Raw genomic sequence first — 144,179 nt, 5'->3', positions numbered from 1 at the left:
CCACCATCATGATATTTTTTTACCCCTAGTCTCAAGGGTGATCTTTTCTCAAAGATTATTTAGCAAGAGTAGCCCTGTGGACATATTTTTATTAACATGGAGAATATACACCTGTGTCAATTCTGAATTAGAAAGTTCTTCACAAGTGACTTGGAACTCTAAGGACTTCTCACTGTGTTCTAACTCTTGGGGAATGGCTTATGCCACTGCACTCAAGAGATCTGGATTCCAGTTCACTTTCTTCTTGCTTGTCATTCCTGGGTGCTAAGAGTTTAACTATCTCTATCTTTTCTCTATCTCTTTTTCTCTCTCTCATCCTGTCTGTAGATAATCAGATATAAAGTGTAAAATCTTATAAATTATTTGTCCATATTTTCAATCATGAATGATGAGCCGATGTCAAAGTTTGTGCTCCTTTGCCCCTTGTCCTGAGATCATGGGAATGGCGCTATTAAAGTAGGGTTTCATCATCTCTCAACCTTTTATTTGACAAGCTCTGTAAAAAAAGGAAAAAGAAAAATGGACTCTTATCTTGATCATGATTACAAACCAGGGCAGGCAGCTAGAGGAACAGGAAACAAAACCATCAACTGCAAATGCTCTGAGCTAGTGGCAGAGAAGAGACATGAGAATATGGACACACAATTCTAATAAGTAAGACAAATTGTTTTAAATGTGACAAATTGTGTTTTAATTTGCATCTGTCTTTGTGGGATAGAAGTGGAAGCTTAAGGAGTTATATGCCATATTAATAGGCTGCCTGGATCATGCACATCTTAAAGGGTAATTTGGATGTACTCTGTTTCTATGAAAGAATGACTAGAGAACCCATAAAATGTGTTGGATATTGTTACTATCCTTAAGCTATTCTGCTAATTTAACACTTCAAATTTTTGCTTACCAAGGATCACAATTTCACTGTATTGTGTTGTAATTTTGTATGAACATCAAGGTATTTCAGGACTGTTGATGGTTTTCCTTTCTTGCTATATATAACATGTCTAAATTTGAAAGTGAAAGCAAAGTAATGAGGAAATTTGCAAAGCACAGAAATACATTCCATTTGTTCCCTTCCTGAATGTTTCCATGCAGGTAAGGAAGAAAGTGCTATGAGCAAGTTAATCTATTTAAATAAAACCATAGCTTTATTTAAGCTTTAAGGGAAAATATTTTTCAGACATTTATCTGCATAAACAATTGCGCTATGAAATCTAAACTTAATCATACAATCTACCTAGATCTTTAGAACATGCGCATACATTAAACTAACTAGAAATTAATAAAACTCTCTAAATTATGCATGGCACAGAGGGTGAAAAAAGTTGATAACAGGAACTACTGCCTGCCTGGTGCTATGAATTTGGTAATGCAACCCTATGGCTATGCACTAGAGAAGATCATAATAAGCTATAATTGTTGCTTGCTCATTTGTTTGAGCTCCAAAACTATATCAAATAACACTTAATTATACACATAGAATACCATTAAAGTGAAGAACTCTCACTTGAATAGCTCAGTCTAAGTGAGGACATATAATATTATTTGGCTCCAATAGGTGCAAAAAAGATACCAAGTAACAGCTGCTAATTAATCTGGAGTTCTAGGCTTGCAACGTCAGAAGAAAATCTAAAGAATATTTCCTGGAGTTTGAATATGTAAAGTTTTAACAGCTCCATCTGGTACATGCCCTCTGATTACCCAGAATGTTGGCTGGCAGTTTGAGGGAAGCATTTGATAGCAGGCCAAGTTTAAAGGTCCATTGGAGGTAAAACAATGCCCACCCTTTAACAAGAGCACCATTGTTCCCTAACAATGAAGCTCTCTGGCTTATTTGAATGTCAACAATTCAAAAAAGTTGATGTTTGGGGCCATCAAATAAAATGTTTTTGTGAAACAGTTTATTATTTCAGTGGTAATTATTTGAATCATTCATGGTAAAGGATGTTTGCTAATGAGAGCTTGGCTGCTGGAAATTCCAGAGAGACTGAATGCTCTTTGTGCTGACAAAAAGACCCAAATCACTAGAGAGCGACTGACTGGACAAATCATTCATCTATGCAAATGCCAGCCGAAATGGTCAGATGCATTTATTACCCTCCTCATTATAGTAAACAAGGCAGGAATCGTGACTGGCAGTTATCAACTTGCCCTGAAGTATGATTTGTTCTCCTACCACTATTTAAATGAGAGGAAAAAAGGCATGCCACCAGGGACTTTGTTGGTTTATAAAAGAGTAAATGTCACATAGCCTAGTGCTTAAAGACTTTTGATTGACAAATGTTTTATTTGACATATCAAACAATGATGGTTTTCATATCAAATAGTCCGTGTTTGTTAGCAAAAATCTTAACCCCTTGAAGCTTGGCCAATGCTTTTAGCTCACTTCTGCCAATACTTAAAAACTAGAACACAGATGGCAAGTTACATTAAAGGCAATACCAAATATCTCTACACATAATGTGCAAAGACCTAAAAATACTCTGCATCGGGTGACAGAAATGACACAGTGTTTTATCACAACACATATAGTGTAAAATGTTCTTCTGAACTGATAATGCAAATTAAAGTGATGTTGACCTACTTGCACTTACTAAGTATTCTTCTGCTGTTTAGTGCAAGATAAGCTAAACATTAAAGAATTTATACAGCATATGTCACAGTGAAATCTAAATTGTCTGGTGTAACTCTTCTTAAATGTCACAACAGTGTCACAACACACTCAGGGTTTCAGGGCTTATAGTTAAAGCCACAGTTCCCTCATATAACCTCTTTCTCACATGCTCAAAACTTTTCCCTTCTCGATTCCTACTACTAAATTTTTGTTTCTTTCATTTTGGGCCTTTTAATAGTTATAAGCTTACTTCAAAGTACAAAAAACTCTGGCATATAAGTTGCTTTAGGTCACCACTGCTGGAGCTGAGTGCCTCTTGTTTCTTAGAAACAAGATGAAATTGTTCACTACAAAAAACCAGTAAATAATTGCAATCACCAAAAGAGGTTCTAAACAAATCCCAAACTGTGTTTTCCCAGCATAGAATGTATGAAATGTGCATCATCTCAAATCTAAATTAAGGATTAAGTGGTTGCTGTGTTTTATTCAGTTAAGATGACATATTTAGACTTGCATACTTTTATTTAAAGCATAAAATTAATGTAACCTCTGTCCTGGAATATCTTGAGTATTTGAATGATCACTACAACCACAAAAGATGATTCTCTTAAAAGCTTAATAAATACTTATTCCCAATGTTTTTGCTTCCTTCTATGTGGAGGTTTATTTGCTAGAAAACCCTTGTCCTTCTCTTCCAAGTGCCCAAATCCCTCCTGAAACTTTGAGTGCATCTATCTACTTTTGGGTTGCCACACAATAATGCCATCTTTATTAACTCTAGGAAAAAATGTTTATCACATTTCCCTTTATTCTTCTGTCTCTCAGTCAGTCCAGAACTTATATAATAATAATATTTTTCATTAATAAGATTTTTGGACGAATATTTCTTGTATAAAACATTATAAATATATTTTTTGTTTTGGGGGGCTATATCTGGTTTATTTTTGGCTCTGTACTCAGAGATTGTTCCTAGTGGGGATTGGGGGAAACATATATGGTGCTAGGAATTAAGCCCAAATCAGCTGAATGCAAGGCATTACTTGCTCTACTATCTTTTCAGTCTCACAAATCCATTATTAAAAGACTTTTCAGGCATTAGAAATATAATCAGAGGTTAAGGATTTGCCTCACATTCACTGGTTTGAATCTCTGATACTGCCTATGGTCCCTTGAACACTGCCAATAGTGATCCCTCTATGCAAAACCAGAAGTTAGCCCTGAGCACAGCAAGGAATGGCCCTATTCATCCTATTCCCCCAAAATTTAATCCTTAAATCCAGGACTCAGCTAGTTTTGGTAAATTAGATATGTGAATTTGAACAAGGAAAAGACAGGGCCAGGGACAGTAACACATACTTTATTGGGGAAGGCTTGGCCAGAGTTGTGACATGGGAAGTCACTTCCAGAGAGAGCATCATGAGACCACTACACAAATGAGGAGAGGGGAAAGGAAAGTCCATGAAAAGAAGAGGCTTTGAATAACATTTCTCTGTCTATGTGATGCTGCTCAGCAATAAGATGAAAAGTTTCTAGGTCAGAGAACTGTGAAGGGCAATGGAGGTTTGTTGTCTTTTATAGCTACAGACTTTGTCTTATCTATGGGAAGCAGACATTTGAGTGCAGTTTCATGGTGTATAAAAAGTAGGTAGACTCCAAGTGGCTAAAAGTATATTTATATGTGCTCTATTTAAAGCAATTGGATGTGTGAAAATTTGAGTTTGTCGCCAGCAGGCTTTGGGTTAAGGGTCTTAGCCAGCTGCGATGAGGTATATAACACTGCAGTCATTTTAGGTTATTACACAAGTTCTGTTTGGCTCTTTTATATAACTCTAGTTCAGTAAAATTTTCCTCCTTTTAGAGGTAAATAATAGCCTCATAGGACAAATACTCTGGACTTTACTCTCTAATTCACCTCAATGTCTCTGGAGTGGATCCTTTTAGTTTAGGTAGGAAGACATAAAAGATTCCAAATAGGGATAGTAATAAAGTTCTATGGTTGAGTGTACATATCATATGTGTGAAGCCCTGGCTTTGATTCCCAGTATGCCCCACCCCAAAACATATACACATGAATGAAAACACCTAAAGTAGAGGCACTTTTCTGAGAAATGAAGACCTTAAATTACTGAAATCACATCGTCAATGGCTATTTCACTGACTTTGATGCTGAAAATCCAAGGGGGAAAATTTTCTGGGGGTAGAACAATCTTAGAGGCATATTCCCAGAGGAATGCCTTTTGCTTTGGCATCAGTTTTCTTTGAACCTGAGATTACATGTGTTGATTTCTGTAATCAACTCTGGGCTAGAGCAGCATTTTCTTATACCCTATAGTGAACTCCTAATATATTTTTTTAAATTTTTATTGAGACCAATGTGAATTACAAGTTTTTCACAGCTGTATTCCAGGTACATAGTGACAGTGAATTAGGACCATTTCCACCACCAGTGTTGACCTCCCTCCACCACTGTTCCCAGCATGCATCCCATACCTCCACCCGTAGACTATTGGACTACTAGTTTAACAGAATTCTTTTGTGTATAGCTTGCTGTAGTTTGGGTCTCTTGATTTTATTGTCGTTGACTTTGGTTTGGGTATTTAGGTCTGACCATTTTTAATTTCCACTCAATGATTGTGAGAACACTTGGCCCCTGGTTCCCATCAACTTTTTTTTTCTTTTTTCAATTAGTAGGAAGACATAGAAATATGAGGCAGAACAAGATGTTTCATGCTCTATGGTTCTGTAAAAAAACGTAAATAAAAAGACGGGAGTCCCTATCTAGAAGCTATAGATATAAATTAAATTAAAAGAAGGTAAAAAGAAAAATACATAAATAAAATAAATGGGGTGCAGATATGGCAAGTTATTTTTTGCTTTTTTCTTGTTCATTTGTTTTGTTGGATATGCACAGTAAATGGGGAAATTGGAAAGTAAATTTCCTTGGCCTAAGAATACAGTCGTTGCTGGTTTCTTTAGGTTATAATGGATATTCATGTCTTTGTGTTGCCCCCCCACCTTCCACTTCATTTGAACCTTCTCATTATATTCTGGCACCTACAGTGTTTGTAGTTTTTACCCTTTTGACCCCTGTATTTGTTCATGGATTACTTATTTTTTAAACTCAAAAAATTAAAAAAATAAGTCATTTAATTACAACACTTAATTACAACAGGTGTAATTTTATGTATTGAATTCACTATGTGAATTCATAGTCTTTCCTGTACATGCTGAGAAAACAAATGCTGTTCACTTACCTAGTTCTTTTCAGTTGCATAGTACTATATCTTTTAGAACTATTAATAATTTTACCTATGTCCTTATATTAGTATACCTATTTTACAAGTGGTATGCCTAAACTATTAAGTTAACCTAAAATAAATGAAAGGCAGAGTTGAATCCAAACTTGACATTTTCGTTTCATAACTGATTTCTAAACAAACACATAATAGAAATTTTAAGAAAAAAATATAGCTAGGACTATATTCACCTTTAATGAAAATCTGAAAAGAGAAAATTTTAGTTTATAAAGGGTGATATCTGAAAGACAATAAGAAAACAAAAAGTTCCCATTTTGTTTGTAGGAACAAAATTTATTTTTAGTTGTTCTGTTCCCTGGACTGATGAGAATAATAAATGGGAGAATTGTATAATTAAATGAAAATCAAAGGCCTAGTTCCTGTCCAGGACTGATCTTATCTCCCTGAGTAACCATGGTCAAGCTCTTTAAACCTCAATTTCCTCATCTTCAGAAATGAGATTTATAACCTCTATCAGCAGACTGTTGTAAGAATTAAATGAGATAACCTGTGGCATTTAATATCTATTGGTTCCTCTTTTGTTGTCTGTACAGCATGCTGTCTGTCACTCAGAATCATAGCTGTAAATTGATGAATAGTATTATGAATTGTTAGTCATTTTCTCTTTAGATTAAGCTCAGAATGGGGATAGAGTTCTATTTATTTATTTCTATGCAGTTAGTGCCTGATGTGATATATAAACACTTGGCAAAGCTAGTTATGCACCGATGAAATTTAACATGTGATGTGGGACTTTAGGAAGCACATACTCAATGAGAAAAGGGTAATATGCCTGGTATAATAAAAAAAATACAAGACATCAAATACAGTTGGAAGAAAATGTGTGACACTGAATAGAAGTGAAAGTGCAAAAGTACATTAAAACATGTAAATAAAACAAAGAAATAACACTGAGGATAGCTGAATTATGAAGTAGATCTTAGCAAAAAAAAGAGGATTTTATTACCAGGTACAAAATGTGCTGCAAGAAGAATATATCATATATATTATGGCAAAAAAATATAAATAAACAGGAATATCTTGGAGGAATGGTTGAAATAGGACCTTAAGCATAATTTATTTGAAGGGAAATGAGAGTAAAATAAAGACTGCACTACCATGGCCAGATTAAATGAGGTCTTATGTCAACAGATGTTTCTAAGTACCCAATACATGCTTATGTTCAAAACAGCCTATATCCTCTTCCAAATCAAACTACAAAACCCTTAAAGAAAGTTCAAGTATTTACGTAGGCGCTCAAAGCTTTGCTGATATGCTATGTCTATACTATATATCTGACTTCCTCTCCTGACATTATCCTCTGCCCTCCTCATTCCATCTACACTGTCTTGCTTATTGCTTCTGAGAAAGTCTGTCCCTCAAATTTACACCTCTATTTCACCACCTGCACAAAGCCCACCTGATCTTTGGTTTCAATACATAACTTTCTTTTCCCTATCTCACCTTTTAATTCTCAAGTATTGATCAGCTCCTTATAGGTACAAAGTAAATTATCATTATGCTTATTGTTTATTAGCCCACTTTAGTATAAGATGTTTTAGGGAAAGCTTTGTGTATGGATGTATCCTAGGCACCTGGCACACAGAAAAGAATCATTGCATGCATAAATGAAGAGGTAGAAAATACTATTTTGCAAAAATGAGTGAGACTTCAAATTAAGTAAATTCTTTGCTGACCATGTATAGAATTGTTGATATTTTTGCTTTCCAGTTTAAGATTAACCATTTTGGTAAATCTACTCAAACCTAAATAGTATTATTACTTACATTTACTTTCTGAAAGCCACCTAAATTTTATGGAGGTTAGAAGTAAAAGAAAAAAAAAGTAATGGATGGAGAGTCACAGATTTTATACTGATATTAGTTGGAGACAAGGAGACAAATGCAAAGCAGAAAGCTCTCAATCAATGAACTTGGTTTTAAGAAAGCCTGAAGTCTTAATTCCCTTTTTCAGAAATGTAGAAAGGTCAGGTACTTTGTGACAGAATCTTGTTTGATCATCCAGTTGAAGTTTCCAAATGTTTTTCAGATATTTAAATGTGGATAAAAGGTCAAACATCTTAAACTAAAAGTTACAATTAGGCTTTAAAAATTGGTATGTTGGAGAGTTACACAAACAAAATTTCGGTCATCAGGGAGTAATAGTGACTTAAAACAAAAGTTATGGCACTTTAACATAGTCAGCACAAATGGTGATTTGGCAGCTTAATCCTGAGTGAGAAAACTTCTTTTCCCAACAGGGATAATGGTTGATGCATAATGAGACTTTTGTGCCAAAGTGAGAATAATTCAGCCATATGACAAAAGTTCAAATAGAAATACATACTAGGATATTCTTATAAGAATAAATTAATGCTTTAGTCATGTGATTTGGTGCACTTTATCAAAGAATTAAAAGTTGTATGACAGATGCTATCCCCAACTCCTTGTTTCTTCATTTTGCATTGTATCTTACTAATCAATAATCTTGTTTTATGAATATTCTTTTGATTATGGCCATTTTGGTGATATACAGAAATGTAAACACGTAATCAAATTCTGCTTTTTCGTATTAAAATATTTGTCTTTCTCTATATAACTTATCTTGCTTATTTAATTCTTTTTTATAGATGAATTCTAGTGTATGTGTTTTGACAGAAAAAATTTTCAATGTATTTAGATATTTTTCTAAAGTGTTACAATTCTATTGGAATAGAAAACCTGAAAGCATATAGGTAGTGTGTCGTGGATTTTAAAACATACATCTTTACCCTTTGTAAGTCATCTGTATAGTCCCCCTGTAATAACCATAATCATAGGTACAATAGCTTTCTTTTGTTCAGAGACCCTAAAGTGAATCATTTAGCCTATTAGTGGTCTTAAAATAGTCAACATAGTGGCTTATGCCCATAAAATACCATAATATATAACTTATAAACCAATATATTAAACCCTGTGATGCTCAGGAGTTACTCCTGGCTATGTGCTCAGAAATCGCTCCTGGCTTGGGGGACCATATGGTATGTTGGAGATCGAATCCAGGTTCGTCCTGGGTCAGCTGCATGAAAGCAAATGCCCTACCTCTGTGCTATCGCTCTGGCCTCCAAAATAGATATTATATATATTAATATATTATAATATATAATCATATATAATTATTATAATATAATTATAATATAATTAATAAAATTATATATAATCTATTATATATTTAAAGTAGCCACATTCTTAAAGTTCAAACATCAACTTTACACTTAAATATATATGCATCAAATCATAAGATCTTGGGCCGGAGCAATAGCACAGTGGGAAGGGCAGTTGCCTTGCAAGCAGCTGACCCAGGTTCAATCCCCAGCATCTCATATGGTCCCTTGAAGACGGCCAGGAATGAACTCTGAGTGCAAAGCCAGGAGTAACTCCTGGGTGGTGCTGGGTGTGGCCCCAGAACAAAACAAAAATCAAAAAATCAAAAACATAAGATCTTAAAGAATCATCAACTCTTCGTTTAATGGCAACAGGTTTCTATAAAACTCTTTTGATTCATATACCACTATAAGGAAGCAGCGGAGAGACTGTTGCCCCAGGTCAGCTATAAGCGGTACTATTCCTTTAAGGGTGAAGACTATAGTTATCAGAAGCCAGTCCCTTGTAACTGCCACAGTATGACAGCTGCCCTCACCCCAGGAGGTATATAAAGCCTGGGCTCAAGTGATGGATGGGGAGTAGGTGACTCTGCTGTCCCTGCTCCTGAGAATTGCTCCTGCTGGAGGGTAGTTGCCAATTTGCTGGAGAAACTGTTTGCAAGACTCCCAACTCCTGCTGTCTTTTCTTTCTCTCCTACTGCTCCTGGCTTAATACTAACACACCACCTCTTTCCATACAAGCTTCCATTTTTGTTTCGGTCTTACACTTAAAGTTTGAGGCACTTCTCATTCCAGGTTTTGAAGGGAGCAAAATAAAACAAAACAAAGTAGTTAGAAAACACTCCTACGAATGGGGTGGGGGGACGTGTTCCTTGTATGCCTTAGGTCTTCATGGACTTGTGGGCATCCCACTTCCTTTATCCTATATAAAGTCATACTATTAATCTTATTGTGAATAAGTATCTCAAACTTGAGTGCTTACCAGAGAGGAGATAAATGTAGCAGGGTAAATAGCTTTTGTTCTGCTCCAGGTAGGAGGATCTTCTTGTATGATCTGATCGATGGATTTTTGGTGTCTCCACTTTTTGTTTCCTTTGCCATATTTAATTATTTCTATTTCACAGACAAATTCAAAGTATAAGTAGCCTTTACATCAGCTTTCACTGCATCATTTATCTCTCTGCTACAGTATTCAATAGTGATCTCTGCTCCCTAACTTGGTTCCCTAGGCTTTAGCTACCTCAATGCTATGATAACAATGCTATGGGAAGCATTTCTCACACTCCTTTTATGGGAGGAGAGAAAGCTATAACTAGTATTTTATTTTTTATTTAAAATATTAAAGCACCATGATTACAAGCATAATTATAGTTGCATTTCAGTCATAAACAAAACACACCCCCTTCACCAGTGCAATATTCCCACCATCAATGCCCCCCTCCTTCCCAACCCCTGCCTGTATTTGAGACAGCCATTTTTCTCTCACTCATTAACATTGTCATGATTTTTGTTTGTGTAGTTATTTCCCTAACTGCACTCATCACACTTTGTGGTGAGCTTCATAGTGTGAGCCAGTCCTTCTGGTCCTCATTTCTATTGTCTCTGAGCATTATTACAATAATGTAATTAATTTTCTTGAAACCCATAGATGAGTGATACTATTCTGTGTCTATATCTCTCCCTCTGACATATTTCACTCAGCATGTACATCCACGTATAGAAAATTTTCATGACTTCATCTCTTCTGATGGCTGCATAATATTCCATTGTGTATATGTAGCGCAGTTTCTTTAGCCATTCATCTGTTGAAGGGTATCTTGGTTGTTTCCAGAGTCTGGCTATTTTAAATACTGCTGCAATGAATATAGGTGTGAGGAAAGGAGTTTTGAATTGTATTTTTGTGTTCCTAGTGTATATCCCTAGGAGTGGTATAGCTGGATCACATGGGACCTTAATTTCCAGTTTGTTGAGGAATTTCCATATTGTTTTTTATAAAGGCTGGAATCTACATTTTGTTTTCCATACAGGCTAGACAGCATTCCCACCAGGAATGAACAAGAGTTCCTTTCTCTTCACTTTCCCGCCAGCACTGATTGTTCTTGTTCTTTGTGATATGTGCCAGTCTCTGTGGCATTAGATGGTACCACATTGTTGTTTTGATTTGCATTTCCCTGATGATTAGTGATGTGGAGCATTTTTTCATGTGTCTTTTGGCCATTTGTATTTTCTTTTTGAGGAAGTGTCCATTTTTTGATGGGGTTATATTTTTTTTCTTGTTAAGTTATGTCAATACCTTGTATATTTTCAATATTAGCCCCTTTTCTTATGGGTATTGGGTGAATAGTTTCTCCCATTTTGTGGGTGGCTTTAGTATCCTTGGCACTATTTCCTTTGAAGTTCAGAAGATTCTTATCTTAAAATATTCCCATCTGTTAATCTCTGCTTCCACTTGTTTGGAGAGTGCTGTTTCCTCCTTGAAGATGCCTTTAGTCTCAATGTCATGGACTGTTTTACCTACATGTTGTTCTATATACTTTATGGTTTCAGGCGTGATATCAAGGTCTTTAATCCATCTAAGAGTTTTATTAGCTATTTCATACCCATTTTAGAGTAGGTAATTGTTAGGTCAAATATAGCTTGTAAGCATTTTCCTAGTTTCAGTTTATGGAAATAAATCCTTTTTTATTAAAAGATGATAATAGCAGTTTTTTCTTTGGGTCTATTAATACATTTTCTACTTTGAGATATCTTTTTATTTTTAAAATTAACTTTCTTAGATTCTTTAACATTTATGAATATTTAAAGCAAATGGTCTATACTTAGGAGTTTGTGACAGTTCTGTTAAAGGTAATTGGTCTAAAGTTTGTGTTCTGCTTGTTAGATAGATGCTCACTGTAAAATCACCCCATGCACCATATCTCCAAGCACAGGTGAACAAGTCTGAATCAGGGTCTTACAAGAAATAATCTAGACAAGGCTGAGGGTAAAATACATGTAATCTGGCAGTCTTCTACCTAGTATGGACCTCTCTGCCTGCCAGAACTACTGGTTTTTATTGAGTACAGAGATCACCCCTGGGTGAGGCAGTAAACCCACCCAGGTTTACAAGTAAGACAATCTTTCTTTGGGGTAAAACCAAGTTGTAAACAAACAGATACAAAGAAAACAGGGATAAACTTTGTTTTAGGTAAAATAAGGTGTAACCCAACACTAACTTAATGTAAAGAATAGACAGATTCTTTCTTTTTCTATTCTGGGCCAGTTTATATAGCATAGAAACAATTTGTTCCTGGAAAGTTTGAAATAATTCCTCTGTAATATTATCTGGATCCTGCATATTTTTGAAAAGTAATTCTATAACAACTCATTTTTTCCCATGAAAATGTATTTATTTATATTTTTACCTCTTCAAGGGCCAGTTTTGATCATTTATATTTTCTTAGAGTACTTGTCCATTTCTTTCATATTGTATTTTTGCAGAGATTGAAAATTTTTATGAAGTTCTTTTTTCCCCAAGAATTATATTTATATTTAAATTTCTTAATCACCATGAAGTTAATAAATTATTAGATTATTCATGATTGAGTTTAGTCTCTTGAAGTTCTTTTAATATCTTCCTTTGTAAGCATCTGCCCCTCTTCATACTATAAATATTAAAGTATTAACTATAGTACATTCAAGAAAAATACTAGCACTAACTAAAATAAAATAGTTAACTATCATTAATTAGAATAAACTAGTTAACTTGCATTAACTAAAATAAATTATTTTAATGTATAAAATGAATATTTAGAATAAAGTATAGATGATAAATATTCCTTTGATTTATTTCTCAAAATGTCTCTCTCTTTTTTTTTGTTTTTTTGTTTTTTGGGCCACACCCGGTGGTGTTCAGGGTTTACTCCTGGCTGTCTGCTCAGAAATAGCTCCTGGCAGGCACGGGGGACCATATGGGACACCAGAATTCGAACCAACCACCTTTGGTCCTGGATCGGCTGCTTGCAAGGCAAACACCGCTGTGCTATCTCTCCGGGCCCTCCCAAAATGTCTCTTGAAGAAATAGAGATGCTTTTCATGGAGCCAGTTAAGATAGACACAGAATAATCTCCCTCATCTTTGGATTTTAATAAAATAAAAATATTATAATATAATAATACCCAGAGACAATAGAGATGAGGGCTGGAAGGACAGGCCCACAATATGAAGTTTACCACAAAAAGTGGTGAGTCCAACTAGAGAAATAACTACACTAACAATTAGCATGACAATGGTAGTGAATAAGAGAAATAGAATGCCTATCTTGAATACAGGCAAGGAGTGGGGAGGAGGAAGTTGGGGGCATTGGTGATGGGAATGTAGCACTGGTAAAGGGGGTATTCTTTTTATAACTAACACTTACCTACAAACATGCTTGTAATCATGGTGCTTAAATAAAGATATTTAAAATAAAATAAAATAAAAAAAGGAAATTACTGATTAGCTGCCTATAATTCAATGATGTGGCCAAGTGGAAAAGGCTAAACAAAGATAATCTGCCTTGAAATGTTTATTGTGCTAAAATTTTTAATGGTAGATTCAGAAGAGTTATTGTTCTTATTAATTGCAGATAATAATTCATCAGGTATAAGGGGTAGAGTTGAAACTGGAGAGAGCAGATCATAATATGTATATGTGTATATTAAATACCATACCATTTGTGAAGATTGGGGCTATATCCTTCAGTCCTATTTTTTGAAATGTGGGTTTGAGCCCTATATATTATAAGTTATTATGGATAGAGCAACAAAAAGCAATATTAAAAGTTTTATTGACATGCAATCATGAAGAACTAAGTCAAGTGCAACCATTAATCAGTATGGGTACTTTTGGCAGTACTTGCTTATGTTATCTTTCTTAGGTTAAAAACAAATCATTAGTGTAAAAAGTCTAAAATAAGCTTTTGAAGAATTTCAAACATTTATATAGAATAATCATATTGCATGATATATGTATATATAAATAAAATTAGTAGCAATATGAGACACAGATTACAAGGGAGAAAGAATAAGCACAAAGATTCTAGTGACTAAGACAGGCAACTAAGTTAAGAGGCAGAAAAAATAGATTAAAAATATCTAAAAGGTAGAAATATAGCAGGCATTTGTTCTGCACACTGTCAACCAGGGTTCAATCCTCAGCATCCTATATAACCTTCAGAGATTGACAAAAATGATTTGTATATGTAGAGCCAGGAGTAAACTTTGATCACGACAGGGCATGAACCAAAATCTCCATAAATAAAAGTTAAATAATTAAAATAAATGGGATATTTTGAGGTAGGAGAGATAGTACAGCCATAGGGCATTTGCCTTGCTTGTGGCTGACCCAAGATGGATGGTGGTTTGATTCCCAGCATCCCATATGGTCCCCCAAACTGCCAGGAGCAATTTCTGAAAGCAAAGCTAAGAATAATTTTTGAGCAACACTGGGTGTGACCCAAAAACCAATAAATTAATTAATAAAAAATAAGTGACATTTTATTTTTTGTCACTTCAGTGATAAAATCAATTCAATATGAGGGTAAAGAAGAAGAGACATTTATATTGGTTTCTAGATTACCTTTGCCCTGATTGATTGGGTAAATGATAGCATCATTGGTTAAGGTAATTTGGAGAGGAAGAGGATTTTAGGCAAAAGATGATAAATTGCTTTGCACATATTGAATGTGTAATGAATGTTCTATGAAACATTCAAGAAGAGCTGTGTTTGGAAGTCAGCTCTATATATTAGTCTAAAGTACAACATAAAGTCTTGAACTAGATTACAAATTTGGCATGATTAGAATACTCTCGCCAAAGATGTCAGATTGATTTGCCTGAAGTGTTTTGGGAAAGAAATGAGTGGGCTGAAGAGTAAAGCCTGGGAAATACAAAAGTGTAAAAAGAATCATTTTTAAATAAAGTAAAATAAATTATTTCTTTCAAAGTTCCCTTTTCCAACTGGGTCGTCGTTTTAAATTTTCAGGTTTAACCTTCTAAAAAAATTTTGTCAGTATCATAGTTTAAAATAGTATCTAATTTATACAAAAGAATAATTTTTTTGTCAAATGGAAAGAGGAGCTCAATTGCAAAAGGCACTTCCTCCTCTTGTCCTAGACCAACTTGAAGTGGAAAGTGCTTTCACCTGGGCTGCCTTCTCTATAATTTAATGTTTTGTATTTCATTGGATTGTGATGTTAAGAACTTTGTGTAAAGTTAGTGGAAATCATCCAATTAAACATGTTGATTTAAAACGATTAGTATTAAAATCATTGTAGTGCCCCTACACCAATCCCTTCACCAATGTGACAAAAAGTCTCTCTATCATAGTCCATAGACCTTTCCCTCAGACTTAGCCTTGTCATTTCACAGTTCATTCTACAATTCTCAGGATTTGCATCCAATGGGCATTGCCTAAATCCTTTCTATGTTTTTTTTGTTTAGTTCCCCACAATTTAGCAAAATAATCTGGCATTTGTCTTTTGATTCACTTCAGTCAACCTGACTTCCTCCAATTTCACAAGTTGCAGAATATTGCAATAATTCATCTTTCTTAGTTGAGTAATATTCAATTGTTTATTTCTCTACTAGATCATTTACTATTAAAACACTTGGATTGTTTTTGGATCTTGACTGCTGTAAATAATGTTGCAATGAACATAGGTGGATATATATCTTTTTGTATTAATGTTTTTGTGTTCTTGGGATAGATGCTTTGGAGTGGAATTGCTTTGTAATATACAAGTACTATTTGTAATTTTAAGCTTTAAACCATTTTCCAAAAGGTTAATCAGGTTTAAACCTTGAAGTGATATCCCTTGCTTTCTTTTTTGTGCCAGTATTCAAACTTGTTTAGTCTCCCTTCATTGTTTCTCTCATTTTCCCCTTACTTCTGTCTATGTGTCTCTCTGAAAAACCTACTATCATTCAACTGACAAGAGTCATCTAAATATAGAAGATTCTCCTCTGAGAATCATTGGGATCAATGACTTGTTAATGTTATGTACTATTCTATGTAATCAGGATATTATAAAAAATGGTACACATGTATATATCACTGTAGATGTTTTAGGAACATTCATATATATTAAGCCTTGAAAATATTATTAATAAGTTTCATAAGCAAAGTTAAGGCTTCTTGTCAATACCTCTGTCTTCCTTTGATATTGATAGAAGAAAGAGAAGAATAAAAGCCAGAGCCGTGGCGCTAGAGGTAAGGTGTCTGCCTTGCAAGCACTAGCCTAGGACCCACCATGGTTCAATCCCCCAGCGTCTGCTATGGTCCTCTAAGCCTGGAGCGATTTCTGAGCGCATAGCCAGGAGTAACCCCTGAGCGTCACCAGGTGTGTTCCCCCCAAAAAAAAACAAAACAAAACAAAACAAAAAAAGAAGTAGAAGAAAAAGAAGAATAGAAATAGAAACAGAACCATACCACATTTTCCATTTATCAAGGCCCTGAGACTGAATATGTTATTCAAATCTGGTTAAGTGCTTCTGGTTCTGTATGCTCTTCAGAACTTTGCCATTTCTCTTCAAAAGGTTCAAGAGGCGTTCTATTGTTGAGCCTTGAAATTAGATAGGAACTTATAAATACCTATATGAGTAGAATATGAAAGAGTCGTGATACTATGCGTTTCAAAGGTCTAAACTAAAGGGAGTATGGGAAGAATAGAGGTTTTCTCCCTTAATATATTTACTTTATAACTTTGTTACCATCAAATTAAATGAGATTTTCTTTGGGGGAAGATATCGCATAGAAAAGTTCAAGTGGAAAGGACCCCATTCTAACCATTTAAAATCAAACTTTTGAATATATAAGCCTTAAGATAATTTCAGAGCTGGGGCCGAAGCAGTGGTGCAAGCTGTAGGGCATTTGCCTTATATGCGTTAACCTAGGACAAACTGTGGTTCAATTCGCGTCCCATATGGTCCCCAAGCCAGGAGCGATTTCTGAGCGCATAGCCAGGAGTAAACCTTGAGCATCACCAAGTGTGGTCCAAAAACGAAAAACAAGCAAATAAGTAAAAGATAATTTCACACTTACGCTTCATGTCTTTGAGGTATAGTCAATAGAAAGTAGGTAAACGTTGAGTTTTTTATTAGGTTGTGAAATACCTGATTCAAAGAATCTGAGAGCATAGTTGATATTTTTTCTCTACTCACTTTTTTTGGGGGGGAGATGGGGGCACACTGGTGATGCTCAGGGTTTACTCCTGGCTATACGCTCAGAAATTGCTCCAGGCTTGGGGGACCGTATGAAACGTTGGGAAATTGAACAGGCATCGAACAGCGGTTGTCCTAGGCTAACCCCCGTAAGGCAAATGCCTTACCGCTTGCGCCACTGCTCTGGCCCCTCTACTCACTTTTGGAGCAAAATGTTGCACTGATATAGTATACTAAAAAGGCCCTTTAGGTTTTTTTCTCTATTTTTTAAAATAATTTTGTATTTGAGTGGTTACAAAAATGTTCGTAATTGGGTATAAGCCATCCAATGTATACCACCCTTCACCAGTGTAATTTTTCTGCCTCAAATGTTCATCATTTCCACCACCACCCTGCCTGTCTTTTGGACAGGCATTCTATTTCTCTCTCTCATTATCATTGTCATGTTAAGTGCAGTTTATCTGCACTCACCTCTCTTAGTGGTAAGCGTTTTCTTTTTCATTTTTTTATGTCTTTGTGGTAAGCTTTATATCATGAACAGGTCCTTCCGGTTCTCATCTCTATTGTCTCTGGGTATTATTACTATACTGTCTTTTATTTTTCTTAAATCCCACAGACAATTGAGACTATTCTGTGTATATCTCTCTCCCTCTGACTCATTTCACTCAGCACAATAGTCTCCATGTTCATCCATGTATAAGCAAATTTTATGACATCATTTTCCTAACAACTGCATAGTATTCCATTGCATAGATGTACCAATTTGGTCAGATTAGTATATCTGCAAAGAATCATAGAGGAATGGTGAAACAGGATCATAAACAAAGCAGCAATTATGGGTAATGGATGCAAGATATGTGGCTTAGGCAGGGCAGTGGCTAGGCCCACCCTTTTCTTCTGAGATTTCCAGCTTTCAGCTTTGTGGCTGGTGTACCCATAATTGTTCACAGCTTAGTTTAGATCTCTTTCCAGGACAGAATGATTCTATGGGGCTGGCCCAGTGAGAAGATAGTGATTGTGTTTCTGGGGCACATTCAACATTTTTACAATTTATTGTTCTTGGAATCAATTTTTTAATATTCTACTACTTGGAATTAAGTTTTTATATAAACTTAAAAATCTTTGAGAAACTTCATAGGAGGAACAAGAAATATAAGTGATACATGCTTAATATTTACTCTGGATAATTGATGGAAATGCATCCTAATTATTTCATTTTGATTATAAGTTAACCATTACAGCAGCCAAATATGAAAAGTTGAACATAAAAAATGATAAAAATATATAAGAAAGGCAAGGAATAACTTTCAATGTTTTAACATTTTTTTCACTGTAAGTTAAAATGTGTGTTATATGACTGGGTATGTGACTCACTGGTGTAGCATTTGCCTTGTGTTATGTGAGGCCCTGGGTTAAATTCTTGGCACCACAAGAATGAAATATGTAAGTGTATTTCTATTACAAAAATTTTCCAGCATAGTGAATAGTTTGTATTTTGGAAGTGAGATAAAAAGTCCATAAAACAATTGTTTAGTATACATGAATGAATTATATTTACTAACAATGTAATATATAACTTCCATTCAAAGGTATTAATATCAAATGTTTCATCATGCAAGATTTTTTTCAGCTACAACATCCCAATTAGCATACCCATCTATTTCCATATGAACAGGGATCTGTGCTAATTTTATACTAATTCCTAAGATGAATAATTGAGATACTGGATGCAACACCTCAAAAAACTGAATCTTGTTTGGTGCTTGAAGTAACAAGTCCTGAGCTATGAGTTAATCAAGAAAACTATACATAGGTCTTCATTAACATACCAAGAATCAGCCCACCAATAACAAAATCACTGAACATGCACATTTAATGGCATAAAATTCAATCACATTTAACCCAGCCTGAAAATATCAGTATCTTAATAATTCCTTATAATTATGTAGACTTGAACCATTCTTGTAGAGAAAGCAAAGCTCTTTTGCATAGCTTCTTTGATTAGCCACATTTAAGAGCAGGTGCCATTTTCCATACTTGACAAAATATCAGAAAGGTAAAGTAACTCAGCCAAGGTGACACTGCCAAAGAGAGATCTAAATCAGTTCTAGACAACTTGGCTGCAATTAGCACTCTCTTGAGTCCATAAATAAACAGGAAGAAATACATTTATATACTTGGATACTTTCAAGATATTGTAAGTCCCAAATGGTGCTGTCACCAACCTCTGCTTTCCTCCAAATGTCATATGCCATGAGTAAAGATGGGTGAAAAGAAATGGAGTCAAATGACAGGTATTTAGGACCTTTAATTCAGATATATATGTTAACTTTTGTGAACTGTAGCGTGGTTATAGACACTGTGTATTTTCTAATGCTGCTCTAATATTTCTGATTATTATTATTATTATTATTATTATTATATGAGGCACAAAGCACTCAGTAGTAAAATGGGCCATTTAGAAATTCTAAATGGAAAAGTTCCCAAAAACATAATTCCAGGGAGCATTATATGCTGGCCATGAGGGAATAAGAGTGGCAAAAGCTATTAAATGAAGAAAAATTGGTAATGTTTTTCTAGTTCTTGACAAAAATAATTCTTTTTTTTTTTTTTTTTTTTTGGTTTTTGGGCCACACCCGTTTGACGCTCAGGGGTTACTCCTGGCTATGTGCTCAGAAATCGCCCCTGGCTTGGGGGACCATATGGGACACTGGGGGATCGAATCTACGCTAGCGCTTGCAAGGCAGACACCTTACCTCTAGCACCACCTTCCCGGCCCCGACAAAATAATTCTAAAGCCTCTTTTACTTATACATACTGCGTGGAAAATAATTTAAAATAAATGAAGAAGGAAGAAAATCTATACAATAGAAGTTATAATTGATACCAGATCTGGACTGGAAAAAGAAAAGGAACAGCTACCTTAATCTAAAACCTTTTTCATCCTGGACTAGATGCTCTTTAGAAATCCTTTTCTTTATTTTGGCTTTGGGGCCACATGTTACAATGCTCAGGGAATATTTTTGTTTTGTTTTGTGTGTTTTTCTGGCCACACCCATTTGATGCTCAGGGGTTACTCCTGGCTAAGTGCTCAGAAATTGCCCCTGGGTTGGGGGGACCATATGGGATGTGGGGGGATCAGATTGAACCACGGTCCTTCCTTGGCTAGCGCTCGCAAGGCAGACAATTTACCTCTAGCGCCACCTCGCTGGCTCTAAAAGGATATTCTTGACTGCACTCTGGAATCATTCCTGATAGTGTTCAGAGGACCATATGGCACACTGTAGGCTTAACCTGGGCCATCTATGTTAAAGGCAAGCACCCTTTGTGCGATCCTATTTTCCTGGTCCTAGAAATTTTTTTAGTTGGCAAAAAAGATAGTACAGGTTTAAGTTGTTTGTTGTGAATATAGCAAACTTTGATTCTAGCCTCAGAATGTGGTCTCCCATACACAGAGCTGGTATATTCCCTGATCACATCTGGGTAAGACTCATGAACAAACAGAAAAAAAAGAGAACTCTTTCTAGTTATATTATCATTTCATCCTGCTTAAGAAAAGAATTTTAGAACATTATTGGACTAAAAATTATACCAAATGTTATATTTTATTATTCTCCTGAATGTACAGAAATATGGTTATTTTTTAAAAGATATATCTTAAAACAAGTGGAAAAAACACCAAACAAGGTCATTTCAATAGAAACAGTTTAAAAATAAAAATGTTTTTTATTTAAATATATGAAAAGGCATACCTCATAGAACTCACAGAGAATATGAATGGACTGATTCAACTTGTTTCCAAAAAATGAAGGTAGATCAGAGTACTGAAGAAAATAATACTAAGAATAAAATAAATCAGCAATTAATCAATATCTCAGGTTTGATAAAGTGCCAGAACTCGCTAATGGTATGAGAACATTAAATCTTTGGTCACAAAGTCACAGCAAGATCTTGCTTGCATTTACTTTGAAGCTGTCTGGACTGGAAGCTGTTGCTGTGAATAAGAATCTGATGTCTTTCTTATGCCCTCATTTCCGGTGCAATTGGTGAAACAAAGCCAGATTTGAAGCAGAGCACCAGCTGAAGACATGAAATTACTGGTTGTAAACTTTGACATATAAAACATTAACTTTAGTCAGATTCATGCACAAGTCTTGATATATTTTATTTATAAGACTTATATTGGTTATTTTTTTTCTTAAAGTAGATAGAACTATAGTCTCCTGAATCTAAAGGGTTGCCCATTAATGTGGCAATAGGTGCCCTCATAGATTTTTCTCTTTTCAGGAAAATGAAATAAAATACAATTACCTTTCCATTTTATTTTTTAATAATTTTTATTGAACCAGTGTGAATTAAAGTCTTTCACAGTTGAATTTTCAGCACATAGTGACAGTAAATTAGGGCCATTCCCACCACCCGTGTTGACCTCTCTCCACCATAGGTTCCAGCATGCCTCTCATACCTCCACTCTTAGCTCCCTGAACTGCTAGTATAACAGGTATCTTTTATGTATAGCTTGTTGTAGTCTAGTTCTTTTGATTCTATTATTGCTTACTTTGGATTGGGTATTTAGGATTTATCATTTCTTTATTTCCACTCAGTGCTCATGAGACTGCTTTGCCCTTGGTACCATCCACTCTTTTTTTTCTCAATTTGTAGGAAGCCATAGAAATATGAGGCAGAAAAAGATGATTCATGTTCTATGGTTCTGTTTAAGAAAGGAAGAAAGAAAGAAAGAAGAAGAAAGAAAGAAGAAAGAAAGAAGAAAGAAAGAAAAGAAAGAAAGAAAGAAAGAAAGAAAGAAAGAAAAAGAAAGAAAGAAAGAAAGAAAGACAGAAAGAATGAAAGAAAGAAAAAGAAAGAGAGAAAAAAGAAAGACAGGAAGAAAGAAAGAAAGAAAGAAAGAGAAAAAAACAAAGAAAGAAAGAAAGAGAGAGAAAAAGAAAGAAAGAAAGAAGAAGAAAGAAGAAAGAAAGAAAGAAAGAAAGAAAGAAAGAAAGAAAGAAGAAAGAAAGAAAGAAGAAGAAAGAAAGAAAGAAAAAGAAAGAAAGAAAGAAAGAAAGAAGAAAGAAAGAAAGAAAGAAAAAAAAAAAAGAATGAAAGAAAGAAAGAAAGAAAGAAAGAAAGAAAGAAAGAAAGAAAGAAAGCAGGAGCCCCTCCTAGAAATTATAAATATAAATTTAAAAGAAGAAAAAATAAAGAAAAAGAAAACTTGCTGATGTGACAAGTTTGTTTTATTTTGTTTTGTTTCAATTTGCATAGATACAGTAAGTATTGGGAAAATTAGAAAGGAAATTTCCTTGGTCTAAGAGATACAGGGTCTCTCTACCCTTGAAGTATACTGTCACAAGACTGACTACAGGCTCTGGACATGTGCACTGTCAAACCCTAAGGTCTTTCTTTATGGTATCAGAAAGCATTCTGCTCAGTCATGGCTGTCAAAGTCAGTCCTCTGTAACTAGAGATCTTGGTTTTTGCATAGATCCTAGGATGGAGTGTCTTCTGAATTCATCTCATTATTAGGTAATGAGGTAAGGCAACCTGTTCTTAGATAATTTTGTTGCTATTTCCTGATCATCAGGGTGTTATATGAGCCCACCCTGACACAAGTTGATGCCAGAGTGGTTTTAAGGACTCCCCACCCCTGAGGGAGGGAGTTTGACTTCTGGTGCTGGTGCAGGGTACTGTGCCAGTTCTAAGGTTAGAATTTGGGGTTCAGGATTGAGCAGTCTAAGTCTGATCACATACGGTCTAAGTAGTGTCCCCATGACAAATGTTCAGGGTGGAAGATGCCCTAGTATATAAAATTATCCCTAGTAGATAATAACTTGTTTCTGTACATAAGATTTTTCCCATTTTAGTGTGCCTATGGAGAAAGGAATGATGCCATATTATATTATTGATGCATTTTGGGGTAAAAATTACAAGCTATACAATTTCTGTGCCCTGTCCCAAGCAAGAATTATTTACTAGAATTTTTTTACTAAGCAGAACCAAAAAACAACAAAAAAGGGAAGTGCAATGGAGGAGGTTACCTCTATATTTGGAAAGAAATACACTAAGAGTTGTAATTATTAAGGAAGTAAACATATAAAGAAAATACAGATATCCCCATCAAGTCTTTTGCAACCATGAGTTCGAGAAATGGTTTGTAGCAGTAAGGGATCAGGTATTGTCCTCAAACTGGAAGTCCGTCTGGAGCTGAATTCAGTGGCAAGCAACAGTCCACATTGAGGGGGTGGGAGAAAGAGGACAGAATGGAAAGCGTCAGCAGGAGTGGTGGCTGCAGCTTCTTGCCAGGGTGAGAGATGTAGGGCTGAGAGGGTGTCCTTTTGCTTTGGGAGCCTGTTGGTAGCTTATGGACCAGGGGGAGAGTCTTGGTTCCTAAAGAGTTAAGAACTGAGGTTAAAGAGGGCTAAATATGGAGAGATAACAGATCAGGATTGAGTAAGTGGGGATAGAAGGAGTTTTGAATGGGGTTGGGGAGATAATATTTAACAGGGGCTATATACAATTTTGGCATGGATTATTTACAATACAGATTAGGCAAACATAGAGGAGTCACTGCATACACATTTACACCCACTTATAGACACACACATAAGAGATCCATTCATAGGTTGCAGTTGGAGGCCTGACTCTTATAGGATAGGCCAGAGCATTTGGAAAAAAAAATAAATTTAAACAAATTAATAATTAAAAAAATATAAAAAGTTGATTAAAATATTGTCCTGGAATATTGGAGAGGAAAGGTTTTCTAATTTCTAGGCACTTCATCAATGGCAGGGATAAACTTTGGTAGTAAGTGGTAGTAAGTCTTCTCGGAATGTTTGTTAGAATTCGCCTGTAAATCCATTGAGCCTGGACTTTTGTTCTTAGGGAGTTTCTTAATTACATCTTCAATTTCCTCTGAGGTGATTGGTCTGTTTAGGCTTTCTAGCTCTTCCCTTTCCAGTCTTGGAAGATGGGATTTTTCCAGGAATCTGTCAATTTCTACTGAGTTCTCTAGCCTAGCTGAGTATAGTTATTCATCATATGATCACATGATATGTTGTAATTCTTGGGGTGCTGTTGTAATCTCTCCCTTTCATTTGTGATCCTACTGATTTTAGTGTTTTCCCTCTTTATCTTTGGTGAGTTTTGCCAATGGTTTGTCTATCTTTTTTATTTTTTCAAAAAACCAACTCCTGGTCTCATTGATTTTTTGTATTGTTTTCTTAGTTTCTATGTTGCTTATTTCTGCTCTGGTCTTTATTATTTATTGACTTCTGGTTGTGGTTGGATTTCTCTGCTGCTGTTGTTCCAGTTCCTTGAGGTGATCCTTTAAACTGTTGATTTTGTCATTTTCCTGTTTCTTTTTTTTTGGGGGGGGGGCACACCCTGCATTGCTCAGGGGTTACTCCTGGCTGTCTGCTCATAAATAGCTCCTGGCAGGCACAGGGGATCATATGGGACACCAGGATTCGAACCAGCCACCTTTGGTCCTGGATTGGCTGCTTGCAAGGCAAACGCCGCTGTGCTATCTCTCCGGGCCCATTTTCCTGTTTCTTGACATAGGCCTGTATTGCTATGAGTTTCCCCCTAATTACTGCTTTTGCTGTGTCCCACACATTTTGACAAGTTGTCTCTTCATTATCATTTTTCTCAAGGAATCTTTTTATTTCTTCCTTGAGTTGTTCTTTGATCCAGCTGTTGTTGAGCAGCATATTGTTTAATCTCCAATTATTAGTTTTTCTTTATTGTTCTTCTTGAAGTGAATTTTGACCTCTGTTGCATAGTAATCTAATATGGTGCATCTAATGATCCTTACATTTGTGGTCTTATATAGGTTGGCTTTGTATCCTAAGACATGGTCTATTCTGGAGAAGGTTCCATGTGGGCTTGAGAAGAATGTGTATTCTGCTTTCTGGGGATGGAGGGTCCTAGATAAGTCTATTAGCCCTAGATCTTCTAATTTTTCATTTAGAGCTCTTATTTCTTTGCTATTTTTATGTTTGTTGGATCTGTCCAGTGGTGATAGTGCAGTATTGAGGTCCCCTACTAATATCACATTTCCCTTCATGTGTTTCTCCAGGTTTGCGAGCAGTTGCCTCACATATTTTGCTGGCTCTACATTAGGTGCATAGATATTGACCAGGGTTAGTAATTCTTGATCTAATGTTCCCCTGATCAGTAAGTAGTGACCATCTTTGTCTCTGATCACTTTCTTGAGGTTGAATGCAATTTTGTCTGATATAAGAATGGCTGTTCCTGGTCTTTTTCGTTTTCCATTGGCCTGAATAATTATTTTACATCCTTTTATTCTAAGCCTGTGCTTATCCTGTAGTTGTAGATGTGTTTCTTGCAGACCGCAGAAGTTAGGTTTGTTTTTCCTAATCCAGTTCTCTACTATGTGTCTTTTAATGGGAGAGTTTAGTCCATTAATATTTAGGGAGATTATTGACAGAGATGACTGTTGTGCAGTTGTATTGTTTAGGGTGGTTGTTGTTACAATTGGGGTTTTGGATTGTGTAATTCATCTCTGAGTAGGTCATTTAGGATTGACTTTGTTTCCACAAATAATTCAAGTTCATTTTTGTTTAAGAATGTTTTAGTCTGCGCTCCTATATGATGATAGCTTTGCTGGGTATTGGACCCTAGTTTGGAAATTTCTTTCATCAGTCGTTTAGATATGTCATTCCACTGTCTTCTTGCTTGAATTATTTCAAATGGGAGATCTGGTTTGTTTCTTATATCCCTTCCTTTGTACTTGAGGTTTTTTTTCTGTTATTGCTTTAAGGAGTTCACCTTTCTCTTTCTCTCTCTCTCTCTCTTTTTTTTTTGCCATTTGGATTACTATATATCTTGGTGTTGGTTTATTAGGCTCTATTTTATTAAGGACTCTCTTCACTTCCTGGATTTGCACTTAAGTTTCTTTACAGAGGGTGGGAAAGTTCTCTGCTATTATTTCTTTGGCTATTTGTTCTTCCCCTTTCCCTATTTCCTCCCCTTCTGGTATACCCACAATTCTTAGATTGTTTCTTTTATTCTTGTTCATTAGATACTGGACTTTTTCTTCCAGTGCTTTGCCTTTTATTTCTTTGCTGATTTCTTGGTCATTTTTTGTTTGCAGCTTTCCTTCGAGTTCTTCAATGTGCTTCTCCAACTGTATGGTTCTGCTTGTAAGGCTTGCTATGTTGTCTTTTAATTCCTTCAATTCCTTTTGTATGGAATCTGTCATGTTCTTTAACATTTCTTCTTTAAATTGGCTGCTTTGTTCATCCAAAATTTTCTTATACTCGGTGGCTAGTGTTTCTTTCATTTTCTTTGATCAATTCTTGCATTTCCTTCCTCATGGCTGCTTTTAGGTCTCCTTCCCATAGATCTGTGCGTTTTGGTGGACTTGGAAACGTGCTAGGGTTTGTCTCCGTATCTCCAGATGTTAGGGTTTTCCTTGATTTACCCATATTTCTTCGCATTTATTGGTGTGGCTTGGAGTGCAGTGCCTTCTGAATTCAGCCTGCTTTGGTCTCCTTTGGCATGGGGATGGTTCCCCTCCCTGAGCGTGGTTCTAGAGGGGGTTGTTGGGTGAGCTCGCTGAGGTTTGTCTCTTCCTGTGCTCTTTATGTGGCCTGATCTGTTGCTTTTCCCTTTTGTTGTCAGCTAGTGCAGTTCCTCTCCTAGCCACAATGGTGGAGGGCGCTGTTGAGCCTAGCTCCTTTGCCCCTCCTTCCCTACCTGGAAGTCAGCACTTCAGTGGGTCTGGTCAATTCCTTTCTCCTTATTCCTGCCAGCTGGTGCAGTTCCGCTCCAGGCCACAATGGTTGAGGGTGCTGTTATGCTTAGCTTTCTGTACTCCCCTATCTGGGAGCCAATGGAGCTCCACCCCCTCCAGCTAAACCCACTCGGTAGCTGCCCTCAACCCTTGGGGAGTCTCAGGTCCACTTCGGGGCTCAGGGGGGTAGGCTTCTCTAGGTTAGCCAAAGATTCAGGTGGCAGGCCCCAGCGGTGCAGAGTGGGTCAGGTTCAGGGTTCTCACCCCATCTACACTCAGCTCAGGCTTCTGTCCCTGGGGATAGGGTGTGAGGTGTGGCAGCGAGGTGCCTGTCTCAGGCACCCACGTGGAGAGTGGAGAAGTGCCGGGGAAAAGCACTCACCCGTGTGCTCTCTGCTCGGGCTTGAGGTCCCTGGGAAGGGATGTGCAGTGTAGCAGCAAGGTGCTTGTCTCCTTCTTGGAATTATTTTAAATATCACATATCAGTAATATCATCCTGCATTCATCCTTCTTCTGGCTTACTTTATTTAACATAATATTTTCTAGTTCCATACATGTTGCTGCAAATTACATGATTGTATCATTTCTTACTGCTATGTAGTATTCTATTGTGTATATGTACCACATCTTCACCTCTGTTGTAGGACATCTAGGTTGACTCCAAGTCTTGGTTATAGTACTAAGTGCTGCAATGAATAGTCATGTGCATATATACTTTTGGATGATTGTATAGCCTACTCTAGGGATAGATACCCAGGATAGGGATTTCTGGGTCATATGGCAGCTCAATTTTGAGTTTACTGAAAACCCTCCATACTGTTTTCCATAGGGTTTAGACCAGGCAGTATTCTCACCAGAAGCAGATGAGAGTTCCCTTTTTACTGTAACCCTGCCAACAGAGATTGGTTACTTTATTTTTGATATGTGCTATCCTCACTGGTGTAAGTGACTAATTGTTGTCTTGATTTGAATTTCCCTAATAAGTGATGATGAACATGTTTTCATGTGTCTGTTGGCCATCTGTTGGTTTTCCTCATAGAAGTGTCTGTTCATTTCTTCCACCCATTTTTAATGTTTTTTATGGTTTTGTGAAGTTTTTTTATGGTTTTGTGAAGTTTTGTGAGTGCTTTGTATATTCTAGATATTAAACATTTATCTGATGTGTTAAGTGAAAAAATTTTCTCCTACTCAGTTAACTCTTTCCTAATTTTAGTTCATGTTTCTTTTGCATACAGACACTTTTTAGTTTGATATAGTTCCATTTATTCAGATTTGATGCTATAGCCCTTTCCATTGGCATCCTATCATGAAAGACTTCTTTGATGATTAAGTCTTGGAGTGTTTTGCCTATGTTTTGATCAATTAACTTTATAACTTCAGGTCTGATTTCCAGGCCTTAATCCATTTGAGATGACTTTTGTGTAAGGTATGTGTGAGGTATGGATCAATCTTTTGTGTGAGGTATGGATCAATCTTTAATTTCTTTTTTTTCTGTTTTGTTTTGTTTTTTGGGTCACACCTGGCAGTGCTCAAGGGTTATTCCTGGCTCAATGCTCAGAAATCAACCCTGGCAGGCATGGGGGACCATATGGGATGCCAGGATTTGAACTACCGTCCTGCATGAAAGGCAAACGCCTTACCTCCATGCTATCTTTCTGGCCCCAATCTTTAATTTCTTACAGGTGGTTATTCAGTCGTTCCAACACCACTTGTTGAAGAGACTTTCTTTGGTCTATTTCAAGTTCTTGGCTCCTTTGTCAAATATTAGTTAACCATATATTTGGGCGTATGTCACTGAATATTCTATTCTGACCTATTGGTCTCAGTCTCTGTCTTTGTTCCAGTACTATGCTATTTTCATCACTATGGCATTATAGTAAAGTTTCAGGTTAGGTAAAAAATGTCGCCCTTTACTTGTTTTTCAATATGAATTTGGCTAACCTAGATCTTTTGTGGTTCCATACAAACTTTACAATTGATTGTTCTAAGTCCTTAAAAAATGATGTCTGACAACTGTGACTGAATAGAACTTTTCCTGGGACCATGAGGAAAGATCTTGGGGTCTGACAGCTAATATGCCTGGAGCATATATCAGGTGTTATGACAATTTACGTCTAGGGTAGAGATATCCTGTATCTCTTAGGCCAAGGAAATTGTCTTTTTAATTTCCCAACATTTACTGTGACTATGAAAAAAAACTTGCCATATCTTCTCCCCCACTTTATTTTTTCTTTTCTTCTTTCCTTTCAATTGTATTCATATTTATAGCTTCTAGGTAGGAGCACCCACCATTTTTATCTTTATATTTTTTATTTCTTGCAGAACCATAGAACATAAATCATCTGGTTCTGTCTCACATTTATATGCCTCTCTAAAAAATAAAAAAAGGAAATAAAAAGTGGATGGGACCCAGGGTCCAGGAACATAGAGTGGAAATAAAAATGGTCATCCTAAATTCCCAAACCAGTGTCAATGACAGTAGAATCAAGAGACCCAAACTATAACAAGCTATACACAAAATAGACCTTTTATGCTAACAGTCTAAGGGGCTAAGGGTGGAGATATGGGGTACGTGCTGAGATCTTTGGTAGAGGAGATCAACACTGGTGGTGGGAACAGTGTTAGATTTTCTCCACATCTTTCTTTTTATAGTCAATCTTGGGGGCCGGAAACATAGCATGGTGGTAGGGCGTTGCATGCAGAAGGATGGTGGTTCAAATCCCAACATCCCATATGGTCCTCCAAGCCTGCCAGGAGCGATTTCTGAGCACAGAGCCAGGAGTAACCCCTGAGCACTGCCGGGTGTGACCCAAAAGCCAAAAAAAAAAAAATCTTGATTTCTGTAGCATTGTGGTCTGATAGAATGATTGGTATATTTCTTATATTTATAACTTTCTATAGAGTTTGTGTCCCATGTATATAGATTTGTGTCCTATGACATGGTCTATTTTAGAAAGTGTTCCATATACACTTGAGAACAAAATGTATTCTGTTTTCTGGGAATGGAAGGCCCTATATAGCTCCATTAGTACTAGTCCTAGTTTCTGATTTGGGGCTCTTATGTCTTTGCTAGTGTTCTGCCTAATAGATCTGTCAAGTTCCAAATATGGTGTGCTTAAATCTCCCACTACTATCACATTTCTGTCCATATATTTCTTCAGGTTTGTGAGGAAAAGCCTTATATATTTTTCTGGATCTATATTTGTTGAATAAATATTGATCAAATTTAGTACTTCTTGGTTTAATGTTTCCCGATCAATAAGTAGTGTTCATCTTTGTCTCTGAGTACTTTTTTGAGGTTGAATGCAACTTGGTCTAATATGAGAATGGCAGTCCTAGCTTTTTTTTTCTCAGGGGCATGTATATTTGAGTCCATCCTTTTACTCTCACTTTATGTCTATCCTGAGATTTTAAGTGTGTTTCCTGCAGGCATTAAATATCTGGGTTTATTTCCTGATCCAACCCTCTCTATTCATTGCCTTTTAATGGGAGAATTTAGTCCATTGATACTTAAGAAAATTATTGACAGGGAGGGTTGTTTTGTTTTTATATTGTGTTGGGTTGTTGTTACAATTGGAAATTTGGTTTGTGTAATTGATCTTTGAGTAGTTCATTTAGAGTCAGTGTGGTTAGTGCAATTATTGCGAGTTCTTTCTGTTTTGTCTGAGGATATTTTTAGTCCTCTCTCCCATATAAATGATAATTTTGCCAGGCAATGGACTCTAATTTGGAAGTTTCCTTTATTTAGTAGTTTAAATATATCATTCCACTCTCTTCTTACCTAAATTGTTTCAAATCGAAGATCTTGTTTTATTCTTATTTTCCTTCCTTTGTACTTGAGGCTTTTTCTCCCTTACTGCTTTGAAGAAATCATCTCTCTCTTTGTATTTTGCCATTTGGATTACTATATGTCTTGTTATTCATCTATTAGGATCTATTTTGTTTGGTACTCTTTTTACCACTTAGATTTGTATATTTGTCTCTTTCTAAAGAGTGGGAAAATTCTTGGTTATTATTTCCCTCGCTATTTGTTTTTCCCCTTTACCTTTTTCCTCCCCTTCTGGTATTCCTATTAGTTGTAGATTATTTCTTTTGTCTTTGTTCATTAAGTACATTACATTTTCTTCCAAGGTTTTGTTTTCTTGATTTCTTTATTGACTTCTTTTGTTGTTGTTGGCTTGTATTTTGTCTTCTAGTTATCTCTGTGATTCACTAAATGTGTAATTCTGCTATTATGGCTTGCTAGTATTTTTAGCTTATTTTGTGTGGATTCTCTAATCTTCTTTGAGTTGGTTGAATTGTTTTTCTATAGATTTCTTCCTTAGTTAGTAATTCTTTTAATTCCATTGCTAAGACATTAAATGCTGATTTTAGGTCCTTATCATTAGGTTTGTGGGTTTTTGAGGACTTAGAAATCTGCTAGAGTTTCTCTCCATATACCTAGCTGCTGGTGTCTTCCTTAATTTCCCCATTGTTCTTTGCAATAGGTAGGTTGGAGTGCCAGAGTTTCAGGGTGTTTTAAAAAACTGGTCTGTTTAATTGTGTAAGAGATGGTTGGAGGTATATCTGTTTGGGGGTTTATTTATTCTAGGTAAGCGAGATTGCCCAAGTATAAAAGAAATGTTGTACACTAGTTTTATGGGTTGTTCTAGTTTTGAGGTTGTATATTTTCTGTGTGGTGCAGGGCCTTTGTAATGGGGGCTCGGAGTTCTGGAGGTGGAAGGGTGGGAGAAGGCCTGTTGCATGCGCCAAACTTACAGGGTGAATGGGGGTCCCTGCTTACCATCCCTGCTGAGTAAAGGTTCATGAGGATAGGTTTTGGGGAAGGGGGTTCAGCTGTTCTCAGTAACCTTTCTGTCCTGAGCGAGCTTCGGGCTTTTGTGATGGAGGCTAGGCATATATCCCCATTTTTTCAAGATTATCTAAAAATTATAAAGCAGACAACACATATATTTAACAAGATTTTGTACTTTTTCTTGTTCAACTTTCAGTTGAAGTACTACTTTGTAACATTCATGTTTACATATTCAGTTTCCCATATAACCTATATTATACAAGAAACTAGACTAAATCTTTAGGGTATAGTTTAGGATTCAGAAGCACCTCTTCACTTCAGAGACTGTTGTAAATCCAAAATTTAGGCTGATCCAGAATTTTAATGTTTTACTATGATTCCCAGGAGATCAAAATACACAATAAAGTTAGAGAAGTACTGACATTGAACTTTTACTTTTTTACTCTATGATTTGTCATAAAAGAATGCTGCTTAGATTTCTATTTGAAGTTTAAGGCATGGGAAAAATTTAAATAAAGTAAACCAACAAATACAATTTATAAGTGAAGTCCAAATCTTATTCCAAATTAACATATATTTTGATTAGTCAGAGAATAAAATACTGCTATTGTTCTTATGTCAGAATGGTCCCTCCCATTATCAAAAAATGACCTTCAAAGAGAGCAGCTAAAATACCCACTATTCTGCATTTCAAGTATTGTGTTGGCTCCCTAAAGAGGTACTTTTGATTGATTGCATTAAGCTTGCTTTCTAGCTGCAGTAAAAGCTCTGAGAAAAAATTATTAGGGAAATAGGACGTACAAATATAAAATTAACTTAAGACCTCTCTTTCTATAAAATTGTCCAACAGTATATGAAAAGCTATGCACTTAGTAAATAGTAAATAAAGTGTCTAGCTTCATAACAGATCGATCCCAACTGACCATCCTTAAATCTTGTCTGGCTCAGCTCCAACTTGTCTGTGTTGTCCTGACAGCCATAGCATTCCCAGGAAGCAAAAGGCCAAGAAGCTGGCGGAAGCAGAAGGCTGCCAGCAACCCATCCTGGCTTCTCAGCCTCTTCTCTTCCTTATTTGTTTTGTGAGTCATTTTATTGGGAGGAAAAGGACCCTTACTCTAAAGCAATTAGATCTTTCATCATTAAAGACTGCAATGAGAATAAAAGAAAATAGCAAAATAAGTGTATATACTAGGGAGCTTTATTCTCTGTAACATTTTGAGAAACGCAATAAGAAAATTCTCATCAAAAATGTGGTAACTTTATCTTAATTTATAACCAGAATAAAGGCAAATTATAATAAACTTTCTATATTAATTTTTAAATTACTGAAACTGAGGCTTCCCCTCCAATTTAGTTCTTGACAAATCTAACCAAAAAACCCTAAACACTTACAGTATCACAAAGATCATATTTAAAGTTGTACTTTTAGACTAGCCAGATTAACCATTGTCCTTTCTCAAACTGTGGGTTATAAAGGATGCCTAAATTAAAAATATATATCATCAAAAAATTTAAGGAATCTGCATAATACATTAAATCAATTATAGTAATGTCTTTTTATGTATATTATTTATACTAGTTAGTTGTGAATATATTTTTGGCTTATCAACACAAAACAGAACATACTTCTTGTGTTCAAGGAATATGAGAAATATATAAAATCATATTTTTAATATTTTTATTTTACACACAGTATTATGATAGGGCATTTAAAGTTGTTCAAAGAGATTACTGGATGTTTATTAAATACTCTAGCTCTATCAAACTTTCTAAAGAGGGAAAATAATTGTAATAGATTGAAGATTCAGGATTATATATGCAATATTAATGTTAATTTGTATTGAAACTCTCAGATAATTATATATCACTTTTGTTTTACCTGCATGGACATGAAAACTTTAGACATTTTTTAACTATTTCCATATCATTCTAAAAATATATCATAGGAATATACTATAGGCACATAGGAGTTCTACCAAATGTGTCATCCCAGGAAGGCTCAGAGGGTAGAACAGTGGTATCAGTTATGAGACATCAAGTTCAATATCTGGTACTGCCCTCATGTAGAACATGATAATAGAGGTATTGGTGTTTATAATCTATAAAACACAACAATGTGTGGTCACTGGGGCTCTGTATTAAGTACATGTGGGCACCACAACTAAAAGTGTAGGATACCAGGTAAGCATTGTAACTAAGTGTGCAACCTCCAGTCACAACATTAGCAACAACACAATGCAAGGTAAAAATGACTTTAAAACAGAAAAAATAAGGATGGGGCTGGAGTGGTGGCACAAGCCATAAGGCATCTGTCTTGCACACACTAGACTAGGACGGACCGCGGTTCGATCTCCAGTGTCCCATATGGTCCCCCAAGCCAGGAGCAATTTCTGAGCGCATAGCCAGGAGTAACCCCTTAGCATCACCACGTATGGCAAAAAAAAAAAAAAAAAAAAAAAATCAGAAAAATTAAGGAGTCAGAGAGATAGTAAACGGAGTAGGGTTATTGCCTTTGCATATGGCCTACCAGGGTTTGATCTCCAGTAACACATACAGTCCCTCGGGTCCACCAGGAGTGGTCCTTGAGTGCAGAGATAGGTGTAAATACTGAGCACTGTGGGTATGGCCCTCAAAAATAACAAAATAAAATAAAACAAACAAGTAACAAAAGAAATAACAAAAGAAGTAACAAAAGTAACAAAAGAAGGGATGTTGGGTCTTGTCACAAGTTTCATACTCATGGCAGCATATTTTGCCAGATTTTAAGTGTGAAGTTACTTTTGGAAATTATCTACTTCGTGTATCGGCTGTGTGTATTATTTCTCTTACATTATTTATTACTACTGACATCTTTTTATTTTATTATTATTTCTGTAGGGAGGGTCACACATCCTCTCTGCTCAGTGCTTATTTCTGTCTTTTGCTCAGAAATCACTCTTGATTTGGTGCTAGAACCAAATGTGGTGCTACTGATTAAACCTGGATAGGCAAGCGCCTTTCCCACTATAATATCTGTCCAGAACCTATTGTTATGTTTTTTAATTTTTTGTTTTGTTTTTGGGCCACACCCGGCAGTGCTCAGGGGTTACTCCTCGCTATCTGCTCAGAAATAGCTCCTGGCAGGCACGGGGGACCACATGGGACGCCGGGATTGGAACCAACCACCTTAGGTCCTGGGTTGGCTGTTTGCAAGGCAAACGCCGCTGTGCTATTTCTCTGGCCCATATGTTTCTTAATTTTTAATTAAAAAAAGATTTTTGGCTTTTAGATTACACACCCTATTGTGCTCGGGAGCTATTATTGACTTTATACCCAAGAGTAATCCTTGAGCACAGAGCCTGCAGATATAGGCTCTGAGCACAGCTTTTGGCTCAAAAGTATCAAACAACAAAAAAGTATCAAAGCAACAAAAATCTTTATTAAAAAAATGGTCAGTGAGCCAGAGAGATAGTACAGGAAGTAAGGCATTGACTTTGCATGCTGCTGTGTTGGCTATACTCTTCATTCAAGCTCCTGGCACCACTTATTGTCCCCAAAGCCAGGGGACCATAAGCAGGGCTAAAATTCAGGTCAGCTGATGCAAGGCATGAACCTTAGCCCTATACTATCTCTTTGTCCCAATGGTAAGTTTATAAGCAATGATTCAAGTTATATAGAAAAGAATAGTAAATTCTAAATGCACAGGAAATAGGAGCTGGAGTGATAGCAGAGAGGGTAGAGTGTTTACCTTGCACCTATTTGACCCTAGCATCCCATATGGTCCCCAGAAGTAACCCTTAGGTGCTGCTGGGAATGGTCCAAAAACTAAAAACAAAACATAAAAATACATAAAACATAAAAAACATAAAAAATACATACAGGAGTACATTACATTATCATGTAATAAATATATATTTAAAGTATTGTATTTGTTTTGGGGGGGTTTGGGCCACACCCTGGCAGTGCTCAAGGGTTACTTCTGGCTCTGTGCTCAGAAATCACTCTTGACCCATGACAATGTTAATGAGTAAGAGAAGTAGAATGCCTGTCTCAAATATAAGCTGAGGGTGGGGGAGGAGGGAGATTTGGGGCATTGGTGGTGGGAATGTTGCACTGGTGAAGGGGGGTGATCTTTTTATGACTGAAATCCAACTACAATCATGTTTATAACTGATGTTTAAATAAAAATATTATTATTAATATTATTAAAAATAAAAATGGCTAAAAAGTAAAATCAATAGCTTAAGACCAAAAATAAAAAAAAAACCCAAAACAAGAAAAACAAGATTGATAAACCACTAGCAAAACTCACAAAGAAAAGGAGAGAGAAACTTAATAAACTGGATTAGAAATTAAAAGAGGAAGATCATTACAGATACTACAGAGATTTCACACGATAATCAGAGACTAGTTTGAGAAATTCAATGCACAAAACATGTGAATCTGGAAGAAATGAATAAGTTCTTAGATTCTTATAATTTTCCACGGTTAAATAAGGATGATATAGCATATCTAAACAGTTCCATCCATGAGTAAAAAATAGCCTCTCCCGCCCCCAAAAGAAATCACTCCTGCCTCGGGGGACCAGTGGGGATGCCAAGGATTGAACCCAGGTCCTGGTAAGCTGTATGCAAGACAAATGCTCTACCACTGTGCTATCATTCCAACCCCCTATATTTAAAATATTTTTAAAGAATTTGGGGCTGGAATATTCAGCAGCTGTAGCATTTGCCTAGCATGCAGTCAATGCAGGTTTGATCCCAAGCACACATATATCCCTAGAGCACTTCCAGGAGTGATTCCTGAGCACAGAGCCAGAAATATGCCCGGAGCATTTCCGAGTGTGACCCAAAAACAAAAACAAAAACAATTTCTGGCTCTGTGCTCAGGGATCACTTCTGAGAACCATATGGGATGCCAAGAACTGAACATGAATGGACCATGTGCAAGGCAACTGCCCTAACTGCTATATGATAACTCTAATCCCACAATTTTTTTTATTTATTTTGTTTGTTTGTTTGTTTTTGTGCCACGCCTGGTGTCGCTCAGGGCTTACTCCTGGCTATGAGTTCAGAAATCGCTCCTGGCTTGGGGGCATATGGGACGCCTGGGGATCAAACTTCTGTGGGTCCTAGGCTAGCGCAGGCAAGGCAAAATGCCTTACCACTTGTGCCTCCGCTTCGGCCCCCACTTTTTTTTTTAAATAATTCAATATATCTGTCCTAGCTATAAATTAATTTTTTCAGATTATTTTAACCTACTTTGCTGACCTTTACTTAGAAATTACTTATCAAAGATATCATATGTTCAGTAAAAACTGCAAGTTAGGAAGCCAAAGAGAAAATACAGTGAGTAGGGCATTGCTTTCCTTGAACGTGGCCCACCCAGTTTCCCTATTATGGTCTGTGAGCCCACCATCCCTGAGTGCAAGCCATAGAGTAAGCCCTGAGCAGCATTGTGTATAGATGCTCCACTAAAAATAAACAAGAACTAAAACAAGAAATACAAAATATAGAAGTTAAAAGCCTTACTTTTAGACTTTATTTGTCACTACCTTGCCACAAGTCCTTATGAAACTATTTTCTTAGACTTTTTTAAAGTTACACTGTAATTATCTTGAAGGTTCTATTTTGACAGTCTCTGCTGAAAATACTCAATGTATGTATTCCCTTCATGTTTTATTATTAATAATATTAATGCATCTTTACACTGCTTTGTAACTCACAGAGAAATTTTTAATATATGATCTATTTTAAATCCACTGGGACTTCATATGGTTCCCTGACCACTGCCATGTGTTACTACTACTGAGCACAGAACCAGGAATAGTCCCTGAACACTACCAGATGTAACTCATGTAAAACAAACAATTGAACAAAATAAATAAATCTCTCTAGTGCCTGTGAGTTTATCACTTTTCTAGAAGTGAGATGAAGTTCAGAAAAGTTTTGATTTATTAAAAATCAAAGTTATATACAGAGAAAAATTGGGTAGACAAATCTTTCTATACTCAAGTTCAATTTTCTTTCAACTACATTAAACTATTTCAAGATTATGATAATATGGAAGCATGGTTAGTTAAGTTTTCACTGAATCATTAAAGGATGTTCCATCTCTTTTGAACAATTCTCTGAATTTAATGTCAGAAAATGAGATTTCATTTTGGGAAACCATTTAACCTTTTGTTAAGTCTTAGTTTCCTCATCAGTGAAAACAGGTTAAATTTATATGACTGTTACCTTTCTTTTTACTTCAAATCATTATTTTCTTTTTTTTTTTCGGTTTTTGGTTTTGGGGCCACACACGGCAGTGCTCAGGGGTTACTCCTGGCTGTCTGCTCAGAAATAGTTCCTGGCAGGCACGGGAGACCATATGAGACACCGGGATTTGAACCAACCACCTTCGGTCCTGGATCGGCTGCTTGCAAGGCAAACGCTGCTGTGCTATCTCTCCTGGCCCCATTATTTTCTTTTTAATGGTCACTTTTAGATTAATATTGTGACAAAATAATACCAGAATGAAATATTGTATAGAATGTTAAGAAATTTGTAAAAAAAAAAAAAAAAGAAAAAAGAAAAAAGAAATTTGTAAATAACAAATTAGGAGAAACTCCAACTAGCTATTATTCATGGTCTTTGGGTATTAATGTATTAAAATTCCTGGGATAGTATTACTGAATAAACACCATAGTCCACACACCACTTAGTGCTTCAGGGTGATACATTTTTTCAATTTATGTGGAATGTTTATGGAGTTACAATTTTGGAGAAGTCTTGCTGTAAGTGTTAATGCCTCAGTCATACATTACTGCCTCCCTGCACCGTCCTCTGAGTCTATGATATAACTTGTTATCATCCATACTTACTATTCTGAAAGCTTATAATTGATAAACATTTATTTTTAAGATGGAGAAAAAATAACTTGAAAAAGGTTGAGTGTATGATGATATTGCAAAAGTTAGGGACAAAGAAGAGTTTTGAACCTGCTGCTTCTTTCCTTGCCTCCCTTTTGAGAAAAACAGTGTAACTGGAAGCAAACATAGAAGAGATCATAACCAGCTTGCTGAGCTGGTGACTTCAAGCACAATTAAGCTCTGTTGAAACTTTTTTATTTGTAATAGTACTATTACTGCGTAGGATGCTATTCAGTTCCAAACAACATTCCTTTTAATAACTAGGCATAAGTTTATGCATTAAATCAGCACTATCTCTGACTGATAAATATCTCTTTTCTTCCCCTTTCTAGGCTCTTCTGCCAAGAAAACGATGGCAATGGCTGGCCCTTGGGACAGGAAGGTTGGAGAGTGGGTAGACTGAGCAATGAAGACAAAAATTCCATATAGTTAGATAAGCAAGACTTATCAAACTTTCTGATATATTTTCCTTTCCTTGCATATAAGATAATATTTGTTCAAAGAAGCACTTTAAGTGTCTTTAAAACAAACAAAATAAAATGAAATAGTAACACTGAGTACTGTATCTCTTAGATAGATACAAGAGATGAAATGCATGGTGTGATATGGAAAAATCTATGCCAAAATATGAATATGATGGGTAACAGCAGCATTTATAATAAGCAAAACTAAGCATTCAATTTTCATTAAGAATAGAATAAACAAATTAAATTATATTTTTACAATAGAAAGTACCACTACATTCAGCAAAGTGAATGGCTCTCACAATCTTAATGTTGAGAAGTCAAGCTCATAAAAGGAAAATAATCTATGAATCCATCTACATTTAAAATCAAAACAAAAAAATTAGTACTATGTTTCAGAAATCAGGATAAATGTTCTTTCTAAGAATAAGGTTTATATATATTGAAAAACTGATAGAGTTTGGGGATCAAATTTCAAAGTGCTAGTAATTATTTGTGTGTGCATGTGTGTTGTGACTAATCTAGAGTGTTCATTTTTTATCTGACTTTATATTAATATTTTTATTCCTTCCTGAATATGTTGTATTTCATTGAAAAGTTTATTTATAAATAAGAAACTGGAACTGGAGAGATAATATAGCAGTAAGCCACTTGTGTTGTACAATACAGACGTAGGTTTAATCTCTAGCACCCAATACAATCCCCTGAGCTCTGCCAGGAGTGATCCCTGAGCACAGTCAGGGGTAAAGGCTGAACACTGCTTTGTGTGGCCCCAAACCCCAAAAATTAAAAATAAAGAACTGTTTTAATTAAGTTTCTACAGGTATCAATTAAGTAACTGTTAATTAAATAAGTAAATTAGATTACAATAGGGTATAATCTTATTTGCTTATGAACTGATTTATTATTTGTAAATACACTTTGATTTTAGAATAGGCTGAGATTTACCAGTCTCCATGGTAGAGTGAGTTCATATATAAAAACTCATCTATTTCCTCTTTATTAAGATCTTACATTACAATAGTACAGTTGTTAGAACTAAGAAAACAACACTTCTTCATTACTGCTAATAAAATTCCACTTTTATTCTTTCTGATTTCACTAGTTTTCCTACTACTTATATCCTTTTTTGTTATTCAGTATCTCATTCAAGATATCATTATCACAGTGATCCTGGCTCCCAATTCCCCTCATTTTGGAAGGGACAGTTTCTTAATTATTTCCTTTACTTGATAGTTTGTTCTGGAACTTTTCAGGGTATCTATTCTCTTTTACTTTTTTGTTGTTCCTTGGTTAGACAAAGTTTATGGAGTTTACAACCACCAAAGAGAATCCCTTTCTTAGCATACCATATTAGAGTGCATTTTATCAACCTGGCTTGTCCCTGATGGTATAAATTTCAAGCTGGCCAAAGTGGTGTATACCACGTTTCTCCACAATAGTTACTTTTCATATTTTTTGGTGACAAGTCGCTAAGTACTAGTCACATTTCAGGAGAATAAAGATAAAGTGGTAACTCAATTCTTTTTTAAAATTTCCATTTTTGATATAAATTTGCATCACATATCATATTGTTATAGTGTGCTCAGGTTCCTGTCCTCAGGCAAACAACACTGAAAATAGAGAAGCAAAGATGGCTGCATTGGGTAAAAAAAAACTTGATCTAAGGAAAGAACACTGGCCAGGATGCTGGAGCTTGGGACATTGTTAAAGATGACATTCCTGAAGGGCGAAAAAAATCTTCCCTTTTTGAATGATCTTAACTAGGGAGCTTTGCAAGCACATTGCATTGGGTGCAAGATGATAAGATAAAGGGTGTGAGGAAGAGTAGGATATTGGAATCAATAATCTGCATACCCTGAGCCATTTTTAGGAAATTGTCTCTAAGGCTAACCTCTTTCTCACTTAACCTTCTGGTCCACAAATGTGAGGCTCTGCAGCGCTGGGCAGATAAGCTCATATGGGGAAAGCAGCGGGTCCCCAGTTCAATCAGCTGTAAGGCCTCGAATGTCCAAGAGTTTTTTTCTGCTAGTTGGGCTTCTCTTTGAGAGTTACCGAATCAATGGCGCTAGCTCCTTAAGCGGACATGGTAGAAGGCTCTGGATCACTGGCTTGTCTACCAGAGGTTCTGGAAATGCAGAGACGCTGGGGCCGGCGGTCAGGCCTGGCCCCACAACTCCGCAGTCTCAGCCACAAATCCGCTAACCCGGAGTGTTTGGCAATTAGGAGTGTAGAGGAGTTGGGCCGGTTATAGGGCGGATCTTAGGCAGAGAGGGGACTTTGCCCCTCCCCTCCGCCCAGGTCCCAGTGTGATCAATTTTTGAGTTTTTACTGCTAGTTGGGCTTAAAGATTTTTTTTTGTCTTAATGGAACCCTCATAACTAGATAAATAGGTTGTAAGTTTTAAAAAGGGTGCTATCAAGACCTGAGCAGTACAGAGGGCGTTTTACTTGTACCAGGCAGGCCAGGGTTTTAATTCCAGCATCCCATAAGGTCCCCAGGACGTGCCAGGAATCCCAGCACGGCTAAATTACAAAACAAACAAGCAATTACAATAAAACCAAAATGGTTTTTGTTTTCTATAATGCTATCTACTATCACATCTATGAATGCCTAAACATTTCAGTAGAGAAAGATAGTAATTAAAGGCTTTCAACTTTGGATTTGGAGAGAGAACCCAGTCCGCAGGAAGCACTGGCATCCGAGACTGAAGTTTTGCAAAGTTGGTTAGTTGTGCTTTCAGAGCAGCGGTAATTTAATTGGCACTTTTTTTTTTTTAATTGGAGGTAATTTGTTCTCCGGAAGCCCTAATTTGCTAACTCTGGGTTGAGAAAGGTCAAAGAAAAAGGATTATATTTCTACAGGGCTAGAAAGGGAGGAAGCAGCAAAGCACATAAAGCCAAAGCGAGGTTATTAAGGAGATTGGGAGGCCAGTAAGGAAGCTCCAGGCCCCAGCCTAGAAGAAAGATTCTAACTAGGGAGCACTCCGCCTCCCCTCTGGCTGGGCACCGCGCGGCGCAGAACAAGCCCCGCCCTCACGCCGGCATGGCCCCGCCCTCGCCCCGCCCCTTCCCCTTCGTCCCGCCCCTCCTCGCGCTTCCGCCGCTTCCTTCCGGGTCCCGCAGGCAGGCCCGGCACCGCCGCGCGGGAGTCTGGGTGCCGCCCCCGCAGCCGGGACTCCTGGTGCCGTCTGGTCGCTGGCGGAACCCTCGCCAACCCCGGACCCAGCAGGGTACGGCCCCTTCCTTGGCTTCTCCCTCCTGCGCCTCTCGGTCTTCCTCCTCCGTCTCTGGGGCGGGACCGGGGCGGAGCGTCGGGCTTGGTGGCTGGAGCCCTGGCGCGGAAGCCCGCAGGCCCCAGCTGCTTCTGGTGGCTCTCGCGGGGAGGGACCCCGGAGTGCCGCCTCCGGTCGTTCGTCGGCTCCGCCGATCGCACCCGTCGGGCTACGGCCCTGGCACCCGGCTTCAGGGCTTGTTGACACTTGGGCGTCCGCGGGCCGGGCTGCCCCTCCGGTTCCCTGCGGGTCAACAGCCCTCCCGGCTGCTTGTTGCATGCAGTGCTGCTGCTGCTGCTGCTGCTACTGCTGGAGTCCTCTGCATCCCTGGGCGCGTGGGCCCCGGCCTGTCTCCTGGGCTGCCACCAAGAGACCTCACTGATAAATTAATTGGTTTCTGTGGTCAGAGAGGACCTTAGAACGAGGGAAGACGACGATCCACTGGGCCTCTTCTGTCTGTCTCCCCTTGCTTCCCTTGAAAGTAGTTCGGTTTAACCTGGGTTTTGCAAATAATGTTCCTTGTCTCCAAGCCTAGGTATCTTATTCATTCATTGAAACACTGGAGTGATTCAAAGTCAACAGTTGAGCGAAACCTGTAGGGAAGTAGTTGCTGCAGGTTTTATTCCCTGGGGGGAAACTCACTTACTTCCCTCTTGTCTAAGTTCTTTAATGATAATACAGACGGGGGAGGGAAGTGGAAGAAGGGACTGTGTACTTGTTTTTGGCTAAGTGCATCACCTGATAACTAGGCCCGCTCGAATTTCAGAGTTGAATGCTTTCCTCCTCGTTTTTCTGGGTCTTCTCAGAATCTAGTTTTTCCGCGCCCAGCTTTTTCATGCTCTTCTCTTGTTACTTGGCTTGAAATCTTTCAGCTCGGTGTAATGGTTAATTTATTTTTAGTAAGAGCACAGTTCAGTAACACTGTTGAATCCCAGTGTAATGTACTTTGGACATACTTTTTTTTTTAATCTTTTGCTAACAAATATGCCCAGTTAACAGGGTAAAACGTCTCTTCCCTTTTATTTGCTTTTAGGCTCCTCTTCATTTTCTGGTAATCAACTTTATTTCAACTTAGTGGATTTTAGGTCTTTACAACATGAACTGTATGTAAATCTTTGTTATGAGTGCTTTAAATGGACTGATATTTGGGATTGAAATTATTTTGGGGTAAATCATACCTGGTGGTGTTCAGGGGTTATTCCTGGCTCTGCACTCAGGAGTAACTCCCAGCAGGATTGGGGATTCGGGGACTACATGAGATGCCAGGAATCAAAGGCATGTTGGCCCAGTGCTAGGCAAGTGACTACCTGCCGTGCTATCCCTCCAGCCCTGAATTTTTGTTTTGTTTTGTTTTGTTTTGTTTTGGGGTCACACCCGGTGTCACTCAGGGGTTACTCCTGACTATCCGCTCACAAATTGCTCCTGGCTTGGGGGAACATATGGGACGCCAGGGGATCAAACAGGTCCGTCATAGGCTAGCAACATGCAAGGCAAATGTCCTACCATTTGCACCACCACTCCTGCTTTTTTTTTTATTTATTTATTTTTTATTTTTGGGCCACACCTGGTAACACTCAGGGGTTACTCCTGGTTATGCGCTCAGAAATCACTCCTGGTTTGGGGGAACCATATGGGATGCGGGGGGGGGGGGATCCAGTCGCAGTAGGTAAGTCATAGGTTAGCACCTGCAAGGCAAGCGCCTCACCGCTTGCACAACCGCTCCGGCCCATGAATTCTTTTTTTATGTCCCTCAAATATATTTTAATTCTAGAAAGGAAATTAGCCCCGCCCCTCCAAAATAAACGTTGTCACTAACACATTGTTTTTGGTCAGAGTTTTTATTCTAATGATAACCAATACTGTATTTACTTTAGGCTCTGGTTCTTGGGAAACTTTTTCTTCATTCTCTAGATTCTTACACTATGACGTTTTTTCTTATCATTATTTCTTAATCAGTATAGTAGATATTTACGTAGTACTTACTTTGTATTGGGCACTTAGGTAATCTTGAGATGATTTGAAATACATACTATCTTAAATATTTTAAAATACATATGATGCCATTCTGTATTATGGATTTGAGTATTGGTGGGTTTTAGTTTCCAAATTTAATCTTCCAGGATACCTAGTACTGAGTATATCCAGTATTTTAATATCCATTTATTTAAAGAGTTTGGCTTGTAAATTTCATTAAGTTTTTGCTATTGATGTTTTTGGTTTGGGGTCCACACCCAGAGATGCTCAGTGACTACTCCTGACTCTGCTTTTTGAATCTCTTCGGGCGTGCTTGGGGGGGCCAAATGGGATGGCATAGATTCAACCATGCTAGGACTCTGGGGAATCAAACCACAGTCTGTCCTAGGCTAGCGCTTTCAAGGCAGATACCTTACTTTACCTTTAGCGAACCTCTTCAGCCTCTAGCCACTTGTATTCTTATTTATATATTTGTACATGTATGTATTTGGGAAGGAGTGTTGGACCATTACAGCTGTGCTCAGGGTTTACTCCTGATTCTACACTTAGGGATCACTCCTGTCAGGATTTGTAGGACCATAGGCAAGCTTTCTACCCATCGTTGATCCGTTCAGCCTTATCACTGAGTATTTTTTGAGTGAACATATTTAGTTGAAGGAAGGTGCTCTCTAGTTTTTTTTTTTTTACCCTGCCTCTGCATTACCTGCATTTGAAATGTTTTAGCTTCCATTTTCCATGGTCCATTAAATCATTATTATTGAATAAATCTCATTTTCTCACTTAGAACTTGTCATGTAGACTTGTTTTTCAAAATTGTACATTGAGAAGCAACTTGATCCAAAATATGCATGTCTTTTGGTTTTACTTCGGTAGGTGTGTGGTTTTTCTCCTTGTCAGTCACAATTCAATGTGTTCATGTGTTCTCTTCCTTCTCATAGCAACTCAAAGAAATCTGTACTGATAGAAATGACAATACGGAAAGTCCCAGTTCCTTTTATATTTTCAGTATGCCCACTGGATGATAATAAGTCCAACTTCAACATTTTAAAGTGTTGTTATAATAGATAGTTAAAAACTTACTGTATTCTAAGGTAAATATTTAAAGGGGACAAAGATAGGACAGCATGGAAGGTGCTTACCCTGCATGTGGCTGACTCAGGCTTGATCCCTGGCACCATATATGGTCCCTTGAGCCCTACCGGGTGTGATCCTTGAGCACAGAGCCAGGAGTAAGACCTGAGTACAGCCAGATATGTTCTTCACCCCACCTCCTGAAAATCTTATTTATTTTTTTGTTTTTTGGACCACACCCGGTGACGCTCGGGGATTACTCCTGACTATGTGCTCAGAAATTGCTCCTGGCTTGGGGGGACCATATGGGAAACCAGGGATCAAACTGCTGTCTGTCCTCGGTCAGTCGCTGGGTCACCGCTCCAGCCCAAAATTTCTTAGTTTTAAAGTCATATAGTGCAGAAATAGCCAGTGAAGAAATGGTGGTTGTATGTCTACCTACACAGTAACTCTTCTGTAGAGATCATTTTTGATTAGCCATTGGTTTTCTTTTTTTTTTTTTTTTGTGGTATTTGGGTCACACCCGGCAGTGCTCAGGGTTTTTTCCTGGCTCCGTGCTCAGAAATTGCTCCTGGCATGCACGGGGGACCATATGGGACACTGGGATTCGAACCGATGACATTCTGAATGATAGGTAAATGCCTTACCTCCATGCTATCTCTCCGGCCCCGCCATTGGTTTTCTTTCCTTCCAGACATTAAACACATGTGTGTGAATAATTTTACATTTGGTGTTTTTTTTTTCACTATAAGTGGCAATGTACTATATATCATTTCCATGACTTCCAGTTAGTAATAACTGATAAACACCAATCTGTCAGTGATCACATTTCTTAGTCTGTTTGGAGGATTAACTAATTCCCTGTTGATATTTAGGTTGTTTGAAATGTTGTTCTGTTACAAACAAAACTGCAGTAACCATCTTTTAATGCATATTTCTGCATTTTCTAGTAATTGCTTATATATTGAATTACTAGGTCAATGGCTACATGTTTTAATTTTTAATAGTGCTATATTTTTCTTCAAAATATTTCTGTAAGAGTATATTTATATATTTTATAAGAAAATTGCTACTGCCATATTGCCAGGAATTGTCAGGGATCTTGGGTTTCACTCTACTGTAAAGCCATTTCACCCTATTTACAAGTCTAATGGCTGCTTTAGAAGACTTGAGACTCCTGGGATAGAGACAAAGTTTGACATTAACAATGGCCAAAGAATCACTTTTTTCTTGTACCACTTCTTGAGCTCAGATTTCCATAGGATATGACCAAGATTCTGGCATGTTACAGATTGTAGTGCTGGAGAGGAACTCTGATTTTAGGGAGCCTGAAACTTTGTATTGGCCTGCAGGCACATCTGTGTAACTTTTGCTCCAGAGAGAGATTACCTTAGTTTTACTTGATTGTAAATTAGTATGCTCTCTAATACTTCAGTGGGAGACTTCTCTTTATCTTCTAAAAGTGTTTGCTATATAAACATCCTGGGAAAGATAGTTTTCAATCTGTTTTACATTGTAGATTAGAACCTCTGTAAAAACAGTTAGTTGAGAATCAGTGGTCAGGAATAAAGTGTCCCTAATGAAAAGACATGAAGACATGTGGACATAAGAATCATCTCAATAACTAGTAAATAAAACATTTCTTTTTTTTTCTTTTTTTTTTTTTTTTGGTTTTTGGGCCACACCCAGCAGTGCTCAGGGGTTACTCCTGGCTGTCTGCTCAGAAATAGCTCCTGGCAGGCACGGGGGACCATATGGGACACCGGAATTCGAACCAACCACCTTTGGTCCTGGATCGGCTGCTTGCAAGGGCAAACACCACTGTGCTATTTCTCCGGCCCAATAAAACATTTCTTACATCTTGGCAACTATATTAAAAATACTATTTTAGGATCTGGGCGATAGTACAGCAAATAGGGTGTTTGCCTTGCACAATGCTGACTCATTAAGCCTGCCAGGAGTAACCTTTGAGCACCATTGGGTGTAGCCCCAAAACAAAAATACTATTTTATTACTATTTAAGTTTTGCATTTCTTGAAATGAGTATTTGTAAATGTTTACTAGCCATTTCTATTTTATTTATTTATTTTTAATTTTTTTATTTGGCCACACCCGTTTAATGCTCAGGGGTTACTCCTGGCTAAGTGCTCACAAATTGCCCCTGGTTTGGGGGGACCATATGGGATGCTGGGGGATCAAATTGCGGTAGTGATCTTTCCTTGGCTAGCGCTTGCAAGGCAGACACCTTACCTCTAGCGCCACCTCGCCGGCCCCTTTTTTGTTTATTTTATTTTAATTTTTATCTTTTTAGGCCACAGTCATTTGACGCTCAGGGGTTACTCCAGACTATGCCTCGGAAATCGCCCCTGGCTTAGGGGGATCATATGAGACCTGGGGGATCAAACCACAGTCCATCCTAGGCTAGCGCTTATAAGGCAGACACCTTACTTTAACACCACCTCTCCGGCCACTAGCCACTTGTCTTCTTATTTATATATTTGTTCATGTATTTGGGAAAGGGTGTTGGACCATTACAGCTGTGCTCAGGACTTACTCTTGATTCTACACCTAGAGATTATTCCTATTGGGGTTTGTAGGACCATAGAGGTTCTGGAGACTGAAATTGGGCCAGTCATGTGCAAGACAGGTGCCCTTCCCACTGTGCTCTCTGCAGCTCCATTGTTTATATTCTCTACCTAATTTTCTGTTGTTTCTGGTTTTCTTGTTGATTTATTAGTAGTAATTCTTTATCATGGTTACAATTTGGTATGCCATTTGTTGTTATTTCATATAGTCCATTCCTTTAATACTGTTTCTGAGAGCTTTGCAATATATAAATTTTTAATGTGTATGTTGTCAGCTCTATTTTTCTGCTTATGGCCTCATATTTTTCTTTAAAAACCCCACATATTCTCTTGTTGGATATTTTGTTTCATATATTTAGATGTAGATATTAAACATGGCTCCTGATATTCCATATTGACTTTTCTAAATGTCTATACTCCTATTTTGACAAGCTGGCCTTTTTCTTTGTTTTGATTTCACACATTTATTATAAAATTTCACATACTTATTTTCTCAAAATTGGAAAAATTGGTGGATATATATATATTTTTTTTGCTCTGGTGATTTTTGTCTTGGAGTTTAAATAGTCTTATTTATAAGACTACTACTGGTATGCTGGTCTTTAGCAGTACTGGTAATACTGATACTTAGCAATACCAATATTGCTATATTCACCAATTTTGTGTTTACAAGATATGTCTTCATTATCTATATATACATACACATATAATATGTATGTACATACATACTACATAATGTCTTTATTACCTATATACATATATAATATGTATATACATACATAATGTCTTAATCACCTATAAAAACATACATAGATATGTATATTAGCTATATATACATACATATACATTACCTATATATACATGTCATATATACATACAAGATATGCCTTCATTACCTGTATATCATTTTCATTTATTCTATATTGTCATTATTTATCTTTACTTACCTCTCTCATATAACAGAAATACATAACTGGACTTTTATTTATCCTTCCAGTGTTCTCTTAGAGTTAAAGGGTGTTTTTGCATTAGAAAAAAATATTATTTTTGATTAATATATTCATTTTTTTATTTTGGGGACATACCCAGCAGTGTTTAGAAATTATTCTTGGTGCTGTGCTTTAGGATTATTTCTGGCTCTGCTTGGTAAACTATATGGACTGCTGATGTGATCAATCCTAGGTTTATAAGATACAAAGCAAGTACCTTAGCCCCTATACTGTCTCTTTGGCCCAGTTATTATTTTTAAAAATTTAAGATTCACATTATAAGATATAATACAGAAATATCCTATGTGTACTTAGGAATCACAAGTATGGAGTGGTTCTTTGGAGACATATTGCATAGCTTAGCACAGTGTTACACTCAGGAAATTGATGTTGGTTCAATCTACAGATCAGATTTTATCAACTTTGCATGCATCTATGCTTTTGTGTGTATTTAGTTCTCTGAAATTTTATATAGATCCATCACCAGTCAAAATACAGAATAGTTGCATAACAAAGGCCTCTTACAAAATGTTTCTCTTTTAATAGAAACATTTGCCTATTTATACTTTTACTTTTTTCTCTGCAAGCTTGGAAATTCTAAAGCCATGTATAATTTACCTTCTTTGGACCTCATACCTCTGTTTAATAAGATGAAAAGTTCTACTTTTACTACGTTATTGATTTTTTTAAATTTTCTTTCCTTTGTACTTTTATTTTTTCCCTCCAAATCATTCTTTTCAATTTAAATAGTACTGTATCTACTAACTGTATCTGTAATGATTTAGATTTTACTGGTTACTTCAATGTATGCCTTATGCTATTAAAAATGATTGTAATTCTGTTGATTTTTTGACTGGGGTACTTTCTTCAGTAATTTTTTTTGTTTGTTTTGGGGTCACACCTGGCAGCACTCAGGAGTTACTCCTGGCTCTGTGCTCAGAAATTGCTCTTGGCAGGCTTGGGGGACCATATGGGATGCTGGGATTTGAACCACTCTCCTTCTGCATGCAAGGCAAATGCCTTACCTCCATGCTATCTCTCTGACCCTTCTTTAAATTTTTATATTTTTTTTGTTCTTCAGTAATTTTTAAAAACCCTTATGTGATGTATAATTGCCTTTCCAGAAATTTATTTTATTATTTTTATATGGTTAGAGTTTGAGTCACTATTTTCCTTTAGAATGTCTAAAATATTACATTATCTTCAAACATTAACTTGAATTCCATAAATTTGTTTCTCCTTAAATTCATTTTAAGTTTATTGCATCAGTTTTTCTAAGTCTCTTTTTATTTAATTGTGAGCTTTATTTTGACCACTGTTTTTAATTTCCAAGAACTTAGAAACATTAAAATTTTTTTTTAAATTTAATTTACTATTAAAAGAGCATGCATCACATAGTTGACATAGTTGATTATAATATATTTGTTTCCAGATAAGTGAAGAAACATTATTTTTAAAAAAAAGAAGGAAGGGCCGGATATATAGCATGGAGGTTTTTTTGTTTCTATTTTTTGTTTTGTTTGTTTGTATTTATTTTTTGTTTTTGTTTGTGTTGTTGCTTTTGTGGGGGTGGTTTTGGCTGCCAGGTCTCCCAGAAGTAGGAGAAAGCAGGGAAGGCAGAGAGGGAAGTGGAAGTGGAAATGGGTAAGCTACCTGCACTCACTCCAAAGAAGTCCTGGTGATACAAATACTGGCACCTGAAGTTTGGTCAGATTTGTATCTATGCAAAAAGTTCTAGAGGAGTTGTAGAGCTATTGGCAGAGCTGTAGTTATGGTGAGAGGGCCCATACTCTCCTCCTGAGATTGCCAGCATCCAGCTGTATGGCCATGGATGAAAATCCATGATTTTCATGGCTTGGTTTATATCTCTTTCAAGAACAGATTGAGTCTGAGGAGCAGACATCTATTTAATATTATTTTAATTAAGGGCCAGAGCAATAGCATAGTGATAGTGGTTGGGGCGCTTGCCTTGCATGTGGTTGACCCAGGTTTGAACCTCACCATCTCATAAGGTCTCCTGAGCCCACTAGGAGTGATTCCTGAGCACAGAGCCAGGAAGTAACTAACCCTTGAGCACCACTGGGTGTGACCCAAAAGACACACACACAAAAAAGATAATTAACATTTAAAAACTTTTGTGTTTTTTTCTTTAACTTTACTTGGAGATCAGTTGTTCTAATTGTCCTTGGTTTCCTGGTAATTTTAAGATGTTAATTTTGACCATATGTAATGCATTTCTATGCCCATTGAGTTGTTCCTGGTCAGGAATCTCTCTGTTGTTACTCTTCTCTTTTTGTAATCAGAGAGTTCCTTATGGCCACTTGAGTGAGTAATAAAAGGTCTAACTTCAGTCTTTGCCCTGAGCATAATGATATTCCAATTAGATCTTTCAATGTGTGCTTGTCAAAATCAGTGTATAAACCTATGATGTCCATAATTAAGCTTTTAAGTGACACCAGATTTCCAGCTTGATTTTATTTGATCTGTAACTAAGATTGGGTACTAGAGCAATAATACAGGAATTAGGATGTTTGCCTTACATGTAACAGACCCTGGTTAGACCCCTGGTATCCCATATGTTTCTCCAAGCACCATTTGGAGTGACTCTGAGTGCATAAGTAGGAATAATCCTTGAGCATTGCTCTGTGTGGCCTCAAAACAACAAATAATAGAGCCAGAGCAGTAGCACAAGCAGTAAGGTGTTTGCCTTGTCCACAATACCTTAGGAAGGACCATGGTTCGATCCCCCAGTGTCTCATATGAATCCCCAAGCCAAGAGCGATTTCTGAGCACATAGCCAGGAATAGCCCCTGAGGGTCACCAGGTGTGGCCCCAAAACAAAACAAAACAAGATCCAAAAAACAAATAATAAAACAACTGTTAAAAACAAAAGCAAACTGCATAGTTCCTTTAAGAATTCCTTTTATGTAACCTGTTTATAGCCATTGAAGTCAATCACTGTTTTCTCCTTTAACTCTAGCAAACATGTATCTATTTGCCTTTCCATGGTTTTATCTTTTTTAGAGTGTCATATAAAAGAGATTTTTGTACTAATAGATCTTGGGTATGGCTTTTAAAATTATAAATGTGTTTTGAGAATTATCTGTACAGAGACTGGCACACATCACAAAGAACAAGAACAAGACCAGTGCTGGCATGAATTCAGGGAGAAAGTGAATCTTATTCACTGCTGTTGGGAATGCCAACAAGTACATTTTTTGGAAAACACTATGGATATTTTTCAAAAAACTAGAAATTAAGCTTCCATATGATCCAGCAATACCGTTCCTAGGGATATACCGTAGGAACCCAAAAACACAATTCAGAAAAGCCCTCTGTGTTTTTATGTTCATTGCAGTACTATTTACCAGAATTTGGTATTTGGCCAGAATCTGGAAGCAAAACAAATGCCCAAGAACAAATGTGTGGATAAAGAAACAGTGGTGTATCTACACAGTGGAATACTACGCAGCTGTTAGGAAAATGAAGTCATGAAATTTGCTTGTACATGGATGGATATGGAAAATATTAAGCTGAGTAAAATGTGTCAGAGTGGAGGGATAAACATAGAATAATCTCACTCATTTTAGAGATATAAGAAAAAAAGATATTAAATAATAATATTTAAAGACAGTAGAGATGAGGACTAAAGGACCAGTCCAGGGTAGGAAGCTTGCCACAAGTAGTGAAACATTGCAGTTAGGGTAGAGAAGGGTCCCTAAAACAATGATAATTTGAACTGATTATGCCGGACAAGAACTGAGTGCTAAACAGATAAAATAATATGCACGGTACCCAATACCATTAAAAGGAAAAAAAATGGGAAACAAAATATGATTTACAATATGAATAGTTTGAAAGTTTGATTAAAGATGGTGGCATATTTGTCACCAGAAAAGCAGTAGACCACTTACCAACACCATCTTCCCAGCAAAAATAAATAAAATAAAAAATAAATTTGTCTATTAAAATAAAATTGTCTATTAAAATAAAATAAAGAAATAAATAAAAAAAATAGATTTGTCTCCTCCACCAAGCTCCCAAAGAAAATAATGGCCTCCAATACTTCCCAGATAATCTGGTCCTTGCTGATACCTTTCTCTGGCATTCTCAGAAAGTAGTAGAGGTGGGGCTCAGCTTTCTGCATGAATTACTGCAGCCTAATTCTACACCCTCCGATAAAAGGGTCCCCAGCTCTGCTACTTAATCTTATCAAACTTACAGGCCACCAAATTTATTTTAGATCTAGAAATTATGTACCACGACCACATGTGGCAGTGCAGCACCTCAGTTTTTATAGTCGTGTCACCCAGTGGCATCAGAAGAGGCCTGACAGAAAGTTACTTATAATCTGCCAACCCGATCACTAATCCAGGAGGCTCAGTTTGCACCAATTTAAGACATTGATATCAGTAACACCATGGAGAGGTGTAACAGTCATTTCACAATGACCTTTGTTTAGATTTTGAGTACAAAGTAACCTGAGGTAAGTTTGTGCTTTTGTGGACTCAGCCTATTGGTGGTGGGTGGGAGATCAGGGGCATTGGTGAAGAGTTCACACTGGAAGTGGCGTTGGTTTTTGAACATTTAATTTCTGAAAGGATGTTGGCTTTATTATCATCTTATTAAATATTTTTCTCTTATTAATACTGCTAAAATTGCCCTTAAGCGGATATTCTCCAATTTTTAATAATCTTAGTTTTAAGCATAACTAGCATAGTTACTGTATCTGTTTAATTAGAAACATAAATGTCACCTGTCCTGGGTGAATGGGCTTGAAGCAGGGCACCACAAGTATTAAGGGAAAAAAAAAAAAAAGAGAAAAGAAAAGAAAACAAGACAGCCTTAAGAGAAAAGCATGGAATCTGGGGCCCCAGCTTCAAGGACTGAGAGCTTCTTTTCCTCCACATATAGCAGGGATCTCAAACTTGCGGCCCTTGGGCCGTTTGCGGCCCTCCATACAACATTTTGTGGCCTTCAAATATCGCGGTATTCATGATTATTCGCTTACTGAATAATTGCAGTAAAAATCGCATTAGTTAGGAAAAAATCGCATTAAACATTTGCATACCCCAAGCAGTTCTGTTTGTGGTATGCAAATGTTTAATGTGATTTTTTGCAATTTTTTCTTACTAATGAGATTTTTTATTGCGAATATTTGGTAAGCGAATAATCGTGAATACTTTGCGCCTAGCGCAGACTTCATTTCCACTGCTCCTGCCCGCTGTCCCTTGCATTATTGGAGGCCTAAGGGAGAGAAGTTTATTACAGAATTAGATTTTGTCATACCTTCATCATGACTTCATCAAAGTCTACAGTGAAGAGAAAGATTGATGACGAGCACAGACAATTTCAGGAAAAGTGGGAGACGCAGTATTTCTTTGTTGAGCACAGGGGCATCCCCACATATCTTATTTGCTCAGAGAAAGTTGCAGTGCACAAGGAATAAACTTGGAATGCCATCATTCAACTAAATATGCTGAGGAATGTGCAAAATATTAAGGAAATGAGAGCGCCAAGTGGGTTGCCAGTCTAATGAGGCAACAAGATTTCTTCAAGAAAGCAACCAAAGAGAATGTTGCATCAGTTGAAGCTAGTTACATGGTTAGTGAGATGATTGCTAAGGCAGGGAAACCATTCACAGAAGGAGAGTTTGTTAAAAAATGCATGTTACAGGCTGCAAGTATTATCTGTCCAGAAAAGAAAGGTCAGTTTAGCAAAATCAGCCTTTCTGCCAACACTGGCAGAGTGCATTTCTGACATGACAAGTGACATTTATCATCAACTGTGTGAAAAAGCCAAATGTTTTGATGCATACTCTGTTGCTCTTGACGAGGGCACAGATGTAACAGACACTGCACAGCTCACAATTTATGTCCGTGGTGTTGATTGCAATTTTGAATTGACAGAGGAGTCACTCACAATAATTCCAATGCATGGCCAGACCACCGCTAATGAGATATTTCGGCATCTGTGTGATGCCATTGAGAATACAGGTTTGCCATGGAAGAGGTTTGTTGGAATAATAACCGATGGAGCGCCATCCATGACAGGGAGGAAAAATGGACTGGTGGCACTTGTTAAAAAAAAACTTCAAGAGGAGGGTGTAGAGAAGGCCATTGCTCTTCACTGCATTATCCATCAGCAGGCCCTTTGCAGTAAATCCTGCTGGGTGACAATGTGATGTCTGTTGTTGTGAAATGCATCAACCAAATCAGATCCAGGGGCTTAAAGCACAGGAGGTTCCATGCTTTTTTAGAGGAAATGGAGCCAGAATATGGAGATGTACTCTATTTTACCGTGGTACATTGGCTCAGTAAGGGAAATGTCCTGAAAAGATTTTTTGAGTTGAGACAAGTGAAAGCCTTCATGGAGAGGATGGGAATGCTGTTTCTGAGTTGAGTGATCACAAATGGCTCATGGACTTAGCTTTTCTTATTGATATCACACATAAGCTGAATGTATTAAACAAGATGTTACAAGGCCCGGGGCAGCTTATTAGTGCTGACTATGACAACGTGAGAACATTCTCCACAAAACTTGTGTTATTGAAATCCCAGCTCTCTCAGACAAACCGTTGCCATTTCCCAGCATGCAAGGAACTTGTGGATGCAGCCATTCCATTCAGTGGTGAGAAATATGTTGATGCTATTTTTAAGCTAGAGAAGGAATTGGATCACAGATTTGCAGACTTCAAAAAGCACAGAGCCACTTTCCAAATTTTTGTGGACCCCTTTCCTTTGATGTGCAAGATGCCCCTTCTGTGCTTCAAATGGAGCTCATTGATCTGCAATGCAACTCTGATCTCAAAGCCAAGCTCAGGGAGATTAGTGGAAAAGCAGACATGCATGGGAAATTTTTTGAGAGAATTGCCCCCCAGCTTTCCTGAGCTTTCCCGAATGTTCAAGCACACCATGTGCCTTTTTGGGAGCACATATTTGTGTGAAAAGTCATTCTCCACATTGAACTTCAATAAGTCAAAGTACAGGTATAGACTTTGAATGATCATCTTCAAGCCATACTGAGGGTCTTAACTGCTTCCTCCTAAAGCCAAATGTGGTTCAGATTTGTGAGAAGAAGGCAAAAGACGCCATGTTCAGAAGAACTGTTCATGATCTTCACTCAATGTTCTATTGATGTTCAGAAGAAATAATTAAAACTGTTAATAATGACGTTTGAGGACTTTTTTTTTTTTTATGAAATCTCTTATGTGGCCCTGCCTCACCCCGATTTTGCCTCCTGTGGCCCCCAGGTAAATTGAGTTTGAGACACCTGACATATAGTATTTATTGTTCATGGCTAATTAGCATAAGAAGGAGGACTGGCTATTAAATGGCTAATACCTGTCTAATGCTAATCAAAGCTAAGTGGGTCTTTACATCTCAAAAAGGGGTATGTATCAAGGGGGAAGCTAATGCAAAGTTTTCTGGATTGTCTTCTTCTAGGAAAGGTGGCTGGACAAGAATCAGTATAGGAGACCCATCATTAGAGTGTTCCCTAAGGGGGCAGACATTCTAGTAATTAGAATTTAGTAATTAGAGTCCTTAAATCACCTCTCTGACTCCCCAGACTGTAAACTAAACTTAATCATTTCCTGTATATCTTCATATCTTACATTTTTGTTTTTAGAGAAATCTTTATTTACTTAATCTATATTTCCTTAAAATTACATTCTATACATTTTTTTTATAGGAGTCAAAGGAATAGTACAGTTGGTAGGGTGCTTGCCTTGCTTACTGTGCTGGCTTGGTTGATCCCCGGGATCCCATGTGATTCCCTCTGAGTATCACTAGTAGTAATTCCTGAATGCAAAGCAAGAAGTAATTCTTTGAGCATTACTGGATGTGCCCCCCAAAACAAACAAACAATAAAACAAAAACAAAAATTATTTTTTTATGTTGGGAATTAAACCTGAAGTAAGCTCTATCACTAAGCCACATCCCTATTCTGATTGTTATATTTTTTAAGTATTGAATCATTCATTTCTCTTACAAATAAAAGTTGCTTCTAAAATGTTCCCTAAGTTTAGATATGCCTATTTAACATCTAGGAGGAGAAAATGTTCTTCAGAAATAAGTGTTGTCAACCTCTATTTTAAATTCGCTTTAAAACTCCTCTGTCTCTTGATTTCTGACAAGAACTTTTCAAGTTTGACCTTTTAGGCACTTCTTGCTTAGTACTTGCTGTTTATTCCTAATTTCAGCAGAAATTTAGAGAGCCTACTCGGTTCCATACTTTGTTGTATTTGAAATCTACTTTAGTTTCTGGAAGAGAGTGGTTCTCCTTCCACATTTTAGGAGTTTAAGATTTGCCCTCTCTCTTTTGGACTTTCTTACTTGTTTTATTGGCCTTCTGCTGTTCTGTTTGTCTAAGTTTTCAATCATGAATGTGGTTAGGAGATTGTTATCCCAGTTTATCCAATTAATTCTGAGAGGGAGGGAAGGGAAGGAGGAAGGGAGGGAAGAAGGGAGGGAGGGGGAGAGAGATAGAGAAGAGAGACAGAAAGGAGAGAGGAGAGAGACAGAGACAGAGAGAGACACACACACAGAGAGAACAGGAACCACAGAGGTAGGCAGGGAGAGGGCAGGAGGGAAACTAGGTACATTCATATGGTGATGGAAAATATGTACTGGTGAAAAGTGTTGTACATTATATTGCTGAAACTCAATCATGAACAACTTTATAACTATCTCATAGTGATTCAATTAAAGTATAAATACACACACATACAGATATGTGTATATATACATATATATATATATATATAAAAATGAGCACTCCATGTTTTGTTGTACCTTCCTGATGAAAAATGTAATCATAACATAAGGGCCTGGAGAGATAGCACAGTGGCGTTTGCCTTGCAAGAAGCCAATCCAGGACCTAAGGTGGTTGGTTCGAATCCCGGTGTCCCATATGGTCCCCCGTGCCTGCCAGGAGCTATTTCTGAGCAGATAGCCAGGAGTAACCACTGAGCATCGCCGGGTGTGGCCCAAAAACCAAAAAAAAAAAAAAAAGTAATCATAATAAAAATCTTCTAAATGGGGGCCGTGAAGGTGGTGCTAGAGGTAAGGTGTTTGCCTTGCAAGCGCTAGGGTAGGATGGACAGGGGTTTGATCCCCCGGCGTCCCATATGGTCCCCCCAAGCCAGGGGCGATTTCTGAGTGCATAGCCAGGAGTAACCCCTGAGCGTCAAAGGTTGTGGCCCAAAAACCAAAAACAAAACAAAAACAAAAACAACAACAACAAAAAAAAACCAAAGAAACTTCTAAATGGAGATCAATTTATTTCAAGAAAGGGAAAGAAACAAAGTATTAGAACTGGAACTGCATCTATCTTTAGAGTCCTTACTGACAGCTGTTACATTTTTTTTTCAGCAAAGTACATTGGAATGAAAATGATTATGACACTGGAAATAGGTTGCGTTTGCTTATACCAAACCTTTGCTCCTCTCTAGCATATCTTCTACCAGAACAATATTAACCTACCTTTGGTCTAATATTATTGCCTCTTTTGGCCCATCTCTTCCCTCTTACTTTTAACTTATGCCTTTTTAATAAAAGAGTTCACTCATTCAGAATTTTTTCAGTTCTCTATCATCACCCCGAGGTTTTAACATAGACTTAATGTTAAAAAAATTGTTATAGTTGAGAAAATAGCTTTCTTTTACCTCTCCAATCATCTCTTTCATGAATCTTTCTTTAATTTCAATCAGTTTCTTTGTGGCCAAGGTCAGGTCTCTTTTATGTATTCAAGGGCTGCTTTTGTACTTACAGAAGTCACCACTTTTTACATTCTCTTTCAATGTAAAATTTTAATATGTATACTATTCCTTATTGGATGACTTCAAAGAAGGTTATACGTTTGATTCATACCTATTGTGTTTCAATTTTATTATCATTTCTTTTCTGTATATCAAGATATGGAATACTTTTTGCCTTTTTTTCTGGATTGGGGTCATCTACATATGCCTGAGTCACTGGTTTCATCTTTGTGTTCATTTACAAACTTGTTCAATTCTCTTCTGCCACCTACTCTGCTAGTTTCCAAAATAGAACAAATGTTTAGTGAGCATATATTGGCATATGCTAGGCCCTAAGGGTGTAGTTATAATTAAGACAGTCTCCGAACTTGAGGAATTCATAGACTGTTTGAGAAATGGCTCAGCATATAAGAAATGACACACAAAAAAGTAAGAGTAGAGAAAAAGTAGTTTGCATTTATTCTTTAAAGGAAGTAATAGCATTCCAAACAGAGAAGGAGTATGGAAGGGCATACCAGCATGACCCATTCTCAGTGGAATTGCTGAAGATAAAGTGGAAGTGCAAAAGCATCCATCCAGTTGGGTGAGAGGTCTGTATTTTGGTGGGTCTATGACAAGAGTGGTGAGTTTGTGGAAGTGGAAAGAGGTGAGAGAGACCAAAAAGTGAGAGAGACCAAAATCTACATTGATACATAGTATCATATTTCCTAAAAGAGAACCTTCTTTTGACGGTATATGTGTACGTTTGGGAAGAATGAAGGCGAAGGATATCCAAAGATGAGACATATGAACATGTGATAACATAAAAGTTGCTTCAAGACTTTCAGATCAGTCTCTGCAAATGAGCAGCATTCACCGGCATCTCTAGTGTTTTGGAATAATCTGAAGGAATTGTATGATTGGGGCACTTTTTTGGCTCTAAGAAAGTAGCAGGAACAGAGTAAAATTTCGTTTCTGAAAAGTGGATGTTGGACCAAGTAGAAGGATGGGCATCTCTGCTCCAAATAAGTTCAGAAAGAGCTTAATCTGAGTTTCAGTTAGTGCATACATTAAAATATAATTACACTCTTTTTTTTTTTTCCTGTTTATTTTGGGCCACTCTCAGAAATTCTCAGTGCTTACTCCTGTCTCTGTGCTTAGGGATCACTCCTTGTGAGACTCCAGGGACTATATGTGCTGCTGGAAATTGAGCCAAGTCTGTTGTCTGGAAAGCAAATGCCCTATTCTCTGTACAGTCTCTCTGACCTCTAATTCCATTCTTTTTAAAGATTTTTTTGGTTTTAGATTGACACACAGAGGTGCTCAGGATTTGTCCCCAGCTCTGCACTCAAGGAGCCATATATAGGATACCAGGAATTAATCCCAGATTCACTTTAAGCAAGGCAAAATTTCTACCTGCTATACTATCTCCTCAGCCTATTTCCATACATACTGATATATATATATTGGTTTTGGGTCACACCCAGCAGCACTCAGGGGTTACTCCTAGCTCTAGGCTCAGAAATCACTCCTGGCAGGCTCGAGGTGGGGCACAATATGGGATGCCGGGATTTGAACCACTGTCCTTCTGCATACAATGCAAACACCCTACCTCCATGCTATCTCTCTGGCCCCATTTCCAGTGTCTTGATTTCTAGACTTAATCAGTCCTTTCTTCAAAATAGTGCCTCTTAGGGCAAGAGTGATGGCATAGCGGTAGGGCGTTTGCCTTGCACATGGCTGACCTAGGACAGACCTTGGTTTGATTTCCCGGTGTTCCATATGGTACCCCAAGCCAGGAGCGATTTCTGAGCAGATAGCCAGGAGTAACCCCTGAGCATCATCAGGTGTGGCCCAAAACAAAACAAACAAAAAATAGTGCCTCTTGATCACTTTAATTAGAATATAGAAATAGCCTTAATCCTTAATTTGTTACTTTTGGCACTGTGCTACAAACCTGAAACCTTTTTTCCTCTACCATTTCATTGACCTGTAAGGTCACTTTGCAAGTAAATATCCTATTTTCAATTCAGTACATACCCGTTTTGTTTTGCCTGTTTTTCTATTTGTCATGTCTTTTTAATAGAAGTTGAAAATCCCTTTTTGAGTTTTCAACTTGTTTTCTAGGTTCTTTCATCCTATTGTGAACCCAGTCTTTCTGTCCTCCTGTCTCAAGTTCATTCCTGTCGTCTCCTTTTATTTCATGAAAGTCCTTTTTCTTCCCTCTTCCTCTGCCTAACCACAAACCATCTCTGCAGTTTCTGCCATCCTGCTTCTCTCCGCCTCATCGACTCCCTGTCTCACTTCAAATCTCAGTAGAAAACATATGTTCTCCCTTGTCTATGCCTCTTAATTTCTCTTTTCCACTGTTATTGCTTTATCTGTAGTTGTATTATTTAACTTTGTTAAGCATTTTGTAATATGAAAGATGTGTTTGAAAATAAAGTTGTAGTGGGCCAGGGAGATAGCATGGAGGTAAGGCGTTTGCCTTTCATGCAGAAGGTCATTGGTTCGAATCCCGGTGTCCCATATGGTCCCCCGTGCCTGCCAGGAGCAATTTCTGAGCATGGAGCCAGGAGTAACCCCTGAGCACTGCCGGGTGTGACCCAAAAAACACACACACAAAAAAAAAAAAAAAAAAAATAAAGTTGTAGTACAATAAAATCAAGTCCTATAAAGCAAGTTGTCTCCCAAGGAGTATGAAACTCTCATGATACAAGTTAAAATGGCTTTTGTGTTCTATTATTGTGCATTATGAAAAGTTCAGTGTGCTACAGAGAATTTCTGATTTCATTATCATTTTGACAAGTAATTAAACAGTCAATAAAATAAAGGTCCTATTTTTAATTCTGACTTTATTAAATATAAAAATAATTGTAATTTCTGAGAGCCTTAAAATTTGTTTTGAGTACAATGTAGAACAGTTATATTTGATATCAATCTTTTGAACACATATTCTGTAACAGTAATATTTATATATTTGTACCAGGTGGGAAAATCATTTTGTCTTTGAATCCCTTTATCCTCATAAAACAATTATTATATCTTTTACATTTGGTTCATTGTCCATTGGGATATTTTATGTTATCACAAATTGTCTTCATAATTTGGCAGAAGTCCAGACAGTACATGGACAATTTGGACTTCTGTGTTAGTTGTTGCTGCCCAAATGAGTCTTGAGACTACAGCTCTATTCCCTTTTCGGCTTCATTTCCCAGGGAAAAGTTGAGGGAGCCATTCATTTTTTTCCGTATGTTCTCTTCCTCACCCCCATCACTTGATGTGTCTTCTTAGAGATTGGAAAGGAGTTTGGAGTCAGTGAAGGATGTTAACAATGGGTATGATTTCCACATTTTTCTTTTTATTTGAAATGTAGTTTTCAAATAAAACCTTGGAAAAGGATATGTATATGTATATTTTCAGTATACTATATACTTTTTTTCTTCTTTATTTCACAGAAACTAACTTAAAAGATGATTGTTATCTATAGAGGATAAAACAGAATATTCACTTACATTTCTTTTTTAGATAAGAACTTGTTAGTTTCAGATTCACATTCATATATGTTGTGTAAATTTTTACATAAATAAAACTTAAAAAAATTAGGTCACCCTATTTTAATTTTAATTAAATTTTAATTTTAATGCTTTAACCATAATCCACCCTAGTAAGAGTTGATTGGGAAACTATTGTAGTGCTTGTTGCTTAGCATATTAAGGATTTGATTTAACAATTTGAATTTTTTTTCTAAAAATGATTTTGTAAATTCCTATTGAATAACATTTTGTAGCTGTACTTTGTTTTATAAAATTTTCACTTTCCAGTAATGCAGTTTTGTAAGGAAGGTAAAATTAGCTTAGCTGAAGTAATTCTCAGATATCTGTCGAGTAGGAGTGATGTGACTATCTAGTCAAGCTCATCTACTTTGGCAGATGATTTTCTGACCTTAAGAATGGGCCCGGAGGGCCCAGAGAGATAGCACAGCGGCATTTGCCTTGCAAGCAGCTGATCCAGGACCAAAGGTGGTTGGTTCGAATCCCGGTGTCCCATATGGTCCCCCATGCCTGCCAGGAGCTATTTCTGAGCAGACAGCCAGGAGTAACCCCTGAGCATGAGCACCTCCGGGTGTGGCCCAAAAACCAAAAACCAAAAAAAAAAAAAAAAGATTTCCAGGAATAAAATTATTCTAACTGTTGACATGAGTATTATATTTTTTTATTTCCTGACTTTTATTTTTAAATGTAAGTTTATTTCATTAATTTTTAAGAGCCCTATGAATAGCTAAAGCAACCCTTAGGAAAAAGAAAATGGGAGGCATCGCTTTCTCTAATTTTCAATTGTACTACAAATCAGTAGTCATTAAAACAGCATGGTATTGGAATAAATCAGACCAATAAATCAGATCAATGGAATAGATTTGAGTATTCAGAGAATGTTCCCCAGACATATAATCGGCAAGAAACACAAAATGGAGCAAGGAAAACCTCTTCAACAGGTGGTATTGGGACAACTCTTCAGCCATATACAAACAAGCAAATTCAAGCCTCTAATGCCATGCACAAAGGTCAAATCCAAATGGATTAAAGACCTTGACTTTAGACCTGAAACTATAAGTTATATAGAAAAAATGTAGGCAAAACAATCCATGATACTAATGGCATCTTCAGGGAGGAAGGAGCACTGTCCAAACAAATGGAAGCAGAGATAAACAAAGGGGACTATATTAAATTGAGAAGATTTTGCTCTTCAAAGGAAACAATTAAGATAACAAAGGCCACCTATGGAATGGAAGAAACTATTTATGTAATACCCATCTGATAAGGGGCTAATATCTAAGATTACAGGTACTGACAAAACCTGTCAACAACAGCAACAACAAAAAGCCATCTAACCCCTTCAAAAAAATGGGGAGAAGAAATGAACAGACATTTCTTCAAAGAAGAAATACAGATGGCCAAAAGTCAGAACAAAAGATGCTCCATGTCACTAATCATCAGGGAAATGCAAATTAAAACAACAATGAGGTTTCTCACTCACACACATCACACACACACATACACACACACACACACACACACACATACACACACAAAACAACAACAACCAGTGCTGGTAGGGATGTGAGGAGAAAGGAATAAAAGAATGTCTGGTTCATTGTTTTTCGAAAACAATATGGATATTCCTCAGAAAAACCTGGAAATTGAACTCCCATATTATCCAGTAATACCATTCTTAGGGATATACCTTAGGAACACAAAAACACATTACAAAAATGCCCTCTGCACACTTACGTTCATTGAAGCACTATTTACAATAGCCAGAATCTGGAAACAACACAAGTGCCCAACAACAGATGAATAGCTAAAATCAACTGGTACTTCTTTTTTTTTTTTTAATTTATTTAAAGGAAATAAATCATGTAGCTGACACAATTGATCATAAAACATTTGTTTCAGGAAGAACAAAGGCAAAGTTATTAAAAAAAAAATAGAAAAACAGGGCCGGAGAGGATAGCATGGAGGTAAAGTGTTTGCCTTTCATGCAGAAGGTCGGTGGTTCGAATCCCGGCATCCTGTGTGGTACCCTGAGCCTGCCAGGAGTGGTTTCTGAGCACAGAGCCAGGAGTAACCCCTGAGCGCTGCCGTGTGTGACCCAAAAGCAAACAAACAAACAAACAAAAAAATAGAAAAACTAACGAGATGGGAGAAAGAAAAGGTTCAGTAGTAAGTATTTTTTTGAAAATCATTGAATCACCAGTTAACTCATTAAAGGCCTAGCAGAAGGTTTAATAAGCTTATGTTCTTTTATTTTTTTTCCTTTAAGGATAAGAGTTAAAGAAGTACAGCAAAAACAGTGTTAGAGTGGCAATTGTTGTTTGCATAGGCACAGCAAAATATGGGGTACATGGAAAGGAAACACCTTGGCTTAAATACAAAGAGACCTTATCCCTGAAGTTTTCTGGCATAAAACCATTTCTTTTTTTTTTTATAATATGTATTTTTTTTTTATTTAAACACCTTGATTACATACATGATTGTGTTTGGGTTTCAGTAATAAAAGGAACACCACCCATCACCAGTGCAACATTCCCATCACCCATGTCCCAAATCTCCCTCCTCCCCACCCGACCCCCGCCTGTACTCTAAACAGGCTCTGCATTTCCCTCATACATTCTCAATATTAGGACAGTTCAAAATGTAGTTATTTCTCTAACTAAACTCATCACTCTTGGTGGTGAGCTTCCTGAGGTGAGCTGGAACTTCCAGCTCTTTTCTCTTTTGTGTCTGAAATTTATTATTGCAAGAATGTCTTTCATTTTTCTTAAAACCCATAGATGAGTGAGACCATTCTGCGTTTTTCTCTCTCTCTCTGACTTATTTCACTCAGCATAATAGATTCTGTGTACATCCATGTATAGGAAAATTTCATGACTTCATCTCTCCTGACAGCTGCATAATATTCCATTGTGTATATGTACCACAGTTTCTTTAGCCATTCGTCTGTTGAAGGGCATCTTGGTTGTTTCCAGAGTCTTGCTATGGTAAATAGTGTTGCAATGAATATAGGTGTAAGGAAGGGATTTTTGTATTGTATTTTTGTGTTCTTAGGTTATATTCCTAGGAGTGGTATAGCTGGATCGTATGGGAGCTCGATTTCCAGTTTTTGGAGGAATCTCCATATTGCTTTCCATAAAGGTTGAAGTAGATGGCATTCCCACCAGCAGTGGATAAGGGTTCCTTTCTCTCCACATTCCCGCCAGCACTGTTTGTTCTCATTCTTTGTGATGTGTGCCATTCTCTGTGGTGTGAGGTGGTATCTCATTGTTGTTTTGATTTGCATCTCCCTGATGATTAGTGATGTGGAGCATTTGCATAAGACCATTTCTAGGCTCCAGGCATACTAGGTTGTCCAACCCAAGTCATTGTAGTGCCAATAAACCTTTTTTTCCCCCCACAGTCACTGTTGTTGGTGTCAGGTGTCTGTAGTTAAAGATCCTGGAATCTGTGCATATCCTACATTGAAGTCAGGATGATGTGGAGAGCCCTCTAGTTTCACCTCACAATTAGAGGGCAATGCGTATAGCTCTGCCCTGAGAACAGGTAGTTGTTGTTTGTTATGTCTTCTGGGTGTTAAGGGAACTCTCTTTGGAATAGGTCAATACCGGGGTAGGGTCTTTCCTGGTAGAGGATTGCTCTCAGGTGATGTTATAGACACAACTATGGTTGTTTTGTAGATGGCATCCTGGTTCAGGGGTGAATGGACAATGCCTGTTCTTCTGAGGCCTGAGCCATGTCATTATGACAATGTTCCAGGTATAAGGTCCCACTGCATTACAGGCATTTGTGTGTTCCTATCTGTATTAGATAAGAACTTGCCTGTATTATAGTATTTTTCCATTTTAATGTGCTTATGCAAAAGCGGAACAATGCCTCATGGTGTTATTGGTGCATATGCAGACTGCTGTAACAAGTCCAACAATCGCCATAACTTGGTTCTAGCATAAGCTCTAAATCTAGGGACTCTTCTACCAGAATTCCTTATTGAACAGATCACAAAGAGAAGAATAGACAAAACAGTGGGGGAAATTGTCACAGTATAAGAGAATATTCAGTAAGGGTGATAGCTGTTAAGGGAATACATATAAGATTTCAAAAGAAATATACGTGTCCCTTTTATGTCTTAAAATAGTCGGGAGTGTGTTAAATCTGGTGCATCACTTTGGTCTGTGATTTAGCCTGTGCAGTCTGATAAACTGGTACTTCTACACAATGGAATACTCTGTACCTGTTAGGAAAATGAAGTCATGAAATTTGCCTATACATGGATGGACATGGAGACTATTCTGAGTGAAATGAGTGAGAGGGAGAGGGATAGCAATAGAATAGTCTCACTCATCTGTGGGATATAACAAAAATAAAAGACATAGAGTATGTTAATAGTATCCAGAGAAAAGAGATGAGGGCTGGGAGGATCAGTCCATGAAATGAAACTTACCACAAAGAGTAGTGAGCACAGTTAGAGCACTAATTGCACTGAGAACTACCATGACAATGATAGAGAGAAGCTGTATGCCTGTTTCAAAGACAGGCAGGGGTTAAGGAAGGAGGGAAAACGGGAACATTGGTGGGAAAGTTACACTGGTTAAGGATGGCTGAAATCCAACTAGGAACATTTCTGTAACCATAGTGCTTGAATGAACTATTAAATAATTTTTTTGAATATCACCCTCTTAATTTACCTGGGGGGGTCTTTTTTTAAAAAATATATATGGTAAAATAAAGCTTATACAATTAAGACTTTTGGTGTTAAGAATATGAGATTTATGTAAAAATGTTTTTAATTTCAGTTTTTGGCACAAGTGAGGTGTTTAAAGAAGTAATATAACTAGATAATATTTTTGCCATGTTATTACATGATCTATACTTCTGGACAGGATGTTACTATGTTCTGAAATGAATCATCAAATAACTTATAAGCACTAGTAACTTAGACTGCAGAAGTCCCTTATTTTAATATATACCTTGTTGCTTGTTCAATTTTTCTATCATTTCTCATTCTTGGAATGCAAGTTCCTTCACTTAATGAGTCTGCCTCCTGGTTGCCCTTTCATTGTGGTTCATTTTCTCTCACGGTCTGTAACATTTTTACTGTGTTGGCTGCTTTGTAATGGTTTAGTCTGACCCATGTTGTATTAACAATTCTGCAAAGAGGTTTTCACTTGTTCCTACAAGATCCTACAGTTTTACATATTAAGGGTTACATTTTCTTGCTTTAAATGCTTTTATAAGCATATTCAAATTTTGCTTTAAAAGTTTGTTTGGTGGGTGGGGGTGGGGAGCTGAAGCATTGGGTAGGACATTGCCTTGCATGCACACAGCCAATCCAGATGCAATCTTTGGCATACTGTGTGGTCCCCAGAGCCTATCAGGACCAGCCCCTGAGTATAGAGCCAGAAGTAATCCCTGAATACTACAGGGGGTTCCCTGCAAAAGTTTTTTTTTTAAATTGTTTTGCAGGCCACACCTGGCTCAGGATACTCCTGACTCTGAGTTAAGAAATCACTCCAGGTGATTCTTGGGGGACCATATGGGATACTGGGAATTGAACCCCTGTTGACTAAATGCAAGATAAGCACCTTACTCTCTGCATTATCTCTCCACCCTTCAGGCTCCTCTTTAAAATATTTTTTAATTTTTAAATATAATCACCATAAATTACAGACTTGCAAAGTTATGTATGATTGAGTTTCAGGAGGAAAATTTTCCAACATAAATATTTTCACCCATGTCCCAGTCTCAACCAATGTCCCAGTTTCCCTTCTGTCCCCAACCTCTTTGGCAAACATCCCCCCTCCTTTTAGGTTTGCCCTAATTATCGTTTGCCCTACTGTTACTGATAGAGTTTAATGCATGACATTTACCTCCTTTCAGCACCTAGAGTGACTGCTTTGACTGATTTTTTGTTTTGTTTTGTTTTGTTTGGCCACACCCGGTGACACTCAGGGGTTACTCCTTGCTATGTGCTCACAAGTCATTCCTGGCTTGGGGGACCATATGAGATACCGGGGAATCGAATCGCGGTCCATCCTAGGCTAACGCTGGTAAGGCAGACACCTTACCTCTAAGTGCCACCCTACCGGCCCTGACTGCTTTTCTTTATCATTGTCTTTGTGGTCACTGGCAAACTTCTACTAAGGTAGCTTTTCACTTTGGACACTAATTTTTTCCCTACTATGTTTCCTTATATCATGCATATGAAAGGGATAATTGTATCACAAAATATGCTTTTTTTTTTTTTTCTCTTTTTGGGTGGTGGTGGGTGGTGGTGGTGGTGGTGGTGGAGTGGTGGTGGTGGTGGGTGGTGGTGGTGGTGGTGGTGGTGACAAAATATGCTTTCTAGATCATATCGATGTAGCAGCAAAATTTCATGACTTCTTTTTCTTATGGCCAAAAAGTATATCATTGTACCATAGTTTATCCAGTCATCTAACTTGGATTCTTGGATTGTTTACAGATTTTGGCTAGTGTGAGTGGTGCTGCAATGAACGTAATATGTTTCTGGGAGTGGGATTGCTGAGTCATAAAGGTCGCGGTTATTTGGCGGGTGTGAGGGGAATTGTGTAGGAACTTTAAATCATGATGATAGTATGAATGTACCTAAATAGGGCTCTGTTTTCCCTTTTACGACTTTGTGTTGCACTAGGTGATGTCTTGATTCCTTGGGCTGCATGTCCAGTGAACTAAGTTTTCATATTCCTGTTTTTATGGCTAGGGTCATCTTGTTTATTTTTTATCTTTATAGTGGAACTTGAAAATATGACTTGTGGGCCCGGAGAGATAGCACAGCGGCGTTTGCCTTGCAAGCAGCCGATCCAGGACCAAAGGTGGTTCGAATCCCGGTGTCCCATATGGTCCCCCGTGCCTGCCAGGAGCTATTTCTGAGCAGACAGCCAGGAGTGACCCCTGAGCACTGCTGGGTGTGGCCCAAAAAAACAAAAAAAAAAAAAGAAAATATGACTTGTGAGTCTTCCCTTTTACGACTTTGTGTTGCACTAGGTGATGTCTTGATTCCTTGGGCTGCATGGCCAGTGAACTAAGTTTTTATATTCCTGTTTTCATGGCTAGGGTCATCTTGCCTAAATTTTTTATCTTTATAGTGTAACTTGAAAATATGATTTGTGAGTTAAAATAGCCTCCTGCATGAAATGGTACAACCAGTGAGGCCTATAACTCTCCATGAGTCATACTAGCTTTAGCTTTCTTTCACTCTGTGCTCTTTGACTTACTCTTTGTTTCTCATAACTGACTTTTCCTTACTTGTTTCAAACTTAGTTTATTATTCACTGGCTTGCTGATTAGATTGATCAAATCTTTTATTGTGGTAGGTTATATCTGGGTTTGAGAAGCAGAAGTATGCTGTTATATAAATTATTTTAAACCTAGTATTATTGTTTCTTTGCTTACCACTTCTCTGTTTTGAAATATTAGATATTTTGTATCTTCTGTGTATTGAATACTTTGAGAAAAGATCTTTGGCCAGATATAAACAAAGGTTCTTGTAGAATGTGCATTTATATTTAATATAATGGTGGTGCTACACAGTGCCAGAGAATATCTATGTAATCATGGAATAAAATGGTTGGAAAGGAATGAAAGAGCTAGTGAGACTTAAAAATTAAAATATTAAGGGAATTTATAACATCACTGAGTTTACTTAGTTATATCAGAAGAAATAAATTTAACTTGAAGAAATTCTTGAAGGAATTTAGATGATATGTTACATGTAAGAAAAGCCAGAAGACAATGTTTTATAAAACATTATAATGTCTATAAAACATTTAATTTCCATTTAATGTTCTCTTAAGTTTGCTTTCTAACAGTCCTCTAATAGTACTTAAACATTTATTTATTTATTTATTTATTTATTTGTTTGTTTTTGGTTCTTGGGCCACACCCATTTGATGCTCAGGGGTTACTCCTGGCTGTGCGCTCAGAAATCGCCCCTGGCTTGGGGAGACCATATGGAAAGCCAGGGATCCGTCCTATGCTAGCGCTTACAAGGCAGACATCTTACCTCTAGCGCCACCTTCCTGGCCCCATAATAGTACTTAAACATTTATATATTTTCTTTTTTTCTTAGAAGGAAGAGAGAGAGAGAGAGAGAGAGAGAGAGAGAGAGAGAGAGAGAGAGAGAGACCTACCAGAGAGAGAGAGAGAGAGACCTACCAGAACTATAGTTTTTATTCAGTACAGTTGTAAACAGATACAAAGATACCAGGAATGACATTTATTTTGCGTGAAACCAAGTTGTAACTTGTGAACCATAGTCATTCACACACACACACACACACACACACACATTTTCTTGTTTTTAAAGGTTTAAAAGGGACACCTACTCACCATGGTGGACCAGGACACGTTGCAAACTGTAGAGCTGGTTAGAACAATGGTGCTCTCTGAAACTCAGTCCTTTTCTAACTGGCCCTCTCCATTATTAAAAATTCCAGATTAGTTCAAAAATTTAAAATTTCGGGACCAGAGAGATAGCACAGCAGTAGGGCGTTTGCTTTACAAGCGGCTGTCCTATGACCAATGATGGCTCGAATCCCAGCATCCCATATGGTCCTCCCCCAACCACCCCCACCGCGGTGCCTGCCAGGAGCGATTTCTGAGCAGAGAACCAGGAGTAACCCCGAGTGCTGCCGGGTGTGGCCCCCAAAACCAAAATAAATAGATAGATAGATAGATAGATAGATAGATAGATAGATAGATAGATAGATCAGGGACCTTTAACAATTTTTACATTTCAAAATTTCAAAATTTTATTCACATTTTGGGGAATATTTATCTAAGTTATAAATCTAATTTTTAACATTCTTGTATTACAGGCAAAGTTATGTCCTATTTCAGCATTTGCTTCTGAATTTGGCATACAAATTTCAGGACACATGGATGAGTGCCAACTTTTGCATTTCCTGTGTGTATCTTATGATCCTTCTATCGTGGGTGAGTGATTTCTAACAGTAGTTGGCAAAAGAAACCAAATGCCAGCCAGCCATGAATTGATCTAACAAGTAATGCTAAAAGTTATTTGTTAAACACTGGTTATCTGTGATATATAAGGTAGTTAATTTAGTTGGCTTGGATTAACTCTCAGCTTAAAAAAAAATTTTCCATAGTTTGAAACTGTATTTATCATGTTTAGAAGAGTAATAATTAGTAAAAGAAAATCATTTGTTAAAAAAAATAAAATTATAGCAATGCTTGAGATTCCTTTTGATATATGGCAGCATTTTAGTGGTTCACCATATATTTAAAATAATTTTAGTTTTAAAAGTTCAAGGACTTACTAGTTCCTAAAAGTTGGTTATAATTTTATATAAAATAATATTTACTGGATCATACATCTTCCATTTTTTTCTATCAGCTTTGCTTACCATATGGTATAAAGTTTCATGCATTTTTAATAATCAGGTTTCTTAAAATTGCATTACAAAAGTTATAGTATCACTTTACAGTTACAGTTTAAAACTCATTTTTCAGTTTCACTCTGGGAAATTACATTGTTTAAAATGTCTGTTATGTATTCTTTTCTGCTTATTTATATTATATTTTTTCATGAAGCTATTCAATTTTTTAGAACATTCTTCAAAGAGTTCATGCATCTTGCTGAGGACACCTGACCTTTTGAAGCTTCATAATTCACATCTAGATGTCACCAGTCTTTCCCATGTTAACAGTTTTGACTATGTTTTATTATCTATGCCTTCGGCGCCGAGCTAGGATAGCTACAAGAGGAGAAATGATGAACAACCATAGAACTATAGAATCAAACAGCCAGACTTCTTCTCTCAATGCAGAGGTGGTCCAGTATGCCAAAGAAGTAGTGGATTTCAGTTCTCATTATGGGAGTGAGAATAGTATGTCCTATACCATGTGGAATTTGGCAGGTGTACCAAACGTTTTCCCAAGTTCTGGTGACTTCACTCAGACAGCTGTGTTTCGAACTTATGGAACTTGGTGGGATCAGTGTCCTAGTGCTTCCTTACCATTCAAGAGGACGCCACCTAATTTTCAGAGCCAAGACTATGTGGAACTTACTTTTGAACAACAGGTGTACCCTACAGCTGTTCATGTTCTGGAAACCTATCATCCTGGAGCAGTCATTAGAATTCTGGCTTGTTCTGCAAATCCCTATTCCTCAAATCAGCCAGCTGAAGTTAGGTAAGACTCAATTTTTCATGACCTAGTTATGCGGTTGTTTTACTATTGGAGTTTTCTATTTTATTTATTTGTAGAGAGAAAGTCTTTTTTCTCTCCTGGTTTTATATTTCAGCCTTGTGGTTTTTATAAATATAGTTATTGGACTATGTAATGCACACTCGTATAACAGTTACTAAACAGTACATCATACAGTCTTGCGTGTACCTTGTTCTCCATGTACTTAGATACATCCCACCCTCAAAGAAGTCACTAAAACCCACTTCCTTTGTGTTTATTTAGTTTATGTAGATATAAGCAATCCATTCTTTTTGTTTTGTTTTGTTTCTGGCAGTGATTAGGGTTACTGTGGCTCTGTGTTCAGAAATAACTCCTAGCAGACTTGGGGGACCATATGGGATGCTGGGGATCAAACCTGAGTCAGCTGTGTGCAAGACAACTGCCCTATCTGCTTTTCTATCACTCCAGTCCCAGTAAACCATTCTTATATGCAAAAGTAGCACACTGTTCTCATTGACCTCTGCTTATTAATTTCACTTAGTAGTCTATATTTATTTTTTTATACATGTACAAAGAAAGTACCTATTTTTCCACAGTAATAATTAGTGTATAGAGTATTTACACTTCAATTTATTAGCATCTTCCCTATTTACTGATATTTAATTACCAGGATATTGCTGTTAAGTACTAATATAGCTTATGTTTTCATTAATAAAAGTACATGTATGAATATTTTATCAAAGCCTCTCTGGTAGAATATCTGAAGACATTTCAGCATATTTTTTACTATGTATAAATTGGATAGGTAAAAATTTTTGTTAACTTTATTAAAAAAATAAACAAGAAAAATTATCTTTAAGGCTGCTATATTTATTTTCAAGAGACATCTATTTATAGTTCCTTCTTTTTAAAGTATCTGCCAAATTATTTGTCATTTTCTATCTTAGAGTTTTTAGACCTTTATATTTTATTATTTGTTAAATAGTTGATATTAAAATGTTTAAGAAAAGAAAAAAATTGTTGATAATATGCTGTGTGTAATAAGCATTGCCCTAGATATTGGGAGTCATATTAATGAACAGATATCTCTTTCCTCATAAGTTTATTTTAGCTTCAATAAATTTGGGGATACCTGTAGAATCACAACTGTAAGTAGAGGGGAGAGTAATCGCATAGATGAGCCCCTCTTCTGTAACACTTGATCTCCTTGATGTTCAATCTCCTCTACTTTAAGCAAACCATCTTCTCAAGCTACTAGGATGCAAATGCATAGTGAGTTTGAAGTATGTTGAAGTTGAAGAGATAAAACAATCCCATGGGGCCAGAGAAATAGCATGGAGGTAAGGCGTTTTCCTTGCATGCAAAAGGACGGTGGTTCGAATCCCAGCATCCCATATGGTCTTCCAAGCCTATTGAAGTTGGGAGAGTATGGCTGTAATATTTACTTGTTTTTCTCCCAAAACTATCATAATGCATCATGTATAGTATTAATAAGTCTTTTTGAAACACAGGGAGTTAGCTTCTATTAACAGTGTTTCCTATACATATGTAGAGCAGAGCTATATAGAAGTATAATTTATACTATATACACTATATATTATAGTATATATACTATGTAATATATATGTGTACTATGTGTATATTGTATATAGTATATATAATATATAGATTTCTGCCTATATACTATAGAGTTCTGTCTTTATTCCAACACCATGCTGTTTTAATGACTATTGCTTTATAATATAATATAAAGTGGGGTAAAGTGATACCTCTCATATTTCTTTTCCCAAGGGTTGTTCTAGTTTTCATGGGTGTTTATTATTCCAAATGAATTTGAGGAGTGTTTGATCCACAACTTTGAAGAATGTCATGGGTATCCTTAGAGGAATTGCATTCATTCTGCATCATGCTTTGGGGAGTATTGCCATTTTAATGCTGTTATTTCTTCCAATATATGAGCAGGATATGTATGTCTCCATTTTCTTGAGTCCTCTTTTATTTCTTGAAGCAGTGTTTTGTAGTTTTCTTTGTATAGGTCCTTCACCTCTTTAGTTAAGTTGACTTAACGGTATTTGAATTTGTGTGACACTAATGTGAATGGGATTTTTTTTTTTTTTATTTTTGGATCACACACACCCAGCAGTGCTCAGGGGTTACTCCTGACGCTATGCTCAGAAATCACTCCTGGCAGGCTTGGGAGACCATATGGGATGTCAGGATTCGAACCACTGTCTTTCTGCATGCAAGGCAAACACCTTACCTCCATGCTATCTCTCTGGCCCCATGGGATTGGTTTTTTTTTATTTTGATTTTGATCATATTGGCTTACATATCTTTCACAGTAGTATTTTAGGTACATATTAACATTGAATCATGGGAATACCCATCACCAAATTTGTCCTCCCCCCAATCCCTGTTCTTTTTCTGCAACCCATATCCCCCACCATCACCCCCCAGGCTGCTAGAGTAGGTGGTCCCCTCTTTGTTTAGCTTACTATTAGTGATCATATATCTGTTTTGCCCTGGTACCCTCCCTGTTTCCCCCTCTATTTGAGAGGTGGAGTTCAATAATTCGAGTGATGTGGTTTTGTTTGAAGGAAAGAAAGGCAATAGAATGGAGTAAAAAATAAGAAAAATATAAAAATAAAAAAATAAATTAAATAAGATGAAAATGGACGGAGTCCTTCTAGAGGCTTTCAACCTCAGTATGAGCGAGGACATGACAAAGGCAATTGAAATACCACATAAATACAGAAAGAAACATAAAATTAAACATCCAGTGAGCACTACAGCAATAAAGACTAGCACCACACAATAGTCTTGATTTTGAAATCAAATCATGCCGGAGTGCAAAAAGAAAGAGAAAGAGAAAATAAAATAAAATTGGAAACATCAACTTCAATATCTACACCAAAATAAAGATGTCAATAAAAATCGATCAATCAATAAATATATATGTGGGAAAATGATTATTTTGTGCTTTTTTTTTCTTTTCCCCCCTGCATAGGCACAGTAAATATTGGGGATATTAGAGAGGGAATTCCCTTGGTCTAGAAAATACAGGGTTTCTCCACCCCTGAAGTATACTGTCATGGGATTAACTTTAGACTCCTTGCATGATCATTTACTCTCCCCTCGGTGTTTTTGTGATGTATGGAAGACCAAAAAAAAAAGATTTCCCCTTTTTTTAGTGTGCTATATTATATTGTCAGTGCATTTGGGGGTGGACAGAGAAGAAAACAGAAACAGGTCACACGCCCAAAAAAGAAGTATATGAGACATTTAAGTGTTTTTTATTTATTTGTTTTTTGGGGAGGTCACACCACAGTGCTCAGGGCTCTACTCCTAGCTCTACGCTCAGGCTTGGGGGACCATATGAGATGCTGGGATTCAAATCAACATCCTTCTGCATGCAAGGCAAATGTCGGGCCCTGACATTTAAGTAATTTAGTAATAAAATAATAAGTTAAAAGCAGATATGACTCACTGGAAGTAGAGATTATTTTAAATGATAGATAATCCATTTAGTAGTCATTTAAAATATTTAAATAGTTATTTTTTATCAAGACACCATGATTTACAGTTATTCATAGTTGGGTTTTAGGCATAAAATATTCTGCCACCAGCTTTCCATGATAACCATTCTTTGAACTTTTGTAGTATATTAAAAGGTGTAAAAACTGGCAAAGGGATGGATGTTAGAACATTGTATGACTGAAAATCAACTACCAACAACTTTTAAACTCTGTATCTCATGGTAATCGGCCTATTAAGAAGAAAAGTAAATGTGGACAGAATATTCGCTGAAGACAATCTTAATGGGGATTGTTTAAGAGTCAGAAAATGTGATAGTAGTATAATAGGTAGGGCATTTGCCTTGCATGTGGTGGACCAGGATTCCATCCCCAGTATCCTGTGTGGTCCCATGAGTATCTCCAGAAATAATTCCTGAGTGCAGACCCTGAAGTAACTCCTTAGCATTGCTGGGCCTGACCCCATAATTAAATAAATCTTTATCAAAATGATTCTGTTAGATAAAGTAATAATTAGATGGAATATTTTAATTTTTATTATATTAAATATTTTAATATTTAGTCTTTTTCATTATTTTTGAGTACACAGATTCTTTTAATCTCATGCCTGTTTCATTTGTTTTTTTTTTTTTATTGTTTTTTGGTCCACACCCAATGACGCTCAAGGGTTGCTTCTGGCTGTGTGCTCAGAAATCACTCCTGGCTTGGTGACCAAATGGGGTGCCGGGGATCAAACCTAGGTCCGTCAGCACCATGCAGGGCAAATACCATACCACTGTGCTGTGGCTCCAGCCTCTTTCTTTCCATTTTAATTTTTAAAATTTGATTATTGTAATTTTGGTCACAGGTTTACAGTGATAGTAATATTTGTTTTGGGTTTTTTGTTTGTTTGTTTGGTTGGTTGGTTTTTTGGGCCACACTCAGTGGCACTCAGGGGTTTATTCCTGGCTCTGTACTCAGAAATCTTTCCTGGCAGGCTCCTGGGACTATATAGATGCCGGGAATCAAACCCAGGTTTGTCCCAGTGGGCTGCGTGCAAGACAAACTCCCTAACACTGTGTTACTTCTCCGGCTCTATGTAATATTTAGGTTTTAATGTACACAGATACTGCAGCCTACCACAACCAAAGTGCCTGATTCTCCAGGATCCTGTTATCTGGTTCATTTCTATTCCCTCCCTCCCTCTCACTGCTGATCATTCAGGTTTTGCTATCCGAAGCCAATGAAATATTTCCATTCTGTCTTTTCCCTTATTTTGTTTGTTTACCACACATGAGTGAGACCATTTGGTATTTGTCTTCACCCTCTGACTGAATTTGCTTAATAGCACAATACCCTCTGGTTCTTTGCAAATTGTAGCATACATTTTATTGTTTATTGTGGCACATAGTATTTCATTGTGTATATATGCCACTACTTTGTCCATTCAGCTGTTGTTGGAAATTTGTGTTGTTCTCATATTCTAACTATTAAGTAAGTGCTACATTGAACATGGGTATGCATATATATTTTGAATTAATGTTTTTGTGTTTGAGGGGTAGATGTGGGACAATAATCTAAGACAGCAGTAATGCCTTTTAAACTGTATTATGGGGACTTTTTTTCTTTGGCAGATGGGAGATTCTTTGGTCAGAAGGACCTACGAAGGTGAATGCTTCCCAGGCTCGTCAGTTTAAACCTTGTATTAAGCAGATAAATTTCCCTACAAATCTTATACGACTAGAAGTAAATAGTTCTCTTCTGGATTATTATACTGAATTAGATGCAGTTGTATTGCATGGTGTGAAAGACAAGCCAATGCTTTCTCTCAAGACTTCATTTGTTGACATGAATGATCTTGAAGATGACTATGAAGGAAAGAATGGATGTGGAATGGACAATCTGAAGAAGAAGTTTAGCAATACTGCCCTCAGGGACTTGCCTAATAATGGATATTTTGATAAACTACCTTATGAGGTAAGCCACAAATATTCAGCAGTTTTCTAATATTTAAATCTTTAGGTATCAATGTTTGTTTTGCTGGATATCATAGAAATAGAATTGCTGATAAAGTGAACATACTGTTTTGTATATTTTTATTTTATGTATATATTATGTGATTTAACCATTTTTGTTTAGGTTGCCTTCAGTGATTCTGGATAAATATTAAATGCAGGGGCTGGGGTCAAAAAATATTAAATGCATATTATTAAATCATCAATTAGCAACATCCCAAATAAATAAAACCTTAAATTATATTTCCTAATTTGACAAAAACATGGACAAGATGTCTTTTCTCCTTTAAAGATCTTATTTTAGACATCATGATATGCAATATTGATAGTGGCAGGGTTTTTTTATGCAGAAAACATTCCAGTACCATACCCTTTACCCTTCACCAGCATAGCTTCTCTCCACTATAGTTCAGTGCACTTCTCTAATCTATTCCCACAATATTGTAATTCTTACTAACGATAAGCTGTCAGTTTTTGTTGCCTTTGGTATTTGTTGTTTTGTTACAGCAGCATGCGCTTAAGGTTTTCCTTCATTAAATGCCAGTAGCACCCCTGGGTGTATGAGCAAGGAGAAGCATTTATATTATTTGCTGTGTATGCTTTAAAATAATATCACATTTATTCTCCTCCTTCTCACCCTTCTCCCTTCTTCTGTCATGCTCATAGCATACTCCTGGCACACTGTGCAGAAGCATTTTCAGCAGTGTTTGGGACCTATGTGGTGCTGGGAATTAAAACCAAGCGCCCTGATGTAAAACATGTGCACTGGCTCTTTGAACTTTCTCCAGCCCTAAAATTTTATATGGAAGGAGGGTTTGGGTCACACCCAGTGGTTCTCCTTGTTTGCCCTTACTTTGCACTCAAATCACTCTCATGACTGTGCTCAAAAGATCATATAGGGTGGTGGGAATTAAACCTAGTTTAGTGCCTACATAGCAAATACCTTACCTATTGTCCTATTTCTTCAGCTTCCTGGTAACTTCATTTTAAGAAAACTTTATAAACTCAAATTTTGAAGAATTCTTTCTAGCTTGCAAATTGATGGCTATTTTAGGCTTTCCTGTCATACACAAGTAGCTTGACTTGCATAGAATAGTAATCTTACCTCTTGAATGCCTGTACAACATTCTGAAAATCTAAGATAATTTATTCAACAAATCCTGGGACTAAGAACCAACTGAAGCATTTTATGTCAGGTATTTTATTCTGGAAAGGAAGCTTCAGACTTAGGTTGAGACTCTAGTCCTCAATGAGAAGAGGGAAGATAGATGAAGGAAAAATTGAGTTAGGTTGGTAGAAAGATACAGTGATGCTAATTTTTGGGGGAGGTTCCAAGGAGGATCCATGCTGGCATGGAACAGTTCATTTGGAAGAAATCATACCACTTTAGTTCTTGCCCATTTCCTAAAACTATGAAATAGAAATTTAAGTCCAGCAAATATGGTTTAAATAGTGTGTTGAATTCTATCCAGACTTGGTAAGATCCTAGACGCATAGCATCCAAGTGACTAACAGAAGAGAATATATATATATACACAAAGGCAAAGAGAACATAATAGAGCAACCTGTTTGGGAATGCCTAATGCCTTTACTTTAGAAGGGTAGAAACAGGGTATTAAAACTGTAAGAGATGAATTTTGTTGGCTCAATGGCTACCTCAGTTCTTATTCAATGAAGGGAACACTGTGTATTTGAATGATAGTGATGTTTGGCAGTGTACTTACTTTCAAGTGTGCTGTGCTACAGAGGGCAGGGTTTTACCAAGAAGTTTGCATTATCAGTCAGCGCTCCTTGGCATGTTCTCTAATACAGATACTCCTCGCTTAACAACTTTTCTGTTTAGCGACCGCTCGCACTTACCACCATCTCTTCACCTTACCTACTTTACTAACTTTATGTTCTGTAATACATTGCAGTACTGTGTGTAAATTACACAACTTATGCAAATTAAAACAAGTGGTAGTTTTCAGATTGATCTTTCTCGTTATTTTACTGATTCAGAATACTGTATTGTCAAATACTATGCATATACTGTAGTACTGTATACAGTACATGCAGGTCCTCTCTTAACAAACAATTTGCTTAACGACCAAGCCATTGAGACAGAACTTGGTTGTTAAGCGGGGAGTATCTGTATAGAGCAAAGTCATTTGGAGAGAGCCATAGATATTTTAGACTCTACAAAAAATAGCTTTTTCTTAAAAAGTCAGTTCATTTAACGTTAGACAAGAAAAACATCAAGGGCATTTTTTTCTTAGGAAAAAGAAGATGGGAGACATCACTTTCCCCATTTTCAAACTAAATATAAGGCAATAGTCATTAAACAGTATGGTATTTGAATAAAGACAGACCATCTGATCAGTGGAATAAACTTGAATATTCTGAGACTGAATCTCAGGTATATGATCAATTCATCTTTATAAAGTGACAATAAATACAAAGAAGAGCAGGGAGAGCTTTAACAAGTGATGTTGGGAAAACTGGTCAACTACATGCGAAATAATAAACTCAGGACTACTCTTTACCATTGTATACAAAGGTCAAATCAAAATAGATTAAAGACCTTAATATCAGACCTGAAGCCATAAAATACATAGAGGAAAAAGTAGACAGAACACTCAATGACATTGGAGCTAAGGACATCTTCAGAGATGAAACACCACTGACCAAGCAAGTGTAACTGAAGATAAACAAATGGGACTACATTAAAACCAGAAGTTTCTGTACCTCAAAGGAATGAACAGGATAGAAAGATTACTCATGGAATGGGAGAAACTACTCACCTAGTACCCATCTTATAAGGGGCTAATACCTAAAATATCTAAGGCATTGGTAGAACTTAATGTAATACAAACATCTAACCCCAACTCAAAATGGGAAGAATAAAATGGGATGAACTTTCTAAAAAAGAAACTTTCTTAAAGAAGAAATACAGATGACTAAAAGGCACATGAAAAATGCTCCATATCACAAATTATCAGGGAGATACAAATCAATCAAAACAACGAGATTAACATCTCATACCACAGAGACTGGCACACATCACAAAGAATAAGAACAATCATGGATGCAGGTGAAAAGGACTCTCGTTCACTGCTGGTGGGAATGTTGACTAGACCAGCATTTTGGAACAACAATATAGACATTCCTCAAAAAATAGAAATTGAGCTTCCATATGACCCAGCAGTACTGTTCCTAGAAACATTGTGTTGAGTCCCCAAAACAATGCTTTTCAAAAGCCCTCTGCACTCCTATCTTTGTTGCAGCACTATTCCCAATAGCCAGAATCTGGAAACAACCATAGTGCTTGAGAACAGATGAGTGGAAAAAGAAACAGTGGTACATTTACACAATGAAATACTTTGTAGTTGTTAGGAAAAATGTTATGAAATTTGCTTATACATGGATGGATATGGAGTATTATGCTGAACGAAATGAATCAGGAGAGGAGTAGAATAGAATGATCTCACTCATTCTGGGTATTTAAAAAAGATAGTATGGTGTCATTATCTGAGACAATACTGATAAGGACCAGGAAGACCTGTGCTTGGTAGGAAGCTTGCCACAAATAGCAGGGAAGGGCAGTTAGGTCAGAGAAGAGACCACTATGACAATATTGTTGGAAATGATAACTCTAGGGAAGGACTGAGTGCTGAAAGGAGAGAAAATATACCTAATAATCCTTCAGTAACAAAATTGCAAACTAGTGTCTAAAAGGAGAGGGAGGGAAGGAGAGAAGAAAGGATAAAGAGAGGGAGAGAAAAAGAGAGGAGAGAGTGTTCAAGCCAGCACCATAGAGGTAGAGAAAATACCATAGTGGCAGGTAAGGGGTAGGGCTAGAGGGAAATTTGGGAAAATGATGGCAGGAAATGTGCACTGTTGAAGGATGTTTTACATTATATGACAGTCAGTCATGATCAACTTGGTTACTATCTCACGGTGATTCAATTATGGAATTTATTAAAACTTATTTCTATTAATTCATATTCACTTTCATGTATGCTTTATTTTTGAGTGAAAAAGGTATGGAGTCATAGCTAACATTGCAGAAGTTACATTAAATGCAGGCCTTTTTGCACATGCTTTGGTCTCCTTATAGAAGAATTGCCCATGTGTTTGACCTCATGTGAATTTTTCCCTTCAAAAGAAAAAAAAAGTAGCCTTGCACATTGCAGAGAGCAGTTCCAGAAGTACTACCCACAGAGTTTTGATGTTTAGGAGATCATTGATTTTTCCTTTCCCATTTTCTGTGAACTATGACTTAGGATGGGAAATGAAGAAAATCTTACAATATGTAGTTAAGGCATCAAGGAGAGGAAAGAGAATGAAAGAGGGTTGCTTTCTAAGTATAATATATACTGATGGTAGCAAGCATGTATAAAACTGTCCACCAGTAATGAATAATATAGCATTCTAACTTGACATCTTTGTGTCACTTAAAAAGGGGCGTATCAAAATGAGGAAGAGTATGAAGTCGTTATAGTTATTATCTCTTCATTTACCTTTCAGAGGGAAAAAGAAAGACAAGTAAATGGCACAAGATGCAGCCAAATGGCAAGTTTTCTGTTGAAGATATAGATTAGGAGAGATCTCAGAATGTTTATATGCCAGTAGAGAGAGAAACTTTTGGCCATGCAAAACCAAGATAACAGGAGTAATTAAGACTTGCTGGGATATTAATTAGTCATTATAAAGGCACAATATCAGGTAAAGACTTAATGCTACAAAATTCTACATCAAATCAGAGTGATAAAGAAGAGAAACTTTAAAATTATTTTACCCAAATGAGTTAAACCAAATTAACTTAAGGGGGAGCCCTGTTTAATGCTAAATGATACAATTTTTATTGTTTAAAAATGTAATTATGAATGATATTGAATGATACCTAATACTTTAGTATCCCCCTATAAAAACGTATATTGGGGCTAGAGAGAGATAGTACAGACATTTGCCTGGCATGTCGCATACCTGGGCTCAATCTCCAACAGAGCATGGGGTTCTATGAACAATGCCAGATGTGACCCCCTGCCTTCAAACGAACTCCTTTTGACAGATTAACTTCTGGATGAGTAGTAGTGATTAAGGAAATGTCATATGAGGGAAGTAAAAATTTTTTATCTTCTGTCTTTCTTGTTTGGGTTTTTAATGCTTTATCTGAATTTCTTTCATTGTTGATTTTACATTATTTTATATGTCAACAAATCATTGTTAGCAGCATGGTGAGATATTGATTTCTGTGTCACACCACAGATTAAGGACTATTACTGGACTCCTGTGTGTGTGCTCAGGGTGTTTTGGTGGGGTTTGTATTTCCTTTCTCTTTTTCTCTCTCTTTCTCTCTCTATCTCTCTCTTCTCTTTCTATTTCTCTCACTTTTTCTTTCTCTTACTCTCTGTCTCTCTCACACATACATATCTATATTCTGATGTTAATTTGAAAGCCCAGTTTAAATGTTAAAAACATCAAAACTATCACAATTTTGCTATATTTAATGTGTATTAGTTAGCTGTTTATATTTTTATATATAGTCCTTAAACCTTTTTAAAGAATATGGTGTTGTCTTATTTTATAGCACTTTGCTCAAAACCAGTGGGTAAGAGGCTTCTCTTGTATGTGGTGGACCAAGTTTAGTTCCTAGCACCACATAGATTCCCACAAGCCCACCTGAAAACTGTTCTCTCTCTTTCTCTCTCTCCTTCTCTCTTTCTCTCTTTCTCTCTTTCTCTCTCCCCACTCCCCTCTCTTTATAAAAAAAAAAAAAGCAAATTGGGACTAGGAGATAGTATGCCAGTTAGAGCACATGCCAACCTGAATATGATCTCTGGCACCACATGATTTTCCTAGCTTCTCTGCGTATAGCCCTGGAAATCTCTCTGCAAGCACTGTCAGGTGAATCTGTTCGTTGTTGGCACCTCAGTGCCTGAGCAGAGTCATATCCCCTGGCTTTTGCATTTAAACAGCCTGGAACATCACCAAAGCTAACCCCCCTGTTCCTGAATATAAGTTAGGAGGTCCTCTCCCCCACAAAAGACAAAAGAAAAAGTAAAAAATAATCTTGGACAAGTTCAAGGAAACTTTTAATTCATGATAAAACTATCTTTTATTCAGTTGCCTTAGTTTTTGGTATGTATTTGGCATTCTATCATCTGGATTAATTATCTTAAATAGTCCCTGTTATGTCATTCTTGGAATTCTGCAATTATCCCTAGCTGATTGTTTTCCTGCCTTCCCAACATCTAATAGTATTCCCTGAAATGGTCTTTCTAAAATACAGATGTGACCATGTAACTCTGCAGTATAAACCCTTTCAAGATTCCTTATTGGTTTTAGAATTAAACCCAAAAAATTCCTGTGAGACGATATGTAGCCCACTCCACGCTATAAGCTATTCTTTCCTTTTATCTTTCACCCTTTAAAAGCTGAGCTTTTCTAAGTACAAGTAATTTTTGGGTTTGGAGTTAGTAGATTGTTGGGTTTTAATGGAATGTTTAGTAGCGCTAATAATTGGGGCTCTGTGCTTCTCTTAGCTATGCTATATAATGGTAATATTCTACAGATTACTAAAATACAACTTTGCACTTTGGATAAGTGAATAATCATATTTTACAATTATAATTTTATATGACTTTATGTGTACGTTTTTGCTTAGGTCAGATAATGAATAATTTTGAAATTTATAGTTCTTACGTATTTGTTTCTTTAATTGTATAACTTTATTGAATGTTGATTTATTTAGTATATGAGTAGATTGTACAATAATGTTTTTATGACACTGTATTATGTGCTTAATAAAATGATACAACGTTTAAATCTTGAAGATCTTGGTTTCTCTACTTTATGTAGCTCATTCAACTGATTCTGCACCATCTTACGCTACCAGACTTGTGCAGATTAGCACAAACTTGCAAACTACTGAACCAACATTGTTGTGATCCTCTACAATATATCCACCTCAATCTGCAGCCATACTGGGCAAAACTAAATGATACCTCCCTAGAATTTCTTCAAGCTCGCTGCACTCTTGTCCAGTGGCTCAATTTATCTTGGACTGGTAACAGAGGCTTCATCTCAGTTGCAGGATTTAGCAGGTTCGTGCCGAATCTTTTTGAGATTATTTTATCAGTAGACTACACTTACTTTCCATAGTAAAAGTGGTAAGAGTGAATGAATTTTCTGATTTTCTTCAGTTACATTTTGTAGTATTATAAATGAAGCTCTGCCCTTTTACCTTGTGGGTTTTTTTTTTTTTGTCTCAGTAACTTTCTTAGAGTAACAGAGCTACTTTTTTCTCTTTCGTATTTTCAGTACAGATGATTAACACATTTTAAAAACTATTTCCAAATCAAAATCTACCTCTCTAATGTGATTTGTCAGAAATGGAAAACAATTTATTATAGAACATTTTTAATTAAGTCTTAATTACATGTGCAATACATCACCCAAATTTAGAAGCTCACTTAAACTAATTATGTTGAAAATGCAATCGCATGCTAAATGGGCGACCATGCTTATAGACCTGCCCAGGTGTTTCTGCTCCTTTCTATTTAAGCATTTAGTTTTCTTGCTATTAAATGTCACCTGTTAAACATTTGAAAGCTTGTACAAGTGCATATTCATTTAGTAACACCATAGTAATTTTTCTTAAGATAAAAACAGGTGTTTTTCTCTTAACCTTGATGATGGTTATTCTCATTGTATGCTACAGCATAATCCTATAATTTCATTAATTTAAATAATAAATGAATAGACATTTTAGGGAAATTACCTGTTATTTTTTGATTAATAAACAATGTTTTGTGCTGATTTTAAAAGTTAAAAATCTCTTTGGCTCTTTCTACACATAACCCAGTGGATACATTCTTAAGCAGTGGTTTATGAATTAGACATTTGTATATTGAACTTTGTTTCCCCTTGACTCTGATTATAAAAATAAAGATGCAATTCAAGAAATAAATATTTGGTGCCATTAAATTCAGATGAAGTACTAATGTTAGAAATAGTAGCAGTGTGTTCAAAATGCTAATACTGATAGTTTATTCATCAAAGTAAAAATAAACATGAGTGATAAGATTCATAGCCATATTGGAACAATGCACTGAATTTGTTTTTTTTGCTAGAAATAGATGCAGGAAAGGGTTTCTTGGATAACTCTTATGATATTATGAGTCAGAAAGTCTAAAATTTTGTAAATGCTAATACAAAATTCATTTAAATTACGTTATTTTATTTTTGTGCATGGGTGTTGGGGAAGTGTCTTGTGCCACACCTGGTGGTGCTCAGGGATCACTCCTTGTGGAATCAGGGTTTGTCAGGGATTAAACCCAGGTCATGCATGCAGGCAAGCAGCATATAGGCTGTAATATCACTTCAGCTCATAAATTGTATTAATTGTTAAGAGAGAATATCTGTAGTAGAAATCTAAAGTAGTTTTTTTCAAGCAACATGATTTTAGTGAATTTGTATGTAATCCACATTTTTAAAATTACTTGATTACTATTCAGTGGACACAACTTAATCAACTTCCCCTTGTTTCCTATCTTCTTTATTTGTAATTTTTCCTCCTAGTATAACTGAGAATAAATAGCACAATTTGTGTCAGTGAGCATTATTTCCCACTTGGCGGGCTTTTAAAGTTCCCAACTACTAAGGATTTATGGTTTAGGGCCAGAGAGATAATGTAGGGGTTAAGATGCATACTTTACATGCTAAATCATTTCAATGCCTGGCACTACATGATTCCCCAGGATTGTTTTCCAGGTAGCCCTATAGCACTGCCTGGGTGGTCTTGCAGGAACTTGGGCCCTAGTTTTGAATCACTGATCTGGTGGCCAGGAATTGCCTGAGCACAACTTGAGACTCCTTGTCCACTCCTCTTCCCCCTCCCCGCAAGAATTTATTGCTGACTCCAAGTCTCTCTGACTTGTGGACTCTTGGTGCTGAGTCTTATTAAATCTATCCTTATACACTCTTTGACAATCAGTCACCTAACATGGAGGTTCCACCAAGATTGTTCTTCATGTTTCTGACTTGCAGCCCCTCAGCGCTGAATCTTAATAAACCTATTTCTGTGCTCTTCACTCTTTATCCTCTGTTCTGCACAGTGAACTGGCCACCTAACTTATGAAGGTGCCACCAAGATTGCTAGGCCACTTCGCTGTGGCTGTGCACCCTGCCAGCTCTGTCTTTGTACTGGTTTGCATGAGGAGTGTACGGGTAAGTGAATGAGTGAATGTTTAACAACCTAAGTGAGCTCCAATATTGTTGCCCATCCATATATACATTCCTCTATCTCTGCATCTCCTTCCTCTGTAATTTCCTTTTCACTCCCTTCTGGTGTGCACCAATGAACATCTGTTGCTGAGACTGGCTAGCCACCACTTCTGGTTAAGAAAATTAATGTCTGTTTAGGGCCAACTATTTGATGTCTCTTTTGTTTTCTGTTTTTGGAGATCTTTTCCAGTTATAAGTTTTTAGCCAGATACTGGAGATTTATTTTGGTTTGGTTTCTGTTTTTCGAGATCTGTTCTAGTTACCAAATACTGGAAATTTCTTCTGGCCTGATTTCTATTATTAGAGATATCTTCTGGTTTCTGGTATTGGGGATCCCTTCTGGTTTCGGGCTCTCTCTTCTCAGGAACACTGGAAGCAGCCATAATTTCCAAAGGGTGGTTACTGGAGGCATCTATGTGAAAGTAAATTTCTGTTGTTTTCTAGTGCCTTGCTTTATTTGGAGGCTGTTGACTATTTTACTTTTCTAAAAAAAGGACAACTTATTGTACTCCAGGTCAAACATGGGAGGATAGTCATCAAAGTCTCCCACTGCCTTAGAAGAAATGATGTCATCATATATGCTTAAACTTGTAGAAGGATCTATTGTCTGTTAAGGTCTTAATCTGTTGATAATAGACTATTAGAAAAAAAAATCTTTAAAGAATGTCTAGCAACTTGTTTCCAAATTCTGAAGGGCAATTTCAAGTTTCCCTCCTGAAAGAAGGCTGCTGACTTGATAAGTTGGTGTGTCCCAGAGGGAGGTGGATGCAGGAAGAGGTATGAATATAACTGGAGCCCAGGGCCAAGAGAAGCCATGCTGTGGCTCTGAACTGGGTTAGTGAAGTTGTTGGTTGCGGTTGGGGCAGTGGAACCACCGAGATGGAAAATGGTGAGAAGAGAAGGAATTAGAGAAAGGAGTATAGGTGTGTATTTTAAGTAAGAAAGATAATGGGTGGAGATAATGGTTATTGGAAAAAGAAGGAAATTTGGTTAAAGTGAAACCAGTTGGTTGTAAATTGAAATGAAGGAAAATTACAGGACAGAATGGATTTAGGAATTCATTCCTAATAAATGAATAATGAATAAAGGAACATGTAAAAGATTTGAGGGTTGTGTTCTAAAGAAGGAAATAGTATGTTTAAACTGGATTGTAATAAGTGTATATTTAATTTATATCTGCAGAGTTGTTCTAATACTTTTTGGTGAAGCCTATTGAAAAGGAGCTTAGATGCTCTCTCTAGTCTCATGTTACAGTGCTCTTAGAAATTGAAATTTAGAAATTACAGGAAATCAAGGTTTTCCAAATGGAACTTAAAATGATATGTATAATTGTTCTGTGCGTCTGTAAATTGAGAAACATTTGCTTTTTCTTTCTTCTTGCACCTTCCATATATTTTTGATGCTTCATGGAACTTCATTAGTTTGCATAAATTCAGATGAGTTTTTTCTCTCTATAGTAGAATTACTCCTCATACAGACAGGAAATCTCAAAGATCATTTATGGAACCCCAATAGAAATAGAGTTATAATAATATAATTATTATATATTTATATGTATTATAATATATAAAATATAATAATTATATAATAATATATCATATAATAACATGTATGATATATATTATTATATATAATAAGAAATAGGAATCAGAGTTAAAAGGGGATAAAGTTAAATGACAGGAGCAGGTCTAGTTATGGATGCTCCCTGCTTACCTCAGGGAGACCCTAGAGGTAAACTGGCCTAAGGAAATTGGAAATCATGTAGGAATGCCCACTTCTGCAACGACTGGCCAAAGCCTGGGCCCTGCTCTTAGCATCAAAAAAAGTCCTGGAGACCAGAATGTCTCCCAGCCCTGGATAATACCCCCTTGGATAATCCATATGAAAGTGGATTATTGATTGTAGTAGACTGGTTATCAAGAAACTCAAAACTGTCACTAGTCTGTCATGTTGTCACAATCCAATTAGAGTAGTGGGAGCCAAAACTTTACCAGAGAGAATATAGGCTGAACAGGACAGTAAAAGAAGTAACTCAAAGTTGTATTTTTGTGCTATTACTGAACCTAAAGGAAATCCTAGGCCTCCTCTCTTGGCACCACTTGTCCAGCTCTAGGGAGTTTATCTGAAGGAGTAACTTATCTGGTAGTGCAACTTCTCACAGATGCCTAAACACTCAAGGAATAGGTAATCGGTGATAACTTCTGCGTCACCGTCCCAGAAGGGTGCCTTCTACTGCTCTGTCCTCTCAAGGATAGAGAGGACCCTTTACTGCTCCAGGGCCTGATCATTTTAATGGCAATTCCTCTGTCTAGTTGAGCTAATCTTCTTCACATGTTGACAACTTCAAATCCAAGCCAATCTAGAGAAAATGTGATGCAGGCAGGAAAGCTTCCAAGGGATTAAGGGTAAGAGGGATCGCAGTTACTAAACATAGCACAGCCAGGGGTTGGCACCGTCTTTACTGGTTCAAAAGATAGGGATGAACAGAGTTCTTGTTTCAGGCTACAGAAAAGAAAGAACCACTGGACTCAGAAGGTGAGTTAACAGCAGCATTGGTGATATAGTGGTGAGCATAGCTGCCTTCCAGAAGGTGGCTTAGTGGTTAATGTAAATACCTGGCAAGCACAAAGCGGTAGTATCAGAACCTGGTACCACCTGCTTGTGCAGGGTGATCCTGATGGTCTCACTGTCTAGACAACCTGACAAGGGAGGGAAGAATATAAACATAAATGACTGTTTAATGGGGCCTGAGCGATTGCACAGCAGGTAGGACATTTGTCTTGCACATGGCTGACCCAGATTTGATCCCCTGTATGCCAGCAGTAATGTCTGAGTGCAGAGCCAGTAGTAACCCTTGACAGCCACTAAACATGGCTCAGAACCAAAAAAAGAAAAAAGAAAAGAAAGAAAGAAAATGTCTGTTTTAACATTAAAACGACAGTAGCAACTAATGTATATAGACATTAAGAATTGGTTGAAGGCCAAAGTACTACATAGGAGCATGCCATAATGAGTAAAATGTAAAAATAATAATCATTTATTTGTTTCATTTTTCTTTTATTTTGTGAACACACAAAATGCCCTCGGTTTACTTCTGACTATACTCAGCTATTACTCCTGAAGGCTCAGGATATCATATGTGTGACAGGGGATTGAACCTGTTACTATCTCTCTGGACAGTTTTTAAAAAGACTTTTGTAGCTCATTCCAATGCATGAGAAGAAACAGGCCATGGAATGAAAATTTAGAAACTTAAAATTTTAGACTTAAACTAGATAAAGATTTTTTTGCAAGGTTAAAAGCTCCAATCTGTTTTCTAAGACCAGGAGTTTCTCTTCTATTTTCAGTTCAGCCAGGTTAGTTGCTGTGGGGCTGTTTGAATAATCACAAAAGCATATACATAAATGCAAGTTCTTCTTATTTTTTATTTCATCCTGTGAAACCATAAATCTTGATAGCATTTCTTTAGACAGTAATTTTTCTCATTAAGAAAAGTTTAAATAACTGAAGAAAAAAATCTTTTGGGATGGGAGATACTGGAGTTTTGCATGCTGATTGCTATTGGCCCCCTTAACTTACTTTACTTGACTGCTGAATTGAGAGTCATCATGGCTGGTAGGCAGCCTTCCCAGAATAAACAATAAATATTCATGGCTTGATTATTAATGAGTAATCTATGAATAAGTTTGGTCTATTTATGCTCATTACTGTGAGGAAGACTTATTTATAATACTTTAAAGGAAAAAAACACATTTTAGAAAATAGATACTAGTGATGATGAGCTATTTTCTGAACAAATCTTTGGGGGGAAATTTGAGGTAGCATCTTTCATTGCCTCAAAACCCTTTCCTCATATGTTAAAACTGGGATTTCAAAAAACCTTTTAGGACTTATTTTATGCAGAATAACAGGAAAATAGATTAACCTCAAATAACATATACCTAAAACTTATTCAGTTATTAAAATCCTATTCTATCTACAGTTTTATGATTTACAACTTCAAGTACTACTCATGCATATCATTACTCATTAAAATTACATATATTATGATTCCACTTTTATAAATAGTTTCCTACAAACTTGGATTTCTTTGCCTTTTTGCCTATTGTACTTTTTTTTTGTTTTTGTTTCTGGGCCACATCCGGCATTGCTCAGGGGTTACTCCTGGATGTCTGCTCAGAAATAACTCCTGGCAGGCACCGGGGATCATATGGAACACCAGGATTCGAACTAACCACCTTTGGTCCTGGATCATCTGCTTGCAAGGCAATCACCGCTGTGCTATCTCTCCGGGCCCACCTATTGTACTTTCAGGCATTATCTTAGTTTGATGTTATAGAAGTCTTAGGTTTCTATTTCTACTACCATTTTGTTTTCCAAATATCTGAACCAATAAACTTGATATCCACCTCATTTATGTAAAATCTTTTATCCTTGCCTCTTTTATCCTCGCCTCTACTTATTTGCTTCAGAAAACATTCTGAGGTTATTTTTTTAAGTTCTTTTTTTTTTCAGCCACACCCATTTGATGATCAGGGGTTACTCCTGGCTAAGCGCTCAGAAATTGCCCCTGGCTTGGGGGGACCATATGGGACGCCAGGGGATTGAACTGCAATCAATCCTTCCTTGGCTAGTGCTTGCAAGGCAGGTACCTTACCTCTAGCGCCACCTCGCTGGTCCCAAGATTCTTTTTAAACAAGAATTTTGTTAGCTGTTTTATCACAGAGCTGTAGTTTATGTTATAAAGACCTTATTGCCTGTTTATATAAATTTTAACTGTACACCTATATTTTATATTGTCATCTACTTTCAGTTTCTGAACATTAGAGACAATTTTAAGATCTGTTTTCTTTTTTTCCATTGTTAGATATTGACATACATAGCAAAATAGAAATTTTTCTTTTCTATTGGCTTTGTTGGCAATCATAGATATTAAATAATTTCCAAGTTTTTACTATTAAAATCATCTTACATATACTTTTTATAAAATTCAGCAAGGTCAGGTAAAAAATGGTTAGGAACAAGACTACATGTATGTTTATCTCTCCTTTTTTTAAATCATGCAGGTTGTAAGGATCAGTACCTTTTATTTTGTGATTTATAAACTCAGATTAAATCATTCATTCATGTGATATTTATTATTTTAGGGTAGAAGTTTCCATTTAATAAATTATTCCTTATGTACCTGAATTATTCTAAGCAAATTAATTCACTTCATAAGGATAAGCATTTGTCTCTTCCTCTGGAGATTTTGTTTTCTTTCAGAGCAGTAGACCTAGTTTAGAATTGTTTTTCTGAATTTAGGTTTCTCATAATGCCCTTAGTACTGAAAAATACTTTATAATAGTTCATACATTGAATGAATAGATTACAGTTCAAATTTATAAATATATATTAATTTTCATGAAAGTAAAATTTACACAATGGAAAGAAGTTAGTTCTATTAACCTATGTGAAAGAGTATTCATCACTTATCAGAGAATCTCAAACCTAAAGGACATGAGATACAGCAATAAGACTGATATACTCATAAAAAGATTAAAACAACCAATGCTTGTGGAAATGTGATGAAAGGAACCCTCACTTACTGTTTTTGGGAATGTCTTCCTATTTTCCTATTTAGCATTTATGGAAAAGAGTAGGGAGATTTCCCAGAAAATTAAGAAGAGAGCTTCTATATGACCCAGCAATTGCACTTACTGGAATCTGAACATTTGACTCTCAAGAGTGCAGACACAATAATTCAAAAAAATATTTGCATGTAGTAGTAGCAAAGGTAATAGTAGAGACAGATTAGAAGAAATTCAGTAGAAGAAGTAATGTAGCGAATACAGTAGAATTTTGAGGAAAGGGCATGAGCAAGATAAAGTCAAATAATATGACTGAAAAGAAATGTCAAGAAAGATTTGTATTTAAAAGGAAAAAATAGATTTAGGGAGAGGGCAATGCACAGTGCAATGAATAAAAACTAAATGTATATTCAACTCTATAAGCAGATTGGTTTCTGATTTAGTTGAAATATTTAAAAAACATTTATAGTAATTGAACTTTTATTTGAAAGTAAATTGGCTCATATTTAATGTAATGTTTATGGGGTTGGGGTTGCTTCAACCTTTGCTTACTGTTTTCATATTATTTGGTGTTATAAACCATGAGAGTATGTGCTAAGTTCTGAGACAATGCTGAGACATAGATAAATGTCTTTTCCAAGTTCAAATATTAGGAAATAGTGGAATAAGATTAAAATCTGTCTTGGACATAGAAGTTTTGTGTTTATTTACATCAGTGATATAGCAAATTCTATGTTTATATGCACTTAAAAGTTCACTAATTTATCAGTTTATGAACGTATAAGTTCATAAGTTTGGTTTGTTTTGTTTTGATGCCACACTCAAAGCTGACTCCTGAGTCTGTGCTCAGGCAGGCCTGTGGGAGGCCTATGGGTTTCAGGGATCAAATCTGTGTCAACTGTATGCAAGGCAGGCACTCTAGCCACAGGACCATCACTCTGTCCCTTTATTAAATTATTTAGGAAAAAGGTATACCATAAACTTATTTGTATATTATTGGTGTGATTCTGAGATAGAAAAGAAAACATTGAAGAGACCTGAAAAATATGCTTGTCCATTTACTTAAAGAGAGACTTAAATTTACCTGAAGGGTGTTTTTAGTTGATTATAGATAGGACTGTTGGGTTTGAGTGAATGGTTATATAATATAATGAAGCTAAATATTCTATTCTATAAGAAAGTTTGTGTTCACCTGGAATTAGTTTCTTGTACTTTATGGAGCTCCAATTGAGAGTTTTTAATGTAAACATAATAATTACAATATCCATTTGACATCTAAATAGTAACAGTTAAAATAGAAGTGTCAAAATAATCCAGAAAATTTCTGACTTGAAGCTGATCAGATTTATTTTGAGGTCATTTAATTAAAGCTGTCATTTTATGTGCCATGTTCAAAATATTTTGGCTAGTATGAATTGGGTACTATTTTAGGAGTTAGAGTTTTGTTCTGTTTGTTGTTGCTGTTAATTTATTTGGACCACATCCAGAGGTGCTCAGGGCTTGCTCTTAGCTCTGGTCTCAAGAAATGATTGATTTGCTGGGTCTGCCATGAGTAAGGCAAGCACCTTAATCAATCCCTCAACTATCACTACAGTCCTACATTGTATATTTTAACTCAGCCACCTTGGAGGAAGAGTTTAAGTAGGGAGAAGAAATAAACCCTTTTGTCCTAGTTTTCTACATAGCTGACATTTATGTACTACAAATCCATTTTGTCTTTTGATTGATTTTTAACTAGACTTCTCTATGTATAAGTGAATGAAAATTTATGTGAAACAAGTTTTATATGATGAAGCTTTTTTCTTTTAAATGGGATCTTATAGTTGCTTAATTCCAAAATCCTCGCAAAAAGTTTTGTGGTTTGCAAAATCAATGCAAAACTTTGTTTTTACAGATTTTTGAAGGTCTGTGGATCTGAGTTAGTACGACTTGAATTATCGTGCAGCCACTTTCTTAATGAAACTTGCTTGGAGATTATTTCTGAGGTGTGTCCAAATCTACAGGACTTAAATCTGTCATCCTGTGATAAACTACCACCTCAAGCTTTCAACCACATTGCCATGTTATGTGGCCTTAAACGACTTGTTCTCTATCGAACAAAAATAGAGGTAAGAATTTATAGTTTATATCTTTGCTAATATAATAGTCAACTAATATTTAGTTGTCTATACTTGCTCATAATATTGTGACCTTTGATTTTTAAATAAACTTATGATGCCACCTGACTAGTCTAAAATTTCTAGAGTTGATTCAATCATTTCTAATGTTTTGATGTATAAGGAAATTATTTTCTGTTTTTATTTTTTAAATTTCTGTTGCTTTTATATTCCCAGGTAAAGAAAAAAAGCAGGGGGCTGAGATGAACTGAAATACTGGCAGTGAATGAGTTAAGAGGTAGAAAGATAGTATACAAGAGGATATTTACTTTAGAGGAGAAAGAAACAAAGTATTATTTATTGTGGATCAGGCTTAGGAACTAAAATTCTTGATACCATGCAGTGTAATTTATAATCTCCAGGATCTGTAAATAACCCAAGTGTCCAATAACTGAGAATGGATAAAGACATTATGGTGAATGGAATGGAATACAACTTAACTAGAGGAAAAAAGTGAAATAATGCCTTTTCTCACAACATAAATGGAAACAAAGGGTATCAGCTAAGTGAAATAAGTCAGAGGAAGATGATCTGGATAATGTCACTCACATATAGCATATAAAGAAGCAAGTCAAGGGAATAGAAGATATTGAACGAAAACAAGCCCTTAAATTCTGACCACAGAACTGAAGTTATGTATTAATACAATTTAAATGTCTGAGAGTCATAAGAATTCACTGAAACTTGATGAAATGGGACTGTTGTTCTGAACATAGTAATATGAAGGGAAAAGGGTGAATACCAAATGACATAGCAAGAAAATAAACGATAGTCAGCAATAACATATAGAACTGAGTTTTCTTTCTTGGGGGGGGGTGGCAAGGCACACCCTGCAGTGCTTGGGTTACTTCTGGCTATACAGTTAGGAATTACTTCTGGCAGTATGCAGAGGACCAGATGAGATACCAGGGCTGGCTGTGTTTAATCAGGCTTAATAAGGTCCTCATATGCCCTACCCGATGTACTATCGTTCTAGCCCCCAGATCTGTATTTTCTGTATTTTCTAAGTGTGTCTCCTGAAAGTTAACTAGTGACACTGGTGAAGGGAAACTAATAGCTGGTGATAGGTCTGATGTAGCAGTATTGTAATTCTGAAACATTTATATTTAAGTACTTGAAATCTTTAATTATGAAATAATTCAGACTTACGTTGAAGTAGATATTCCTTCTATAAATATAGCATTTTCCTCCTATGTCCTGAAGTAGAAGAGACATTGTATTTGCAACCTGCTAAATTCTGTCCTCAAAAATTCTTACGTTGAAGTCCTAAGCTTTTACCTTAGAAGTGACTGTCTTTGGGGCTGTAAAAGGGTAATTAAGGTTATTATAAGTTTATTATAGTTGGCCATAATTCAAGATGAATGACATCCTTACAAGAAGAGATAAAAGATCACATGAAGACACTGAAAGATGATCAACTTTAAACAAAGAGAGGCCTTAAAAGAAACCTTCAGGGCAGAGCAATTGCACAGCTGGTAGGGTGTTTGCCTTGCATGTAGCTGATCCAGGTTTGATCCCTGGCATTCAATATGGTCCCTGAGCCTTCCAGGAATAACCTGAACACCTCTGGGTGTAGGCCTCAAACATAAAAAAATAAAAATGCCAATCTTGTTATCACCATACATTTGCACATCAAGTTTCTAGAATTGTTTTTAAAAATGTGTTTTTCAAATACCCAATCTAAGGAACTTTGTCGTAGCACCCTAGCAAGCTAATACTACTTGTAAATCATGTCATAAGAATAGCTTTCAGTGTTTATAAGAAGTGATGCACATTTGTTAAAAAGAATCTGGATTTTCATTAGAAGTTTGAACCCATTTACCTTTTCTTTGTTTGGCAAAAAGTCCTCTGGAGTGGGAGGTGAGAATGGGTCATGATAGGTAGCTCAGTAAGAATGTCATTCTGTTGCTTAGCAGCAGGCAAGAAAACCAAGAGTGTTTTTTAAAAGTTGGAGTTATAAATGGAACACCTGCATCCAGTTTTGATTGCCTCACTTCAAGAATGATAGAGCATAAATTGGAAGAATTTGAAAAAATGAAAAAATTGATTATAGGTATTGAAGGAACTAGTATTTGACAGTAATCTCTAAGTGTGGTTCAGCAACTATTTACTTGGTCTACTAGTCGGGGCGACCGTTTCAAGGACCCCACTACCTTTATCTTTTTGAACAAGAAAACAATAAAGGCAGTTCATCTTTGTTTCTGTTAGATATCAGCAATCTCTCCTTGTTTTCTCTTTTTTCTGTGCTAATCTATTGAGCAGCTTATAAGCAGAAATGCACATTGCCCTGTGCTGATGAGGGCACCTGGTCTTTGCTACACATATAAAATTATTCTTTTTTATGCCTGATTGGATTTAGTGCCATAAATTTGCTTTTTTTTACACATAGTTATGGATATCTCCTTACTGTCAATCTCAAGAACACATTATATTTTTAAGTGGGATTAGGAATGGCAGTTGTTTTGATAGTGACAGTGCAAATCTCTTTGATCTGTAGCATCAAACTGTATGAGAAATGAAAGGGATGGTCTCTTAACGGAGTCAGTGCTACCAATTAAGAGGAGATCAGCAACTGATATGCTTCTGTCACCTAAATTGTTAGCTATTTTCAAATGGACTGATTTATCTAGATTGTGGTAGAAAGAACAAAAGAATATTGATAAATTATTTGTTTTTAAATAGAAACAAGAGGGGCTGTAGAGATAGCATAGGGGTAGGGTTTGCCTGGCATGCAACCAATCCAGGATAGAAGATGGTTTGAATCCCTGCATCCCATATGGTCCCCCAAGTCTGCCAGGAGCAATTACTGAGTGCAGAGCTAGGAGTAACTAACCCCTCAGCACCGCCGGTTGTGACCCAAAACCAAAACAACAAAAATATAGAATTGAGAATTGTAATCAAGAATTGTAATAACTTACATTTAACTTACTATCACATACAAAAACTAACAGACTTTAAGATTTTGATACATGTCCTCAGGCAAGAATATATTTATATTTTTCTCTATATTGATTTGACTTGAAGGGAATTCCAAGAGAATGTGAGGGCTTTGGTGAGGTTGGGAGCATTTAACATTAGTGGCTGATTTCATTGGGATCAAGAAACCTGACTTGTCTGTGTAGTGCAGAGGGAGGCTCATCTCTCCTATCCAATAGACTTATCAGCCACACTTGCTTGTTAGCAAGTTTCACTAAATAGTTACAAATAGTTACGTGAGTTAAATGTGTAAAGCAGGGGTCTCAAACTCAATTTACCTGGGGGCCGCAGGAGGCAAAGTCGGGGTGAGGCAGGGCCGCATAAGTGATTTCGCTTACCGAATATTCGCAATAAAAAATCACATTAGTAAGAAAAAAAGTCCAAAAAATCGCATTGAACATTTGCATACCCCGAATGGAACTGCTCGGGGTATGCGAATGTTTAATGCGATTTTTTTCTTACTAATGCGATTTTTATTGTGATTTTTTGGTAAGCGAATAATCGCGAATACTGCGATATTTGAAGGCCGGCCACGGGCCACAAAATGTTGTACGGAGGGCCGCAAATGGCCCACGGGCCGCGAGTTTGAGACCCCTGGTGTAAAGGCACCAACACAAAACAGGTTGATGCCTTCATCTTAATAGGAAGGGAAAGAGTGCTTCAGAAAACGATAAAGCCTTTGGACCTTTATACTCTCTTAGCTGGACACATTTAGGTTTACAATGCCAACCATCATTTGCTTCAAACTCTTCATGTACTTCCTTGACAATTGAAGCCATATGAACTTCTCTGGTAGAACATTTTCTTTATGTATTCTATAAGGTTGCTGTCAAGACCACCTAGTGTGAAAGCTGCCATGGCTTTTTGGCTCCAGATCTCTGACATTTATTATTAATTAATTGACCGATTTAGTCATTTGCCAGCAAGGATGTTCTCAATTGTATTGAAGAAAATTTACTATAATAATACATAGATCCTGAAATGAGACCAGAGGACAAAGAAAATGTGTGTGACTTAGTCTTAGATTTTATTCCCTCAGACATGCATTTTTGGAATTTTAAATTATTTTAACCTTATTTTAAAACTCATGGAACCAAATTTCATCTATAGGTTAGTTTAGAGAACTTTGCTTTTTCCCTCAAGGAGCCTTATTAATTTATATTATTGATGATAATCATTTTCTTTTAAATTTGGAACACATGTGACTCAGGATTCAGTCCTGGCAGTGCTTAGGGACCATGCAGTGTTGGTGATCAAACCTGGACCTCTGCACTCATGACATATGCTCAGCTTGTTCAACTTTAAGTCCTTTTAACCTTTTATTTCCACATAGGTCTGATTTTTCACTAAAGTATTGATCTCAGAGTTGTAATTATGTGCAAGTACATAACCTCCACCACATTGTATCAAACAGAAATTGTAGTAGATAGTTCATAACAAATAATATATAAGGCAATTGCGTTTAAATATTCTGGAATGATCATCGTACCTACATATAATTAATTTATTATACTTTAAGTAATCTCAAATTTTTCAGCTTTTATTTGTGTAAAAAGCCTTTTCTCTTATTTTCCTGAATCTACTAATACTGGGATATGGATAAAAATTGTAAAAGAAAAATTTGCACATATGCATCATTTTATTTATTTTTCCCTATTTTTAAAAGTTTATTAATTTACTGTGATTTATAAAGTTATTCATAGTTGACTTTTAGACTATTCCAGCACTGATCCCACCACCAGTGTCAACTTCCCTCCACCAATGGTCTCATGTTTCCTCCCATATCTCACACCCATCTCCCAACAGACATCTTTTAAGTCCAGTTGTTAGTTTGGGTCTTAGGATTTCAGTATTGTTGACTGTGATTTGACCACTTAGCTCTGTCATTCCTTAACACTGCCATAAACCTGAGTCACCTTTACCACTCTGCCACACCCCCCACACTACCAGTTGTTTCTTGACTTCCTCTTTTCCTTCCTTTAATGCCATTGTCTCTCTTTGGTCCTTATTAAATTGTATGTATTTATTGTGCTTATATATTATAATACGTTGTTGTATATTTGTTAAATGAATTTAGGCGTTTGAATTTGGTGAACATATTTTTCTCAAATCCCATCTTATTACAGATATTGCTCTAATGTGTTTAAGATGTATCATGATCAATGACAGTACAATGATTTGTGACCTGGTGATATCCATAGACTATTTATTTAATCTAGTATGTGACTATAGTATATAAACATATTGCACTTTCCTTTAATATTCTTTCTTGGAATCAAATATAAGCATAAAATACTGTTTAGGAGCCCTATCCTTGGATATTAAGTGTAGTCTAATTCTTTAATAAGCAGTAATATAAGATATAATATAAGCAATAAGATAAGCAATAATTTTTAGCTGAACGAAAATGTGATAAGCTAGATCAGGTGGCTATGGCTCAGTGGCAGAAGCTCCTTTCTTGGCAAGTGTCAAACCCCAGGTTTGATCCTCAGTGCCTGTCCTTTATCACAGAGTGTGGTCCCTTGCCATAATCACAACCCCCTCACTATCACTAACACCACAAGTAAGTCCTAAACCAGTTATAACTGTCCTAAAACTATATTAATATAACCTGTATTAATGTAAAACAATGAGCTTACTACTGTGTACCTTGATTATTTAGGGTCTCACTATATTATAAAATTAGCAGTATGCATAAATGTAACTACTAAATTATCAATCTATGCTATCTAAAAGTTATATTTGAGTATAAGAAATTTATTTTTAACTGCTTTTGCTTAGCACTTTAGAAGTCTGGAAGATAGGAGTTTATGGAGTTTATAGGTAGCGTCTCTTAAAATACACTCAATGAAAAATTTAACTTTTTCTTTATATAACAAATTCCTTTAAAAACATGATAATAATAATTCTCTATTACATGATATTCATTGAATTATGAAGCAGGGTCAGTAAGTAAACATTATGTATAATGCAAAAGGATTCTTTCTTTATAAACATATATTCTATTAGAAACCAATATTTACCTACAGTGTGTCTTGATAATTATATAGAATAAATAATCATTAATCAGTACCCAGAATAAATTCCTTTGTATAGTGATTTCAGTAAGGTTGTTGTTAAAATGACAAACTTACAGGGCCAGAGTAATAGTACAATGGGTAGGTCATTTGCCTTGTGCACTGCCAATTGAGGTTCATTCCTAGCCATGCCATATGGTGCCCCAAGCACAGCCAGGAATAATTTCAGAGTACTGAGCCAGAAGTAAAGCCTGAGCATTACCAGTTGTTTATCTAGAAATCAGCCTACCACAAGGAATGCAATATTTGTAAATGAAGAAGTCACTATTAAAGAAATAGAAGCGATCAATAGAAGTGGAAAAAGTATTACATGTTCATGAACTGAAGGATTTATTACTTTTAAAATGATCATTTTAAGCATTGTATTATCTAGATATCAATGTAATCTTATCAAAATTTAAATTTTGATAGTTTTTTTTCAAGGGCTTATGTGTAATTTTTGATACGTCATTTTTCAAGGACTTAGATCAGTTCAATAGGATGAATGGCAAATGCCTTAAACCCTGTAATAGTTCTCCAAGCACACATACGCTGGACCCTCACTAAATAAAGCAGTCTTCAAAAAGGTTTTGTTATAAGGATCTTTTACATTCAAAGCCTTACATCATTTCCCATCTGATAGAAAGTTAAATAACCAAGTATTTTGGAGTATCAAAAAATCAGCTAATTGCTATTTATTCCTTCTAATTTAACATTATGAAAGTTATGTTATAAATATTATAAGCTGTGTTAAAATTTAGGTATAAGATCAATGCAGACATTTTTGTTTAAATATAGAGAAATGTTAAACAATGAAATATTTTTAGTATTGCTTAAAGTCCTGTTATAACTATTTGTAATTTTGTGTTAAACTTACCAAAAATACTTTTATTGAGAATCTGGAATTTGTATTGCCACTGATACCTCCCTTGCTCCTTCCAGCAGATGTTTTAGTTTCTGAACTCTAGGTGTATATCAATCTATTGAGATTGTACAATAGGTTAATTTTGTTAGATATGCTTTACTTTTTTAAAAATATTTGAAAAAAAATATTTGCCATGTAAGTTTGAGTCATATTTTTATTTGCAAGAAGAAAGTAAAATTTGAAGGTTTTTAAAAAATTGTGCCATAAACGAAAAGATAACATTGGAAAGCTATGTTAGGTACATGGTTAATTATTAGTCAGACATATTTTTTTTGTTTTTGTTTTTGTTTTGTTTTTTGGGCCACACCCAGTGACACTCAGGGGTTACTCCTGGCTATGCTCTCAGAAATTGCTTCTGGCTTGGGGGACCATATGGGACCCTGGGAGATTGAACTGTGGTCTGTCCTAGGTTAGCGCGTGCAAGGCAAATAAATGCCCTAGTGCTTTCGTCACTGCTCTGGCCCCGTAGTCAAGCATACTTTAAGTTTCTTTGGTGGTGAGACCATTTTCATTCATTGCACAGTTATAGTTGGGCTGAAATGGCAGAAGCATAACCAGAAAGTACACATTGTATATGTTTCAGATGGCTTGTTGCTAGTGACAGGTGCTCAATGGTTGTTGATATCCGTGTCAGCAGAAAGAATCCTCTGACATTAAAGTCACCAGCTCAGGCCTTATTTGGTGCAGCTTTATTGGCAGTTCCATCAGGCTGCAACTGATTAGTGAAAGTTGGAGCTGCTGCTGTTTTTTCAGTGTCACCAGTCCTCTAAGGATTGTGGTTATTATTTGTTTGTTTTATATTGGAGAGAGGGGTTCTTTCATTTGGCTTGTTCAGTCTTAACCAGGCTTTCAGGTTGCGTGCTTTTGGGAAATGAACTGAGAGATCACAGGGAATGTAGGTATCTTTAGGGCATGCAAAGGGTATACAAAGTGAAGGCTTACATGGAGCCTAGTAATGATTACCTTGAGTCCAAGCCAATCAATGGCGGGAGCACCTGGGGACTCATTAAGTGGCATTTGTGGTGTCTGTAAAGTAGGTTTTGAGCTCTGTTTCAGGAAAAGCAGTGACAGCCTTTAATGTCTAATTGACCTCTTCTCTTTGTTTCACTTTCTTTCACTTTCCATATTTGCCTCTGATGTGGTCCCTCATGGCAGCAAACAGCGCTGCTCAGCATTTTGAACTTCTGTTCAGAGCTTCAACACCTCAGTTTGGGTAGTTGTGTAATGGTAAGTATTTGAAAATTCTTTTTTCTCAATTGCTTTTTCTCTTAGTCTTCCCATGGGTAAATTTTATTTAACCCTCCCCACACAGCACCCATAACTGCTCAGATTTATGGTTAACCACTCTACCTCATTTAGAAACATTTTGCTGTTTTGCAAATTAAAACTTTTTGACATTTCAATAAAATGCTATTTATAGATCAAGAAAATATAGTGTTGTGGAAAGAGTTTGGGTAGAACTTAAACCAGTTGCTATGGCAGACAAAGCTAATTACCTCTGATGTAAAAAATAAAAACGGCCATACATATGGTACAGCAGGTAAGATGCTTGCTTTGTATACAATCATCCTGGGTTCAAATGGTGGCATCCTAGTAGTCTCCTAAGCCCCACCAGTAGTAAATCTCTTTGTGTGGATCAGGAATAAGCCATTGGGTATGGCCCCCAAACAAAACAAAACCAGAAAGCTTTTTTAACATACCCAAATGCCTGTTGTCTGGAAGTTTTTACAAAGCTAATTTTAGTTTCTAACTTCTGTAATTTCTTCCTGAAAATGTTGACCATAGTAGGTTCGTTGCATCTTGCATTTTACTGTCTTTTTACTGGGTGATATTAAAAAATAGACACCTGATGTTGGAACTCAGATTTTTTCAAAGTTTTACTGGCCTGTGAAATTCAAAAGCCTAGAGATTATCTATGAATTTTTATCCTGACCAATCTAAAGACTAAATAATCTTTAAACTTCTTCAAATTTTAGCATTATAGGACCAGGGAGATGGTAAAAGGGTTAAGGCACTTACTTGCATGTGACTGAACTTTGTTTAATCTCTGACACTTTCATGGTTTCCAGAGCACTGCCAAAAGTGATCCTTTAGCAAAAAGCCATAAATAAACCCTGAGCATCCCCACTTATGATACACAGATAAAATAGAATAAAACAAATCAGATATAGCAATTATGATTTTATACACTGTTGAAAGTTCATGAAATTCTTTGTAAAGTGTAAATAATATACTTACGAATAATACTAAAACTCAAGGATAAATTTAACTCAGTTTTTTTTTATGTGTGCATTTGTATATGTGTGCTTTGGTAGATGCATATTTATAGGACTTAAATCTCCTAACTGACTGGAGTCATCTGTTCCTCTTTTCTTTACCACCAACTCTTAAAGTACACACACACACACACACACACACACACACACACACACACACACACACACACACACACAAACTTTGCATCCATTTACTAGGAAAACTGAATAAACAGGATAGTTGCAAGATGTCAGAAAAAATTTCCATGTGTTTTATGCTTGCAGTTACCAGGTACCTCTTCTGACCTTAAATAGATCCAATGTAAACATCATTTAGAGTTCAACAATAAAATCAGAGCTGTCCCAGGATTTTATTGTATAGGCATTTATTGTAATGTCTCCATAATTTTTAGTCCATGATTAAGTCCCAAGTAGGAATTCAGGCCCATACAGGTCTCTGGAATCATCTTTAAAATCTACCTGCCTTACTTCTGGTTCAAATTTAGTCATTTCATGGAATTTTTTGTGCCTCTCTGGTAAATCCAGGAACTTCCAATAGCAGTTTTATGATAGCAAACTAACCATCTACTGACATTGGATCTTTGTTTATTGGTAGTCTATACCTTTTAGTTTGGTAGAGACTCCTTGACTTGGATTATACCTACTTTGCCTGTTACTTACCTCCCTTTAAACTAGAGCAACAAGTTTTAGAAAAGCAAGTGTATGAAAAGGCACACTTTAGAGTTAGAATTTTATATATTTTACAGTTGGAATTGGATATATTTTAAGTCCAAATTTTCCCAAGTTTACCTATGGGCTATTTCTCCTAATACATAGTTAAAAAAATAAAAAAGACTAAGATATGATCATCCTTTGGATCATATCCTTAGGGTATGATCATACTTCATTATCCTTTTGGTATTTTCGAAGGAATTGTGAGCAAAGAAAATACCTTTGCTTAAACCAGTGTTTTCCAGTCTACATCATCGTGAATCTATTTTTCCATATTATATTACATATATGTATTATATGTGTGTAATATATACCATGTAGTATACTATGCTAAATAAATAGGCTAGTTTTAAACTTAAACTATTTAAAAATTTTAGTTCTATTTTTAAAAATATATTTTTATTTAACATTGGTTTAAAGAATATAAATATTACATTTTTATTTTTTATCACACATAAGTGGTAATACCTACTATCTGTCTTTCTCCACTGTATCAATCAGCTCTTTAGAATGAATGACTCAACTAACTACAAATCTATAAACTTTTTTTTATTTTTAGACTGCCATCTTAATAGAAACCTCTTGTCATCTCTCCTCTAAGGTAGAATCTGTCTTCTTGTGGGTTTCCTCTTCCTTTTATTTTTTTGGTGCTCCTTTTTTTTTTGTTTTTTGGGCCGCACCCATTTGATGCTCAGGGGTTACTCCTGGCTCAGTGCTCAGAAATTGCCCCTGGTTTGGGGGGACCATATGGGACGCCAGGGTATCGAACTGAAGTCCTTCCTTGGCTAGCGCTTGCAAGGCAGATGCCTTACCTCTAGCGCCACCTCACCAGCCCCTCCTCTTCCTTTCTTATAAGTGCTACTGGGTTACTTCTCCTACTTTCTTAGCCTTTGCAGACCATCCTCCAGTTAGAAACCACTGTAGATTTTGTTTAAATAATATTATATTTGTTTCAAACTCTTTTGACTTCTATCCTGCTTAAAAATTCAAACTCGGGCCCAGAGAGATAGCACAGCGGTGTTTGCCTTGCAAGCAGCCGATCCAGGACCAAAGGTGGTTGGTTCGAATCCCGGTGTCCCATATGGTTCCCCGTGCCTGCCAGGAGCTATTTCTGAGCAGACAGCCAGGAGTAATCCCTGAGCACCGCTGGGTGTGGCCCAAAAACCAAAAAAAAAAAAAATTCAAACTCACCCATAGCCATTCTCTGGCCCCTACGTAAATCTTAGCCCTCACAGTTTGTCCTCTTTTCTGCTGTTCTCTGAATTCTGCTTCTTGAATGCATAATATCCATTACTAGAACACTCAGGAACCACCACTCCTCCCTTAACTCCTGATGCTGAAGACTTTCACCTTCACTTGGTTTTCTACTTTCACACCATCTATTTATTACTCTCAGATTTTTTTCTGTTCATTTGTTTGTGTTTCTTTCCCCCCAAATGTGCACCAAGACTTTAGTATTTCAGTTGCCTCTGTTCCTCTCATCTCAAGTGGTACTAGTACATAGTAGTGGAAAATAGGAAAAACATGAACAAAAGCAAATAAGCATTGGAAACATTTGATACTTTTTTCTTTTTATTTGGTGATCATTTTTTTTACCTGATGATGACAAAAAAAATCTAAAGAACTTCTTAAAAGAGCCTTGTAAAATATTATTTGTATAGGCCTATAAATTAAAGAATTTCATTCTTGACTAGCAAGGCTTATTGTGTGTCCATGAGGTAGATTATTGGACAGTCCAGTAACTTTCAATAGTTATATGTAACCAAATATTTTCCTATTGTATAATGATTCTCCAAATGTCTTGTTTAACCAAAACTTAATATCCTTAAAGTATTGTCATCATATTTATATCCTAGCCTAATGTGTGCCATTATGAGGGAGATGATTTATAAAGTTTATTATATATGTACATGGAGTATATATATGCATATATACATATATACACACATACATATAAATATATATATATGTTTTAGTTTGGTATATAAAGGAACTAGGTTTTGCCCACAAGTATCAACTCAAAGATCAAAATGAGTAGTAAAGAATAATACTCAAGTCCTAATTAGAGGTAGAGGATTTCAGACTGCTTTGGGTTTAAACTCAGACACCTGTTTCAATTTCTGTTTAATGGATTATTTGGGGTGGGGTATTGGGCCACATCAGGCAGCGCTCAGAGGATACTCCTGGCTCTGCACTCAGAAATCACCCCTAGCAGGCTCGGGGGACCATATGAGATGCTGGGAATTGAACCCGGGTCTGTACTGCAAGGCAAACACCCTACCATTGTGCTATTGCTCGGCCCTTGTTCAATGAATTTTTAAATATGTTATTCTTGTTGATATATAAAATAGCAGCAGATCTATGAGATGAATGCAGTGATTTGTACTAACAGGCATGTGGATTGTATACATGGAAACAAAGAAAGATGATTCTTTTACCTTGTTTTAAGTAATATGCATTTCTGAACAAATGTAAAAGACTGGACTTATTTGATTTCCAGATCGAAGATTATGATGTGATAGCTAGCATGATAGGAGCCAAGTGTAAAAAGCTCCGTACTCTGGATCTGTGGCGATGTAAGAACATTACTGAGAATGGGATAGCAGAACTGGCTTCTGGATGTCCACTTCTGGAGGAGCTTGACCTCGGCTGGTGCCCTACCCTGCAGAGCAGCACTGGGTGTTTTGCCAGACTGGCACGCCAGCTCCCAGACTTGCAAAAACTCTTTCTTACAGCCAACAGGTCAGTGTGTGACACAGACATTGAAGAATTGGCTTGTAATTGTTCCAGGTTACGGCAACTGGACATATTAGGTAAGGATACTATCCATAAACTTATTTTTTTATTAAAAATTTTTTTTTTGTTTCAGGCCACACACCCAGTGGCACTCAGGGGTTACTCTTGGCCCTGCACTCAGAAGTCACTCCTGGCAAGCTCAGGGAATCAAACCAGTTCTGTCCTGGGTCAGCTGCTTGCAAGGCAAAAGCCCTACCGCTGTGCTATCTCTCTGGCCCCATGAAATTATTTTAAAGTCTGTTTTCTTGATACAAAACCTAATCTCAGATGTTTCAGAAACAAAATGTAGTGGATACAGTGAAAATTTTGCCCTGAAAAGGGGAAAATAAAAGAGGGAGGGGAAAGAAAAGTGTCTTTCATGGAGACAGGCTGAGGGGAGACTGGAAAGAAAACTGGGGACATTGGTTACCGAAGTGTACAGTGGCAAAGGGACAGATTTGAACATTGTATGACTAAAACTCTACCATTAACAACTCTGGAACTATCTCATGGTGGATCAATTAAAAAAAAACTGATTTGGTAGGGTGTGCAAGACAGGTCAGTTGATACAGAGAGCAACTAAATACTTAAGGAAAAGAGTGAGAATAACAATTTTATAGTCAAACTTATCAGCCCCAATGTTAAGCTTTTTATCAAGTAGTATTGTAAAATATTTACCTCTCATATTTGTAGTTTTGGGGAATCACTATGCCCTAAAAGTCATTTCTCATAAACTTTTCCAGTTCCACAATTCTGTCTTCATTGTTCCCTGAACTTTATCTTCGAGAAGCACTGTGAGGTTTTGTTGCTTCTCACTTTAGTCAGGAGTGCTGACAGAATCACTGTTCCAGTTGCCTGTGCAACAGCTATTCTGGAGCCCACATATCACTTATCTTAAGTTCCCTAGAAATATTCTAGAGCTCAAAAGTTGGTCCATGAAGGAATTACAGTTTTCCTGTTTATTAAACATTTAGCATAAGGAAAACCTGATGCTTTTCTGCACATGTTTGTAGTTCTGTTAAGAATCTCTTCCATGATTGAGGCTTATAATACATTTGTAGGTGTTGTTTAAATCGTCTTATCCAAGCACTTTTATTTTTTTGAGAAAAAAGTAGTTTTTTTTTTTTTTTTTTTAAAACCAGTGCAACATTCCCATCACCAATGTCCCCCATCTCCTCCCACTTCCCTTGCTTGTATTCATGACAGGCATTCTATTTCTCTCACTACCATTGTCATGATAGTTGTTAGTGTAGTTATTTCTCTATCTGCATTCACCACTCTTTGTGAATCATGGCTGGTCCTTCAAGCCTTTATCGATGTTGTCTCTGGGTATTATTACAATAATGTATTTTATTTTAAATCCCACAAATGAGTGAGACTATTCCGCATCTATTCTCTCTGTCTGACTTATTTCACTTAGCATAATAGTTTCCATGTCCATCCATGTATAGGAAAATTTCATGACTTCATTTTCCCTTTATTTATTTCTCTTATCTCTTTATTGTTTCACCATTACACACTGAGTATATTCCAGCATTTTTAGCTAGAAATCTTGTATTCCTTCCTGAAGAATTGTGAAAGCCATGATGAGGAATCTGCACAAATTAAACAAAGAAGAGTTATTATTGAGTCATTTTTAGGGACATGAGTGATTTCTTTGAGCTGTATTTTAGGTCAAGTAATCAGGAAACAATTCTTAGTTAAAATGGTCAAGATTAAATAAGAGAGAGCTGGAGAGATAGCACAGCGGCGTTTGCCTTGCAAGCAGCTGATCCAGGACCAAAGGTGGTTGGTTCGAATCCTGGTGTCCAATATGGTCCCCTGTGCCTGCCAGGAGCTATTTCTGAGCAGACAGCCAGGAGTAACCCCTGAGCAACGCCGGATGTGACCCAAAAACTAAAAAAAAAAAAAAAAAAAAAAAAAGGAAAAGAAAAGATTAAATAAGAGATTAGATTAAGTTATCTACCTAATGAGACTTTGAAACAGTTGTTGATTAGGACATTGTCTTAATGTATTAGGACATTGTCCACTATCCCTTTATTCTTTCACTCATTATACACCAGGGGGTCTCAAACTCGCAGCCCGCAGGCCGTTTGCGGCCCTCCATACAACATTTTGTGGCCCTGCCCTAGAGGAATCTTTTTTGTTTTGTTTTGTTTTGTTTTAGTTGTTTGGGTCACACCCCCCAATGTTCAAAGCTAACTACTGACTTTGCACTCAAGGATCACCCCGACTTTGCCTCCTGCGGCCCCCAGGTAAATTGAGTTTGAGACCCCTGTTTATACACTGAGTATATACTATGATTGAAATTGTTTCTGTGTTAAATTATGTTAAAAAATTTCCCCTTCCCATAAATATAGGATCATATTACTTATATGTGGTATTTATAATAACTGCATGAAAAAAGACAGTGGTTTAAGTGGGGGTTGTCAGGAACACTCTAGGCCCCAGAGTATAGTGAGGAAAAGAAAGAAATTGAGTGGAGGAGGAGAAAGACAAATATGAAATGACGGGTGTTCTTAGGTACATTGGTGGTGTTACAAGAGGACATAACTAAATATCCAAGCCAGAGTCAACAGTGAAATCATGATACCCAAACTTTAATGACCAAAGCTAAAAATGAGCCTGTTACAAAGGTTGGCTGGTGGGGCCAGAGAGCATGAAGGTAAGGTGTTGCCTTGCATGCAGGACGGTGGTTCAAATCCCGTATCCCATATGGTCCCCTGAGCCTGCCAGAAGCGATTTCTGAAAGTAGAGCCAGGAGTAATCCCTGAGCACTGCTGGGTGTGACCCAAACTCCCCTCCTCCCAAAAAAATTAAAAAATGGTTGGCTGGGTCATGGGAATGATGGGATGGAATGGACTGTGAGAAGATTGGTGGTGGAATATTGACACTGGTAGTGAGATTTGTCCTGAAACATTATATGTCTAAAATCTAACTATGAATAACTTAAATAACTGTTTAAATGACAATAATTTAAATAAAAGTATAACTCTTCCCTTCTAGTTTGATATTCTTTTTCTTGTTTTGTTTTTGGCCCACACCCATTGATGCTCAGGGGTTACTCCTGGCTATGCCTTCAGAAATCGCCCCTGGCTTGGGGGACCATATGGGATACTGGGGGATCAAACTTCGGTCCATCCTGGCCTTACCTCTAGCACCACCACTCCAGCCCCCTAATTTGATATTCTTGGTATTAACAGGAATCACACATTTGTGAGGCTTGAATGTTTGATTATGGTGTTTTCTGGGTGCCACACATCAGGTTTCTGTGCTTTATACTTCCAGCTGTGGTGATTTCTGAGTTCACACTCCTTTAGTCACAGTGCTTACAGATATTCAGGTCAAGGGGTTGTTGTCATGGCTGTTGCATTTGCACACTTATATAGTTGTGATGTTTGCCAGTGTCCCCACCTCTTCAGTGTGACACTATGCTGTGAGGGAGCCTGAACTGCAACACCAGAGATCCTAAAGAATAGAATTTCTAAACATAGCAAAGCTGATAGAGTCACATTGGCATACAACAATAGCACCAGGGATCAAACTCAAGGTCTCATGCTTGCAGGCTATTATTGTCTTAATCACTGAACCTCAGAATAGACTGGAAGACTAGGACAGGAAGTTTTCCTTAGTTTCCCAATCATATATAGTTTGGCCTTAGTCCTCTATCCCTCCTTCCCATGATACACTTATAAAGACATTGATGGGTATTTCTACAACTTGTTCTTTCTTGTCATAGGTGTTATCACTGCTTCTCTGGGACCACATAGACAAATATCCCCACTACTTTTTAATGTCCTTTTCTCAAGAAATGTATCAACATTGGAGGTTTTAGTGGTTTTTCTAGCTATCCTTGCAAATATTTACACATAGTATGATTTAGTATGTTATTTTTTATGTATCTGGAATGCCTTCCAATTTTTCCATATTGATTAATGGTTATACCGGTCCTAACTCTGAGTCATACTAAGTAATAGCAAACAGAAATTATCTGCTTTTAGATAATGTGATAAAGCTGTTCTGAACACCAGTTCTAAATTCTGTATTAATTTGTATTAATCAATGCAGGACCATTCACAAGCAGGATTAGAAATACATTGACAGCTTCAGAAGTTTATATCACAGGGAAGGGAGTAGGTGGATTTCTCAGAGAACAAGGTATAAGTTAGTAGTACTTCAGAAGCTTTATACCAATTGTTTTATATAATTTAATTTCTAAATATTCCATAATTCAAGTTTAACATGGGCTAATTGGCACTTGTCATCCATCATCCTTTTTCTAGTAATATCATTATTTTAGTCACCACTTAATGTAGAATTTATCAGACTATATTGTAGTCATTTGATTTTAATTCTAGTCAAAAATTCTTTAAGGCAGACACATATCTTACACATATTTGTATCTACAGTGCCTGAAACAAGAGATTCTCAACAGGATAGTTTGCTTAGTAATTGTAGTGCTTAGAAGTAGAAAGTGAATCATTGTAAGACTTGTTGCCTGGTTTTATCCATGGTTTAAGGAAAAACCATGTCAATACCATTTTTGAATTGTGGTGACAGAAATAGAAAAATCTGGAAGAGCTTATTGGAAGGGAATGAAGTTAGTGAGAGTGTAGACAAAATTCAGGTTCTAGTGACCTGGTAAAGATTCAATTTCTATTTTTTCATACTATTTGATTTTAAAGTCTTAAAATATTTTACCTATTAAAAGACAGTATTTTAATGTATTTCAAGAGATAGTAAATTCTTTTTTAGTCTTAAGTAAATGTTATTGTCATTATATTTTTTAATCTTTATTATTTCTTATTTTTTAAAAAAAAACAGGAACAAGATTGGTAAGCCCTGCATCCTTGAGAAAACTCCTGGAGTCCTGTAAAGATCTTTCCTTACTTGATGTGTCCTTCTGTTCACAGATTGATAATAGAGCTGTTCTAGAGCTTACTGTGAGCTTTCCAAAAGTATTCATTAAAAAGAGCTTTACTCAGTGACTTGATCTGTGTTCTAGATTAAAAATTAATGTGCTTTGTTGGGTCTTATTTGAGAAGTGGTTTTCAGTACCATTAAGACATTTATGTTCCAATTGGCTATTTGATGATTTTGAAGAAAATATGAAATTGTCTATTAAGTAAAAATGTAAAGAAATGTTTTCAGAAAATAATAAGCAATTTTATTTAAGTGTGAATGGCAATATTATTTTTACCTTTTATCAATCAGTATATTATGCTTTAATCAGTATTTACATGTTGAATAAAGAGTAACATGTAAACATTTGAACGTATTTTAAGGAAACAGCAATAAAATATTTATGAAAAATAAAATGAATTTTCCACACCTCTGTGTAATGATGCCTCATAAATAAGTGTTGTGATCTGATCTGTATTTTATTTAGCATGTTCAAAATGGACCAAATTAATTGGAAACTCTTATTTGTTATCTCCTAAGATGATTTTTGAAGTTAGTGCTTTCTATTAAACTAAAAAAGATTTTTTTTTCACTTTGGTACATTCATCTCTTTCTACTATTGGATTTTAGCCACCATTAAGATTAAGACATAACTGCTAAACAAAATACTGCCACTGTTGAGCAGATGCCTAAAGAATTTGAGAGGGAGGAAAGCTCTAAACTTTATGAATTATATGTGTATTTTATTTTTTATTTTTCCTGTGCCCAGAACCTTCCTAAGTAAATACCAATTACAGTGAAAAGAAGCAAACACTTGTTAGTTTTTAAAATTTATTTCATTTTACTGCTAGGAAAGTAGACATAATGTTTTGTTTCTTAAAAAAGGAATATTTTTTGAATAGCATGCTAAGAATATGTTGACAAAATTGTTCTTTCATACAGGTGAGATGTTAACTCCAGCATCAACTTACCATATGTGGCTAATTAATACTACTTTACATTTTAGTTAAAAATTTCACTCAGCCCTAGATAGACCAGCAGCATTGTGCTTTTTGTGACTCAAAAGAGGCATTTTTACACTCAGCTGAATATGCCCTGAGAACTCCTCCACTTCGTTCTGCAGCTGTGCATTTCTTGCAGTCAGTGACACACTGACATAAAACACACCACCTGGTTGCAATGGTCACAAAGAGAAAGAAACACAGAAATTCACCTTCTTAGTGAATGAAGATAGACGTTCTGAAGACCCAACTAGTATTAGGCACCTATATAGCCTCTCTGATAAGGGCCTTAGAAAGGAATGGTTAAGGATAGTCGAGAAACTCAAAAGAAATCATAGAATGGTCAGCCAGTGAGACATCAGAAGCTATGATAATAGAAATGAGAAAATTTCAAACAAATTATAGGACTGAAAAACTTGATAGGTGGAATTAAAAGTTTAGTGGAAGGCTTCACCAGAGAGTAACAGCTGATGAGGACAGAATCATTGAGCTTAAAGATGAGTTGCATAACACCTCCAGACAACAGGAGAAGATGGAAGTCTCAAAAAGAAAGTGAAAAAAAAAAAAAACAAACTCAAAATAGATGACAAAAGGGACCAGAGTGGTTGTGCTAAGTGGTAAGGCATCTGCCTTGTGCATGCTAGATCATGACGGATCACAGTTCGATCCCCTGGTGTCTCATATGGTCCTCCAAGCCAGGAGCGATTTCTGAATGCATAGCCATAGAGTGCATAGCCTGAGCATCACCAGGTGTGCCCCAAAAACCAAAAAAAAAAAAAATGACAAAAGACAGGATAAATTCAACAATATTAAGAGGAAAATTTATATTTTTACAAGCATTCATCAGGGAGTAATAGCCTATATAAATAACAACCATACTGCTTAAGAAATTGGAAAATGACCAACAAAATCAGTAGAAAGCAGGCAGGAGGAAGAAAATAATAAAAATCAGAGCAGAAATTAGTGAACTGAAAACCCCCCAAAACTGTCTATAAGATCAATGAAAAGAAGTTGGTTCTTTGAAAAATAAACAAGATTGAGAAGCCATTAACAAGACTCACAAAGACCCTAATAAACTAAATAAACTAATAAACGACCATAATAAATTAATTCTGAAATGAAAAGGGGATGTCATAACACTACAGAAATTCAAAGGATAATCAATTGTGAAAATTCTTATGCCACAAGATGAGAGAATCTAGAAGAAATGAATGCTTGAACTCATAACCTTTCAAGTTTGAACCAGAATTATGAGGAATGCTTAAATAGACCTACCACTATTGAGGAAAGTGAAATAGCAATCAAAAGTTTTCCAGAAACAAAGGCCCAGGCCCACATGAGTTCAGTTGTGAATACTTTGAAACTTTTACGGAGGATCTATTGCCAAGCTCTTCCAGGAAATAGAAGAAGCACTAAATTTCTCTGAATCTGGTACATAATGCACACAGACACCAGAAGAAAAAAAAAAGAATTAAAGGCTGATATCGTTGATGAACATAGTTGCAAAAATCCTCAACAAAATATTATCACATAGGGGCCGGAGAGATAGCATGAAGGTAAGGCGTTTGCCTTTCATGCAGGAGGTCATTGGTTCAAATCCCGGCGTCCCCCGTGGTCCCCCGTGCCTGCCAGGAGCAACTTCTGAGCCTGGAGCCAGGAATAACCCCTGAGCACTGCCAGGTGTGACCCAAAAACTACAAAAAAAAAAAAAAAAAAAAAAAAAAAAAAGAAAGAAAGAAAGAAAGAAAGAAAGAAAGAAAGAAAAGAAAAGAAAAGAAAAACAATATTATCAAATAGAAATAATTCATGAATAAAGGACATGCAGCATGACCAAGTAGGATTAATCATGGGTTTGTAAGGATGCTTTAACATGCAGGTCAGTCAACATAATAATAGCACATAAAGAACAAATAAAAATATAGGGGCCGGAGCAATAGCACAGAGGTAATGCATTTGCCTTGCACTTGGCCAACACAGGACGGACCCCAGCTCAAATCCCAGCATCCCATATGGTCCCCGAGCCTGCCACAAGCGATTTCTGAGCAAAGAGCCAGGAGTAAACCCTAAGCACAGCCAGGTGTGACCCAAAAACCTATAGATAGATAGATATAGATATAGATATATATAGGCAGAAAAGGCATTTGACAATATCTAGTACCTATTTATAAAAAAAAAACTCATCAAGAAGGGACTAGACGGAACTTATCTCAATAAAACATGGGAGGCATCACTTTCCCCAACTTTAAATTGTATTTTAAAGCTATAGTCATTAAAAAAGCATGGTAATTGAATAAAGACAGACCCGCAGATCAGTGGAATAGACTTGAGTAGTCAGAGAATGTTCCCCAGACATACAATCAATTAATCTTTTATAAAAGGACAAGAAATGCAAAATGGAGAAAGGAAAGCCTCTAACAAGTGGTGTTAGAACAACTGATCATCTGTATACCAAAAAAAGTGAACTCAGACCTCCATCTAACATCAAAGGTCAAAGTCAAATGGATTAAAGATCTTGATATCATACCCCAAACCATAAGGTATATTGAACAGCACATAGGTAAGACACTTCATGGCATTGAGACTAAAGGCATCTTTAGGGACGAAACACCACTCTCCACTTGTTTAAGTGGAAGCAGAAATAAACAGATGGGACTATTAAATTGAGAAGTTTCTGCACCTCAAAGGAAATAGTGACTAGGATACAAAAACCAACCACACAATGGCAGAAACTATTCACCCAGTACCCATCAGATAAGGGCTAATATCTAATATATACATGGTATTTACAGAATTTAACAAGAAAAAAACATCTAACCCCATCAAAATATGAGAAGAAATGAACACTTTCTCAAAGAAGAAAGACAAATGGCTAAAAAGCATATGAAAAATGTTCCACATCACTACTCATCAGGGAGCTGCAAATCAAAACAATGATATATCTCATGCCACAGAGACTGACACATATCACAAAGAATAAGAGCAATTAGTGCTGGCAGAGATGTGGGGAGAAAGGAACTCTCATTCACTGCTGGTAGGAATGCCGTCTAGTCCAGCCTTTACGGAAAACAATATGGAAGTTTCTAAATATATATATATATATATAAAACCCTGGAAATTGAGCACCCAGGTGATCCAGCTATACCACTCCTAAGGATATACCCTAGGAACTTTAAAATGCCTTATACACACCTATATTGATTGCAGCACTATTTAAAATAGCCAGAATCCAGGGGCCGAAGAGATAGCATGGAGGTAGGGCAGTTGCCTTGAATGCAGAATGACAGTGGTTCAGATCCCGGCATTCCATATGGTCCCCTGAGTCTGCCAGGAGTGATTTCTGAGCATAGAGTCAGGAGTAACCCCCAAGCGCTGCTGGGTGTGACCCCAAAACAAAACAACAACAACAAAAAAAACTAAAATAAAATAACCAGAATCTGGAAACAACCAGCATGCCCTTCAACAGATGGATGGCAAAAGAAACTGTGCTACATATACACAATGGAATATTATGCAGCTGTCAGGAGAGATGAGATCATGAAGTTTTCCTATACATTGATGTACATGGAACCTATTATTCTTAGTGAAATAAGTCAGAGGGAGAGAGATAGACACAGAATAGTCTCATTCATCTTTGGGTTTTAAGAAAATAAATGACATTATTATAATAATGCCCAGAGACAATGGAGTTGAGGGCTAGAAGGACAAGCTCAAGATATGAAGCTCAGCACAAGGAGTGGTGAGTGCAGTTATATAAATAACTACACTAACAACTATCATGACTATGTTAATAAGTGAGAGTAGAATGCCTGTCTCTAATACAGACAGGGATTTGGGGAGGAAGAGGATTGGGGAATTGGTGGTGGGAATGTTGCAGTGTTGCTCTGGTGAAGTGGAGTGTTCTTTTTATGACTGAACCCCAACTACAAACATGTTTTTAATCATTGTGCTTAAATAAAGATATTGAAAAATTTTATATATATATATATATATATATAATTAAAACCATTTACCATAGCCTGTAGCCAGCATAGTGGGGTGGGGGAATTAAAAGCCTTTTCTCTAAGATCTGGCACATGGTAAGTTTGCCCACTCATCTCTTCTATTCAGTCTTGTACTGAAAGTACTTGCTGTAGCAATTACGCAAGAAAATAATACCAAGGGAATCCACATAGAAAATGATGTCAATTTCTTACTACATGCCAATGACATGATAATATATTTAGAAAATTCTAAAGACTTCAATAAATCTTTTAGAAACAATAGATTTGTATAGTAAATTGTCAGGCTACAAAATTAGTATGCAAAAGCCATTATTCAAGTAATAAAAGATAAAAAAAAATCCCATTCACAATTGTGCCTCACATAATCAAGTACCTCAGAATCAACAAAAGAGGGATGAAAAACATAAAATGACAAAACACTACAAAAAATAAAAGAACACAAGGAAATAGAGATGCCCTTACTCATGGATTGGGAGGATTAAAGTCACTAAATGGCAGTGCTTCTCAAAGCATTATATGATTTAAGAGTAACCAGTCCATTTTTTTTTCAAAGAAATAGATAAAAAAAAACACTTTTAAAATTTATATTGAACAGTAACAATCTGAATATCTAAAGCAGTCTTTCAGAAAAAGATGGGAGTCATCATTTGCCTCAATTTTAAACTACTATAAGGCAGTGTGCAGATGACAAAAATGGAGTAAAAAACCATGATATCAGGTCTTTATGAAACCATAAAGTACAGAGGAAAATGTAGATAGAGTACTCCACGCACTGAAGATAAAAGTATCTTCAAAGTTGAAATGCCCCTGTAAAAGAAAATGGAACAGAACAAATGGGTGTATATTCAACAGATGCTTATGCACCTCAAAGGAAACTTACTATGATAGAAAGACTGCCTCCAAAATGGGAACAACTATTCACCCAATACCCATATGCTAAGGGATTAGTACCTAATATGTCTAAGGCACTGGTAGAGCTTACAAGAAATAAACATCTAACCTCATCCAAAAATGGAAAAAAAAATTAACAGAAACTTTCTCAAACAAGTTTAGCTATTATTATTAAATATATTTGTTATATTTAATGTGCTAAAAATGCTCTACAACATTAATCATCAGAGAAATTGAAGCAATGACATCATCTCACAGACCACAGAGACTGGCACACATAAAAAAGAGCAGAAACAACCAGTGCTAGCATGGATGTAGGGAGAAAAGAATTCATTCACTGCTGGTGAAATGTCAACTCGTCCATCCTTTTTGGAAAACAATATGAACATTACTTCAAAAACTGCACACCAGGAGCAATACCACTCCTGAGAATTTACTCTATAGAGTCTCAAAAGCAATGCAGAAAAGCTCTTTATATTCTTATGGGTTTTGCAGCACTATTCACAATAGCCAGAATTTGGATACAACCCATGTGCCCCAAAATAGATGAGTGGATAAATAAACAGTGGTTCATACACGATAGAATACTATGAATTTGTGGGACCGGAGAGATAGCATGGAGGTAAGGCATTTGCGTTTCATGCAGGAGGTCATCGGTTCAAACCCCGGTGTCCCATATAATCCCCCATGCCTGCCAGGAACAATTTCTAAGCCTGGAGCTCAGAAATAACCCATGAGCACTGCAGGTGTGACCCCAAAACCAAATATATATATATATATATATATATATATATATATATATATATATATAAACATATATATATACACATATATATGTGTATACATGTATATATGTGTATATATATTAAAAAAATACTATGCAGTTGTTAGGAAAAATCAAATGAAATTGATTGGATGGATGGATATGGAGAGAATTATGTTAAGCAAAATTAGAATACTAGGTTCCAGACTCAAAGAACAAGACTATACAAGTAGAATAAAGCAAAGCAAGACTTAATTTTGTCTATCAATAAGTCCCAAACTGTCCCATCAGGGCTACCTCTCACAGGAGGTAACCCCCCACCCCGGTAGATTAGTGGCCATCTTACATAGGGTTGACACAGGTAAGTTATTGTATTTGGTGACCATTAAACTTATTGGTTAGTGTTTGAGGGATTTGCCACAGAGCTAACATGTGGCCTTGGTAAGTTATCTACCCTGACCAGATGTCTTGGAATGGTGCTTGTGGTCTCTAGTAGTCTTGGGGTCTATGTAGAAACTTGGCCTTTAAAAGGAAACAGCCTGTTAGCCTTAAATGGAAACTTAACATTGGTTTGAGAAAATGGAGTTCTTCTGCTTTAGACTTCACATTCCCTTCTCTTAGACATGAGTCAAATTATTTGACTCTCCTTGAGGATTGTACTGGATATGCTGGGCTCTAACCATTCACTTCACACTTTTTTCCCCACACTGGAACATTTATAAGAACCATAGCTGGCAACTTTCTTCCCAGTAGGGTCCATAATCAAAACTAGGGGTGGTATGCATTTCCTACCTCCTTCCCCACCTTTGCCAGCAGGGTCCACAATCCCACCCATTTTAGTCCACCCACTTCAGTTTTAACTTTAGGTCATTCTCTGAAATAGGTTAGGCAGTCTATTTCTGGTCCTCAGTGTTTTTCTTCCTCTCTTGACTTTTTCAGGTGGGATACATGCATATGCATCCAAGTCTAGATTCTGTCCTCCTTTATTGCAATAGGAGTGATGAGATGGCCACAGACAGTCCTTTTCACTAGGGTCCAACCTGGTGTTTATAAGGAAATACTTGTGGTCTCTATGGCTGAAGTGGGGAAGGACTCTCATTTTTTTCCATGCCTATTTGGACTTTTAGCTGGGTTACTGTAATACCTGTAAAGACTGGAGAGCAGTTTTATCTGAGATTTCAACTAAGACATCTTCCTGCACTCACAGGCAGAGAGGTGGGAGTCTGCCATCCAATCTCTCAAAAGAAGTGAACCCCTTTAAATAGGGGTAACACTGCATTTAAAGGGGTGAGGGGAAGATCTACCCATCCATCACAAGTTTCCAACGTTAATTGGAGGTTTCGTAGAGTCTGATTCATTCTCTCCACTTGCCCCGAACTCTGGGGTTGATAGGCATAGTGCACTGTAATTTCCAAATGATGCCAATGCCCTTAGCTAATTGATTTCCTGTGGCCCTTCTTGCTTTTACTTTCCTGGCAGCTTTCGTGCTTACCTCCCTGTTTCACATTTTCCCTAGAGATTTCGTCACCATAGAAGTCATTAAAGGGGAATATGGGTGAAGGTCCATCTTCTTTAACTTCTTCAGGCTGCCAAAGGACTGTAGACTCTACCGCAAAAACAGTGAACTTCCATGCTACTTTAGCTTTTAATGATGGTCCAGGTAACTGGCTGGTTTGGATTTGCAGTTATCAACATCTGAAAAAGATCAGATCAATTAAAGAGAGGAATATCATTTAATATTAATCAGGCCCTGGAACAATAAATGGTCTTCTCTATCCTTGGGAGGAGAGAGTAGTAGAAGATACTCCCTCTGGGATGGTGACATAGAGTTAATGATTAGAAACAAGCATCATAGCGCTATACCTGTTCTGAGGATTTTAGGCATCTGTGAAGTCATGCTGTCAGTATTTTTCAGGCTGAGCTCTTTAGTGTTATATAGGTGTTGCCGGAGAGGAGGCTTGGAATTCCACTAGGCTTAGCAACAACACATAAAGCACGGCTCTAAATTAATTGATTCCTAAGTCTTCCTGGTAAAGTTCTGGCTTCCACTATCCTAGTCAGACTATTGATATCATGCATTGTTTTTTAGTTCTTCCATGACCAGTCTATTATAGACAGTAAGTACACTTTTTAATGGGTTATTCAAGAGGAGTGGGGTTTAAGGTAAGTCTGCTAGAGTATATTTAATTCAGTCAGCTACAGAAAAATAGTTTTTCTCTCCACCTTCACCTTGAACCTTGTCAGATGGCTGAAAAATCTTGTTGTTTTTTTTTTCCTTTGAATAAACCTAGCAAGGCTGGATAAAACTCCATTTGGGACACCTCTTTATTTACAGAGAATTTCTGGGGCTTGGTCTAGGACAGAGAAGTGGTTTATAAATGGAAGCATTAATACTTTACCAGTCACATCATGATTAACTTGGCTTGGCCACTGTAAAGATGTGAAGGTCAGGTCAGCATGATGAGCTGGAGGTGGCCCTGAGCCTCATCTTCTGTTGGAGTATCCTGATAGGAGGGAGTCTGTCCCATCCCTTTCCAGGGTTGAGAGAGATTCTTATCTCCAGAACTTTTCTCAGTGCTGAGAGCAGGGCCCATTCTTGAGCCTGTAACCAGTCCTTGCATATCTAGATACTCCAAGATGATTTCCTATGTCCCTAGGCAAGTCTGCCTCTGTGGTCTTCCTGAGGTTAGCAGAGTACTTGTAACAGTACCCATTTTACTGAATCTGCTCCTGTCATTTAAACTCAACCCCTTTCAACTTTATTTCCCTGCAAGTGGGCTCTGGAGTCCCTTCGTTAGCTTTTAAGATTTCCTCTGTATGAGGAATAATCCCCATTACAGAGAGGAAAACTTCCCACTTGTTTGTATGCAAATATAATGCCACGATGCATGAAAAGTACAGAAGATACCAAGAAAAGAGAAAAAGCAATGTTTCTCAAACTTACCGAGCACAACCATTATGCATAAACATTATGCATAAAAATCTTAAAATCCATATGGAAAATCTCTCAAGGCCAAGTTTTCTAAGAGCACTTTAACATGAGTTTAGACTTATAAGCTCCTTTTCCATAGAATTCTCTATGCAGAAAATATATCATTTCTAATTTAGATACATACTAGCTGGGGAGACTGCTACTGTAACTAGTCCCTTCTGTGTATAGATTATTGTAGATTGGGTATTGATTCTGTTGTCGTTGATTTTGGGTTTGGTATTTAAGTCTGATCATTTTTTATTTCTACTCTAAGTTCATACGAGTGTTTGGTCCTGGTACCATCCATTTTATTCCCCCCCCCCAATTTATGAGGCAGAACAAGATGATTCAAGTTATGTGGTTCTATTTGAAAAAAAAAAAACTGGGAGGAATCCATATCTAGAAGTTATAAATATCAATTTAAAAGAAGAAAGGGAAAAAGAAGAAAAACATAACAAAGCAAAAAACAAAGAAACAAAACCAAAACCAGAAACTACAAAAATGCACAACAGCAACAAAAAACAACCAAATAATAACCATAAAAATGAAGGGAAAAAAAAGAGGAAGGAGGGCTGGTGTGGCAAGGTTTTGTGCTTTTTTTTTTGCATAGGCACAGTAAGTATTGGGGAAATAAATTATAAAGGGCCTAAGACACAGGTTTTCTCTGCCCTTTAGGCTCCATACACGTTCATTTTTACACACCAAGGTCTTTTTATGATGCCAGAAAACTTTCCACTCAGTTGTGGATGATAAAATTGGGCCTCTATAACTAGAGATCTTGATATTTGCATAAGTCATAGGACAAAGCTTAGGATAGAGTCTTGCATTATAGTTCTAGAAATTCTGTTCCATCACTGTTGTAATTGGTCTTCTGTAATTAGTGGTCCTGGTTTTTACACAGATCCTAGGACAAAGCCTAATAGAGTCTTTCATTATGGTTTCAGAAGTTCTGCTCAGTCAAGTTGTCAAAGTCAGACCTCTGGAATTAGATATCTTGGTTATTGTACAAATCCTAGGCTAAAGCCTAGGCTAGGGTCTTTCTTATTGGTCCCAGGATAATTTCTGCCCAGTCATGGTTGTCAAGTCAGTCTTCTGTAGTTAGCGATCTTGTTTTTTGCACAGATCATAGGATAACATGTCTTTTGATTTTATCTTACCATTAGGTGATGAGTTAAGACAACCTGTTCTTAGGTCAAGTTGTTGCCATTTCCTCATTCAATACTGGTGCATGTTGATGCTAGAGTGGTATTAGGAATTTCTCAAGGGTACTTTGGTTCCTGGTGCTGTTGCAGGGAACAGTGTTCATTCTATGTCAGGGATTGGACAGTTGCTGTCTGATCACATGAAATCTAAGTTGGGTGCACATGACACATGTTCAGGGTGGTGGCACCCCTGTATTATAAAATATATGAGTTCTTATCCTTAGTAGATAAGAGCTTGTTTCTATACATAAAATTTCTCCCTTTTTAGTATGCCTTTGCAAAAAGGAATGGTGCCATATTATATTGCATTTGCAGGTAAGAATGACAGGCTACAACAATCTCTGTGCCTGGTTTTGACCTGAGCTTTTATCCCAGGCAAGACTTTTTCTTGTAGGTTTTCATACCAAGCAGAACTAAAACAGATGAAGTTAAGGGAAATATGTGTGTGTATAATAGAATAAACAAATAAATAAATAATAAATTTTTTAAAAGTTATTAAAGAAAAATGTGATGTGAGAGACTACCTTACATTTGGAAATGGAACAAACAGACTAAGAGGTATTATTATAGAAGTTTAAATATATAAAGGAAATATAGGCTTCCCCCATTAAGTCTTCTGAGATATGCTTGTGCATATGAAATCCAGGGCACATTTTCATCACACAACGTGGTCTTGTTGAGTTTGAGAAATGATTTGTAGTAGTAAGGGATCAGGTAGTATCCTTGTCTTGGGGGTCCTTCTGGAGCTGAATCTGTAGCATGCAACATTCCATATTTCAGAGGGGGTCAGAAGAAGGGCCACAAACCATGGGTCAGCAGGTGGGTTGGTTGTAGTTTCTTGCTGGGGCATGAGACGTGGGGCTGAGAGAGTGTACTTTCACTTTGGGATCTGGGTGGTGGCTTGGGAGGAGGTTGGTCTAGGTACCTAATGAGTTAAGAACTGCTACTCTTCATTTTTTGACAGGGTGATACTGCTGCCCTGGCTTCCACTGGCAACCACATGCCCTCAGCGCTGAGTACTGGATTGGGCCATTCTTGGTTCTGTGCTCTGGCCTTTTTCAACATGCCTTTTTTCTATATAGTCCTTTCCCTCAGTCCAGGCATGCCAGCTTTCCAAGTTAGTGGCTTAGAAATCAGTGCTGGTAGAAGGGAAACTTGAAACTGCCCTCTTTCAATTTGAAAATAAATTTCTAGACATTATTACAACTAGAAGAACTAATTTGTCTTTTTTTTTATTTTTGTTGTGACCAAAGTGCATTACAAATCTTTCACTGCATCATTTATGGTACATAGTGATAATGAATGAGGGACATTCCCACCACCAGTGCTGTCCTCCCTCCGCCCCTGTTCCCAGTATGCATCCCATATCTCCCTCCTCTACCCCAGTATGCTAGAGCAACTGGTCTCCACTTTACAGCTTGTTGTAGATTGAGTATCAATCATTTTTATCATTGGAGATAGAAAGGATAAGAAAAAGGGGAGAAAAAATTTTGGTGACAACTACCAAAAAAAGAAAGAAGAGAGAGAAAAAAAGGGGAAAAAAAGAAAAATGAAAAAAAATGGACCCAGCAAATAAAAATAAAAATAAATCTCTAAATAATAACCACAAGAGTGAAAAAGAAAGAGAAAAGTGGAGAAAAAAAGAGAAGGAAAATAAAGTAAAAAACTAACAAATCAAAATAAAACAAGAAAAAGTATGGGTGCTGGAGTGGTAGGGCTTGGCATTCCCCCCACTTTTTTTTTTTTTTTTTTTTGCATAGGCACATTAGCGTTAGGGAAGAAAGGGAATTCCCGTGGCCTAAGAGATTCAGGGTTTCTCCATCCTTGAAGCATACCATCATGGGATCAACCCCTGGCTTCATATATACTCATTACCCCATCCCAAAGGGTTTTTTGTGATGCCAGGGAAGTTTCCTCTCTGTTGTGTGTGAGAAAATCAAGCCACTGTAGCTAGCGATCTTGGTATTTGCGCAGGTTATAGGTCGGGGTCTAGGATAGAGTCTCTAGGTTCTAGAGGTTCCTATCCATCGTTGTTGTGGTGTCCGGTCTTCTGTAACACTTGCTCCCTGTTTTTGTTCAGTCCCTAAGCCAAAGCCTAGGATATTATGGATCCAAAGGTTCTGCTCAGTCTCTGTTGTCCAAGTTGGACCTCTGCAATAAGACATCTTGTTGTTGTTGTTATTTTTTATGTGTGCTGGACTACAGCCTAGGGTAGGGTTTTTCTTATTAGTCCCAAGGTAGGCTCTGTTCAGTCATGGTTGTCAAAGCCAGTTTTCTGTTGTTGGTGCTCTTATTTTTCACAGTTCAAAGGACAATATCTTCTGATTTCCATTTAGTGTTAAGTGATGTGATAGGACAGCCTGGTCTTAGGTCAAGTTTTCCTTTTCTCGTTTTCATATCAAAACTGGCACAAGTTGGTGCCAGAGTAGTGTTATAAATCTCCCAATGGAGCTTAGTTCCTGGTGGTGTTGCCAGGAGCTGTATCATTTCTACGTTGGGGATCTGGGGTTTCGGATTGGACTAACACTGTCCAATCTCCTGGGGACTGGTTGTATCCACATGACACATGTTCAGGATGGGAGGCACCCTACTGCTATAAAAAGTGAGTTCTTATCCCTAGAAGATAAGATCTTGTTTCTGTGTCTATGGTTTCCCCCTTTTTTTTACTGTGCCCATACAAAAACGTATGGTGTAATACTATGTTGCTGGTGCTATTCTGGGTAAGGATGACAGGCAGCACACACAGTCTCTATTGTCTGATTTTGTTCTGAGCTTTTATCCCAGTCAAGGCTTTTTGTACCAAGCAGCACCAAAAATGGTAAGGATAGAGAAAAAATGTATATGTTAAAATAGAACAAATAAATAAAACTGAGTTAAAAAGAAAAGGTATTTTAATAAAACAAGTGGTAGAGGAGGCTACTTGTATATTTAGGAAACACATCTTAAGATGTATTGTTATACAGGTATTGAGCTTCCATAGGCAATATAAGACTCCCAATTAAATCTTTTGATATATTCTTGTGGGGAGTAAAAGCCAAGGTACTTTTTGATTCACAGGCCTTGGAATTGAGTTTGAGAGATGCTTTGCTGCATTATGAGACCATATAGTGTCTTTGAGCTGGGAGTTTTGTTGAGGCCAATTCCTGTATTGTGCAACTGTCCACGATATGGTGGGGGTGAGAGGGGCCATCAAGCATGAGTCAGCAGGCATGATGGTTGTAGTTCTTTGCCGAGGCATGAGAATGAGGACCCAGAGGACCAGAGGGTGTCTTCCACTGAGGAGCTGGAAGGTGGTCTGTTGGGGAAGGAGGTCAATCTTGGTGCCTACCGAGTTATGAACTGAGGGTAAAGAGGGTTAACTTAGGGGAAGATAACGGATCCTGATTGAAAAATGAGGGGATAGAGGAGACACAGGGGTAGGGGAGAGGCAATACATGATAGAGGCTATATACATATATATATACATATATATACATATGTATACATACATATATATGAATTGTTTGTGATTTTGGCTTGGAGTCAGTACAGAAAGTCATGTCCATAAAGACTAACTTTAAAGATCTATTTGAGTGTTATCATCCAAATCTTTGGTATTCTGTTTCCTTTCCTAGGAACTGTCTAGAATGAAGAACATTTTTAGATAATGTTTAAAAAGTATAATGAGTATTAGTAACTATTAGTAAGAAAAGACACCGCTGCTGCAGAGTGTCCAGTATGAATACGAGAGAAGTTTCCTTCCTCCCCCCTCTTCCCAGAGCCCAGTTTCCAGACCTGGCCCTGAAGGCCAGTTTGGCATGGGCGGATCTCAGTCTCCTGAACTAAGTGGTCAGCCCAGAATGTCATTGGCCAGCTTTCTGCCCAGATTCCCAGCCATACCTGTAGGAGAGGAGCAGGAATTCTGGCATGTGGAATCATCTCGGTCCAGCTCCCGCCTCCCTCTCCAGTATGAAAAAGCATGGGGTAGGAGTTTCCCTCCTCCCCATTCCCCCAGAGCTCAGATGCCAGACCTGGCCTTGAAAGCCAGCCTGGCGTGGGGGGCTCTCGGTCTCCAGGACTAACTGGTCAGTCCTGGAGGCCTTTGGCTAGCTGTCTGTCCAGATTCCCAGCCACGCCAGTAGAAAAGGAGCAGTAATCCTGGCATGTGGGATCTTCTGGGTCCAGCTGCAGCCTTCCTCTCCAGTTTGAAAAAGCATGAGATTGGAGTTTCCCTCCTCCCCCATCCCCCCAGAGCCCAGTTGCCAAATCTGGCCCTGAAGACCAGTTTGGCATGGGGGGGATCTCGGTCTCCAGGACTAAGTGGTCAGCCCAGGAGGCTATTGGCCAGCTGTCTGCCCAGATTCCCAGCCATACCCGTAAGAGAGGAGCAGGAATCCTGGCATGTGGGATCGTCTTTGTCCAGCTCTAAATTGTCTTTTATGGTACTTATTAAATACTTTTAAATCAATGTCCTATACTTTTGATATTCTCAATAAAGTATTATTTAGATAGCCTTTACTAAATTACCATGAACCCTTGATATTTTCACATTTTATAAAGCTTAAAGCCAACATTATGTTTAATTGACCAAACTGACATGAAACTGAGTTACCTTAACAATATGCATTTCCTTGACTGAGAAGACCAACAATATCATCGAAAAATAAAAGCTCACCACAATAATTTGCAACATTTTCCATTAATTCCTTATTCTTAGAAACCTCTAAACTTAGAGACAATTCCTCTCTACTTGAAAGTTAAAGTGGGCCCATTTTTTTCTGATTCAGTTATTAGCAATTTATTCATTAGCATACAGACAATAAATTCTCTAGATTATCTAGGGAAAAGGTCTAGGAATAGTTTTTGTGCTCAGATAACAGAAGCAAATTCTGTTCGTTAATCACTGATAGGACCAATTCACAATATTTTCAAATGACATAATCTAGTAGAAACCACTAAAATTAAAGCTGCTCTAGCCCATGTGGATTGAGTTTTAAAACAACCATTTTTTTCCTTTAGTGTTATATATAGATGACTCCTTAATAAAGACTCAATAAATACCCAAAACTGAGGAATTCCTGAGAAATAGGCAATAAAAGAGAGAGATAGACCTTTGGCATTAACTTTTTCAAAGTCTCCTTAGCTTCTTCTATGGAAGATTTTAACACCTTCAGGTGTCACCACTTGCAAATGGAAGCACACACAGACATGGCTTTTGCCCTTCCTGGTGCAGTGCCTAATTTTCCTCCCAAGAAATATCTGCCAGAAGGCCCATTTGGAGAACTCAATCATTGACCCTTTCATGGATTGCTGGCTATATTTCTGACATGGCTGTAACATTATATATCTCTTTACTTTTATTTATTTGATTTTTGTCTTCTTTTCTACTACAGAAATTCTGCCTTAGCTTTTCTACACTCACAAAGGAATTTCAGTACCAAAGCAAGCTGCTAGAAGTTCCCTGCTGGCTTAGTATATTTGCAACTCAAAGCTCACCAGCTACCTCTCTTTCTGTCAGGCTTTTACTTCCAAAGGCTAAGTAAAAACATAGCATCTTCAAGACAATGGTCTTCTCTCCTTGCCTTTGAGCATCACAGGAGCATGATTTTAATCTCCGGGACTCTCCCTGTCACTTTGAATACCTACTTACAAACAGGTTTGGTCAGTGTAGAATTGGGCTATTTTACTAGGTATATTCTCTACCCCTTTCTTTAGTGTTATTCTCTTTCTATTACCAGATCATAGGAAGTGGGTCTTAGCCCCTAGCTAGAATACTATTTCCCTCAGGTTAAGAATATTTGTTATGAGGAGTAAACCAGGATTCCTGCTATCCCTTAATTTACATCAGTAATGACACCTAGGGCCAGGAACTTCTTTGATGTGTAAGAATTTAGCCTTCCTTTTATCCTCTAACTCCTAACTGGATCTTATTCTATTCTAAGGTTACAAACCACCTAAAGATATGTGTATTTGTTCTAAAATCAAACAATGTACAATACATTCCTTTCATGTTACGACTGCCTCTTTTTTCCTATATATACTCCCCTGCCTGAAGATTAAATTTGTCACACTCTTGCCAGAAAGGTGTTGACCCCACACATACTGCATGTGGTATTATTTCATATTTCATATCCGTCTGCCTCGTGTGCCCACTTTCTCCCCCGTAAAGGTTCTCAGACCCTATGAAGGTTTTGCTTAGGGATGCAGCAACATGTCCGCAGCATTCAGGCCTAAATTTCCAAAGTCTTCCAATGCCCATTGCATTAATAGTTCCATTTTACCAGCCAGAACGCCTCTTCCTGTTCTCATTAGCATTATGGCAATCTCCAGCCAGTTCCCACTGTTGGGTGGGGAGGAGACAGGTGACAAATAATAACAAAAAAACTCACAAATGAAGCAAGACAGATACATTTCCTAGTGTTAATGCCACTTGTGCAGGTCTAAAGACTTTGTTTCTCTGCTCCCACCTAAGAATGGCAGAAGTAGCTGAGGTTGGTCAAGAAAGAAAGAACATCTCCAGGTTAAATTGAGCCTCTGTTGGCTGAGTCTGGCTGTCTAGTTTTTCCTGACTCTCCCATGCTGCTCCTGAGCTATTTCTAAGGGAGCAAATAAGGTTCTCCCCTGATACCAGATTTGCAGATTAAACTATATAACAAAGTCAGACACAAGACTCAATCAAAGGTACCCAACACAACAGAATTACATAGTGTTACTGAGTTCAAACCAAATTCTACCAACTCCAAGGGGGTGGCATTTTCCTTAGAGTTTCTCTGCCCCATAATCCTGATCAAAATGACCTAAAGACAGAGTGACAATGACAGAATTGCTCTCCTGTAGCTCCTGCCACAACCCTTGACCCTCTCCAAAACAATGGATAGATGGGAACCCTTTCTACCTCACAGCTCCTGCAATGGCCTTTAGGACTCTTCCAAACCTCACAACTCCTTCTACAATCCTAGGGAGAAGTTGGGCATCCCCACATTTCTTCCAGCCTCAGGCTATACTATGTCCAGTTTCCTCCCTTGGGCCACATCCATAGCTCTGTTCCCCTTATGCCTTCATCTACCTCAAAGGGGTCCTGAACCTCATTCGTGGGACCTACACAGCTAAGTTGGTGACTGGGTCAATGCTATTGGATCCCAGAAAAGCCCCCGAATGTTAGGGTCTGAAATCAAAAGATGAGACCACACAAGTAGAATAAAGCAAAGCAAAACTTTATTTCATCTACCAGCAAATCCAAATTGACTTGTCAAGGCCACTTCTTGCAGGAGGAAAACACCCTGTGGAATATGTGACCAGCTTATATAGGGTTGACACATACAAGTTACTGTATATGGTGACCATTAAATTGACAGGCTAGTGTCTAGGGGACTTTTCTTAGAGCTAGCATGTGGCCTTAGTAGGTTATCTATCCTGACCAGATGTCCTGGGATGGTGCTTGTGGCCTCTAATGGCCTTAGAGTCTGCATAAAAACTTGACCCTTGAATGGAAACTTAGCCTTGTTAACTTTAAATGTAAACTTAACATTGGGTCTCCAAAACTGAATTCCTTTGCTCTAGGCTTCACAAGAAGGAGAGGGATATCATAGAATGAATTCACACAGTCTAGGATATTAAAAGAATGATAATACTCTAATATTCATATACAATAAGAGGAGAACCAGTCCAATGTAGAAAGCTTGTCACAAATAGCAGGGAAGAGTGGTTTTGGAAGAAAAAAAAACCACTATGACCATGATAATTGGAAAAGGTCACGCTGGACATGAACAGTGCTGAAAGGAGATGAAGCAAAGCAGTGTCTAAAATTAATATATGAGAGGAAAAAAAATGTCTGCTACAGAGGGAGGTAGTGGGGAGAAAGGGCAATTGGGACCTTGGTGGTGGGAAATGTGCACTAGTGAAGGTTTTGGATAATGTATGACTGAAAATCAAGCAACTTTGTAACTATATATCACTCAGTAATTCAATAAAGAATTCATTTAAAAATTAATAAATCACAAATATTCCACTCAAGTTTTACTAATTACATTTTAAGAATTTAATAATTACCATGCTTCTAGAGAGATAGTGTAAGACACTTACCTTGTCCATCCATGCCTAACTCAGTTTTAATCCCTAACATGCTGCATGGTCCCTCTAGTATAACTTGGAGTTATTCCTGAATGTAGAGCCAGGTGTGAACCAAAAACAGACAAAAATAGTTTAGTACACTTCTCAAGTAAGTGATTATCATGCTGGATTTCTCTGTTCCCAAATTCCTTATGAGATGCAGTCATTTGAAGAAATGCAAATTTAGTTCATAAATTAGCAAAGTTAAGGGGCCATATAGTATCAGGGGATTAGGCTCTTGCCTTACATCTAGCCACAACCCTTGTTTGATCCCTGGCATCTGAATCCTAACAGGAGTGATCCCTGAGCAGAGAAGACAAAAATAAGTGCTAAAAACCTCCGAATGTGGTTTCTAAATTAAAAAGCCCTGTTTTGTTTTGGTTTGGTTTTGAAATTTTTTTTGGGGGGGGGGTCACACCCAGCAGTGCTCAGCGGCTACTCCTGGCTCTATGCTCAGAAATCACTCCTGGCAGGTTCAGGGCACCATATGGGACGTTGAGATTTGAACCACCGTCTTTCTGCGTGTAAGGCAAATGCCTTACCACTGTGCTATCTCTCCGACCCCAAAAGAACTGTTTTTGTGTAAATGTGTTTGTGTATGTGCATATACACACATACCAGAGTGCCAGGATCCCTCTACCCATGCCTACCCCAGCATTCTTTGATCAACTGTATACTATATTATGATATATATGAAAACATTTTCTCCTTAAAGTTCTTAGATTAGTACATTTATACATCTGGCAGGTAGTAGGCAATCAGTAAATATTTATTGAATGAAAAGAAACATTGCATTTAGCTGCTGTGTGGGAGGGCAAATCAGGATGTTTAACTTCCTGTCTTACAAAAGATAACTAATGTGATAAAGTTAAAATCACTGTTGATATTTCTAGTCCAATAACACAAGATTAAATCATATATATTTTTCACAGTACCTGCTCAAGAATAATATAATTACCAAAGGTTTCAAAAGCTTTGTCAATTTGATCAACAGAGCCATTTGTTTGACACATATATTTTGCCATGACCAACATGGCAGCTGACTCTGCTTTAGGATGACCTGGATTGTTTCCTTCTTAAAAATAGTGCTCCCTATAACTATTCCATGCAAACTTTTAAGAGAAATGAAGTGTCAGTCATTGCCATCCTGGCACAGACTCATCAAATAAACACCATTAACAAGGCAGTATCAACTACATCTGTTGACTCATCAAGTGCCAAGGAAAACTACTCAGAATCATTTGCCTTGGTTTTATTCACTATTGTTTTTGTTACAATATTCTGAATTCTTCAAGCAACTGTTCTTTCCAAAGGATTAATTTAATAGCGTTCAGCAAGTGTACTTTGGACACATTTCTTCAGTATGGATCAAAAACAATTTGATTATCTCATCAATTGTAAAAGGCTTTTCTCGCTTGGCTAACAAATGAGCCAGCCACTCAAAATCTTACTTTGACTTCAGCTTTACTATTATTAATCTAAAGAAACTTGGTTGTGGAGTTGGAGAAAAATACCAAGTAAGTTCATACCTAACTTGGTTCAATCTCCAGCACCATGAATAGACCCTGATCCCTGCCAGGAGTAAACTTGGAGTAATCTCTGCTGGAGTGACCTATTAAAAAAAAATAAAAGAAGTAGAAGAACAATATTTGTTTCAAATTTTCTTATTTTTATCATAATTGTGTTCCTAGGAAATAAAAATATTGTAATCAGTGCTTAAATTGATAACCACATAAATAGAATTCTTTCTAAATAACAATTCTTGCTAATTGAATATGATATCTCCTTTGTTATAATAGTAATCCATACTGTGAAATGCTTCAAATTCATGGCATTTGATATCTACCTTTTTCCCTGTTCCAACATTATGACTATGCACTTGTAATAAAATTGTTAAAAAATATTATGGAGTGGGGCCTGTAGGGCGTTTGCCTTTCACATGGCTGATACAGCACAGAGCTCAGTTTGATCCCCAGCATCCCATATGGTCCCCCAACCCAGGAGCTATTTCTGAACACAACCAAGAGTAACCCCTGAGCATCACCAGGTGTGGCCCAAAAAACAAACAAAAAAAATATGGAGTGACAATAGAATTCAAAATACTGATAGTTATAACTGTGTCACTGTAATAAAGTGCAGATTTTAATACAATATGAAACAAAATGAGTAGATCTCTGTAGCATAATACAGGCCTATCATTAAAATTATAAGTAATTATATACACAATAATAAATGAATGAATATAGCTGCCTTAAAACTGAATATTTTCAGTTAAATTTAATGTTTATGTTAAAATATATTATTTGGAGGCTAGAGAGATCGTACAGGAGTTAAGGTTCTTGCCTTGCATACAGCTAACCTGGCTGTATCCCTAGCACTACATGAATCCCTTAGCAGCAAGCACCATCAGGAGTGATCCTTAAGCACAGAGCCAGGAGTAAGCTTTGAGCACAGCTAGATGTAGCCTCAAACTCTATCTTCTCTCTATATGAATATATGTATAATTTTAATTAAACTTATTCTAACCCTTAAAAATGTAAACACCATTTTTGAAAGATGAAATGGATTTTGCTTGAAGGCTGAATATGTGACTCTTGTTTTATAAGAAATTCAAATCAATTGGTACCCAGATTTGTCTATTCCTTATTTCATAATTGTATAAATCTTTTATCATTCTTCTTTTTTGTTTTTGTTTTGGGGCCACACCTGAGATACTCAGGGCTTACTCCCGGCTTTGTACATAGGCATCACTCCTAGCAGGTCTCAAGTGACTGACCATATGTCATGGATTAAACCTGAGTTTAGGGCCCGGAGAGATAGCGCAGCGGCGTTTGCCTTGCAAGCAGCTGATCCACGACCAAAGGTGGTTGGTTCAAATCCCGGTGTCCCATATGGTCCCCCATGCCTGCCAGGAGCTATTTCTGAGCAGACAGCCAGGAGTAACCCCTGAGCAATGCCAGGTGTGGCCCAAAAATAAAAAAAAAAATTAAAAAAAAAACAACAAACCAAAAACCTGGGTTTACCATGTACAAGTGTCTTACCCATTCCATTATGTCTCAGTCTGATAAGATTTTATCTTTTATTACCATTTAAGATTTTAAAATTAATAACAGTATATTATTAACTAAGAAAAACTTTTACCTTAACAAGAGAATTTTAGATTTTTTTCTGTTTCTTGTAAATATATGACAAAAATTGTGCTTAAGTTATACAAGTGAATGATCGCAGGTATGAATATGATATACTACACATTATTCATAGCATTTCAGTAATACACATGTGGCATATGTACAAATTATTAAAATGTCATATTAATTTTAATTAACATCTACCTTTTCAGATAGTTACCAGTTTTTTGTGAGTGAGTATACATATATGTATATATATATATGCATATATATATATATATATATATTCACATCCAGGAATGGGATTGTTGGGTTATAGTTATATGGTATTTTTAATTATTATGGGATTTTATACTATTTTTCATAATATATGTACCATGGTAAGGGAATTTTTACAAAAAATTGTGTAAAGTACTCATAGAAAATTAGAGCCAAACCCATTGCTATTAGCATTGTTAACTAACTTATTTTTATCCTAGCATTTTAGTTTAGTAGGATAAATAATCTTTCCAGTGACTTGGTTTCTGAAAGAACCCTCTAAATTTAAATTTTCCTGAAATAACTCTCTAAAAATACATAAGGGGGCCAGAGGCATAACTCAAAGGGCTAATGTACATATATTGGTAAATGAAAGGCCCAGGTTCAACTCCTGGCACTACACAATCCCTCAATTATTGGCAAAAACAAGCCTCAGCAGTGTGTTAGGAGTAGGTCCTGAGAACCTGCAGATGTAGCCCTAAAATTACATACAAAAAAGCAAAACATGTAGCAGAATATTTATTTTTAATTATCTTTATTTAAACACCGTGATTACAAATATGATTGTAGTTGTATGATTACAGTCATGTAAAGAACACCCCCTTCACCAGTGCAAGATTACCACCACCAACTTCCCAGATCTCCCTCCTCCCCACCCCACACCTCCCCACCCCACACCTGTACTATTTCCCACATTCATTCACATTGTTATGATAGTTTTCAGTGTAGTTGTTGCTCTAACTGCACTCATCACTCTATGTGGTGAGCTTTATGTCATGAGCTGCACCTACATGGGTAAATGGGGGAAAATAATGGTTGGGACTGAAGCAGTAAAAGATTAGAAATGAGCTCTGTAGGGCAGAATCAAGGTCACAATACAAGATGGATATTATGCATATATAAACTATATGGATATAATACTATTAATATATATTGTATGCATGGGGGCACTAGCCCCCACATGGTTTTGGAAATGGAGACCAAGCAGAAAAAATTTCCAGTGACTGTCTCAACATAAACCAGTGCTGCAACGGCCAACCCTCCTCTCAAAGCAAATTCCCATTTGTGTAGGGAGAGGTAGGGGGAAAGCCTGATGACCCCTATAGAGTCCACCTGGACCGCCGCCCAGGGAAGGCCTGGAGTCCAGGGGAGAAATAAGGGGATGGCTGGAGGTCTGCCAAGCCTCCCAGCACTCCCCAGCTAGGGAGAAGGCCTCTGGCATGGGGCCTCCCCAAACCCCATACCTGGCAAGAGCTGGCTTCCAGAATCAAAGGGGAAACCGGAAGCCAGATATCTGCCCGCCCTCCTCCGCATGCACCTCCCCCCTGGAGTACGGAGGGAGGGGGAAAGCCTGAGGACTGCTAAGAGTCCACCTGAACCCACTTCTGGCCATCTGAGCCAGCACCCAGGGAGGGCCTCGAGTCTAGGGGAGAAAGAGGGGGATGGCTGGGGGCCTGCCAAGGCTCCCAGAAATAGCAGAATATTTAGAAGTTAATGTTTTTCATTTCCTTTGGAGTGATTAGTTTTGAATCAATATAAAGCAAAGAAAAACGGACTGTATTTTTGCAGCAGTGTGTATTTTTGGTATTCACCAGGAATTGATTAAAGTCTGAAAATTCTTATTTACAAGTATAATAATACTAAGAAAAATAATAAAATGACATTTTGTCACTGTGTATTAATAATAAATGTTTGATTTAAAATTTTTTTCTTTGAGGTATTAAATAATGTCTTTACTTCAGAAGAACTTTTCTTTCTAGCCACTTGTCAGTGACCCTCAATAAAACATTAGGAAGTTACCAAAAATCTGCTCTAGAGACTCACTTGATTTTTGCAGCTTAGTTAGGTAGCAGTACATTGATGTCAATAGCAAAATGTGGTGACAATTGGCCACAGTAGCTGCAAGTCAAAATGGAAAGATTAGACCTAGAGCAGTTCAATACATGCAGTTAACCTGGGTTCAGTCTCAAGTATCCCATATACTTCCCCTAGACCACCAAAAGTGATTCTTGAGCTCAATAAGCAGTAAGCCCTGAGCATTGCCTGGTGCAATTCTCCCCTCAAATTTTAAGTTTTGTTTTTCTTCTCTGATGTGGGGGTTGTTTGGTCAACCCCCACTGGTAGGGGAAGCCCTGCTCTTCAGGAACCATACAGTGCTGGAGATTGAACACTTCAAAGGTTCTAACCTTTGAAACTTCCCCAGCACTTAGTTGGTAAAATTTTAGGGTTTTTTTTGTTTGTTTGTTTGTTTGTTTGTTTCAGGTTTTGGGCCACACCCGGCAGCACTCAGGGGTTACTCCTGGCTCTATGCTCAGAAATAGCCCCTGGCAGGCACAGGGGATCATATGGGACGCCGGGATTCAAACCACCGTCCTTCTGCATGAAAGTCAAACGTTTTACCTCCATGCTATCTCTCCGGCCTCAGTTGGTAAAATTTTAAATCTAATGGTACACTGGTAAATGTTTGATTGGCAACTGGTGGAGACTTTATGCCCTGGTTTGCAATGCTTTCCAATTTTTGTCATGTATGTATTGATTCAATCCATCTAATTTCAAACGATCAAGCAATATCAATCCACGCTGAATTGGAAAAAGATTCTGATACTTTGCTCACTACTGTCAGATGAAGTTGAAGTTTCTGGAAAGTAAGTATAATAAACTAGAGTTCATTTTCTTTTAGAAATGGCATTATCTGTAGTTGAATGGATCTAAAAGAATAAGATTAAAAGAAAAAATTTTCTATATCCAAGAATAATAAGAGAATTAAGAATATTAAAAGAAAAACCTTAAAAATCTTTTATAAGGAAAAAGTACTTTTGCATTTCCTCAATCTGACTGTTCATATAAATGTTGTTCATATATTTAGAGCTTGTGATTGTGTGGCTGTAATTTTTTAAAATTCCTCTACATACATGGACCTTGAGAATTATATCCCTAGATAAATTGTGACATTTTCTTTCTGTGTGTTGGTGCAATTTTGCATGATTAAATTGTCATATAGATTAATTATACCTGTTTTCCAAATACAAATGACCATAACTCAAATATACACATATTGTACACCAAAATCTAAGCTGCATAAAGAACATTCTATCACTGGTGTGCATATGCAGGTATTGATAAAATATTTCCATGTTTTTATAACTAAGATTTTTGATTTGCAAATCTTAGAATTTTCACTTTTGATTGCTTTTGTTTCAAGTACAAGATGTTGGCTCTAGAGTTGGTATTGTTTATGCCATTTACATTTATTTTTAGTTTTTGTTTAAAATATTTTAGTAAATAAATTCTTTATTGAACTACCCTGAGATGCATAGTTACAAAGCTATTTACAATTCACTTTCAGTCATACAATGTCCAACATGCATCTCTTCATCAGCACACATTTCCCTCCATATTTGTCCCCAGCTTCACTCCAGCCCTTTCTTCCCCCTGCCCTCTCACCTGCCTGCTTCTATGGCAGACATTTTTCTTCTTTCTTCTTCTTCTTCTTCTTCTTCTTCTTCTTCTTCTTCTTCTTCTTCTTCTTCTTCTTCTTCTTCTTCTTCTTCTTCTTCTTCTTCTTCTTCTTCTTCTTCTTCTTCTTCTTCTTCTTCTTCTTCTTCTTCTTCTTCTTCTTCTTCTTCTTCTTCTTCTTCTTCTTCTTCTTCTTCTTCTTCTTCTTCTTCTTCTTCTTCTTCTTCTTCTTCTTCTCTCTCCCTCTTTCTCCTTCCCTCCCTCCCTCTCTCTCTCTTTTAGAAACTTATTTGCAAACTTGTTACTGAAGGGATATCATTTCCCTTTCAGCATAATGTTCTTGTACAAGGATCATTTCCAACTATCCTCCTGATAGTGTTTCTATGCCATTCACTCTTATCAGACTAAATAAATACTAATCCTCCATCATTTTAGTGATTTTCAATGCTATATGTCTCATTCATTTGGCTTGTCAGCTAATATGGCTGGGTTACTGCAGCTGCTCTCAAAAGTGTGATTCAGGGACAAGTTTACTCTATCCAAGTCCCAGGCTGAAATAGAAGTCTGAGGTGCTGCTTCTAATTGTAGAGGGAACTGATGCAAGACTGCTGTCAGCAATGTGGAATACCTTTAAAAGTGTGTAAGTGGGGGCCGGGAAGGTGGCGCTAGAGCTAAGGTGTCTGCCTTACAAGCGCTAGCCAAGGAATGGACCGCGGTTCGATCCCCCGGCGTCCCATATGGTCCCCCCAAGCCAGGGGCGATTTCTGAGCACATAGCCAGGAGTAACCCCTGAGCGTCAAACGGGTGTGGCCCAAAAACCAAAAAAAAAAAAAAAAAAAAAAAAGTGTGTAAGTGGATATACTACTCATGAAGTCTGTTTAATTATGTTAGTTGAAGCAGATCTTGTAGTCAAGCAAGATCACTCTTCCATTATGTCAGAGCTGTCAAAGATATTGGGAGCAAATAATTTTGAATATTAGTAATACTTTATATTTCCTTGGAAATAAAAGTGCTTTGATTTGTATTAACATTCTTCAAATGTGTAAGGACTAGATCTATCTCAGAATAAAATCCAGTGTTAGACCTATTGTTAGATCAGTTGCTCTGTCTGTTACCTTTTTTTACTGATACTCCTATAGCTAATAAATTATACTTAAATGATGTCATTTTCTATTTAAAATCTTTTAAAATAAAAATCAAAGACTTTATCCTTCCTTCTATGGGATCTTATTTCCCTAACCCCATTCCTGCCCGCTGCAACTGGATCCTTTCTGAAACACTCTTGATCATATATCTTCACATCCCTACTTTCACTTTACTGAGTCTCTATGTAACTACTCTTCCCACAGAGGTCTTTACTGACCACCCAAAGTAAAATAATATATTCCTTTCCAGCCATCAATCACTAGTTTTTATACCTTGTCTTGTAGCATTTATGACCTGCATGTGTTGACTTAACATTTAATGTTCATTAGGTTATGCTTTATAAGCCCTTTCAGCACTTTCTGATCTCTAAAATGTCTTCAGGGCTTTAAATAGTACCATGCACATGGTTGGTCATTGGAAATAATTTTTTTTACAAAGTTTGGAGATTATTCATAGCCTTATCTGACTTAGAAGACAAGATTATTGGATTGAAGTGATAGTACAGCAGATAGGGTGCTTGCCTTGCTTGTTTGATCCTTGGCATCCCCAATGGTCCCCCAGACCCCACAATGAGTAATTTCTAAGTACAGAATTAGGAAAAACCCTTGAGCATCACGAAATATGCCCCCCAAATAAAGAAATATAAAATAAAGACCCAAGGCAATGTTTTTAAAGGTAATTTTATTTTCTCCTTAATATCTCTCAGATTTATCACAATCTTTGCAAAGTTTCTTCTTTCCATCTTTTCTAATCTATTTTTGAATTATGTGTGATAGTTTATTTTGAATTACGAAAATTGAAATTGATGTTTCATTTCAACAGGTTTTAATTACTTATTCAAAACTTGCAACTACAGCCATGAATTCTCATTTACATTCTCATAAAGTGAGAGTTTTTATTTATATTCTCATAAAACTGAATACTTATCTCCATGTGATGCATGCATGTGATAGATAGGTAAACTGCTAATAACACTTACAATTGCCTATGAAAACTAGAAATAGTGACTAAATAATTTAAAGGGTAATTTATTAGCCAGCATCCTCTGATGGATATTTTGTAAAACTAATGTATGTTCTGAAAAGAGCTATTTTTGTTTTTATGGGATCCACCTGAAGTGCTCAAAGATTACTCCTGGCTTGGTACTCAGGGAGTTCTTCTGATAGGATACAGGGAATGCCAGGATGCCAGGAATCAAATTTGGGTCTACCGCATTCAACGCAAGCACCTAACCTTTTTTGTAAAGGTATTTATGCCATAAATACTATGTCCCTGCTTTATTGATAAACTTTTTTAACATTTTGTTTTTTTATTATCTTAATGTGCAGAATACATAAATTAAATACTTATCAATGCAGAATTTTTATAAATTCCATAAGGTAACATATTACTAATGGGCAATGAAATATTTTAAATTTTTATGTAATACCAGGAAGGTTCATGTAAAATACAACCAACTTTTAGTATGGTCTGACCTACTATTTTCAGATGAATATGAGCTGGTCAAAGAATAATTAGTTGTAAATATGTTGGCTACCTGTCAGATCAATAGAAAATGCAATTGGGCCCCATAAAAATTTTAAGGATGTATTTTCAGAATTTTTTGTGAGATGGTAAGACTATGTAGAATCCTTTACAGAACAACATGCAATAAATCTAAGTATAACATTTTGCTACCACATTACTATCCAAAAAAGCATTCTTTTGAAGTTCCTTCAAGGACAAAAGATAATGGATGTTTTTATAGTTTGCATCTGGACTAACTCTATTAGCATCATTAGTGGTAATGTATTCCAGAAGCCATTTAATGTAATTATGCAGATAATATTTTTTGTTAAGAATGTGGTGGAATTTCAAATAAGTACATTTTTTAGATGAAATCTTTTAATCTTCCAAGAACAGATTCCTAGAAAGGTTAATTATCTCAACAGTAAGATATAAGGAAAGTGTAGGATACGAGACTAATAATCTTCACTTTAGTAAATCACTTAAATGCTGATATAACCTATTTAAATTTATAAGTTAAGCAGAAGAGAAATAAAAAGCTCACCAGGTCCCTTTTAGGTCTTACTTAGTCTAGAGATGTTTAAAAACACTGATTAATAGTATATTATCATAGATACCTCTCATTTGTCTTTATTCCTTTTTTGCTTTTCTGTCCTATTCAGTCCTTCTTGAACTACCACCTAGATTTTCTTTGGGAAAACTCTCAAACCTTCAGGAGATATAATTTGAATAGAGCTGAGTCCTTAGTTGTAGAAGTTGGCATGTATAATTATGACTTGCCAATGAGAGCATTGAAATTCCTTTATTCACTCTTCCACTCACAATCAAACAAATATACATACATATTTTGACTTGCCATTTGTTAAAAAAGTAATTCTGGGACTCAGGTGGAACTCTGAAATATTCTTTCCACTATAGGATACAGACTAATAGAATCTATCAAGTCTAGTGGCCATAATGAATTTACCTGACAGGAGATGAGAGACAGAAAGACTCAGTCCTGGGGCCGGGTAGGTGGCGCTGGAGGTAAGGTGTCTGCCTTGCAAGCGCTAGCCAAGGAAGGACCGCGGTTCGATCCCCCGGCGTCCCATATGGTCCCCCCAAGCCAGGGGCGATTTCTGAGCACATAGCCAGGAGTAACCCCTGAGCGTCAAACGGGTGTGGCCCAAAAACCAAAAAAAAAAAAAAAAAAAAAAAAGAAAGACTCAGTCCTAGTGATTTCAAGGACTCAAGGTAAAGCAATTGTAGGTGTTTTATGTTGTTTGAGACTAATAAGCCTCCTCTTTTCTTGCTTATTTTTGATTGGTTTCCCTGTTTATTTTCTGTTTCAATTATTTCAAATGGAAGAGTTTTCAGACATTTGTTGCAACTTGAAGAAAATATTCTCATAAACAATTTTTCCTCCAATCCATGTCTTACAAACAGCAATTCTTCTTTGTTCCAGTTATTCTGTAGTAGAGTATTATCTCCTCTTCTGCCAGATCATATCATCTTCTCAATTTATTAAAGTCTTCAACTAAGAACTCTAATTGAGTCAGCTTACATATAATATTCACATATTTTTTTATTTCTTAAATTTAGTATGTATCTCTGTACTTGTATTATAAGCTCCCTTTGGAAATTAAGAATAACATTGATGTGGGAGTAGTTCATATCGATATCCTTAGTTCACTGAGCACTAAATATGGTGTATTTGGACAGTGACCAATGGAAATAAATGGTTGGATCTGAAATGTAACTGAGGTTACCAGTTTGGGGAATATGGGCAGATCAAGAGGACTAAAAGTGACATAGGTGTAGTGGTCGAAGGTTCTTGGACTTTGATGATGGCGAAGGTTTTTTACACTAAAACCATAATCATTAACACTACTATAAAACATATTTTACTTTTATTATAAAAATAATAAAGGTAAAACTTCTAATGTAAAATCTTTAATCCAAATTTTCCACACTTCAGAGGAAAGAGATGAATGTGAGTGAATCCTTAAGAGCTTTTTAAATTTTAATTTAATTTTTTAAGAACTTTTAAGTATTAGAGATTTGGACCAGAGAGATAGGTCCCTGGACTCAGTGCATGATTTGTGTGTTGGAGATGTGGATTCAATTAGTGGCATCAGATGGTCCCCTAAGTATGGCCAGTAGTGACCCCCTATGCATAGATCAAAGAGTAGTCGCTGGGTACTTTTGGGTTTGTGCCTCAAAAAACAAAATAATAAAAATAAGTTAATATTGTGTTTTATTATTGTGCAAACTAGCAGAAATTTCTTTTGTGAACATTTGCACATGACTTCACCTTACATTGCAAATGTGTCAAACCCATACAGTTATTTACTGATGTTTTGCAACCACTTCAAAATGTATGACTCAAGACTCAATTTAATATTTCTCTTGATCCTGTAAATACTTTTTGCAATTCCATTGTTGCCTGAGTTCACCTGTGGCTGCATTTAGCTTCCTCAGTGAGCTGGTGTTTGGTTAGGCTGATTTGGTTTAGTTGAGGCTAACTCCTCCATTTTTCCTCTTCCTCAGTGGTTCTTAGAGTGCAAAATCAAGTTACAGAGCTAATTGAAAGTTATGTCGAGACTTTGGTTATTGTTGTTGTTTTGTTTTATTTTTGGCCCACACCTGGTGACACTCAGGGGTTACTTTTGACTATGTGCTCAGAAATCGCTCCTGGCACATTGGACCAGTTGGGACCCCAGGGATCGAACCCAGGTCCATTCTGGGTCAGCCGAGTGCAAGGCAAATGCCCTACTGATGTGCTATCGCTATGGCCCCATGACTAGGCATTTTTATAGCTGAGTTTTCTAGATCAAAGCAAGGACCAATTTACCTTCCATTTCAGTAGGACAGGTGCAGGTGGTTGTGGTTGTGGTGGTGGTGGTGGTGATAAAAAAATTTCCCACTGTGTCTGGAGAGACAATACAGCAAAGAGCACATGACACTCCAGACCGTGCCAGGAGTTATCCCTGAGTATGAAACCAAGAGTAAACCAAGAGTAAACTCTGAGCACAGCCAGATGGTCACAAAACAAATAAATAATATACAAAATACTTAAACTCTACCACTGATAAGAGGAGTAGCAAAATCTCACTGCAGGAAGTGTGCAAGAAAGAGACTGTAATTATTACCAT

General features: G+C 36.9%; 1 protein-coding gene across 1 annotated transcript; it reads left to right on the top strand.

The window, feature by feature from the left end:
- Nucleotides 1-42,269: 42,269 nt before the first annotated feature.
- On the top strand, nt 42,270-112,849 carry FBXL4 (F-box and leucine rich repeat protein 4). Its single transcript, XM_049771333.1, has 9 exons — nt 42,270-42,369; nt 71,158-71,275; nt 71,894-72,493; nt 77,637-77,979; nt 84,861-85,105; nt 94,752-94,965; nt 103,126-103,197; nt 107,458-107,770; nt 112,557-112,849. Exons 3-9 carry the CDS (start codon nt 71,982-71,984, stop codon nt 112,718-112,720), a joined length of 1,863 nt encoding a protein of 620 aa, XP_049627290.1. The 5' UTR covers nt 42,270-42,369; nt 71,158-71,275; nt 71,894-71,981; the 3' UTR covers nt 112,721-112,849.
- The last annotated feature ends 31,330 nt before the right edge of the window (nt 112,850-144,179 follow it).

Source organism: Suncus etruscus, chromosome 4 (assembly GCF_024139225.1).
Source record: "Suncus etruscus isolate mSunEtr1 chromosome 4, mSunEtr1.pri.cur, whole genome shotgun sequence".
Taxonomy (NCBI): domain Eukaryota; kingdom Metazoa; phylum Chordata; class Mammalia; order Eulipotyphla; family Soricidae; genus Suncus; species Suncus etruscus.
The sequence above is the reverse complement of the archived record's forward strand: the minus strand, read 5'-3'. Positions and strand labels throughout refer to the sequence as shown.

Excerpts from the sequence above, each read along its gene's own strand:
- FBXL4 (XM_049771333.1), top strand. The coding sequence starts at position 71,982 with ATGTCACCAGTCTTTCCCATGTTAACAGTTTTGACTATGTTTTATTAT. Across the intron at positions 85,106-94,751 it reads TCAGTTGCAGGATTTAGCAG|ATTTTTGAAGGTCTGTGGAT; the intron begins GTTCGTGCCGAA and ends TTGTTTTTACAG. Across the intron at positions 94,966-103,125 it reads TCTATCGAACAAAAATAGAG|CAAACAGCGCTGCTCAGCAT; the intron begins GTAAGAATTTAT and ends CCCTCATGGCAG.